Here is a 144,179-nt window from a genome sequence, read left to right on the forward strand (position 1 = left end):
ACACTACCCTCTATATTCACTATATATATATAAAAATTCTATAACATTAGATTAAAGTCAGCCAGCCTCAGCAACTTAGTGAGGTTCTAAGAAAAACAGCAAAACCCTTTTTCTTTATAGAATAATTTATTAAAGGCTGAGAGTGTTTCTTTGTGAAAAAGCATATCTGATTTCAATTTGTCATATGAGAGAGACAGAGAGAGAGAGAGAGAGAGAGAGAGAGAGAGAGAGAGAGATCTTGCAAAAATTTTAAAAAAACGTAATCAGTGACATTAGTGGGTGATTAGAGTTCTGCCAAGATGATAAACCCTTGAGTTATTTATCTACTCTTCATAAATGAAGATTGACGTGTAATATAAATCAGGCTTGGCAAAGAAAAAACATTTCAATGAAATTAAATGTATGAATAAAAACATAAAACAATATTTAACAAAACTTCAACATTCAGAATATTTATGCAATTATGTAATCACGAGTAATGTAAAAACAATGACAACTAAAGAATAAGTGAATTAATAAAAAACAAATAAATAATGTAATGAATGAATTAATCACATGTAATGTGATTGAAATTGTCAAAGTCAGCTTGTAGCCATGAAAAAGTGTACAGGTACATAGAAATGGTGTTTTACTACTTACTGAGACATACCCTATGAACTATAAATTCCACTCCTAGGTGGGAAGAGTTGAACAAAGAACCATTCACCTGGCTCTCTCACTTGGGAACTGTGCAAAAAATTACCTTTTTCTTTCTCTCAAATTTTATTGCTGCTTTCAAGAACACTACCCTCTATATTCACACTGTCATTGTAGACTTGGAATCTGTGAACCCCTCTACTGTTCAAGATTTTCTTCTTTTTTTCATTGCTCTTTTTCTCTCTACCCCATATCATCCACCAATACTTATTTTGTTTTGCAAAATCTACATACTCACGAATCACCAGTCTTATATCTTACTATATCCATTTCCTACCTTGTGCATGACCACTTTGAGATCCCCTCCATCAAAACATCAATAGTCCAAAGTGATCAGAATGGGGGTAAAATTTGAAGAATATTAAAGGTCAGTTGTACAACAAGAAATCTATAAAAAGTGGGCTTCATTTAAAGGTGAAAATAGAAAGAAAAATCTTTAGACTTCACTAGTTCAAATAAAGGATCAAAAATTTATGAGTCTCAATAATTTGAATTATACTTGTGAGTCACTTTTTTGGAGGAAGGAATATAAGGACATTGCTAATGAGTTTAAAGCTCAAACTGTGTTTTTATTAGACAAAGAATAGAAAGATTTAAAAAATATTAAAATAATTGTGATATCATTTTCATAAAAAAAGATATACATATTTATTCACAAATTGCTTTAACCTTACAAACAGTTATAAGTGTCAATACATTTCTCTCTGGGCTAGGTCCTATTATTGGAAGAAAATTTTGCCTTAAAATAACCCCATACAGAGGCATTTAATGCAATTAACAGGCCTCTAATAATAATAATAATAATAATAAGAAGAAGAACAAGAAGAAGAAGAAGAAGAAGAAGAAGAAGAAGAAGAAGAAGAAGAAGAAGAAGAAGAAGAAGAAGAAGAAAAAGAAGAAGAAGAAGAAGAAGAAGAAGAAGAAGAAGAAGAAGAAGAAGAAGAAGAAGAAGAAGAAGAAGAAGAAGAAGAAGAAGAATTGAGGTGGGGAGGATTTCAGGGTTGTGAAGCATACCTGTAATATAAGTTACTTAAAAAAAAATCACAGGAGAATTTTAAACACTGTCTGAAGACATGTATGTACATATTATTTCTAAAATATGTTTATGAGTTATGTAGTGAGGGTGCACAAGTCCAATACACAGTCTTTTTATTTTCTTGAATATTTTTGTTGTAGATGGACACAGTACCATTAGTAGTTTGTTGGCTTTTTAAAAATATTTTTTGTTTTGGGCGGACACAACATCTTTGTTTGTATGTGGTGCTGAGGATCCAACCTGGGCTGCCCACATGCCAGGCGAGTGCACTACCGCTTGAGCCACATCCCCTCTAGGTTGGCTTTTTAATGCGGTGCTGGGTGTTCAACCCAGTACCTCACACATGCTAGGGAAGTTCGCTACCACTGATCCATAACCCTAGTTTCCAAAGTCCTTTACTCAATTTTTTTTTGGGGGGAGGAGAGTATGCGTGTAGTACACGGGATTGAATCCATGGCCTTATATCAGCAAAACAAGCACTCTACTGACTAAGCTATATTCTCAGCCCTGATCTGTAGTTGGTTAACAATGACAATGGAGCAGCCTGTCATTCAGACTTAGATTTTGTGCCCACGTGGCTCAGGTTGGAGGCAGTGCCTGAAGCCTTGACCAATCAGTCTCTTAGGTGAGAACTGTCCAATCTTCAGGCAGCCGGTGATGAGGGGAAGGGCTTCCACAATCTTCTGTTCCCTTGGTGTCTGGAGCTCGGCATTTTTTCAATCTTTTTGTAGGCTTCTTCTGTCCTGGATCTGGACCCCAGGTGTCTGTTCTATGCAGAATCTGAAAACAAACCACAGGGAGAACGATGAGGACCCTGAAAGCCAGGAAATGGTAAGTGTGCCTTGCTACCTTGAGACTGGGTAGGAAGGTGGCTTAAAGCTGACAGGAGTGGCAATGGTGGAAACTGGGAGTTGTGGCTAGTGACTCCTCATGGTCCTCTGCAGAGTCTTGTGACCACAGGGTCACTCTGTGGAAGCTTAGCCTTCACCTCCCTCTGACTAGTCTAGTGAGGCTTAGATTGGCAGTTGAAAACCTTGGCATTTTGTTCCATCATTGTATGGTGTTTTCAGCTACTTTCTGAAGCCCTATGTGAGCATCCATGTGCCATGAGTCCAGCATTTCCCAGATTGTGTGGAGAAGACTGGAATAATCATCAGGAGAGAACCCCAAATCCATTTGTTGTACTCCTGAATGAGAGAGGCTGCTGATTTAGGGCTTGTTACTCACGAGGGTTTGTTTGTTTATTTATTTAATTTGTTTTTGTGTGTGTAAGTGAGTGTGTGTGTGGTTTTTTTTTTTTTTTTTTGTGTGTGTGTGTGTGTTGATTTCTTTTTGGTACCAGAAATTCTACCCGGAGCCATTCATCCACTGATTCCCATCCCCACCCATTTTTTATATTTTTATTTAGAGACAGGGCCCCTTTGAGTTTCTTAGGGTCTCATTAATTTGATGATGCTGGCTTTTAACTCATTCTCTTCATGAGTCCTGAGATTTTTAAATGTAGTGGAAGCAGTATCTCAAATCCAGAACAAAATTCTGAAATGCAGAACTTCAGCTGAGCTCTCCATAGGACTCAGAATAAACCCCTAGTTTTCTAGCTCTCTGTTCACATATCCAAATCTAGGATTCTCTGTTCACAGTGAATAAGTATAAAATAGAATAGATATTATAATGACCATGTAATCAGGATAATGGGCCTCACTCAACAACACCTGGAGTCTAACTGGAAGATATATTAATTGGCACCATGAAGGCCTATTTCAAATGTAAAAGACCTTGAAACCCACTTGTGGGAACACCTTCAACAAATTCCTTTTTGAAGAAAAAAGGATGGGTCACTGAAAGGATGAAAGTGAAACGATATGGTAGTCAGGATGCCTTTTCCAAAGCCTATTCTAAATGCATTTTGCTCCATGTTCTGCCCAAAACCATCAGGAAACTTCTAAGTTGGCACACTAAAATGAGTTTTTTTTTCTGGTATCATTCCTCATACCAAATGATGGGAGTTCTATTTCTTCTTCCTTAAACAAATTTTTGTCTTCAAAATTTATGAGACAAGCACACAGATGCAATCAGCAAACTGAGAAACTTTGGTTCATCTCAAAACTCCATTTTCAGCATTATCAATCATTATTTTCTCATGTTTTATTTCAGATGTATGCATGGTTTATAATGTTTTTCTTCAAGAAATGGAGGGAATTTTTTAAAAGATTTTAATTTATCATTCTGAGATTTTCACATGAGAAGAAAGCAAAATAAAATTAGGTGATATTGAAAAGAATGAATATCTCCTAAGTAAGGTTTATGTGTCCCAAATAAAGATTTTTTAAAACTGTAATGGGTCTTCAATTGAGGGTTTATTTATTTATTTGTTAACTTGATAAGACTGTGGATTTGAATAACCAATTACTTTTCCAAAGCAATCTTCAAAGAATCCATATTTGTGTCCACTTTTAGTATTGTTAAGAGCAACAGAAAGGACTACCTAAATTCATCCATGGGAAAAATAACATTGGACATGAAGGCATAAAACTGTACAATCTAAAGTTAAAATTTTGGACTGGTGGTACAATTCAATGGTAAAGCATGTGTGCATAGTGTGCACGGTACTGGGTTACAACCTTAGCAACACACACAAAAAAATGCAGATGTTAAGGGGGGAAATGATATTAAAAATAAAGCAAAATGTTAAAATTATGTATTATTCTTCTACCTATATACACACTTAATAAAAAGCTACTCATGTTATAAGTTTCTCTTTTTAGAGTCACAAATCAGTAGACGGATTAAGATACATTGGACAATCTAGAAAATATCTACCTTCAGTCAGCAGAAAATGCTGGAGTACACTGAGCGTTAGCTCTGTCTTGAGCAAAGTACCTCATTTGGCACCAAATTCCTAATAGTCAGAATTACCCTCAGTAAAGAGGGGCTGCACATACCAGTGACCCTGAGTACTCTTCTCTAAGTGACCCTACCATAATGCCTTTGATCAGACAAATACAGACCTCTGTCATGCCAAAAGGAACTCCTCACACTACTGCTGTGATTGTCCCTCCAGGGCCAGAGGCTGGGTTGATCTACACACCCTACAAATACCTTACACATTGGCATCAGCCACTTCAGTCCTTGAGTACCCTTTGAACCCAATGGTGTATGAGGTGCAGTGTCTACTAAAGTTTGAAGGCACAATATGTGTATCCATCCTTTCCAAAGAATTGTGACTGAAGGTGGAGCTGACACTGTCAACTAACCTATGAACTTCTATCTCTGAACTCTTTGCCCAAAAATGACCTGACCAGCCTGCCTGATGATCACTTAAGTGATCATTGCCTTTGCTTTCCTGTGCTCAGTGCAGCAAGATGAGGGACTTGTTTGTTCATTTGTCTTACCATCTAGACAAACAAAATAAAAGAAAACATTGTCTTCCAGCTCAGCTTTTTGTCCACCAACTCCACCCCTGTGTAGATGAAAGTGGTTCTAGAACCTGTACTGAATAATAGTGAGGTATTAGGGACCAAATAATTCAAAGCACTGATGATCTTTCAATGTCTACCCGAAGAGACTGGTAAGAAGGCCTCCATGGGAGTCATATGGCCCTTGACTACACAGTGACAGAGGGAGTAACAGTGAAAGATTTCTAGGAAACTTTTCTTCTCATAGCAAAGGCACATTCTCTTTGAATTAACTGTGTGCTGATGCAACATTCATGAACTCAGTCAGGCCAGTCATTGGTGAAGTGATTTGAAAAGTATTCAAATTTCATGTACTGTTCAGTCACTACAGTGCCCTCCAAGGGTAGAAGGTGCATTTTAAAAAATACATTTCCTCTCATATCTGAAGTATACGAAGATTATCCCATGAGAGAAAAACTTAAGAAGATGTTTTTAAAATAATGCAAAGAACAAAAGTCCAAAAAATGATTTTTTAAAATTTCAGAGTTATTTAAGAGCTAAAATTTAAGAGTCATTGGGATAGAAGAAGGCATAGAGGACCAAATCACAAGAATATACGATCTATTCAATTAAATAATACCAGAAATCTTTCTAAACATGAGGAATAAATTGGAAATCCAAATTCAAGAAGCCTACAGGATGCCAAATGTACAAAATCACAACAGATCCATATAAAGGCACAGTATAATGAAAATCCCAACATACAGAATAAGGAGAGAATTTTAAAAGCCACGAGAAAAAGGAATAAGTTTACATATAGGGGAAAACCAATTGGGATAATTGCAGATTTTTTAACCCAGACCCTGAAAGCTAGAAGATCCTGGAATAACATATATCAAGCTCTGTAAGATAATTGGTGCCAATCAAGAATCTTGTATCCAGCAAAATTAAGCTTTAGATTTGAAAATGAAATAGAAACCTTCCATGATAAAAAAAAGTTGAAAGTATTTATAACTAGACAACTGATGCTACAAAACATCCTTGGCAAAATATTTCATGAACAGGAAAAGAAAAACAGCAATGAAAATCAACAGAGGGAGGTATGCAGTAAAGGAAAAAACTAATCAAAAAGGAAAATCAAGTCAAGTTAAATAACAAAAATAAGCAAATATGGCTGGAAATACAAACCATGTCTCAATGGTAACCCTAAATGTTAATGGCTTATACTCAACAACAACAACAACAAAAAAAAAGTTATGGGTTGCAGATTTGATAAAATAAAAGACCCAACAATATGCTGCCTAAAGGTAACTCATCTGATATGAAAAGACATATACAAACTGAAAGTAATAGGTTTGGAAAAACCATACCACTCACATGGACTGTGTATGGAAGCAGGGGTTTCAATACTCATATCAAATAAAGTAGACTTCAAGTCAAAGTTAATCAAAATGGATAAAGATTGACATTACATACTGCTCAAGGAATCCTACACCAATATTCCATAGCAATCATAAATATATATGCCCCAAAACTTGGTGCAGCTATAATCATCAAACAAACTCTTTTCAAGTTCAAGAGTCAAATTGACCACAACACAATAATCTTGGTTGACTTTAACAGACCTCTCTCATCACTGGATAGATCTTCCAAACGTAAGTTGAATAAAGAAACTATAGAACTCAATCACACAATCAATAACTTAGACTTATCTGACATATACAGAATATTTCAACCTGCCCCAAGTGCATACAGTTTCCTCTAGCAGCACATGGATCCTTCTCTAAAATAGACCATACAATGTGCCACAAAGCAACTCTTAGCAAATACAAAATGTTAGAGATACAAGCATGCATTTTATTGGATCATAAATGTATGAAATTGGAAATCAACAACAAAATAGAAAACAAAATTTTCTCCATCACTTGGAGCCTAAACAATATGCTACTTCCAGAAGAAATCAAGGAGGAGATTAAAAAATTTTTAGAAGTAAATGAGAACATAGACACAACATATCAAAATCTCTGAGACACTATGAAAGCAATACTAAATGGAAAATTTATTGCATGGACTTTATTTCTTAAAAAAAAAGTCAAAAAATATATGACCTCAACCTACATCTCAAAGCCCTAGGAAAAAAAGAACAAATCAGTAGCAAAAGCAAAAGAAGACAAGAAATAATTAAAATTAGAGCTGGAATCAATGAAATCAAAATTAAAGGAACAATTGAAAAATTGACAAAACAAAAAGTTGGTTCTTTGAAAAAATAAATAAAATTGATAGACGCTTAGCCACGCTAATGAAGAGAAGAGAGAGCTCAAATTACCAGCATAAGTGATGAAAAAGTAATATCACAACTGACATTACAGAAATACAGAGGAATATTAGAAATTATTTTGAAATCTTAAACTCCAATAAAATCGAAGGCATTGAAGGCATTAACAGATTTCTTAAGTCATATGATCTGCCCAGATTGAGTCAGGAAGATATAAACAATTTAAACAGACCAATATCAAGTGAGAAAATAAAAGACGCCATCAGAGGCTTACCAACCACAAAAAGCCCAGGACCGGATGTTTACACAGGTGAGTTCTACAAGTCCTTTAATGAAGAACTAATACCAACACTCTTCAATGTATTTCAGGATATAGTAAAATAGGCAGTCATTCCAAACTCATTTTATGACACCAATATCACCCTGATCCCCAAACCAGGCAAAGACATTTCAAAAAAGAAAACTTTAGACCAATATGTCTAATGAACATAGATGCAGATTTCTCAATAAAATTCTGCCAAATCTAATGCAAAAACATATCAAAAAATTTGTGCACCATGATCATGTGGGATTCATCCCAGGGATGCAAGTTTGGTTCAACATACAGAAATCAAAAAAATATAACTCACCACATCAATAGACTTAAAGGTAAAAATCATGTGGTCACCGCAATAGACACAGAAAAAGCATTTGACAAAATGCAACATCCAGTTAAGTTCAAAACACTAGAAAAACTAGGGATAACAGGAACATATCTCAACGTTTTAAAGGCTATCTATGCTAAACCTCAGGCCAACATCATTCTAAACAGACAAAAATTGAATGCATTCCCTCTAAAATCTGGAACAAGACAGGAATGCCCTCTCTCACCATTTCTATTCAACATAGTTCTTGAAACATTGGCCAGAGCAATTAGACAGATGAAAGAAATTAAAGGAATACACATAGAAAAAGAAGAACTTTAACTAGCACTATTTGCTGGAAATATGATTCTATACCTAGAAGACCCCCAAACCTCCACCAGAAAATTTCTAGAACTAGTAATTGAATTCATCAAATAGCAGTATATAGAATCAAAACCCATAAATCAAAGGCATTTCTGTATATCAGTGACAAATCCTCTGAGAAGGAAATATGGAAAACTACCCCATTCACAATAACCTAAAAAATAAGATAATTGGGAATCAACTTAACAAAAGAGGTGAAAGATCTGTATAATAAAAACTACAGAAGCCTAAACAGAGAAATCAAAGAAGACCTTAGAAGATGGAAAGATCTACCTTGTTCTTGGTTAGGCAGAATTAATATTATCAAAATGACTATACTACCCAAAGCACTATACATGTTTAATGCATTTTTCATCAAAATTCCAATGGCATTCCTCATAGAAATAGAAAAAGCAATCATGAAATTCATATGGAAAAATAAGAGACTCAGAATAGCTAAAGTAATCCTTAGCAGGATAAGTGAAGCAGGTGGCATCACTATACCAGACCTTAAACTATACTACAGAGCAATAGTATCAAAAACAGCATGCTATTCACACCAAATCAGACTTGTAGACCAATGATAGAGAATAGAGGACACAGAGAGTAACCCCCCAAATTACAATTATCTTTTATTAAAAAAGGTGCCAAAAACATACACTGGAGAAAAGAGAGCATCTTCAAAAATGGTACTAGAAAAACTGGAAACCCATATGCAAAAATATGAAATTAAACCCTTATCTTTTACCTGCACAAGACTAAACTCAAAATGGATCAAGAACCTAGGAATGAAACCTGATTTCTGTGCCTAATAGAATAAAAAGGTAGGCCCTAACCTTCATCATGTGGGATTAGGCCCAATTTCCTTAACAAGACTCCTATAGCACAAAAATTAAAAGCAAGAATCAATATATAGGATAGAATCAAACCAAAAACTTTCTTGAAGGAAAAGAAACAATCTGTGAGGTGAACAGAGAGCTTACATCCTGGGACCAAATTTTTACCCCTCACACATCAGATGGAGCACTAATCTCTAGGATATATAAAGAACTCAAAAACCTAAGTACAAAAAACAAAACAACAACAACAACAAAAAGCCTCAAAAAACTCAATCAACACATGGGCCAAGGAATTGAAAAAACACTTCTCAGAAGAGGATATACAATCAATTAACAAATATATTTTAAAAATGCTCATCATCTCTAGCAATTAGAGAAATGCAAATCAAAACTACTTTAAGTTTTGGCTGGGGATGTGGCTCAAGCGGTAGCACGCTCGCCTGGCATGTGTGCGGCCTGGATTCAATCCTCAGCACCACAAACAAAAAAAGATGTTGTGTCCACTGAAAACTAATATATATATATATATATATATATATATATATATATATATATATATATATATATATATACTCATTCTCTCTCTCTCTCTCTCTCTCTCTCTCTTTTTCCCTATCTCTAAAAAAACAAATCTAAGTTATTATCTCACTCCAGTCAGAATGACAGCTATTATGAAGACAAACAACAAAAATGTTTGCGAGGATGTGGAGAAAAATCTATACTCGTACATACCTGGTTGGACTGCAAATTGGTGCAGCCAATATGGAAAGCAGTATGGAGATTATTTGGAAATCTGGGAATGGAACCACCATTTGACTCAGGTATCCCTTCTCCTTGGACTATACCCAAAGGAATTAAAAACAGCATACAATAGGGACACAGCCACATCAATGTTTATAGCACCACAATTCACAATAGCTAAACAGTGGAGCCAACCTAGATGCCCTTCAGTGGATGAAAGGATTTAAAAATGTGGCACATATACACAATAGAATTTTTTCAGCAATAAGAGAGATTAAAATCATGGCATTTGCAGGTAAATGAATGGCGTTGGAGAAGATAATGGTAAGTGAATTTAGCCAATCCACACACACAAAAAAATGCCAAATGTTTTCTCTGATACAAGGAGGCTGACTCATAGTGGGGTAGGGATGGGGAGCATGGGATGATTCAATGAATTCTACATAGGAAATAGGAGTGGGAGGTAAAGGGAAGGACAGGGAATTAGAAACGATGGTGTAATGTGATGGACATCATTATTCAAAGTACATGTATGAAGACTTGAATTGGGGGTCAACATACTTTATATGCAACCTGAGATATGAAAAAAATGTGGTATATATGTGGGATAAGAATTGTAATGCAAAAAAAAAACCCAGAAAGTATTTGTGTTAAGCCATGAATTAGTGTGAACATACTTAATATACAAATGTATGAAAAATTGTGCTCTATATGTGTAATAAGAATTGGAATACATTCCACTGTTTTATACGTAAATATATAAAATCAATAAAAATTCATATGCCATTCAGTCACTACAGAGCCTTTCCAGGGGCAGAAGTTGCAATTTTTTAAAAAATTTCCTCTCATATACGAAGTATTAGAAGATTGTGCCATGAGAGAGAAACTTAAAAAGTTTTAAAAGTAATGCAAACACAATGCTGCAATACTATTTTTTAATAGATGGATACTTGATTTTAAATTATTGAACCTGTATTTTATACCTCCTTATTAAAATTTGAGAGCAAGATACAATCATTCTGTGTCACATTACTAGGCAAACTGTTGAAGCACTGTTTTAAATCTCCCTGTATATAAAATTATCATGAAGGATGTAAAACCCATAATTTCCTGTTTGCTGTATGCATGTAATGAAATTGTAGATAGAAGTGTATTGCATTAAAAAATGAACAAAAACTAGACACTTTTACTATACAAGACTGCTCATGAAGAAATGTGTTTGTGTGTGTGTGTGTGGATGTGTGTGTGTGTGTGTGTGTGTGTGTGTGTGTGTGTGTGTGTGTGTGAAGAAGATATCACGGGGACAAATGAGTTGTGGCTTTGAATTAAATGATGTGTGCCACATGACCTCAATGAAAATTTGACAAATTTGATATTGTAAAAAAATTGATAACTGTTCTAATATCTGAGTAGTAAGTTTCTAAAAAGTTTTTAACAACATGTAATCATGGACTAATTTTGGTTGTTACAGTCATCAATGTCAACCCAAAAAATTCAGAGGTAAAAAATATGTGTGATCAAAACACCAGTTAACAGACAAACTTAGAGCTTTATTCTATTCACAGAAGGCAGATGCATAGGAAATCTTTATTTTTTTTAATTCTGGAGATAATTGTATACCTATCAAAGTTTTTAAAAATATGATTTTTTAATTTCCATTCTGGACAACAGTGGTGAGCAGAATCATCAGTTGTCACCTTCATGGTGACCTCTCCATCACCTTGTCTCACTTGAACTGTTTTAATTTTATGCTCTGCAGTAGTCAATTATTTGTATTCAGCTAGTTCTCCTTTAATGTGCCACTGCTCTGTCTTTGTGTTACACATTCTCTTGTTTTGATTTATTTACAATACATGCTGTGCCATTATGATTTTAACTTTGTTGTGTTGGTTGAATAACTTGTAATACTTAAATACTTGAGGTCACAGTGAAAAACCATACCAGTATTTCTTTCAGCTCCATTTCAAATATATTTATTTGATACCAGTATTTCTTTCAGCTCCATTTCAAATATAATTAACCTAAATATTTTGGATGTTTATCAAAGGTCTTTCATGAGGAAAGTAAATTTATGAAATAATAGATGTGTAACATATATGAGTAATGTTGGCTTAGAACAAATTTTGAAAACTTAGTTGGCAAAATATCGGATCACCTGAAAAGAAGCATGAATTTTGAAATCTGAATGCCTTGGTTCTCAGTATTATCATTCTTTTTTCATATATATATATATACACATATATATATATATATATATATATATATATATATATATATATATATATATATTTTAATTATCAATGGACCTTTATTTATTTATATGAGGTGCTGAGAATCAAACCCAGTGCCTCACATATGCGAGGCGAGTGCTCTACCATTGAGCTACAACCCAACACCATCATTCTTTTTTTTAAAAAAATACTTTTAGTTGTAAATGGACTCAATGCCTTTATATATTTGGTTTATTGTGTGTGGTGCTTAAAATCAAACCCATGGCCTCACATGTGTGAGGTAAGTACTCTACTACTTAGCCACATCCCCAGTCCCTGTATTATCATTCTTTATTGAATTTATTTCTTATTAAAGTATATAGATTTTAAGACATTTTTTACAGTATTATGTAACTTTTCGCATGGTTAGATTAGAGTGATGCTCATATGTTACCATAGAGCAGACAATTATATTTTGTCTAGACTTTATTATATCAGTAGTTTTCATGCACTATATATATACAGCAAGCAACCTATTTCCAATGAGAAACATGTCAGTTAATGTATTTAAAGCCATTGTTACAAGTTTGTAATGTATGTTTTCCAACTTGTTTTATATGTATGTGATACATTACAAAATATATTGTTCTTAATTGAAAAAAAGATATAAAATGTAAAACCACAATTTTTCATAAAGAATATTGCCAATTGTTTCCCAGCCCTTTCTTATGTTGGGTGTTTTGATTTAAGATTCAGTTGGCTAATTAATGGATAAATTAATTAAACACTTATGAAATTTAGTTGGGATTTAATTTAGCTTGTAATTTAATTATTTGTTTCTTTATTGCATCCATTCACCCACATCAATAATTTTCTGAATGTTATAATACCAATCTAAAAAAAAAAAACAAAAAAGCAAACTGAGGGGTATGGGAGGAGAAGAGTAATGGTGATAGAAGTTACCAGGTAAAATCTTTGTAATTCATCAAGATCTGCTTCAGGAACATATTCCTCTTTTAGTGTGTGTGTTGTTAAAATTTGTTTTAATTACTTAAACATGACAGTACAATGATATTGACATATCATATTTTTGAATAAGATGGGGTATAATTTCTCATTTTTCTGAGTGTACAGGTTGCAGAATCACATTGGTCATACAGTCATGAATATGCATACAGCTATACTAATGTCTGTTTTATTCAGCTGACCTTCCTTTCCCTCCTTACCTTCCCTTCGCCTCCCATCAGTTCTCTCTACCCAATCTAATGTGACACACTTCTTTTTTTTCCCTCACATCATCATACATGTATTCTGTATAACGATGAGTGTCTCCTTCCATCTTCCGTGCAATTCCACTTCTCCCTCACTATCCCCCCCATCTCTCTTCCCAAGTGTGTTTTATTATACAGAATGAATTTTAAAAGCAACTGTTACCATTAAATATAATTTAATAGAAAAATTTGACATGAAATACTAATATTAAAATTATTAAACAAAGAACATATAAGTCTGCAAATTCCATATAATATAGACAGTTATGTCACTGGAAATGAAAAACAAGCTCCTGCTCCGAGTCTTACAGGTTAATTTCAGCTGCTATGCACTGCAGGTATCATCTCTCCTGTGTTCCATGGCCAAAGTCTCTGCTCTCCCTGGTGTCCTATGGGGTCTATAAAACAGAACAAGGTAAAAAGGTCACTTGGGATGAGTTGCTGGCCACAGAGAGTGACCAGGACCACAATTGTCCTCAGGAAATGCAAGATAAACTTGGGCCCTGATCTCTCCTGGGATCTGGGCAGGGAGCACTGAGACTGGTATGCTGCCCTAAGCTGAGGGTGTTGTCTGTGGGAAGAGTGTCTATGAATGTCCTACTAAGGAAATTCTCATGGATATTCACCTTCAGAACCTTCTGACGCTGCTTTCCTAGAGAGTGAACATGAGGCAATGGGAAGAGTTCTCTAGGACATCTGGGTGTAAAGGCTCAGTAGCATACATCTGGAATCCTGAAGAGCAGCATCTGTGATGGCACAGGGTGGAGCAAGGACCCTGGCTCCTCCAGCCCTACCCTCTGTAGTGCCATACCTCAGAGAGCTTCCTGCACTGATTTTTACCAAATTGTACCTTCCCTTGCATGGCCATGGTCACATGCAACTATAGAATCTTCAGTGCTCTGATTGATTCTGATGGATTGCAAAAAAGTGCAACAAAGAAACTTGAGAAAGCAAAGGAGAATATGTGGACTGATTTGACCTCTGCTCTCCTTCCCATTCTCTCCAGGCTCACATTTCCTCTTCCTAAACTGCTTTATCGCCTTTGCTGCATTAAGCCCATATATTGAATCAGGAGAGGGCCCCTGGAAACAATTCATGTTAAGGAACCTACATTCCAATTGCATAATCTTGACCTAGGAAAGGAAGGATACATTCATGCATGCTCAGAGCCAGCAAAGTCAGAACCTAGCTATTCAGTGGTCAGTAAACCAGAACCAGATTGTTTGTGTCTCATGTATCAGGCAACAACTCAGTATTTCTGATGCTCCCTACAACTCAAAGTCAGTATATGGGTATGCAGTATTACTCAGCATGATTCAGTGGTGTTGCTTGTGGTAAAAAAAAAGTAGGGAAAGACTAAGAATGTTAGTGCAGAGAGATTTAACAGACATTGAAGGTCCAAGGACCTCAAAGATCTGGATGAGGAAAGCACCTTTAGAAAAGTCATAAAATGTGGGAAAGATGAAACATGGAAAATCTACAGAGTTTTTACATAAGAAAGAATAATTAAGAGAAAAAAATAGAAAATCAATTACTTGCAGATTTCTTGTCCTTTTGTCTTCCTCCTTATCCTCTGAATCACTTTCTATGTTTTCTTTGTGGACTATTGCCGTGATGGTCATGATGTGGCCTTAAAAAAAGGAAAGGCAGAGTTAAATTCAAGGTGAGAACTTAAGTTGCTCCTGCTCCAGGTGTTCTAGAATGCACAGTCAAAGCTCTCCATTCTTCCACTTGTCTGCATTCCTGTCTCCTGGTCTCCATCACCTCACCTCTGCAATGAGAAATAGATCTAGCATCCCAAGAGCTCTTTTCCACCAGTTCACATTCTGCCATTGTACTTGGTAGGGATTCTGTGTCATCCTGTTCTTCCAAGAGGCAGCCACAGTCTACCCGATTTTCTGGACTTAGGCCTCTTAAATACAAGCAAATTCAGATTTTCCCTAGTCCAAGTGCTTGGGAATTACACAAAGACTGGAGGTTAGAAACATGTTCACGGAGGAACTTCTCCCCACTCTTTTACAGGAGAACACAGTGGCCTGTCCAGGGTGCACAGAAACAATTTTCTTTAAGTTGCCCACATTTGGGAGTTCATTTTCGACCAGAAATAGACAAAACACATAAGAGAAAGTGCTGCTCTAAAAAGATAACATTCAGAGGGGAATTGTGACTTCTTACTCACTACTTATCACTAGTGAGAGCTTCAATTACAGGTTTGCAAAGTGCTTCTAAGAAAGTATGTCCCACTAGATTCTTTCCCTTGTGGGTCAAACCAAAAGTGCAGATCTTATTTCTTTCATGCACAATGCCAAAAAATAATCAATAATGAAAGCCAGGCTACTTGATGTTTATTAGAGGCAAATTTAGGACAGAATGGGACTTAACATGGAAGATTGTGTTTACCTTTCAAAGCAAAAGTTGTCTTCTTATGAACAAGATGTCAGAAGGTCTACTAACCATTCTTTATATGAAAATAATACATATTTCTGTTTTCTCAATTTTATTCCCATTCCTTATTTCCCACATGAGTAGGTGAACTCAAATCTTACCATGAAACCTTTCCCATTTTGTCATACCCCAAGTGCTCTTCCTACCTGCAGGCTCTCCCTTGTCACAGCTTGAATCATAATCTTTGCTCCATGTCCAATCTTTAGAGACACAGACATCATCAACTGAGTTACTTAAGATTGACTCATTCTTTCTTCTACACAACTAAGCTTATGATGGTTGCTAGGGTTGGATGTTTTTATCCCACACTGGATTGTGTGATTGAGGCTTGGTGCTCAGTATGGCCACAATGAGATTTGTGAAATCTGTGTGAATAAGGGTCTGCTTGGAGGTGGTGAGGACATTTGACGGTATGAGAGTCAGAAGGAAGAATACAGATTTCTCAAACCCTTGTTAGATCCTGTTATATAAGAAGAGCAAATGAATCAACTGATCCCTGCTGGCTTCGTGTCTTGCCATGTGATGTCTCTCTACTGCACCTGCATCCCTGCAGACACCACCAATAACGCAATGCAGCTAAGAGGGTATTCACTAAAGAAAAGTGTTTGCTAGTGCCATGCTCTTGTACCTGCAGAACTGTAAGCTAAACACACCCACCTGTATAATTTATTCAGTTTCTGGGTTTCGTTATTGGAAAGAAAATTATAGTGATACTAATATTAATAGTCAGGATCATCTACATCTCTGTTCTGGGTTCTCAGACTCTCTCTGGGTTCTGGGAAGTCAGAGGCCTCAAACAGGATGCTGCAAACAATTGCAAACCTTCTAATGAGAGTGTGGAGCTGTAAGGAGTCAAATTTTAATTACTTTCTTCCATTGGGACATTATCCCTTTCTCGTTGAAACAGACCAAGCTGACATGCAAACTGTGATGCCAACAGTTTCAGGAATATAAACTCACAGAACATACACTGTGCCATCATCAGAGCAGCGGTCCAGAAGGGAATAGGAATGTCCTCTGCTTTATCCACATGGGTCTACTGGCCACTTTGAAAGTTTCGTATAAAAATTAAAATTAAATTAAAATACTGTTATTTTGGATGGCCAAGACCAGGAGTTCAAAAATGAAGCAGACAAGAATTTCCTTCCCCCGGGTTTCTGTGGACAGCAGTTTGCTAGCATATTCTCACTCCTAATACTCCTCTTTTATAAGTAGACTGTGGAGTCAGTTTGCTAGCATGTTCTCACTACTCATACTCCTCATTTATAAGTAGACTGCGGTGTCATGCAAAAGTGAAAAGTGCCAGGAACTCTCTGAGGGCCTGAGGAATCGACATAAACAAAGTCAACATTAAGATCCAAATGGCTCCCCTCAAATTCAAGCACATCCCACCTAGAGCTCATAAGAAATGTGTGTGAAAAGCTTGGACACAATGCTATCTTAACTTGCCTACTGATTCTGGCTGGTCCTGGTCAGATCTCTGGTGGATTCCTGGTTCATTGTAGAGCCCCACATGCTGAACAAGTGGGATCTTAGCACAGAGTTGCATTTATCAAATAATGTCGTGGACTAAGATTAAGACCCCCTGCACAGGGAGGAGTTCTAGGATGAGAAGGAATGATGACCACAGTGGTTCTACCCTCACAGTGACCAGTCAGTGTCAGTATCCATGTATGTATGAATAGAAGGACCAAGACAGTACTTGAGACTGACAGTATGAAGACGTTTCATATATACTGTCATTGTGATTTTCTGCAGGCCACACAGGGGGCAGCACAGACCCAAAAAAGGGATCGGACACCACTGCTGTGCTGAGCTGGACCTTCAAAAGAGCCCACCTTTTGCTCTGTAACTAGATGAGCTGCAATTGTGCTAATCAGGCCCCATGAAAATCCATCCAGTTAAAACATGTTTCTACAAAGTAGTGTCTACAAAAAGACCCAATAAGGTATTTTTCAGTGTCAGTTGGCACATGCAAAGTAAGCCCTTCCTTAGCTAAAGTAATCTCTGGTCTTTGAATCTCCTCTTTCTCAGATGTCCACCATAAGTGAGCATAGTGCATTGGTGGACCTGAGAGTCACTGTTAAGGATCGGCCCTGTCCAGAAACTTGTGCCTAGAATGGGGATTGGAAGATGAATTCTGACACCTCGCACAAAAAAATGTATATGAACGTGAAAATTTTTCATGAGTGAAGTGTTCTGAAAAATTACATGCACTGATTAAATCTAGGACCTACTGACACGTGAGGTTTGCAATTAAATGAAGTTGCTACTGGTGCAGAGACAGAAATAAAGTGGAGCTTTTATTTATAGAGTGTCATGAAAATTTTCTGGGTTTTGATGGGATATGTTTTGCATGTTAATTGAGGTATTGGTGTGAAATGAACTGCACACATGGAAAGTTTACAGTTTGATCTATTTACACATATACAAAATCATGATCTAAGGGAGATGGCTTTTTTTTTGTTTAAACATGTGGACATTGGCATCGTGGCATGTATATATCTAGAGAAACAGACAAATATGCAAAAACGAACACAAAGTCACACTCAGAATCATGTTGCAAGAATGCACACAGAGATACATGTATAAAACACTCATTGACCTAACCACGTTGCTCAACTCACACAGGTGCTTCAAGAAAATATGCAGAATGGCCATAGATTTATTTTAATCAATTTAGACCACAAACCCCATACTTTTCATACTCAAGGAGGTAGTGGAATCACTGAGTCTCTGCACACAAAAGAAAGGAAGACTCTCTGAGCCTTGGCGTCATCTACATTTTGCAACAGGAAGAGAGTGAGGCCAGGATACATACCAATAATGGATCCTCTTGAATCCTCCTGTGAATTGAGAAAAGGAGTCACTATGAAGATCAAGCCATGCTCTGACCTGTGTGCACAAGTCTTTTGTTTACTTGGTGACATTCGAATATCCAATGATAATGTGGGCAAATCAAGGGAACAGATAGCAAATGTACTCTCACCAAATGACACAAGCTTTTCTAGGGGATTTGTGTCACATTTCTAAATTAGGTGATAATTAAGGAATTCTATGCCCAGGAGGGAAAACCATAGGCAGGCACAAAGCTTGTTATCATACAGTGTGTAGTTTATACTGTTTCTTGTTAATGTTGCTTTCAGTGAGGTCTCATTTGGCAACAGACACCCCAATGAGAATCTGCACAATCAGGAAATTGTGTATGTCATCTCCAGGAAACCATATCATATTACAAGAGAAAAAGAAACTAAAGAGCAACACTGGATTTCAGAGGAAGATAAGTAACCTTACCATGGCTTTTGATGGGGTCTCTCGCCTCATGATTTCTCCAGGAATGAACTCCACCATGTCATTTGGGTGAACTAAGAGGATGCAGAATAATGATTAGTATACTGATTTAAGGCTTATGAATAGTTCAGGGCATTTCTTGATATGGACATCAGTGAAAATATATAGCAAAGATAAGAACAACAATGAGAGATGCCTGCGAATAGAATGTATCACACCCAGAGTACCGCATCACTGCACAGATGAATACAGGGTTAGAACGACAAAAAGCTATCTTGTTAGAAATTTCTAGCAAAATTGGGGTGCACCGAAACTTAGAAGAAGGATTTCCATCATCAAGGACCAGTTACTGAGTCTCAAACGTGAGCCAACAGTGCGACCAGATATCCAGGCTGACTGATCCGCCGCCCGCCCTGCAGCCCGCCCCGTGGCTACAGACAGTGGGGTGCTGCCGAGAAGCGACCAGCAAGCAGAGAGAAATGGCGCTACGGATTCTGTGGAGTCCTCCCGGCTGTGCCCTCACTGAGCTCTGGGCTGAGTTTGGGGTTTGAGATTGGGGAAGGAAGCAGTCCAGTTCTATCCCCAACAATGGAAAATCCACCAAGGAAGCCAGCAGACACCATCTTGAAGAGCTGACTTCACCATTGCCAGGTTCCGACAGATTGCAACAATAAAACAGCATGAACAACCAGACTACATATAACTTATCAAATGCAAATAGATGAATTCAATGAACAGGTCTATACTCCACCTAAGCCCTTAACTACCCCCAAGTACTCCTGTCTATTCTGTTGGTAATATCCGCGTGCTTTTGCGTAACACCCCAAAGAAGCGAACATATACTAACCTCCATACAAGCAAATCACCCAACCTTAACATAAAATCCTAAATCCAAACCTAAGTTCTCTATATGCCATCAAAATCTGAAGGATTTAATAAAACCAATGAATTTACCTTAAATCACAATTAAATCCAACATCTCTAAACATCATCTCCTAATACAAAAGAGAGATAGTGGAACTAAAAAAAACAGAACAAATTTAAAGGAGAAAACAGAAACACGGCAGTCAAAGAGAGTTGGAAAGTAACTTGAGCACCATGAAAAAACAAGGGAAAAAAAGAGTACAAACAATGCAGGACAACTTAAATACAAAAGAGAATCTAGAGGCACCAGAAAATTGGATGGAGAAAGAAGTCAAGGCATACCTAATTAAGATGGAATGGAATCTCAGAGAAGAGTTTATACAGCAAGTTCAAACAATGAAAGTATATTTTGAAAATGAATTAAATAAGCATATTCAAATGTCAAAGAACGAGCTCTATCACGAAATAGAGATTTCAAAAAAAAAAAAAACAGTAATCCTAGAAATGCAGGAAACGATAAAGCAAATTAAAAATTCAAACGAGAATATTACAAATAGACTAGATCAAGCAGAAGCCAGAACATCGGATAATGAAGACAAAGTTTATCAACTTGAAAAGAATATAGTCAACACAGAAATGATGCTTAAAAGACACCAGCAATCTATCCAAGAGAAATGGGATGTCATAAAAAAAACCAAACGTGAGAGTCATTGGGATAGAAGAAGGCATAGAGGTTCAAACCAAAGGAATGAACAATCTATTGAATGAAATAATCCTAGAAAATTTTCAAGATATGAACGGTGCAATGGATTGCCAAATCCTGGAAGCCTACAGGACCCCAAACCTTCAAAACCGTAATAGACCAACTCCAAGACACATAGTTATGAAGATATTCAACATACAGAAGAAGGAGAGAATATTAAAAGCTACGAGAGAAAGGAGGCATATTATATTCAGGGGTAAACAAATTAGGTTAAGGTCTGATATTTCATCACAGACGTTGAAAGCAAGAAGATCCTGGAGCAACGTATTTCAACTGCTAAAAAATAATGGTTTCCAACCAAGAATACTGTATCCAGCAAAATTTAACTTCAGATTTGACAATGAAACTAAAATATTTCATGATAAAAAAAAAACTTAAAAGAATTCACAGCCATAAAACCAGTACAGCATGGCATCCTTAGCAAAACACTAAAAGAAGAGGAATTGAAAAACAGCACCACAAACTAACAGTGGGAGGTAACTCAGTAAAGGGAAGGGAAAAAATAAACAAAAAGGAAAAACTAGCCATATTAAAATAAATAAATAAACAAGCATGAGGTTAGTACTAAGCATATGTCAATAGTAACCTTAAAAATTAATGGCTTAAATTCCCCAATTAAGAGACATAGGCTAATAACCTGGATGAAAAAAAAAAACAAATACAACAATATGCTGCCTTCAGGAGACTCATCTGATAGGAAAAGACATACACAGACTGAAGGTGAAAGGTTGGGAAAAATCATACGACTCACATGGTCCCCCGAAGCAAGCAGGAGTGGCCATAGTCAAATCGAATAAAATCAACTTCAAACCTTAGTTAATCAAAAGGGGTAAAGAAGGACACTACATACTATTAAAAGGAACCATCCACATACAAGACATAACAATTATCAATATGTATGCATCAAACAATGGTGCTGTAACATTCATAAAACAAACTCTCCTCAAGTTCAATAGTCAAATAGACCACAACAGAATAATTATGGGTGACTTCAACACACGGCTCTCTCCATTGTACAGATCCTCCAGACAAAAGCTGTATAGAAACTATAGAACTCAATAACCCAATCAATAACCTAGACTTAACCAACATATATAGAATATATCAACCATCATCAAGTGGTTACACGTTCTTCTCAGCAGCACATGAATGCTTCTCAAAGATAGACCATATATTATGCCATAGGACAACATTTAGAAAATATAAAGGTGCGGAGATAATACCATGCATCTTACAGTAGGATGAAACTGGAAATCAATGATAAAAGAAGGAAGGAAAAATCATACATCTCATGGAAAATGAACAATATGTTACTGAATGATAAATGGGTTACAAAAGACATAAAGGAGTAAATCAAAAAATTCTTGGAGATGAATGGAAATACAGACACAACATATTGAAATCGATGGGACACAATGAAAGCAGTTTTAAGACGGAAATTCATTTCCTGGAGGTCATTCCTCAAAAAATGAAAAAACTAACAAATAAATGAGCTCACACTTCATCTCAAAGCCCTAGAAAAGGAAGAGCAAAACAACAGCAAATATAGTGGAAGGCAAGAAATAATTAAAATTGGAGCGGAAGTCAACCAAATAGAAACAAACAAAAAAAACCCATTAAAAATTGATAAAACAAAAAGTTGGTTCTTTGAAAAAATAAATATGACTGACAGACCCTTAGCCATGCTAATGAAGAAAAGAAGAGTGAGAGCTTAAATTACTAACATACGAGATGAAAAAGGCAATATCACAACAGACACTACAGCAATACAGAAGATAATTAGAAATTATTTTGAAACCCTATATTCCTATAAAATAGAAGATAGCGAAGTTACTGATAAATTTCTTAAGTCAAATGATTTGCCCAGATTGAGTCAGGAAGATACACACAATATAAATAGACCAATAACAAAGGAGGAAATTGAAGAAGCCATCACAAGACTACCAACCAAGAAAAGCCCTGGACCAGATGGATATACAGCAGAGTTTTACAAAACCTTCAAAAAAGAAATAATACCAATACTTTTCAAGTTATTTTAAGAAGTAGAAACAGAAGGAGCTCTTCCAAATTCATTTTATGAAGCCAACATCACCCTGATCCCAAAACCAGACAAAGACATCAAAGAAAGAAATCTACAGATCAATGTCTCTAATGAACTTAGATGCAAAAATCCTCAATAAATTTCTGGCGAATGAAATACAAAAGCATATCAAAAAAATTGTGCACCATAATCAAGTAGAATTGATCCCCGGGATGCAAGGCTGGTTCAATATATAGAAATCAATAAATGTTATTCACCACATCAATAGATTTAACCATTAGAACCACATGATCATATCTATAGATGCAGAAAAAGCATTCAACAAAGTTCAGCATCCCTTTATGTTCAAAACACTAGAAAAACTAGGGATAACAGGAAGTTACATCAACATTGTAAAAGCTGTATATGCTAAGCCTCAGGCTAGCATCATTCTGAATGGAGGAAAACTGAAGGCATTCCCTCTAAAATTTGGAACATGACAGGGATGCCCTCTTTCAACACTTCTATTCAATTTAGTCATCGAAATACTAACCAGAGAAATTAGACAGACAAAAGAAATTAACGGCACAAAAATAGGAAAAGAAGAACTTAAATTATCACCATATGCAGATGATATGATAACATATCTAACAGACCAAAAAGATTGTACAAAGAAACTACTAGAGCTAATAAGTGAATTGAGCAAAATGGCAGAATATAAAATCAACACGTATAAATAAAAGGCATTCCTTTATATCAGTGACAAATCTTCTGAAATGGAAATGAGGACAACCACCCCATTCACAATTTTTTCAAAAAAATAAAATAAAATAAAATAAAATACTTGAGAATCAACCTAACAAAAGAGGTGAAAGATTTGTACGATGAAAACTACAGAACCCTAAAGAGAGAAATAGAAGAAGACCTTAGAAGGTGGAAAAATATACCCTGTTCATGGAAAGGAAGAACTAACATCATCAAAATGGCGATATTACCCAAAGTTCTCTATAGGTTTAAAACAATGCCAATCAAACTCCCAATGGCATTTCTTGTAGAAACAGATAAAGTAATCATGAAATTCATATGGAAAAACAAAAGACCCAAAGTAGCAAAAGCACTTCTAAGCAGGAAGTGCGAATCAGGAGGTATAGTGATACAAGATTCCAAAGTGTACTACAGAGCAATAGTAACAAAAACAGCATGGTACTGGTTCCAAATCAGGCGGGTGGACCGATAGCCAGATTACAGGACACAGAGACAAATCCATAAAATTATAACTATCTTATAGTTGATAAAGGGGAAAAAAGCAAGCAATGGAGGAAGGATAGCATCTTCAACAAATGGTGCTGGGAAAACTGGAAATACATATGCAACAAAATGAAATTGAATACCCTCCTCTCGCCATGCACAAAAATTAACTCAAAGTGGATCAAGAAGCTAGATATTAAATCAGAGACTCTGAGTCTGATAGAAAAAAAATTGGCATGAACTCCACCATGTCATTTGGGTGAACTAGGATGATGCAGAATAATGATTAGTATACTAATTTAAGGCTTATGAATAGTTCAGGGCATTTCTTGATATGAACATCAGTGAAAATATACAGCAAAGATAAGAACAAGAATGAGAGATGGCTGTGAATAGAGTGTATCACACCCAGTGTACCGCATCACTGCACAGGTGAATAAAGGGTTAGAACGACAAAAAGCTATCTTGTTAGGAATTTCCAGCAAAATTGCGGTGCACCGAAACCTAGGGAAAGGATTTCCATCACCGAGGACCGGTTACTGAGTCTCAAACGCAAGCCAACTGTGCCACCAGAGATTCAGGCTGACTGATCCACCGCCGGCCCTGCGGCCCGCCCAGCATCTACAGATGGTGGGGTGCCGCCGAGAAGCTACCAGCAAGCAGAGGAAAATGGCGCTACAGATTCTGTGGAGTCCTGCTGGCTGTGCCCTCACTGAGATCTGGGATGAGTTCGGGGTTTGAGATGGGTTAAGGAAGCGGTCAAGTTGTATCCCTCACAACGGAAAGTCCACCAAGGAAGCCAGAGGCCAACATCTTGGAAAGCTGACGTCACCATCGCCAGGTTCCGACAGATTGCAAAAATAAAACAGCATGAACAACCAGACTACCTATAACTTACTAAATGCAAATAGATGAATACTACGAATAGGTCTATAGTCCACCTAAGCCCTTTACTACCCCCAAGTACTCCTGTCTATTTTCTTGTTAATATCCGGCTGCATTTGAGTTACCCCCCCCCAAAGAAGCTAACGTATCCTAACCTCCAAACAATCAAATCACTGGACCTTAACATAAAATCCTAAGTCCAAACCTCTGTTCTCTATATGCCATCAAAATCTGAAGGCCTCTAATGAAACCAATGAATTTACATTAAATCACAATTAAATCCAAAATCTCGAAACAAACATTTTCTCCTAACACAAATGAGAGATAGTGGAAGTATAAAAACCAAAAAAAAAAAAAAATTAAAGGAGAAAACAGAAACACAGCAGTGAAAAAGTGTTGGAAAGTAACTTGAGCACCATAAAAAAACAAGTGAAAAAGGAACACAAACAATGGAGGACAACTTAAATACAAAGGAGAACCTAAAGGCACCAGAAAAATGGATGGAGAAAGAAGTCAAGGCATACCTAATTCAGATGGAATGTAATCTTAGAGAAGACTTTAGACAGCAAGTTCAAACAATGAACGTATATTTTGAAAACGAATTAATTAAGAAAATTCAAATGTCAAAGAACGCGCTCTATCACGAAATAGAGATTTAGAAAAAAAACAAACAAACAGTAATCCTAAAAATGGAAGAAACCATAAACCAAATTAAAAACTCAAACGTGAATATTACAAATAGACTAGATCAAGTAGAAGCCAGACATCAGATTATGAAGACAAAGTTTATCAACTTGAAAAGAATATAGTCAACACAGAAAGGATGCTTAAAAGACATGAGCAATCTATCCAACATATATATGATGTCATAAAAAAACCAAACCTGAGAGTCATTGGAATAGAAGAAGGCATAAAGCATCAAACCAATGGAATGAACAGTTTATTAAATGAAATAATACCAGAAAAATTCCCAGATATTAAAGGTGGAATGGATTGCCAAATCCTGGAAGCCTACAGGACCCCGGACATTCAAAACCATAATAGACCAACTCCAAGACACATAATTATGAAGATATCCAACATACAGAACAAAAAAGGAATATTAAAAGCTATGAGAGAAAGGAGGCAGATTACATTCAGGGGTAAACCAATTAGGTTAATGGCTGATTTTTCATCACAGATGTTGAAAGCAAGAAGATCCTTGAACAACGTATTTCCAACGATAAAAAATAATGGAGTCCAACCAAGAATACTGTATCCAGTATTAATAATGAAATTAAAATATTTCATGATAAATAAAAGTTAAAAGAATTCGCAGCCAGAAAACCAGCACTGCATGGCATCTTGAGCAAAACACTACAAGAAGAGGAATTGAAAAACAGGTAGCCAAACTAACAGTGGGAAATAACTCAGTAAAAGAAAGGAAAAAAAATAACCAAAAGAAAATACTACCCATATAAAAATAAATAAATAAACAAGCACGGCGGGTAGTACTAACCATATTTCAATAGTAACCTTAAACGTTAATGGCTTAAATTCCCCAATTAAGAGACATAGGCTAATAACCTGGATTAAAAAACCAAATCCAACAATATGCTGCCTTCAGGAGACTCATCTGATAGGAAAAGACATACACAGACTGAAGGTGAAAGGTTGGGAAAAATCATACTACTCACATAGTCCCCCGAAGCAAGCAGGAGTGGCCATACTCAAATCGAATAAAATCAACTTCAAACCTAAGTTAATCAAAAGAGATAAAGGAGGACACTACATACTATTAAAAGGAACCATCCATCAACCAGACATAACAATTATCAATATATATGCACCAAACAATGGTGCTGCAACATTCATAAAACAAACTCTCCTCAAGTTCAAGAGTCAAATAGACCACAACACAATAATTATGGGTGACTTCAACACACCGCTTTCTCCATTTGACAGATCCCCCAGACAAAAGCTGAATAAAGAAACTATAGAACTCAATAACACAATCAATAACCTAGACTTAACCGACATATATAGAATATATCAACCATCATCAAGTGGATACACATTCTTCTCAGCAGCACATGGGTCCTTCTCAAAGATAGACCATATATTATGCCATAGGACAACTAATAGTAAATATAAAGGTTTGGAGATAATACCATGAAAATTATCTGATTACAATGGAATGAAACTGGGTATCAATTATAAAAGAAAGATGGAAAAATCATACATCTCATGGAAAATGAACAATATGTTACTGAATCATCAATGGGTTACAAAAGACATAAAGGAGTAAATCAAAAAATTCTTGGAGATGAATGGAAATACAGACACAACATATTGGAATCTATGGGACAAAATGAAAGCAGTTTTAAGAGGGAAATTCATTTCCTGGAGGTCATTCCTCAAAAAATGAAAAAAAAAACAATAAATAAATGAGCTCACACTTCATCTCAACGCCCTAGAAAAGAAAGAGCAAAACAAAAGCAAATGTAGTAGAAGGCAAGAAATATTTAAAGTCAGAGCGGAAATCAACAACATTGAAACAAAAAAAAAACATTAAAAATTGATAAAACAAAAAGTTATTTCTTTGAAAAAATAAATAAGTTCGACAGACCTTTAGCCATGCTAATGAAGAGAAGATGGGAGGGATCTCAAATTACTAACATACGGGATGAAAAAGGCAATATCACAACGGACACTACAAAAATACAGAGGATAATTCGAAATTATTTTGAAACACTATATTCCAATAAAATAGAAGATAGCAAAGATATCGATAAATTTCTTAAGTCATATGATTTGACCAGATTGAGTCAGGAAGATACACACAATTTAAACAGACCAATAACAAAGGAGAAAATTGAAGAAGCCATGAAAATACTACCAACCTAGAAAAGCCCTGGACAACATGGATATACAGCAGAGTTTTACAAAACGTTCAAAGAAGAATTAATACCAATAGTTTTCAAGTTATTTGAAGAAATAGAAAAAGAAGGAGCTCTTCCAAATTCATTGCATGAGGCCAACATCACCTTGATCCCAAAACTAGATAAAGACACTTCAAAGAAAGAAAACTACAGACCAATATCTCTAATGAACTTAGATGCAAAAATCCTCAAAAAAATTCTTTAGAATCAAATACAAAAGCATATCAAAAAATTGTGCACCATGATCAAGTAGGATTCCTCCCCGGGACACAAGGCTGGTTCAATATACAGAAATCAATAAATGTTATTCACCACATAAATAGATTTAACCATGAGAACCACATGATCATCTCGATAGATGCAGAAAAAGCATTCGACAAAGTTCAGCATCCGTTTACATTCAAAACACTAGAAAAACTAGAGATAACAAAACTTACCTCAACATTGTAAAAGCTATATATGCTAAGCCTCAGTCTAGCATCATTCTGAATGGAGAAAAACTGAAGTCATTCCCTCTAAAATCTGGAACAAGACAGGGATGCCCTCCCTCACCACTTCTATTCAATTTAGTCCTCGAAATACTAGCCAGAGCAATTAGACAGACAAAAGAACTTAACAGCATAAAAATAGGAAAAGAAGAACTTAAATTATCACCATATGGGGATAATATGATAATATATCTAACAGACCAAAAAGGGTCTACAAAGAAACTACTAGAGCTTATAAGTGAATTTAGCAAAGTGGAAGGATATAAAATCAACACGCATAAATCAAAGGCATTCCTGTATATCAGCGACAAATCTTCTGAAATGGAAATGAGGACAACCACCCTATTCACAATATCCTCAAAAAAAAAGTAAAATACTTGGGAACCAATCTAACAAAAGAGGTGAAAGATTAATACAATGAAAACTACAGAACCCTAAGAGAGAAATAGAAGAAGACTTAGAAGATGGGAAAATATACCCTATTCATGGATAGGAAGAACTAACATCATCAAAATGGCAATATTACCCGAAGTTCTCTGTAGGTTTAATGCAATGCCAATCAAAATCCCAACAGTATTTCTAGTAGAAATAGATAAAACAATCATGAAATTCATATGGAAAAATAAAAGACCCAGAATAGCAAAAGCAATTCTAAGCAGGAAGTGTGAATCAGGAGGTATACTGATAGAAGATTTCAAACTGTACTACAGAGCAATAGTAGCAAAAACAGCATGGTACTGTTACCAAAACAGGCGGGTGGACCAATGGTACAAATTAGAGGACACAGAGACCAATCCACAAAATTCCAACTTTCTTATATTTGATAAAGGGGATAAAAGCATGCAATAGAGGAAGGATAGCATCTTCAACAAATGGTGCTGGGAAAACTGAAAATCCATATGCAAAAAAATAAAAGTGAATCCCTTTCTCTCACCATGCACAAAAGTTAACTCAAAATCGATTAAAGAGCTTCATATCAAATCAGAGACTCTGTGCCTGATAGAAGAAAAAGTTGGTTACAATCTACATATTGTGGGATCGGGCTCCCAATTCCTTAATAGGACACCCATAGCACAGAGTTAATAACTAGGATCAACAAATGGGACTTACTTAAACTAAAAAGTTTTTTCTCAGCAAGAGAAATAATAAGAGAGGTAAATAGGGAGCCTACATCCTGGTAACAAATTTTTACTCCTCACACTTCAGCTAGAGCCCTAATATCCAGAGAATACAAAGAACTCAGAAAATTAAACAATAAGATAACAAATAACCCAATCAACAAATGGGCCAAAAACCTGAACAGTAACTTCTCAGAGGAGGACTTACAATCAATCAACAAGTATATGAAAAAAATGCTCACCATTTCTAGCAGTCAGAGAAATGCAAATCCAAACCACCCTAAGATACCATCTCACTCCAGTAAGATTAGCAGCCATTATGAAGGCAAACAACAACAAGTGCTGGAGAGGTTGTGGGGAAAAGGGTACTCTTGTACATTGCTGGTGGGACTGCAAATTGGTGCGGCCAATTTGGAAAGCAGTATGGAGATTCCTGGGAAAGCAGGGAATGGAACCACCATTTGACCCAGTTATTGCCCTTCTCGGACTGTTCCCTGAAGACCTTAAAAGAGCATACTACAGGGATACTGCCACAACGGTGTTCATAGCAGCACAATTCACAATAGCTAGACTGTGGAACCAACCCAGATGCCCTTCAATAGATGAATGGATACAAAAGTTGCATTTATACACCATGGAGTATTACGCAGCACTAAAAAATGACAAATTCATGGAATTGGCAGGGAAATTGATGGCACTAGAGCAGATTATGCTTAGTGAAGCTAGCCAATCCCTTAAGAAAATACCAAATGTCTTCTTTGATATAATGAGAGCAACTAAGAACAGAGCAGGAAGGAAGAGCAGGAAGAAAAGATTAACATTAAACAGATGCATGAGGTGAGAGGTAAAGGGAGAGTAAAGAGAAATTGCATGGTAATTGAGGGAAACCCTCATTGTTATACAAAATTACATATAACAGGTTGTGAGGGGAATGGGAAAATAAACAAGGAGAGAAATGAATTGCAGGAGATGGGTAGAGAGCGAAGATGGGAGGAGAGGGGAGGGGGGATAGTAGAGGACAGGAAAGGTTGCAGAATACAACAGTTACTAATAAGGCATTATGTAAAAATGTGGATGTGAAACCAATGTGATTCTGCAATCTGTATTTGGGGTAAAATTGGGAGTTCATAACCAACTTGAATTTAACGTATGAAATAGGATATGTCAAGAGCATTGTAATGTTTTGAACAACCAATAAAAAAAGGATCCTGATGGCTCCCCTCAAAGTCAAGCACATCTCACCTAGAGCTCATAAGAAATGTGTATGAAAAGCTTGGACACAATGCTATCTCCTTCACTTCCCTACTGATTCTGGCTGGTCCTGCTCAGATCCCAATTGGATACCTGGTTCATTATAGAGCCCCACATGCTGAACAAGTGAGATCTTAGCACACAGTTGCAATTATCAAAAGATGTCATGGACTAAGTTGAAGACACTCTGCCCAGGAAGGAGTTCAGGGATGAGAAGGAATGATGACCACAGTGGTTCTACCCTCACAGTGACCAGTCCGTGTCAGTATCCATGTATGTATAAATAGAAGGAACCAGAGAGCATTTGGGACTGACATTATGAAGACCTATCATATATAATGTCAATGTGATATCCTGCAGGCTACACAGGGGGAAGCGCAGACCTAAACTAGGGATCGGACACCACTGCTGTGCTGAGCTGGATCTTCACTACAGCCCACCTTTTGCTGTGTAACTAGATGAGCTGCAATTGTGCTGATCAGGCCCCATGAAAATCCATCCAGTGAAAACATGTTTCTACAAAGTAGTGTCTACAAAAAAACCCAATAAGGTAGCTTTCAGTGTCAGTTGGAACATGCAAAGTAAGACCTTCCTTAGCTACAGTAATGTCTGGCCTGTGCATCTCCTCTGTCTCAGATGCCCACCATAAGTGAGCATAGTGCATTGGTGGACCTGAGGGTCATTGTTAAGGATTGACCCTGTCCAGAAACTTGGGCCTAGAATGGGGATTGGAAGATGAATTCTGACCCCTCTCACAAAAAATGTATATGAACGTGAAAATTTTTCATGAGTGAAGTGTTGTGAACTATCACATGCACTGATTAAATATAGGACCTACTGACAGGTAAAGTTTGCCATTAAATGAAGTTGCTACTGGTGCAGTGACAGGATTGAAATGGAGTTTTTCCATTATAGAGTGTCATGAAAATTTTCTGGGTTTTCATGGGATAAGTTTTGCATGTTAATTGAGGTATTGGTGTGGAATAAACTGCACATATGGAAGGTTTACAGTTTGATCTACTTACACATATACAAAATCATGATCTAATGGAGATGGCTTATTTTTTTTTTGTTTAAACATATGGACGTTGGCCTCATGGCATGTATATATCTAGAGAAAAAAACAAATGTGCAAAAATGAACACAAAGTCACACTCAGAATCATGTTGCGTGAATGCACACAAAGACACATGTATAAAACTCTTATTGACCTAACCACTTTGCTCAACTCACATAGGTGCTTCAAGGAAATATGCAGAATTGCCATAGATATTTTTTAAATCAATTTAGACAACAAATCCCTCACTTCTTATTCTCAAGGAGGTAGTGGAATCACTGAGACTCTGCACTCAAAATGAAGGAAGACTCTCTGACCCTTGGCATTATCTACATTTTCGAACAGGAAGAGAGTGATCCCAGGATACATACCAATTATGGATCCTTTTGATTCCTCCTGTGAATACAGAAAAGGAGTCACTATGAACATCAAGCCATGATTTGACCTGTGTGCACAAGTCTTTTGTTTATTGGTGACATTCAAATATTCAATGAGAATGTGTGCAAATCAAGGGAAGAGATAGCAAATGTACTCTCACCAAATGACACAAGCTTTTCTAGGGTATTTGTGTCACAGGTCTATATTAGGTGATAATTAAGGAATTTGATGACCAGCATGGAAAATCATATCCAGGCACAAAGCTTGTTATTATGCGGTGTGTAGTTTATACTGTTTCTTGTTATATTACCTTCAGTGAGGTCTCATTTGGCAACAGACACCCTAATGAGAATCTGCACACTCAGGAAATTGTGAATGTCATCTCCAGGAAACCATATCATATTACAAGAGAAAGAGATACTAAAGAGCAACACTTGAATTTCAGAGGAAGATAAGCAACCTTACCATGGCTTCTGATGGGGCCTCTTGATCCATGCTTTCTCCAGGAATGAACTCCACCATGTCATTTGGGTGAACTAGGAGGATGCAGAATGATGATTAGTATACTGATTTAAGGCTTATGAATAGTTCAGAGCATTTCTTGATATGGACATCAGTGAAAATATACAGCAAATATAAGAACAAGAATGAGTGATGGCCGCAAATAGAGTGCATCACACCCCGTGTAACACATCACTGCACAGGTGAATAGAGGGTTAGAACAACAAAAAGCTATCTTGTTAGGAATTTCCAGCTAAATTGGGGTGCACCGAAACCTAGAGGAAGGATTTCCATCACCGAGGACCGGTTACTGAGTCTCAAATGCGAGCCAACGGTGCAACCTGAGATCCAGGCTGACTGATCCGCCACCCGCCCTGCGGCCCGCCCTGTGGCTACAGACGGCGAGGTGCCGCCGACAAGCGACCAGCAAGCAGAGAGAAACGGCACTACGGATTCTGTGGAGTCCTGCTGGCTGTGCCCTCTCTGAGCTCTGGGATGAGTTCGGGGTTTGAGATGAAGGAAGAAAGCGGTCCACTTCTATCCCCCACAACATAAAGTCCACCAATGAAGCCAGCGGCCAACATCTTGTAAAACTGACGTCACCAACGCCAGGTTACGACAGATTGCTACAATAAAACAGCATGAACAACCAGACTACATATAACTTACTAAATAGAAATAGATGAATACTACGAATAGGTGTATAGTCCACCCAAGCCCTTAACTACCCCCAAGTACTCCTGTCTATTCTCTTGTTAATATCCGACTGCATTTGAGTAACCCCCCCAAAGAAGCTAATGTATCCTAACCTCCATACAATCAAATCAACCGATCTTTACATAAAATCTTAAGTCCAAACCTTAGTTCTCTATATGCCATCAAAATCTGAAGGCCTTTAATGAAACCAATGAATTTACCTTATATCACAATTAAATCCAACATCTCGAAACATTGTCTCCTAACACAAAGGAGAGATAGTGGAAATATTAAAACCAAAACAAATTTAAAGGAGAAAACAGAAACACAGCAGTCAAACAGAGTTGGGAAGTATCTTGAGCACCATGAAAAAAACAAACGGAAAAAGGAGCACAAACAATGCAGGACAACTTAAATACAAAGGAGAACCTACAGGCACCAGAAAAATGGAGAGAGAAAGAAGTCAAAGGCATACCTAACTCAGATGGAATGGAATCTTAGAGAAGACTTTAGACAGCAAGTTCAAACAATGAACGTATATTTTGAAAACGAATTAAATAAGCAAATTCAAATGTCAAAGAATGAACTCTATCACGAAATAGAGATTTAGAAAATAAAACAAACAGTAATTTTAGAAATGCAGGAAACCATAAACCAAATTAAAAACTCAAACGAGAATATTAAAAGGCAAAAGATTTATATGATCTGAAGAGAAACCAGAATATAACAAACGAGAATATTACAAATAGACTAGATCAAGTAGAACCCAGAACATCAGATAATGAAGACAAAGTTTATCAACTTGAAAAGAATATTGTCAACACAGACAGGATGCTTAGAAGGCACGAGCAATCTATTCAAGAGACATGGGATGTCATAAAAAACCAACCCTGAGAGTCATTGGAATAGAAGAAGGCATAGAGCATCAAACCAAAGAAATGAACAATTTATTGAATGAAATAATCTTAGAAAACTTCCCAAATATGAAAGGTGGAATGTCTTGCCAAGTCCTGGAAGCCTACAGGACCCCAAACATTCAAAACCATAATATACCATCTCCAAGACCCATAATTATGAAGATATCCAACATACAGAACAAATAGGGAATATTAAAAGCTACGAGAGAAAGGAGGAAGATTTCATTCAGGGGTAAACCAATTAGGTTAACGGCTGATTTTTCATCACAGACGTTGAAAGCGAGAAGATCCTGGAACAACGTATTTCCAACGATAAAAAATATTGGATTTCAACCAAGAATACAGTATCCAGCAATATTAAGCTTCAGATTTGACAATGAAATTAAAATATTTCATGATAAATAAATGTTAAAAGAATTCACATCCAGAAAACAAGCACTGCATGGCATCTTGAACAAAACACTACAAGAAAAGGAATTAAAAAACAGCACCCCAAACTAACAGTAGGAGGTAACTAAGTAAAGGGAAGGGAAAAAAATAACCAAAAAGGAAAAACTATCCATATTAAAATGAATAATTAAACAAGCATGACCGGTAGTACTAACCATATTTCAATAGTAACCTTAAACGTTAATGGCTTAAATTCCCCAATTAAGATACATAGGCTAATAACCTGGATTAAAAAAACAAATCCAACAATATGCTGCCTTCAGGAGACTCATCTGATAGAAAAAGACATACACAGACTGAAGGTGAAAGGTTGGGAAAAATCATACCACTCACATGGTCCCCCGAAGCAAGCAGGAGTGGCCACAGTCATATCGAATGAAATCAACTTCAAACCTAAGTTAATCAAAAGGGATAAAGAAGGACACTACATACTATTAAAAGCTACCATCCACCAACAAGACATAACAATTATCAATATATATGCACCAAACAATGGTGCTGAAACATTCATAAAACAAACTCTCCTCAAGTTCAAGAGACAAATAGACCACAACACAATAATTATGGGTGACTTCAACACACCGCTCTCTCCATTGTACAGATCCTCCAGACAAAAGCTGAATAAAGAAACTATAGAACTCAATAACACAATCAATAACCTACACTTAACCAACATATATAGAATATATCAACCATCACCAAGTGGATGCACGTTCTTCTCAACAGCACATGGATCCTTCTCAAAGATAGACCATATATTATGTCATAGGACAACTATTAGTAAATATAAAGGTGTGGAGATTATACCATGTAACTTATCTGATTGCAGTGGAATGAAACTGGATATCAATGATAAAAGAAGGATGGAAAAATCATACATCTTATGAAAAATGAACAATATGTTACTGAATGATCAATGGGTTACAAAAGACATAAAGGAGTAAATCAAAAAATTCTTGGAGATGAATGGAAATACAGACACAACATATTGGAATCTATGGGACACAATGAAAGCAGTTTAAATAGGGAAATTCATTTCCTGGAGGTAATTCCTCAAAAAATGAAAAAACCAACAAATAAATGAGCTCACAATTCATCTCAAAGCCCTAGAAAAGGAAGAGCAAAACAACAGCAAATGTAGTGGAAGGCAAGAAATAAATAAAATCAGAGCGGAAATCAATAAAATTGAAACAAAAAATCCATTAAAAAATTGATAAAACAAAAATTTGGTTCTTTGAAAAAATAAATAAGATCGACAGACCCTTAGCCAAGCTAAGGAAGAGAAGAACAGAGAGAGCTCAAATTACTAACATACGGGATGAAAAAGGCAATATCAAAATGGACACTACAGAAATACAGAAGATAATTAGAAATTATTTTGAAACCTTATATTCCAATAAAATAGAAGATAGCAAAGATATTGATAAATTCCTTAAGTCATATGATGTGCCCAGATTGTCAGGAAGATACACACATTTTAAACAGACCAATAACAAAAGAGGAAATTGAAGAAGCCATCAAAAGACTACCAACCACGAAAAGCCCTGGATGACATGGATATACAGCAGAGTTTTACAAAACCTTCAAAGAAGAATTAATACCAATACTATTCAAGTTATTTCAAGAATAGAAAAAGAAGGAGCTCTTCCAAATGCATTCTATGAGGCCATCATCACCCTGATCCCGAAACAATACAAAGAGACTTCAAAAAATGAAAACTACAAACCAATATCTCTAATGAACTCAGATGCAAAAATCCTCAAAAAAATCTTGTGAATCGAATACAAAAGCATATCAAAAAAATTGTGCACCATGATCAACTAGGATTCATCCCCAGGATGCAAGGCTGGTTCAATATACAGAAATCAATAAATGTTATTCACCACATCAATCGATTTAACCATAAGAACCACATGATCATCTCAATAGATGCAGAAAAAGCATTCGACAAAGTTCAGCATCCCTTTATGTTGAAAACACTAGAAAAACTAAGGACAACAGAAACTTACCTCAATATTGTAAAAGCTATATATGCTAAGCCTCAGTCTAGCATCATTCTGAATGGAGAAAAACTGAAGGCATTCCCACTGAAATCTGGAACAAGACAGGGATGCCCTCCCTCACCACTTCTCTTCAATTTAGTCCTCAAAATACTAGCCAGAGCAATTAGACAGACAAAAGAAATTAATGGCTAAAAAATAGGAAAAGAAGAACTTAAATTATCACATATTCAGATGATATTATAATATATCTAACAGACCAAAAAGTTTGTACAAAGAAACTACTAGAGCTAATAAGTGAATTTAGCAATTTGGCAGGATATAAAATGAACAGTCATTTGTCAAAGGCATCCCTGTATATCAGTGACAAATCTTCTCCAATGGAAATGAGGACAACCACTGCATTCACAATATCCTCAATAAAAATGAAATACTTGGGAATCAATCTAACAAAAGAGGTGAAAGATTTATACAATGAATACTACAGAAACCTAAAGAGAGAAATAGAAGAAGACATTAAAACATGGAAAAATATACCCTGTTCATGGATAGGAAGAACTAACATCATCAAAATGGCGATACTACAAAAAGTTCTCTATACGTTTAATGCAATGCCCATCAAAATCCCAACAGCATTTCTTGTAGAAATAGAAAAAGCAATCATGAAATTCATATGGAAAAATAAAAGACCCAGAATAGCAAAAGCAATTCTAAGCAGGAAGTGTGAATCAGGAGGTATAGTGATACCAGATTTCAAACTGTACTGCAGAGCAATAGTAACAAAACCAGCATGTTACTGGTACCATAACAGGCAGGAGGACCAATGTTACAGATTAGAGGACACAGAGACGAATCCACAAAATTACAACTGTCTTATATTTGATAAAGGGGATAACAGCATGCAATGGAGGAGGGATAGCATCTTCAACAAATGGTGCTGGAAAAACTGGAAATCCATATGCACAAAAATGAAACTGAATCCCTTTCTCTGGCCATGCATAAAAGTTAACTCAAAGTGGATCAAAGACCTTGATATCAAATCAGAGACTCTGCGCCTTAAATTCAAAAAGTTGGTTACAATCTACATATTGTGGGATTGGGCTCCAAATTCCTTAATATGACACCCATAGCACAGAGTTAATAACTAGGATCAACAAATGGGACTTACTTAAACTAAAAAGTTTTTTCTCAGCAAGAGAAACAATAAGAGAGGTAAATAGGGAGCCTACATCCTGGTAACAAATTTTTACTCCTCACACTTCAGATAGAGCCCTAATATCCAGAGTATACAAGGAACTCAAAAAATTAAACAATAAGATAACAAATAACCCAATCAACAAATGGGTCAAAGACCTGAACAGACACTTCTCAGAGGAGGACATACAATCAATCAACATGTACATGAAAAAATGCTCACCATCTCTAACATTCAGAGAACTGCAAATCAAAACCACCCTAAGATACCATCTCACTCCAGTAAGATTAGCAGCCACTCTGAAGGCAAACAACAACAAGTGCTGGAGAGGTTGTGGGGAAAAGGGTACTCTTGTACATTGCTGGTGGGACTGCAAATTGGTTCGGCCAATTTGGATAGCAGTATGGAGATTCCTGAGAAAGCTGGGAATGGAACCACCATTTGACCCAGCTATTGCCCTTCTCGGACTGTTCCCTGAGGACCTTAAAAGAGCATACTACAGGGATACTGCCACAACGATGCTCATAGCATCACAATTCACAATAGCTAGACTGTGGAACCAACCCAGATGCCCTTCAAAAGATGAATGGATTAAAAAAAGTGGCATTTATACACAATGGAGTATTATGCAGCACTAAAAATGACAAATTCATGGAATTGGCCAGGAAAGCGATGGCATTAGAGCAGATTATGCTAAGCGAAGCTAGCCAATCCCTAAAAAATCAAAGGCCAAATGTCTTCTTTGTTATAATGAGAACAACTATGAACAGAGCAGGCAGGAAGAGCAGGAGGAAAAAATCAACTTTATACAGAGACATGAGGTGGGAGGGAAAGGGAGAGAAAAGGGAAATTGCATGGAAATGGAAAGAGACCTTCATTGATATACAAAATTACATATAAGATAATTTAAGTTATGAACTCCCATTTTTACCCCTTATACAGATTGCAGAATCACATCAGTTACACTTCCGTTGATTTATATATTGCCATACTGGTGTCTGTTGTATTCTGCTGCCTTTCCTATCCTTACTATCCCACTTGAATCAAAGTGTGGAATATGATATATCAAGAACTATGTAATGTTTTGAACAACCAACAATAAAAAAAAGATAATTTTAGGGGGAAGGGAATAAAATCCAGAGAAAGAATTAAATTACAACAGATGGGGTAGAGAGCGAAGATGAGAGGGGAGGGGAGGGAAGATAGTAGAGGATAGGAAAGGTAGCAGAATACAACAGTTACTAATATGGCATTATGTAAAAATGTGGATGTGTAACTGATGTGATTCTGCAATCTGTATTTGGGGTTAAAATTGGAATTCATAAGCCACTTGAATCTAATGTATGAAAAAGGATATGTCAAGAGCTTTGTAATATTTTGAATAACCAATAAAAAAGAACAAGAATGAATGGGAAGCACAGCTTTGGGTTTCCAGTAGAGTGGAATCAGGTGTGATATATTTTTTTTGTATTTTTTACCTTTAGGAGTATGTTTTTCTCTAGAGATGACCACTGAGGCCACTTTAAAATATGCAAAATATTTCACATCTCTTTAGGAGATTAGTTATTACTAATATATTGCAATAACCTGAAGTGTGTTATATCACTAAGTGATGTACACAGTTCCCTAACCCAAAGCATCTCCATCAGGATAATTTCCTGAACTCTTAATGCTTCTTTCACATACAGAGTGAAGAACCTGGATCTTTTGGCTCAGCAACATCTCTGTCTACAGAGAGGGCCTACTAACCAAAACTACATTTGGGTGTCATGAAGTGGGAAAAAATTATATCAAGCATATCATGCATTAGTGTGGGTTTTTATTTTTAGGAAATGGATGCTTGTTCTGGGCATGTTAGAAGAGAATTTCTGAAGAAGCTCCCATAGCCTCACAAACACATACACAATTATTACACATGGACATGCTCAGAGATACCACCCCATGCTCATTCACATAAATGCACACCACACAAAAGACAGCTGTTTCAGGATCATGGCAGTGGGCCACAATTCTTCACTGGATTTTCACTTTGTCACCATATGCCTATCCTCATTTCCAAACAAAATCTAAATCCAGGATAACTTTTTACATAGAAACAGGAAGGAATGTGTGACCTATCTAAGTACAACGGTTTTGTTCAGCATGTTAGGGAGTTGAGAATACTTACTTTGCTCATTTGTTGCAGAGGCTACCTGTAGTTACAGAAAGGAAGACAGCGTGAGCAGGAGATCATTTGCACAAGTCTACTGTTGGCTGTGGTGACATTAGATAACTAGATGGGAAACAGCAGTTGGGGCAAAGATCACAAAGTAAGGCAGAGAAGGCACTTGTGAAAATACATGAGCTTTGCATGAGGGATTTCTCAGGTACAATTTGATGACATGCATAAAATTATTTTTCTATCAAGGAAAAGTGCCACTGAAGAAAATGCTCACTACAATTATTTGACAATGGTTGTTCTCATATGTGAATGTCATCTTGAATCATTCTCACAGGGAATAGATATGCAGTTGTAATTCCATCAACCTATGAGTCACCTATAATGAACACTGTCATATTTTCATGAAGGAATTTGAATTAAAAGGAAGAAAACAACACTTATATCTAAGACAAAGAAAGGTCACATTACCTTAGCAATGTAATTTTTTTGGTCTTCTGCCACAATGGGTACCACCTCTATTATGACTTGATAGCAATCTAGGGAAATATAGAGTAACTGTCAGTATATTGTTTTGCTGAAGAAACACTCCAGGGGCTTCCTAACTGTGGACATGGGTCTGGAGTGTATGGAGACGGTTGTTTAACACAGACAGGCTCAATTAGTGCTGCAACATGATTGTCTCTGAATGGCAAGAGAAGGAGCAGATCAGGAAACAAAAATTCAAAATAGACAAAAAATGGAAGGAACTACAATGAGAAATTAAATATTCTACTGTTACACTAGAAGGTTTCAGCATTCCTTTATAACACTTGACAGATCCATCAGGAAGTAAAGAAAAAGTATACTTTTGAATCAATCATTTCTGTTATGGGTCAAATTACTTCCACACAAACACATGTTTAAATTCTAAACATGGTTAAGTTAGAACTTAAACCGTACCTCCAAATTTTACTGGGTTTTAAATGAGAGTCATTGTGATCTTAGCTATTAAATGTATCCTCTTTGAACAGGGTGGACCCGTTATCCAAATAGGGCATCTGTTCTCATGAAGATGGGGCACATTCATGAGAGACTAATGCCATGTGATGATGCAAGCAGAGAGGAAAGTGCTGCAGTTGAAAACCAAGCAGATCAAGGATGGCCACCAAACCAGTAACAGTTAAGAATGGGCTGGAAAAATCCTTCCTTAAAGTTTTCAGAAGTAACATGTTTCAGATAACAGGTCAATGTGGGATTCCTAGGAAATAGAGATCTAAGATAGTACACTTACATTACTTCAACCCAAGAAAGCTGGTACTTAGTTATGGCAACCCTAGGAATTTACCAAAACCATTATCAATCACATAGATCTATTTGGCATTTGTACAAATACTTCATACGACAGTGAGAGAGTAAAATTTGTTTTCAAGTTAACATGAGGCATTCATCAAGATAAAATATATTTTGGCCCAAAACGTTCCTTGGCATGTTGAGAAATTGTGCAAATTTGCTGTCAGGAGAAGAGAAGTTGGCAAATGGAGGAAGGATGCACCCACGACAGTTCTTCAGTGACAGACTTAGAAGGCAAGAAGACTGCTTCTCAGTGAGAGGGGAACTAAAGGAAGTCACCCAAACTTAATAGTGAATGGAAAAAATTATAGAGGAATATAAAGTCAAAAACTCAAGCAAAAGAAATGATACAAGACAGAAGTAAATTTAAGATAGAGAGAACCTTTATTTCTTGCAGCTCCACAACCTGTAATGCAAACAGTGTGAATAGTCCTTCCTCTCAGGTGTGCAAAAGAGGGGTTTCACGAAAACTCAATAGTGGACACTCAGGGAGTCTTAGAGAATCAGAAACTTGGCTACATTAAACAAAGACAAAAAAGAAAGTACATTAGATCCAAGCTGATGGTGGCAGAAGCAGCAGTAGCAGCAGCAGGATTAGTGGCACTGCTAGATCACCTAAAGAAGGAAATGGACAGAAACAAAATAGAAAGATTCAGTGTGAAAATCCTGAGATCAGAGAGGCAACGTTTTCTTGGCTGAAAAGAGGCTTCTTTGCACTGCACACTGTACATGAAGAAAGATCTGTGATTCATGCTGTCCCCAGAGAGCAAGGCAGGAGCCACCTTGACACAGCCAAGCTGATGCTGCCACTGCAGGAGCCAAAAGCTGGGAGATGTGAGCAGGTAGGCACACATGGACCTGAAAGGCACCTGCCACAGCACCTAGGCTTTGCCTGGCTGAGCTAGAGCAAAAGGCATGGAGAGAATTCTCCCCAGGGGAACTCAAGTCAGAGATGTGCAGGCAAGCTCTGGTCCTTTCCTCCTTGAGTCTGGTGCCTCGCAGGACCAGCTGAAAGGGATTGAGAATTTGAAGGAGCAGGTGTAAAAATGGGCTGCTGGGAATAGATGCCCAGACCATAAGCCCAGGAAACATGTAAAGGTCGCTCCACAGGCAGCAGAGTGGGTGGGGAGAAGCTGACTAGCACACCCATAGTTGGAATTAAGGACAAGATTCAGAAAATCACCTCAATAGATGTAGAAAAGCTCTTGATTAAAAAGGAGAAACAATTCATTTCCAAAATAAAGGAGAAACCTGGAAAAAAAGGAACTTAGTTTCAATATTATAAAAGCCATATATGAGAAATTCAAAGCCAACATCACACTGAACAGAGATAAAAATGAACTGTCTTCTTCAAATATCAAGAACAAGAAAAGAATGTCTACTTTTGCCAATTTTATTCAATATATTTTTCTGAAAAAATGTCAGAACAATCAGGCAAAAGTAGGAAATTAAAAGGATACCATAAGAAAAATTCAAATTGTCCACATTACCTGGTGACATGATTCTATATTTAGAAGGCCCAAAAATTTTCACCAGAAGAATTCTAGAAGTAATAAATTTAGCAATGTAGCAGGATAAAAGATCAACACAAATAAATCAATATTGTCACTATACTCCAACATTGATGGCACTGATTTAGAATTCAAGAAAATAATTTTTTTATAATAATGTAAAAAAGCCCCTGAGGATAAATCTACCAAATAGGATGTAAGATCTCTACAACAAAAACTATAGAACACTGAAAAAGAAATGGAAGAAGACCTCAGAAGAGGCAAAATAGTTCTGTGTTCTTGGATAGGCAGAATTAATATTGTCAAAGTGGCCATAACATTGACAATATCCAGGTTCAATGAATTCAATACAATCCCCTTCAAACTACAAATGATATTTCTTACAGGATTGAAAAACTAACCCTGAAATTCATTTGAGATGATGATGATGATAATAATAGTAATAATAATAATTATTATAATATAATATTATATTAATTATTATATTTATTAAATAATAATAATAATAATAATAATAATTATTATTATTATTATTTGGCAAAGCAATTCTGAGCAAGAAAAAGTAAGGTGAAAGCCAGCACAATGACCAATTTTATATTTTACTACAGAGATGAGTAGCAAAAACAGTATCTTATTGAACTGAAAATAGATATGAAGATTCTTGAATTGAATATACCTCACAGAGACAACCCACCTGATACTTACATTCACCTGATACTGGACAACAGCACCAAAATACATGTTAAAGAGGACATATGGTTTAAACAAATGGTGCTGGGGAAACAGGATAAGCATAGAAATACCAGGAAGGATGAGAGAAAGAAGGTACACTGACACAATGTTGGTGGGTTTGTAAATTATTATGACAACTCTGGAAAGCAATATGCAGATTCCTGACAAGCCCAAGAGTGGAACTCATAGGACTCAGCTATTACGTTCCTCCCTGCTTATTCTATAAAACTACAAGTCAGCATGCTATAGTGATACAATCACTTCAATGTTTCTAGCATTCACCATAAATACATTGTATGATCAACCCAGATGTCCACCAGCAGTTGAAATAATCAAGTGCACAGAATTAAAAGGTAACTGGATCTTTACTTCTGGAGCTATAGCACTGCTGAATGACTCAAAGCACGTAAATTTGTACATGTTAAATAAAAGAAGAATTGGAAATCTGAATCAACTAGAATCCTTATTGCAGAATGGACACAATGACAGGATTTCCACAGTACCTTCGTTGGAATTCTCATTTGGAACAGCACTGTTTGATGGCCAGAGGTCTCCTCTGGACCAAGGCCAGAGGCAACAGCCTGGGAAATGTGATAAAACAGAGTTAGCTGTTGACAATGTGCTGGCAAGAAAACATAGGGTCATCAATAGTAATTCAAATAACAGTTCAACCAGTTTTAATTGATAAGTGATCATTGTAGATATCTGGGGGTATAATTGGAGCTTTGAATTCAAGTATGTATTTATACCCTAATAGCATGCCCAGAAACTTAAATATTTCTTGTATGTTTTTTTTTTCTGTCATTTTCAACAACAAGAGGTGATAAATAGGTCTGGGACACAACTATAAGTGCTGCATAATATCACTCTTTCGTGGAAACTGAAAAATTGATCATAGAAGGTGAGAGTAGAGTATTAGTTAGCAGAGCAGGGGAGACAATGTTACAATTGAATATTAGAAAAAAAGTTCTGATGTATTTTTGCAGTCTGTTAACAGAGTTAAAAACAGTAAAATCTGTGTCTCGGGATGTGGCTCATTTGGAGAATGCTTGCCTTGCATGTCTGAGGCATGGGGTTTGATTCCCAGCACCACATTTATATAAATAAATAAATAAAGGTCCATGAATAACTAATAAAAAATTTTAAAATAAATATGTTTAATAAATTTTGAAGGAGGGATGTGAATGTTCTTAGATTTCACACTACTGAGTTTATTTTTCACCATTGGGGCAGCAAAGCACCTGAGTCAGATTGATCTTTAGGATAACAATGCAATGTGTGTGGTCTACAACCCAACACAATATTGTGTGGTCAAAAAGAATTACTGAGGCGGAATCATAGAAATCAGAGAAAACAGTGACCATAAGCAGAGGCTGTGGTTATGTGGCTTTCGTTCAAATCCTACCTCAAAAATTAAATACCTGTTCAGTTAAATAAACCCCTTCTCAATTGTTGCAAAAAGTGTGGCATCTGATCCATGTAATGCTATAAGGCTGACAATGATCACATCCATGCATTCTTAAGCGGACTGGTGCTTCATATGGGTGCTAATGTGTCCTGACATTAAATAGTACACTTCATTAAATGTGTGGAAAAATAAGCTCAATCGTTGACAGTGTTTGAACAGAGAGGTGTCAGACAGAGGTCATCCTCCAGAGCAATGGGTAAAGAAAGTCTATTCCTCATTCTTTACAGATGGATATTTGTAAAGCTCATGGAGAATATCTGTGACCTCCTATGACTCCATATCAGCCTAAAGGGATGGGTGGAGCAGAGTCTGTCCATCACAATTTAGAGTTTAGGTGTTTGTAATTTGGAGATTTTATGTTTCTTGCCCAGATTCACAAGAATGATGAGCGGTGGATATGGGACAGGAATGTAGCTATTTACCTGGGACCAGAAATCCCTGAGCACTTGAGTCCTCTAGTGGATATCCTAGAACCAGGAAACCAGAACTCTTCTCAGTGCTTTTTGAATACTCCTTCCTTCAGGCCTCTTTGGCATGAGGTTTCAGTAGCAGACACCATGAGAAATGTTCAAGTTATAACCCTGGGCTCCTGTCTCTTTATTGCAATTACTGACTTAAAAATGATCATTTCATGTAAATGAAGCCTATCTGAAGTTCAAGGTGAAAAGGTTAAGAATGTAAGAATTAAGTTCTGTTTTCCTGGAACCTGAAACTCATTTAGAAGTCGAAAACAACTCCCGGAAATGCCCACTAAATGTATGTTGAAATCTCCCCTGATCATCTGGTTGCTCTACGAAAACAACCCCCCTCCCAGAATCCATGCAATGATTGGCTATGCTGTATGTGAAGTCCCTGCCCTCTCCAAGGAATGTATATAAGCTCTGCTTAAGCTGTTTCCGGGGATCTCTGCTCTATTCAAGTGAGCTCTGAGCCCCAGCATGCTGGACCCCCCAATAAACCCTTTGCTGTTGCATGAGACAGTCTCTTGGTGGTCTCTTCCTCCGACGCTTGCCCGACCTTTACAAAGTGTAGAGTCCACACTTGGAGCCATCCTCCCCCAGGGTCTTCTCACTTCCAGCTGTCTCCAAGTGATCCTTCCTGACGAGCAGTTGACCATCTAATTCATCAGAGTTCTCTGGGGCTCACCAACTGTTTCAGAACTTGGGACATTCTAAACCAACTGCCACTTGATGGCTGTGCCAAGAATGAAGTTTCCTTGAGCTTTTCCCTCCTGGATGGCCTGTTAGTGGGGATTAATCAGGGAAACAGATACTCTGGGCTGATGGTTTGATGTTTCCATGTCAGAAGCTGGCCTGCCCCATGTCTGCAGTCTAATATTCTGAGCCATAATCTGAGCAGTCAGACAAGGCCTGGTTGAAATAACATTTCTCCATATGCACCAGCTCTGACCAGGCATATTCCTGCTCCTGGCTTTCCAAGCCTCTTCCTAGACCCTGCATGGCCAGGGGCAGAGACTTACCTGCCTAGATGGAACCACCACTAACTATAACCTGTGAACCTCAACCAATGAATCCTCCCTGAAACCACTGAGGCCCTCATTTCCTCCATTATCAGACATCCACTCCACTGACCTCAAGGCACTGTCCTTTTTGCCTTCTTCCCAGTAGCCCCCAAACACCTGGGATCCTGTAGTTATCAACCAATTGGAAACGTTTTCTGAAATTTCAGTCCTCTTTTCTTTTACAAAATCTTGATTTAGAATTCTCTAACATTATTTTTAAATATTCATATACATTGAGATGGGTTTGGTTTTTAATTGCCCTTTCATGGTATATATATCGCCTTACTTAGCATCCATATACTATGTCTCACTTTATTTTTTCATCTCATGAAAGCAAGGTGGGTGTCCTGCTCCTGTAATTCACTTAAAAGGCACACATGTTATTGGCATTAGGAATGGTTCATTTATCTAAATTTAGAAAAACATTTTCAGTAACCAGGTCAATAGAACAAGCAAATATATGAATTGAGTGATAAAACAATATCACCAAATATTTAAATCTCAGGAGAGAAGATTCAGTGTTGAAGATGAAAAAATCAAGAGGAAAATATATTCAGTAAACATTATCTGCCCTTTGAAGAAACACACTTAAAAATATCACTGACAACATACCTTTCCCACAGCAGTTAAGATTTCCCATGGCCAACCAGGAACTCAAAACCTCCCTACTCTTCTCCAACTTTAACATACACCAACTCACTCACTACACCAACTGAGTGGAAATGGAAGGTAAGATGTGCATTCCACATTACCATGGTGACTGGTCAACATGGAACTTTCATTGTGAGCACATGCCACATTCTGAGCTGCTACTATTAGAAAGTGTATTTTCATGTCCAAGTGTGTTGTTGAATAGTTTGTGTATTGCTTCAAAAACTGAAACCTAGAACTATATATTAATGTTTGTTGTTAATAAAAATAAGTTAAATTAAAAAAAAGGATTTACTTCAAAAATTATTTCATTGATCAAAAAATCATGGGATGAAAGGGATGCATAGCTATAGTTTTGAGAATCAAAGAAGATTCCATTTCTGGTTTGTAATTCTAAACCAACACATGTCTCAATCTTTCTGAACCTCCAAACATTTGTAGATAGAGAAAATTAAAATGTCTTTTTGATTCAGAATGAAAATGTATACAAAGTATTATCTTTTAAGAGTTGAGGAAATTTTCAGGAAGGAGAAATTTTAAGATCACATCCCCCTTATTTTAAATTTGAAAACAAAACTATTTTCTATATAGTAGGATTTAATCCAATCATTTGAATTAATCTTCCTCTTCCATGACTCCTGCTGTGGAATCCATTCTTTTGTTTCTCATCCTAACCTGTCATCTCATACCACAAACACTCATGTTTGAACATGCACATGGTGAGGTCTATACAAACAATGTATGAAAAGTCTTCACATTGTAAAAGCTATCTATGCTAAACCCAAGGCCAACATTATTACTAAATGAGAAAAGGAGAAATCATTCCCTCTAAGGACAGAAACAAGACAGGGATGCCCTCTTTGAAACTCTAGTCAGAGTAATCAGACAGATGAATGAAATTAAAGTGATTTGCATAGAATAAGAACTCAAATTATCACCCCTTGCTGAGGACATAGTTCTATATTTAGAAGATCCAAAAAATTCCTCCAGAAAGCTTTTAGAACCAATAAATAGATTCAGCAAATTAGGATATAAAGTCAATACCCAAGAATCAAATGCATTTCTATATACAAGCGATGAATCCACAGCAAGAGAAAGTAGGAAAACCTCCCCATTGACTCTAGCCTCAAATAAATAGAACACTTGGGAATCAATCTAAAAAAAGAGGTGCAAGACCTCTACAATGAAAACTATAGAACACTAAGAAAAAAAATTGAAAAAGATCTTAGAAGATGGAAAGATTTCTCATGCTCTTGGATAGGCAGAATTAATATAGCCAAAAATGGCCATACTACCAAAACTTTTACAAAGATTTAATGCAATTCCTATTAAATTCTCAATGACATTCTTGTTTTTTAGTTAAAAACACCAGGCAAGGCTAATGCTCTGCCACATGGGGTATTTCCCTTTGGGTCTCTCCTGACCCTCTTTTTGGCTTTGGCTTATGCTTTCCCTCAGGGAAGTCATTCCATGTGGACCTTCAGGACCTTCTTTTTGCTTGGGGCTTTTTCTATCTCCCAGGTTGCATCTGCATGGAAGGTTCTCAAGATATTCATCCTGGCCCCAGCAACTCAGGCAACTCAGGACAAGGCAACTCTGGGAACTCTGGACACACAGGCAACTCTGGACACATTGAAGAGCCATTTCCTCCTGGAACCCCACTGGAGCCCACAAGCCAGGTGGATAGCTGACAAGAAGAGGCACCTGGGGTGCAATTGCTGTCACTGCTGTGGCTGCTGTTCCTGCTGATTCTGATTTCATTACTACAGGGGCTTGTAGAGATGTTTAGTATGGGAATCCAACTGGGATTGGCACTGAATGGGGCACAGACATTTTCACATGGGGTTGCAGTGCCTGGAGCTAAGGACCTGGGTGTCCTGGCACATAAAGCAAAGGTGCTGGGGCTGGCATCTGGGCCTCCAAATGTGGTATGCCCTGTGTTCCAGGTGCTACCACCTCTGCCTGATCCTCTCCTTCCAGGGATCATGCCACAGCACCATGCTGTTGGGCTCCCATAACAGGTACAACCTTTGGGGGCAATGGATCTGCGAAGGCTGACCCCTCAGCCTGAGGTAGCCTCTCACGTAGCACTTCACGCTCATCCATTGCCTGTTGAAAGACAATCTAAGTGAAGTGCAGCTGAGTAGTAGCATCATCACGGTGATAAATAAAAGACCCAGAATAGCAAAAGAAACTCTAAGCAGGAAGTGTGAATCAGGTGGTATAGCGATACCAGATTTCAAACTATACTACAGAGCAATAGCAACAAAAACAGCATGGTACTGGTACCAAAACAGGCGGGTGGACCAATGGTACAGAATAGAGGACACAGAGACTAATCCACAAAGTTACAACTATCTTATATTTGATTAAGGGGCTAAAAGCATGCAGTGGAGAAAGGATAGCATCTTCAACAAATGGTGTTGGGAAAACTGGAAATCCATATGCAACAAAATGAAACTGAATCTCCTTCTCTCGCCATGCACAAAAGTTAACTCAAAATGGATCAAGGAGCTTGATATCAAATCAGAGACTCTGTGTCTGATAGAAGAAAATGTTGGCTCTGATCCACATATTGTGGGGTCGGTCTCCAAATTTCTTAAGAGGACACCCATAGCACAAGAGCTAATAACAAGAATCAACAAATGGGACTTACTTAAACTAAAAAGATTTTTCTCAGCAAGAGAAACAATAAGAGAGGTAAATAGGAAACCTACATCCTGGGAACTAATTTTCACTCCTCTCACTTCAGATAGAGCCCTAACATCCAGAGTATAAAAGAACTCAAAAAATTAAGCAATAAGATAACAAATAACCCAATCAACAAATGGGCCAAGACCTGAACAAACACTTCTCAGATGAGGACATACAATCAATCAACAAGTACATAAAAAAATGCTCACCATCTCTAGCAGTCAGAGTAATGCAAATCAAAACCACCCTAAGATACCATCTCACTCCAGTAAGATTGGCAGCTATTATGAAGTCAAACAACAACAAGTGCTGGCGAGGATGTGGGGAAAAGCGTACACTTGTACATTGTTGGTGGGACTGCAAATTTGTGCAGCCAATTTGGAAAGCAGTATGGAGATTCCTGGGAAAGCTGGGAATGGAACCACCATTTGATCCAGCTATTCCCCTTCTTGGACAATTCCCTAAAGACCTTAAAAGAGCGTACTATAGGGACACTGTTACAACAATGTTCATAGCAGCACAATTCACATTAGCTAGACTGTGGAACCAACCCAGATGCCCTTCAATAGATGAATGGATAAAAACATGAGGCATTTATACACAATGGAGTATACTCTGCACTGAATAATGGCATGGAATTTACAGGGAAATGGATGGCACTAGGGCAGATTATGCTAAGTGAAGCTAGCCAATCCCTTCAAAATAAATGCCAAATGTCTTCATTGATATTAGGAGAGCAACTAAGAACAGAATAGAGAGGAAGAGCATGAGAAGAAGATCACCACTAAACAGGGACGAGAGGGGGGAGGAAAAGAGAGAGAGAAGGGAAATTGCATGATAAAGGAAGGAGACCCTCATTGTTATACAAAACTACATATAAGAGGAAGTGAGGGGAAAGGGAAAAATAAACAAGAGAGAGAAATGAATTACAGTAGATGGGGTAGGGAGAGAAGAAGAGAAGGGAGGTTAGGGGAGAGGAGGGAAGGGGAGGGGAGGGGGCATAGTAGAGGATAGGGAAGGCAGCAGAATATAACATACACTAGTATGGCAGTAGGTAAAAAATGGTTGTGTAACCGGTGTGAATCTGCAATAATATGTATATAGGGTTAAAATGGGAGTTCATAATCGGCTTGAATCAAATGTGTGAAATATGATATGTCAAGAGCTTTGTAATGTTTTGAACAACTAATAAAAAAAGTAAATTAAATAAAAGAACATGTATTACATGGAACTGTTTTTCTCATAAGCACTTAAGTGAGTGAATGCACCACATGGAAGCTATCACAGGCATATTGAGATACTCAGGACTGCAGCTTAACCCAGCTGATGCTCACTGTGGGTGGGGGTCTGCACTTGGCTGCAGAATTGGGTTTCTGTTTAAACCCAGGGGTTCAGGAGTTGTACAAGACTCATATCCACATTAGAATACCAACAATATCCTCGGGCGAAAAGGTAGACTCTGCCTTACAGCTGAATAAGAGTTGCAGAACATGGGGTGACTGGAGGACATCAGTGGCCAGCGTACCTGTTCCCTCAGCGACCATGGATAACTTAGTACCACCGGGCAGAAGGTAAGAAAACCAAGGCAGCAACACCTGGCCTTGACTCAGGGGACCAGAGGCCATGGCCTACAATCAGCACCCTTCTGACCCAGGAGGTGGGTGGCAGGAGGCATTAACAGCAGTGGCTCTGTCAATATTCAGAGCCCTGACTGGGCTGCAGCTCCTGGATGGCAGATATGTAGGTATGCAAGGCTTGTCCCAAGCACTGAGCTCTGGCAAATTTGTCTATGGAGCAAACCACCTAATTGCTATACTTATTCACTTGTGTGCACAAATCAAGAAAAGGACAGTTAAAATGCACATGCGGTGTGATCTCTTAGCATAATGATCAAACGAGGAGAACAGCAGGTCTCCTACAAAAAGAGGTTTTTGTAGATGTTAGAATCACCTAGTGATTGCAGGAGACAGGACACAGAAGGACTAGGCTGCAGAGAGAGCCACTGTCTCAATGGGGTCTCAAGAGGCACACACTGGCTGGTCAGTTTGCTTCCTAGTCACTGTGCTTAGAAACATTTGACTAATCAAAGGCTGTGATTACAATTTTAAGAGTAACTGCTCTGGCTGTTAGGGACCATTGTGTCTTTTATTAAAAGCATTGTTCTGGGCGCTTCTGACAGACACTAGGGCATTTTAGTGCTTCCCGGAAGGCGGCCACTGCCTCCTCAGACTTGAGCATCTGAACTACCAACTGACCAGAGTTCCAGCCAGGGTGACCCTCACCGTGAAGGTAAGAATCAAACTGCATGTCCAGCAATGGCTCCTGAGTGGACCACAGAAAGACGCAGTTAGGAACACAGTCCAGAAACAAAAGACAACATTTTTCAAAATATTTTTTACAGCAGCATAACTAATTTACAAAAAGCTACAAAAATCATATTTACCAGGACACGTCTGTTAAATAAAAACATCATGTTAGTGTGCATTTAGGCAGGGCTATGTACAAGGATTCTGGTTCTTGCTCTCCTTAGAACAATAGCCCATGCCCAATGGGGCTCACCATGGCAGGGCTGCAGGGAGGATAGCAGAGGCAAAACAGACCCTCCACACAGTGGCACCCTGCCCACCCTGTTTCCCCTAAAACTTACCCCGGCATCATGCAATATTCCTGGCAGCCCCTGGAGGCCGGTGGGAAACAGGGCTCAGACTTCCCAGTCAGGGTGAGCAGCGATGACTCCTTTCAGCAGAGCATCCAAGCAGAAATAGAACTATTTCTGAATGAGAAAAGACAACATGAAAACCAAAAGTGTGACAGGTCTGTGGATACGAAAACAAAGTCAAATGAAAATTCTCCCCAATCCACACTGAAACCCACCCAGAAGCCCCCTGTCATGGTGCTGCTAGCCACAGTCTGATGGAGCCTGTTAGGAGTTTTTCTTTCATGAACTTTCAGATCAGAAAAGATTAGCACAGCACCCAGCAGCCTCAGGCCTAAGATTACCACAGAGCTGAGAACCTGGGCGGCACAAGGTCTGCTGTCCCCAAGCCCCAGGCAGCACAGTGTAGTGGCACGGGCAATAGGAACTGCAGGGCTGAAGGGAGGGGCAGCAGCTCCAGGTTCCTGGAGCCCCAGCACAAGGTCTTCACTCCAGCAGCAATGATGGCATCCAAGAGGCCATCTAGCTGTGTCAGTTGGAGAAAACCAGGAAGGAGCACAGCAACAAGAGGCCAGCTCATCAAGAAGGGGCTGAAAGTTGCCAGCAGCCTGGGTAGCTCACTGAAAAGTGTCTTCCCTGAAGCCCCCAGGAGAACACGCAGCAAGAGGAACTCAGCAGTCTCTAGGGACACAGACCTCATCCCAAGGGGCTTGGACTCTTACCACCTCTCCAAGCCACCAAATTATGCCACAGCTGCTGCACCTCCAGGAAACACCACCACCAGGAGGGAGCCTATGGAAGTGACCTTGGCGGGGCAGACACTTCTGTTGAGTTGATGTGCACTGAAGCAATCCGGAGTGTTTCCAAGACCACCCTGGAAGGCAGCAATGGGCCTGCATCTGTGAGCACACGCTTCTGCTCCTCCAGTGTGCCTTCCCACTCTAATGGGAACAGCAGCTCTTTGGATAATTAGGACAGCATAGAACAGAAGATCCAGGTGTTTTTGGCTCTGAAAACACAGTCAGGAAGCCTGCTGCTGAACTTGCAGAGATGCCTTCCCACACCTCCCTGTCCTCTCCTTCCATGTCCACTTACATCATCCCTTAAGGCTCTTTGATCATGTTCAGTAACAGGTGGGGGAGGGGATACTTGGCCCCTTCCCTGGATGGAGCATGCACAGCCTCCTTGAGGAGACTCTGCAGAGTGCTCTACAATCTAACTTGCCTCAGAGCCTAAGGTTTGATCATGGGCCTGAACTTGCTTAAGTGAAAGGATCCTCTTTGCTTAAGGGATATTTATACACCTACCTTCCAGAGATCCCTTCTAAGGTACTTGCACCTCAGCTTTTTTTCTTGTGTGATTTTCAGCCCTATAAAATCTACTCAGTTTGATACCTGAGGCCAGGTTCCTCCAGGACCTTTCTTAGGTGAGTCTTGTTCTATGTCCTGGGCTTCTTTGAATGTCCTGGAGAGACCCAAAGATTCAGCCCTCAGACTCAGGTTACAGTCCAGGGCATAGGATGAACTTTCTGACTTCCAGTTCAATGCCTGACTCTTAATCTTCTGTCCTGAACCCCCACCCTAGCCTCTTCTTTGTCTTTTCTGGGCAACTCTATCCTCTGACCTGGAGTAGTACCTCTGCTGCTATTTGTTGATAGAGGAGGCCAAGAGCTTGCCATTTCTTCTAGATGATACCAAAAGCCTCTGTCACCTGAAATAATGTGAACAGGAGTACTGCCTCGCTGTGCCAGCTGCACCCTGTCCTGCACAGCACAGAGAGGCAGCTTTTGTCCCATGCATGGAGGGACACTGGTGTATTTCCTGTAACTGAGTCTTAGTATGAAAATCTGTCTCTAAGCCTTGTGTTTTAATAGAAAGTGGAGCCTATTGAATAAACTATAGCTATTCTTTAATGTGTCCAGCCTACAGAAACTTTTGTGACACATTTTGGTGCATTTACCACCTTCACATTTTATGCTGGAATCAAGACTGATGCTTTCCTCTGCTCCAATAGCAATAGTAGAAATGTCATCAGAACAGCTGTTGCTCTGGCACAGCAGTTCAACTGTGTGTATATCACCATCACCATCACCATCACCATCTTCTTCCTCCTCCTCATTATAACCTCTGCTACAACTATTTTACTCCACCGTGCACATTTGCAGTGCATAGTGGAGAATTTCCCCATCAACTCAGTGTGTACTTTCTTCAAACTGGGGACTTCCTTCCCATATCAAAGGGGGAAGTGTTCTCCCACCACACATAAAAGCAACCATTTGTTGATCCAATTTTCCACATTTCTCCAGAGGAAGGTCAAGACTCCAAGAATCATCTCACTCACTGAGATCTAGGTGAAACTTTTTTCAATTAATGAGGCCCTTTCTGTTATTATATCATTTAATTTGAAAACAAAATTAGAAAGCCATACATGTAGATATAGTTGAGGCCCAAGGATACTCTATTGACAGGATAACTGAGAACATTTCTTTCAAACTAAGAAAATTATGCTAAACATAGGTATTGCTTTTGTTGTAGCAGGATTTTTAAAGGTCATCTAGGGTCGCGGGAGGGCATGAGGCCAGGATGGGAGGCACAGCTGGGCACACACTTTATAACGGTGCACACAAATACATATATGCACACACTCAGATGAACAGTGATGTTTTTATTATATGCATAGCCTAGAAGAGGGTCCCTATGTCATGAGTAGATGGTTTTATGTTACAGGGACCTCGTCCTAGTTCTAGAGCCATCCCCAGGATTTGTACAAGAAGACCTATAGCCAACTTCTTTGTCTTGTCCACTCTGTGATGAGTGTGTAATTTCTCTAGTTGCCTCACTAGACTTGAGGCTGGTGTGACATCCAGATTCTGGGAGGAGAAACTTACCTATGCAGTAAGTATAAACATGGTTAACACAGCCTTAATAAGTTATGTCCTCTGAACTATTCACTTGGGCCAAGGGGTGGAGAATCACCACCCTTAGAATCCAGGATTTTTGATGAAAAGAACCTTTTTAATTTAGATCCATAGTATTTATTGTTGCTTAATATAAATCATAGTGCTCTGAAGTCTTATTAAGAAAGTAAGGCACTAACCAGATAGATTTGGGCCTATTTTTCTTTTAATATACACAGTGTCTCTGGTTCAATTTTTAGGTCCTTGATTCAATTTGGGTTGAGTTTTTTGCATGGTGAGAGAGAGGGGTTTAATTTTATTTTAATGTATATAAATTTCCAATTTTCCCATCATTATTTTTTGAAGAGGATATCGTTTTCTCCAATGTACATTTTTTATGCTTTTTGTCAAATATAAGAGAGCTCTAATTATGGGCATTGTTCTCTGTGTTATCTATTCTATACCATTACTCTACAAGTCTAATTTGTTGTCAATACCATACTGTTTTTTGTTATTATTGATCTGTAGCCTAGTTTAAGGTCTAGTATAGAGATGCCACCTAATTCACTCTTCTTGCTAAAAATTGCTTTAGCTATCCTGGGTCTCTTATTTTGTCAGATAAATTTCATGACTGCTTTTTCTATTTCTCTGAGAAATGTCATTGGGATTTTGATTGAGATTACATTAAATCTGTATAGTGCTTTTGGTAGTGTGGTCATTTTGACAATATTAATTCTGCCTATTTAAGAAAAAAAATAGATCTTTCCATATTCTCATGTCATCTTTTATCTTTTTTCCATAGTGTTCTGTAGATTTCATTGGAGAGATCTTTCAGCTATTGTTAGGTTGATTCCCCAGGATTTTATAATTTTTATACTATTCAAAGTTAGTAGTTTTTCTCATTTCCTTTGCAGAAGATTTTTTATTGATATTCAGAAATGCCTTTGATTTATGGGTGTTGATTTTGTATCCTGCTACTTTACTGACTTCATTTACTAGTTCTAGCAGTTTCCTGATGGAATATGTCGAGTCTTTTAGGTATAGAATTATATTGTCTGCAAATAGTGCTAATTTGAGTTCTTCCTTACTTATCCATATCCCTTTAATTTATTTTATTTGTCTAATTGGTCTGGCCAGTGTTTCAAGAAATATGTTAAATAGAAGTTGTGGAAACAGGCACCCCTGTCTTTTTCCAGTTTTTAGAGGAAATGCTTCCATTTTCTGCCTTGGTGTCCTAGAATGGTGCTCCCCAATCTTGTGGCCATTGGCCATGTAATTCATCAAATTGACAAACTCAGCTTTTTCTGTCACAGGATCTATATGCCAAAATATCATGTGCTTGAAGCTACTGAATTAGGCAGGATAGACATGGAACATTTCCATAATCGCAAAAATTATTGAATGATGATGCTCTATAAATCACCAGGAGTAAATATTATGGATAATATGACCTATTTGGAGTTCAAATCTAGTACCTTTCAACAAATACCTTGCTAACTGTGTTTCAATATAAATTTTTTGTTAAAAAGAATAAATAAATAAATAAAATAGAATGGTGTGGATACAGCTATCAGGAGCTACATTTATGAATTCTGTTCTCGAGCATCCACCAGGTTTTACCTGGCCTCTTCCAATCACAGGATTTCAAGCACCTCTCTTGAAGGCCCCCTCCCATTCTGGTAAAGGCCATTGACTCTTATGGTGTCCTTTGACAGAATCCCTCTTACTTTCTAGGCTAATGAGGAAACTAGCCAATCAATAAACCACTACCCCCGCCAGTCCAGATAATTATTGTGCATGGGAATTCATAGCCATCCTAGGAGTATGAAGCTGCTGGCATTGGTACCACACTTAGAAAATTAGTAATTTTCTGTTTTTATAACAGGTCCTAGTAGAACATGACTCAAGCCCACTTAGTTATAAGCTGGGAATGCTGCTGAAATAAGACAAAAGCAACCACCACCAACAACAATAACAATAACATAAAGCCCTCTACATTTATGTGGGGATTTTTCTCTAAAAAAGACCTTGAATTTTTAAAAATTATCACATCTCCATATAGCTTCTGCCCAATAAACCCCTCAATGATAAACAGTTTTTTCAAAGAATATTTTCTGAAATATTTTTTGAGGAAGTAAAGAGCAACCCACTTGGGAACAGTACAGAATGTGAGCACTTTTTTGCTAGATTATAACATAAAATTCTAATGAAGCTGTGGCAAAGACGAAGACCCTTCACAGACTTCAAGAACAGACAGGAGATTTCCTCCTGCTGACATGGTCTCAAGTCAGAGCTGCACCCAACTTGGATTCTCCTGAGGCAAAGAAGGCCCACAAGGTCATTGAACTAGCTGTTCTGTCACAAGGGGGGAATATATATCATAAATTACCAAATAATACATCTAATAAAACTAATAATTACAAAATGCTATCTTTGACATAGTTTAATTAAATTTAATTTTGAATGAAAGTGTTTAATCTTTAATACACCATATTTATCTTATTGCTGATAGATGAGATTTTACTACCAGAAAGTGATAACTTAATGATCGCTGTTAAAGAATGCAAGTCCAAGGAGACTTCAAGCATCAATTATTTATAAGCAGACATGCTGCTGTGTCCCCATGTAAAGGTAGCAAAACTCCTGTCATGAGGTTGATGCACCCCTGCATCACCTGACCACAATGATCTCATCTGAAAGAGACCAGAAGTATGGCACAACCTTGAACCTCAAGAAATCTTAGAGAGGTAAGGCCACAATAATGTCTTAGAGTCAAGTTCATGGAATACTGCCTTCATAGCATACATTAAGAGTGCCTGAGTGGCAACACACTATCCCATGCTAGGTTGTGTGAACAGCAAACTACTTACCCCTTAGGCACAACCCTGGGCATGAGGCTATGTTTTTAATTCCCTGCTCTTACTCCATTGCTCACTCCTTGATTGGTCACTGCAGAAATTGCATTGGTGGCTGCCTGTAATCTGATAAGCTACTGCCTGAGTATATATACATGGTAACTTCACAATAAAATGAGACCTGCTTCCTGCTTGATGTCCAGAGGTCTTGATTAGTGACTTCACAGACACAGCCTCTTCTACAATTTTTTGTGAAACCCCTTGCTGGACCAGAAAGAGCCCACATAAACATCAGTACATAGCATTTGTCTTTTTTTTTTTTTTTTTTGAAGGTTCAAAAAAAATTCTTGTAATGTGACTCTCCTGACCTCTAATTAATGTCAGTATGTTTAGCATTTCCATCACCACAGGTTCAATATTTGGATATTTACTCACTTTCTCTTTGTACCAGAGAAGGTTATTCTTCCATTAGAAATGACTGGGTAATTTTTGCTTTTCTTTAAGCATGTATTAGGGTGGAGATAATGAAAAGAACTTTCTGTATCCTGCCATTTTCTAAGAATGACAGTTCCTTCATACTATTTTAAGCAGGATTCAGCTTGTACATGAGTTCCTTTTTTTCTTTTAATCTATGCAGAAGGTTTTACTTTTCTTCACACTGCTTTTCACATCATACCTACAAGTCAACTGATGGAGCTATGCTGAGTAAGAAAAAAATACCAATAAATTGATGATAGGTAGGCCTACTTACATCTTCTATGGAGGTTGTAACAACTGAGTTGTTGCCTCAGATTATTGGGAGAAAATAAATTCAGTGTAAACTCACTAAGCTTGTAATACTTTAGCCTAAATTCAATCTCCACAGAGAATTTTAGGTCCTCCAAGGCATCTATTTACCACAGGATTCTGCAAAGTAACCATGGATCCACTAGCTACAACATAAACCAGGGGATCATCCCAAAATTTATCTGGGACCAAACCAAACCAGTAACTGTTTCTCTTCTGCAGGATTCAACACCCTCATCATGAGAGTCATATTCACTAATGAAAAAAAAATCTAGTACAATTTTCAACTGCATTGACCATATGCAACTTTGCTTTGATTTTGATCAAAGTATTAATATAATCACTAATGAAACATTTTAACTAGAAAAAAATCATGATATACACTTTTAAAAATATTTATTTTCTAAATGTTTATTTTCTGGATGTAGGTGGACACAATATCTTTATTTAATTTATATGTGACACTGAGGTTTTAACCCAGTGCCTCACATGTGCTAGTTGATCACTCTACCTCTAAGGAAAAATCCCAGTCTCTCATGATATTCACTTTGATGTCTACGTTTTTGTTTAAAAGAGTATTTTGATTCTTCCATGTTGTTCTGTGGATAAGCAGTTTACTTATTTTATTTATTCTATTTATTTATTTCCTTTGCACCTGCAATGAAACCCAGGGGCACTTAATCACTGAGCCACATCCCTAGCCCTTTTATCTTTTTTTTTTTATTTTGAGACAGAATCTCCCTAAATTTCTTAGGACATTTCTGAGTGGCTGAGGCTGGATTTGAATTATGATCCTCCTGCCTGAGCTTCCCAAGCTTCTGGGATTACAGGCATTATTTTCATTATGTTTAAATAATTTGACATTTTATGAATATTTAAAAAAAAACGTGCTGAACATTTGGAATCTTTAGTTGTAGGCACATTTTTAAATGGGCACAAACACCGGTAGGATTAACTTGTTCTTGTGTTCTATTCTCTATATACAACAATAAATGATATGATTCAAAATTACTAGAAGAAAGTCAATGTGATAAACAAAATGAGAAATGATAAGTATTTGAGGAGGCAAAATGATAATTACACCATTATTATCAATATATGTGTCAAATTACTATATTGTATGATAAAGATATACTTGTGTCAGACTGGAGTGGTGGCTCAGTGATAAGCACTTTCCTTGCATGTGTAAGGCACTGTGTGCAATCCTCAACATGACATAAAATAAATAAGGATATAACAATTTTCTACAACTAAACAAAGAAATTAAAAAAGATATATGTGTAAATTAGATTGTAAAGTTATGAATAGTTGCACATATATATCAAAGTATTTTCCCCAAGATATGTATTAATTCAAAAGAAAAATATAGTAACTTTATAGTGGATAGACCCTTTAGACATCAACTTAACTAAGTGATCAAGGTCATCACCACCAGTAATCAAACATGTTGAAGACATGAGCCTCTTGATATGGTGAGCTGAGAAGGAGCCACCACCATTTCTGTGGTATTGCCAAAACTGCAGAGCCTCCCTCTGATCTTGAGAAAACACAAGAAAACCCACAGTTCTACAAAACACTTGTTCCTCAGTGCTGTCAAGATCATGAAAGATGAGTATAGGCTGAGGGAATGTCACCAATGTTAAGGTCTGTAAACAAGTCGGGATGGCGCCTGGCATTTTGCCAGAGGGAGTGATTTGTGAGGTGGCGCCAGTGAGGCATTAACTGTGGAGATTTCTTATTGGTTGACTACTGTATCTAGTTTATGTTAATTAAGATAAGCTGTGTGGAATGTATATATACCCCTCCTGTCCTACAATAAATGGCTCCGACTCCTGCTGTATCAATCTACACAAGTTGTTCGTCACCCCCTGGTTATTTTGCTGCAGCCGGACTGTGGCAACCAATCGATCAGGGACAAAAAAGTGAAATAACAACTAAATGCAGTGTGGGGTCCAGAATGGGGTGATGGAATAAAGAAAGGATCTTGGTAGAAAAATGGGAAATTCCAATAAGAGCTGTTTTGTTTTGTTTTAGGTACTGGGGATCTAACTCAGGACTGCTTTACCATTGAGCTACATCCCCAGCCCTTTTTTATTTTCATTTTTTTTTTTTAAATTTTGAGACTGCGTCTCATTAAATTGCTTAGGGCCTTGGTAATTTGCTGAGGCAGGCCTCGAATTCCCTATCCTCCTGTCTCAGCCTCCTGAGCTGCTGGGATTACGGACATGCACCACTGTACCCAGCATCCAATAAGATATGAAGTTCAGGTGATAGTACTGAACTAAGGATAAGTTCTCAGGGTTGATCATTTACTAGGGTTATGTAAGATCTGAATATTAGGGAAGGCTAGGTGAGGGGTGTACTGAAGCTATCTGTTCTATTTTTGGCAACTTTTCTGTAAATCTAAAATTAGATCAAAATAAAAGTTTTCAAAAGTTGCCACATTGAAAATTTAGGGCAGATGCCTGGAAGGCCTCATGGGAAATTTCACTGCTCTGCCTGTCTTTGGATTTGAGATTGGGAGACCTCCTGTCCTCAGAGCATTAAAGCACCCACAAAGATTTATTCAGTCATTCTGGCCTATGGTTGGCCAAATGGCTTATACCTTTAAAACAGACAGGCCCCCCCACCTCCTCTGCAGTATGGAGCCCTGAGCCCCCCACCCCACCTTGGGATTCTCATTCTGGCTGGCGGAGGCTGCGAGGTGAGGCTGCAGGAGTCTGGGGAAGGCTTGGCAGGTGAGTGAGAGGGTGCTCCAGAGGGAGGGAGGCTCAGACAGTGTTTAGCTGCAGAGTGGGGCTTAGCAGAGGCGAGGGGAAAAGGGAGGGGGGCTCTCCTTCCCAAGGGGCCCTTTCATGTTGAAATCAGCCATCATGAATGCTGGGGGCCCAGGAGCCCAGGCGTGGGAAATTTGAGAGCCCCCTTATGTCCCCTCATGTGACAGTGCCTTCTGTGGCTCTCAGCCGGCCAGCCAGGATGCATTAGGAGAAGTGTCGGTGTGCACCTGGGGCGGGGGAGGGTCCCATCAAGACGTTGACCCACTCAGAGAAGGGAGATTTGAGGAAGGAAGTTCTAGACTCTCCTGGTGCTGGAGGGGAGGGTGGAGTGGGCACCCTGTGGGCTTCAGGATCAAGGGTTGGGCAATTGGCGAGAATCCAAGAGAAGGCTCTGGTCCCAACCCTCTCCAATGCCCTGAGTAGCCTGCTTCTCGCCAGCTCTGAAGGTGCAGACCCTGCTGACAAACCTCCGGGGACAAGGAGCTCACTCTATCCTATGAGAGCGTAGGGTCCAGGCATTGATTCCACCTCTGGATTCAGTTTTCATTCCCTGCCAGGAAATCTGAGACATTGGACAGGGGAGGCTGTGGCCCCATCTTCCCTGGTACACTCTCAGCCCAGGAGTGACCCCTGCTGTCCGGACAACCCTGGAGGCAGAGGACCATGCTGGCTAGCTGTGCACAGATTGTGCTGGGTGGCCTACCAGCCCCCTCCCCACCCCGCATTCTGTGTTGCTCTCCGCTGGCCCCCAAGGTCCTCTTCAAATGTACTGCCACAGGAGGGAGGTGGGTGAGGCCAACATCTGGACCAAGGGGACATCGTTGGCCCTCACAACTGGAGCTATCAGCAGCCAATGTTTACCCAGACATTATTTGCCTTTGTAAGTTCCTGGCCCCCAACATGCCCCCCCCGAGGAGAGGGTCCTGAGCCTCCTCCCCACGACTGGGCAGGGACGGACCCGAGAGTGCCATGGCTGGCTGGAGTTCAGATCCTCCCAGCAGCTTCAGCTGCCTGAGAGAAGAAAGGGCTAGCCAGCTGGGCTGTCCGTGCCGAGGTGTGGGCACAAGTAGGACAAGGCCATGGAGAAAGTGTGAGTGGACCCTGGACACAGCGTGGTGCAGAGAGAAGGGGCAGACCCCTGGAATGTTCCAGAACCTTGCTGGCTGACCTTGGGTCAGTCTGTTCCTCTGTATCATGTGCCACCATATGGGAATATTTCCTTGCCATCTGATTGAAAATAGTCTCTGTTTTAGTCAGCTTTTTTGCTGCACGATGGAAGGACCCAACCAGAACAATTGTAGAGAGGGAAAAGTTGCCTTGGGGGCTCAGGGTTTTAGAGGTCTCAATGCACAGACAGCAGGCTCCATTCCTCAAGGTTTGAGGTGAGCTGAACCTCATGGCAGAAGAGTGTGGTGGAGGGAAGGGGCTCACATGATGATCAGGAAGCAGAGGGAGGCTCCACTTGCCAAATACAAATATATATCCCAAATAATTGGCCCATGACCCTCCTCCCCAGCCACACCCCACCACTTCAGTCACCACTCAGTCAATCACCATCAGGGGATTAATTCACTGAGGGGTTAAGACTCTCACAACCCCATGTTTTGTCCTCCGAACCCTCTTGCATTGTCTCACAGCTAAGTTTTTTGGGGACCCCTCACATCCAAACCAGAACAGCCTCCTGCCACACCTATCCCCTCCCGTGCCTGTTTGCCCTTTGTAGCATATGTTCCAACATGCACCCCTCTGCTGGAGCACGACCACCAGGAGGGCAGGCAGGACCTCACTTTACTGTCACTGCTCCCTGGCATCCAACCAATCTTCCACAGCTCTTCCCTAGCTTGCCCCTCTCATTCCATCTGCTTCAAGTGACATTGTGGATTGGGGTCAGAGAAGGACAGACCATGTTCTGTGGTGGCAGGCTCTGGCCAGAGGAGTTTTCTCCTGGAGCACAGCGAGTCCCAGGTGGGCACTAGGGTGGGAAAGACTATTATGCCTTCATGATAATAGAGTATGCATTCACATGAGGAACGAGATTCAGAGATGTTCACTAACTTACCTAAGGTCACACAGCCCCAAAGTTACAGAACCAAGATATTAGCGCTGGTTCAAGGTTTTCTCTTTACTCTGCTGTCTTCTGTAAAAGATGTTAAAAGTTCTCATTTAATTTCCCAGGACACTTGTGTCCCACACTCCATTGTATCTATACATTCTTTCTATATCATTGCATCCTCATCCCCAACCTTTTTGATGAGCACAGAAGACAACATGAGCCTGATTTCACAGACCAGAGAGGAGCCTGTAGTCACACAGCCAGTAAATGGCAACATCTGAACTAAGCTCAGGTCAGCCTCATGTTGGCACATTGCCCTTAACCTTCTTCCAGGCTGGGACTAAGCTTTCAGGTCTCATTGGCTGACACGGGGCTCCTGACCTCCCAGCCTGCATTAACACACCGTGCTAGAAGCTTCCCAGGGACCTCACCCTGGACAGAACCTGCTCCATTTACCCCATCCATAGCGTCATTTCAAAAACCCCTGTTGGCCCTTCAGTGAAGAGGCAAAGGGTGTCCAGTCTGCCAGGACCCAGGAAACAAGGTAAACCTTAGGCTACTACGGAGCACCTACAAAATACTCAGACTAAAGGCAGCTGCAACTTGACTCTTGCTGAAAGCCAAGAATCAACCCAAAGAATATTTACTGCATCTCTGCAATATGCCTGACATTCCATGAAATCATTTTCTTTTGTTATTTTGTGGAATTGGGGATCAAACCCACAGGTGCCTTTATCACTGAGCCTTATAACCCTGGCCCTTTATAATTTTTTATTTTTATTTTTTATTTTGAGGATCTCAGTAAGTTGCCCAAGCTCACCTGAAGCTTTTGATCCTCCTACCTCAGCCTCTTGATTCACTGGAATTACCAGGAATGTGTTTTTTTGAATATGAAATACGTTTATGAAAAGACATGAATTAGTCCAGTGCTTGCTATGTGGGATATAGTCACCGCATACAATCCATGGGAATCTTTATAGAGTCTTGCAAGAGGGGCTACAGATATCACCCCCATTTTGCAAATAGGTAGAGTGAGACTCAGAAGAGCCAAGCCACATGTCCAGGATCTCCAAGGTAGCAAGTGGCAGGGCAGGGAATAGAACCCAGGTTTTCCCAACAAAAAGTCTATGTCCTTCAGGCCTATAATCCCAGCAGCTTTGGAGGCTAAGGCAGCACGATTGCAAGTTCAAAGCCAGCCTCAGCAACTTAGCAATATGCTAAGCAAATTAGCAAGACCCTATCTCTAAATAAAATATAAGAAGAGCTAGGAATGTGGCTCAATAATTGAGTGCCCCTGAGTCTAATCCCCAGTTCTTAAGCCATGTGCTGTCTGTCCCTTCCTATGAGCAGAGGGCCCTGCACTTCAGCCTCACCTCCTCAGACATGCTTTTAGGAGCACATCCTACTTCCCCATGTCTGGACATGCTCACTTGAAAAGTGGGAGGAACCCTGGGAAGGCTCCTAAGCAGGCCTCCGGCTATGGTGATGGACCCAGGATGCCCACCCTTGTCACACCAAGTTCAACCAACAGGTCCCACTCACTGTCCTCCAAAGCAAAGGCAGTCTGTGTAGAAAGGAGTCCCTTCATGATGGTCCCTCAGAGCTCCCAGGGGCTGCCTGGTGGCACCTAGGAGGGGGCTGGGGGGCTGTCCCTCCCTCTGGGTATTTGGGAGCCAGTGCCCAGGAAGCCTCCAGAGGATGATGATGTGGAACTGGAGCCACTGGCCCTTCCCTGTACATGATGAGCAGGGAGTGTGTTGATGGATATGCTGATTTCACTATCGCGCAAACCATTACCATCTAGAATTTGGCAGCCTTCTGGGTGAGAAGGGGAGGGGAGGGAATTTACTAACTTCCTCATGTGTGTGGTGGCATCCTTTACTCTTGAATGAAGGCCAGGGACCTGATTCACTCCTGGAGGCCTGAGGATAGAGGCACCGCACTCCCTGGGTCTCTCCCTCCCATCTACCCTCCTCCTGCAGAGGTCTTGCCCTTGGCCAGGGCTTCCCCCCCACTTCTGGGGTGCCAGGATGATGGGAACCCAGCTGTCTACCTTCCCCATGACTCCACACTTCCCCATCTCATGGTCATGTTCAGGGAGCAAGAAATGGACATCTTGGTGTGGTAGGGGTGAGGTGCAGGCACCTCTAGGCCAAGAGGGAAGAGAACCCAGAGGGCTTCCTGGAGAGGGAGGCTAGGGGTCCTTGCCAAGGGGCGATTTGGGGGCGGGGAACAGCCTGGACAAAGGCTGAGAGGTGGGGCCACCAGCAGATGTGAGGAGCTGGGCGGGTGGAGAGGAAGGGGAGGGACGGGTGGATGCTTCTAGAACAGGCCTCCCCGAGTGTCAGCCCCTGTCCTCTCTACTCACGCCCACTGATAAGTCCTGGGGAAGGGCGACGGGGTGAGGAGAAATGCCCGAGGATCACTCATTGCCCAGGGCCCTGGCTGGGAAACCAGCTAGGAGGGCAGGACAGCAGGTTCCCCCCGAGCACTGTCCTGGTTGACAAAGGCAGGCTGGGGGCAGGAGGGACTGGAGAGGGTGACATTCTCCCTCGAGGCCGCCCATGGCCTGCTCCCCCAGCGCTCAGGGGACAGAGGACAGCTGTTCAAACACTGATCAGGGAGTGGGGCTCCATGAGGTGGGGTGCTGGGAGGTGGGGAGGCCACCGTCACTGGGTGCGCTACACCCCGTGGGTTTGGCCTGTGCTGGATGGGCACCTGCTGGGAGTGTGGGACGTGGGGCAGAACGAGGGTCTTTTCACCTGTGTGCACGTAAGTGGGCTCCTGAGTAAGACAGAACGGGTGTGGGGGGGGGTGCATGCCTCATGGGGCGGGTGCACATGGTCTGTGCATGTGCAGGTGAACTGACCCTGCCAGTCCCTTCTGCTCGGGCAGTAATGCTGGTGCAGGGGTGTGACATCCACGCTAGTGAGCGTGCGCTGTCCCACACACATGCATGTGTGTGTGCATGCTGCACTAGGAGGACAGTGTGAGAGGCCGACACTGTGGAGGCCCGAGGCTGGCTTCAGTCCTGGAGCCCACGAATCCCCTGGGCATTGTCCCTTTCAGTGCCCAGCGAGTCCCCAGGCCCAGCGCCTTCGCCCCTCACCTTGGAGAGGGCGTAGAGGTGGCCCCAGGTCCTCCCTAGAATGGTCTCCGTGGACATCCGTCCCATGCCTCTGCACCCCACCCCGGGCTGCGCTCACTCCAGAGGTGCAGGTGATGGTGGGGGCAGGTGGCAGTGGTGCTGGCACGAGGCAGGTCCGTGTGTGTCCCTGAGCCACAGCTTGGCTGGAAAGCTGAGGGGACCTGATCCCTGGTCTCCTTTGGCCAGATATCATGCCTGCCCTCCCAGGACAGTCCCCCAGAGCCACCAGAGGCCCGCCAGTTGGGAACCTGATTTAGGAGTCAGGGAACTTCAGGCTCATGGCCCTGCCCCCCCACCCGCCCCTTGCCATCTCGACCTCCTGTTTGGTGAAGGGGACACCGAGCTGCAGCCCTTGGGCGACAGAGGAGCCTGAGCCCTCCAGGTTGAGCGGAGATTTAAGGGACTGGTGTGGCTTCTCTCTCCTCCTCTCTCTGGGTCTCTCCAGCAAGTCGTGCCCCCACTGCTCACACACTTTTTAAAATGTCAATAGACTGTCACTCACTTTTCTTATTATACTTCTTAAAATGAACGTTTCCTCTAGTCGATGGAGGGAGGTGACACTGGAGTCACAGGCTTGGCTTTATTCCTGTCCAGAGGAGATGGACTGTGGAGAACTCAGCTTTCAAAGGAACTATTTTATTTATAAGGATTTTCCTAATGTCATGAATGTGCCATGCCTGGCTTCTTTGTGCCCACTCTGGAGAGAAGGGGGGACTGAGCATGGCCCAGGTGGGGTGGCTTTCTTTACGCTGAATCCCAGAATCCTAGAGGAAGTGACCTTCAGCAGTGTAATGCAACAGTTTCTTTTTTTTTAATTAATTTTTATTGTTGGGTGTTCAAAACATTACATAGTTCTTGATATATCATATTTCACAGTTTGATTCAAGTAGGTTATGAACTCCCATTTTTACCCTGTATACAGATTGCAGAATCACATCAGTTGCACATCCATTGATTTACATATTGCCATACTAGTGTCTGTTTTATTCTGCTGCCTTTCCTATACTCTACTATCCCCCTTCCCCCCTCCCCTCCCCTCTTCTCTCTCTACCCCCTCTAGTGTAATTCATTTCTCCTCCTTATATTTTTGTCCCCTTTCCCCTAACTTCCTCTTGTATGTAATTTTGTATAACCCTGAGGGTCTTCTTCCATTTACATGCAATTACCCTTCTCTCTCCCTTTCCCTCTCACCTCTCATCCCTTTTTAATGTTAATCTTCTTCTCATGCTCTTCGTTTCTACTCTGTTGTTAGTTACTCTCCTTATATCAAAGAAGACATTTGGCATTTGTTTTTAAGGGATTGGCTAGCTTTACTTAGCATAATCTGCTCTAATGCCATCCATTTCCCTGCAAATTCTATCATTTTGTCATTTTTTAATGCAGAGTAATACTCCATTGTGTATAAATGCCACATTTTTTTTTATCCATTCGTCTATTGAAGGACATATATGTTGGTTCCACAGTCTTTCTATTGTGAATTGTGCTGCTATGAACATGGATGTAGCAGTGGTCCTATAGTGTGCTCTTTTTAGGTCTTTAGGGAATAGACCGAGTAGGGGAATAGCTGGGTCAAATGGTGGTTCCATTCCGAGCTTTCCTAGAAATCTCCATACTGCTTTCCAAATTGGCCGCACCAATTTGCAGTCCCACCAGCAATGTACAAGTGAACCCTTTTCCCCACATCCTCGCCAGCATTTGTTGTTGTTTGACTTCCTAATGACTGCCAATCTTACTGGAGTGAGATGGTATCTTAGGGTGGTTTTGATTCGCATTTCTCTGACTGATAGAGATTGTGAGCATTTTTTCATGTACTTGTTGATTGATTGTATGTCCTCATCTGAGAAATGTCTGTTCAGGTCCTCGGCCCATTTGTTGATTGGGTTATTTGTTATCTTATAGTCTAATTTTTTAAGTTATTTGTATATTCTGGATATTAGGTCTCTGTCTGAAGTGTGAGGAGTAAAAATTTGTTACCAGGACGTAGGCTCCCTATTTAACTCTCTTATTGTTTCTTTTGCTGAGAAAAAACTTTTTAGTTTGAGTAAGTCCCATTTGTTGATTCTAGTTATTAACTCTTGTGCTATGGGTGTCCTATTGAGGAATTTGGAGCCGGACCCCATAGTATGTAGATCATAGCCAACTTTTTCTTCTTTCAGACGCCATGTCTCTGATTTGATATCAAGTTCCTTGATCCACTTTAAGTTATCTTTTGTGCATGGTGAGAGAAAGGGATTCAGTTTCATTTTGTTGTATATGGATTTCCAGTTTTCCCAGCACCATTTGTTGAAGATGCTATCCTTCCTCCATTGCATGCTTTTAGCCCCTTTATCAAATATAAGATAGTTGTAATTTTGTGGATTGGTTTCTGTGTCCTCTGTTCTGTACCATTGGTCCACCCGCCTGTTTTGGTACCAGTACCATGCTGTTTTTGTTACTATTGCTTCCTAGTATACTTTGAAGTCTGGTATAGCTGTACTGCCTGATTCACACTTCCTGCTTAGCATTGTTTTTGCTATTCTGGGTGTTTTATTTTTCCATATGAGTTTCATGATTGGTTTCTCTATTTCTACCAGAAATGCCGTTGGGATTTTGATAGGCATTGCATTAAACCTATAGAGAACTTTTGGTAATATCACCATTTTGATGATGTTAGTTTTACCTATCCATGAACAGGGTATATTTTACCATCTTCTAAGATCTTCTTCTATTTCTCTCTTTAGGGTTCTGTAGTTTTCATTGTATAAGTCTTTCACCTCTTTTGTTAGGTTAATTCCCAAGTATTTTTTTTTTTTGAGGATATTCTGAATTGAGTGGTTGTCCTCATTTCCATTTCAGATGATTTGTCATTGATATACAGGAGTGTCTTTGATTTATGTGTATTGATTTTATATCCTGCCACTTTGTTGAATTCATTGATTAGCTCTAATAGTTTCTTTTTCGACCCTTTTGGGTCTGCTAGGTAAAGAATCATGTCATCTGCAAATAGTGATAATTTAAGTTCTTCTTTTCCTATTTTCATGCCTTTAATTTCTTTCGTCTGTCTAATTGCTATGGCTGGTGATTCGAGAAATATGTTGAACAGAAGTGGTGAGAGAGGGCATCCCTGTCTTGTTCCAAATTTTAGAGGGAATGCCTTCAGTTTTTCTCCATTCAGAATGATGCTAGCCTGAGGCTTAGCATATATTTCTTTTACAATATTGAGGTATGTTCCTGTTATCCCTAGTTTTTCTAGAGTTTTGAACATAAAGGAATGCTGTACTTTGTCGAATGCTTTTTCCGCATCTATCGAGATGATCATATGGTTCTTATTTTTAAGCCTATTGATGTGGTGAATAACATTTATTGATTTCCATATATTGAACCAACCTTGCATCCCAGGGATAAATCCTACCTGATCAGGGTGCACAATTTTTTTTGATATGTTTTTTTATCCGATTCGCCAAAATTTTATTGAGGATTTTTGCATCTAGGTTCATTAGAGATATTGGTCAGTAGTTTTATTTCTTTGAAGTGTCTTTGTCTGGTTTAGGAATCAGGGTGATGTTGGCCTCGTAGAATGAATTTGGAAGTTCTCCCTCTTTTTCTATTTCCTGAAATAGCTTGAAAAGTATTGGTATTAGTTCCTCTTTAAAGGTTTTGTAAAACTCTGCTGTATACCCATCCGGTCCTGGGCTTTTTTTAGTTGGTAGTCTTTTGATGGTTTCTTCTATTTCCTCCATTGATATTGGTCTGTTTAGGTTGTCAATATCCTCCTGACTCGATCTGGGCAGATCATATGACTTAAGAAATTTATGGATGCCTTCACTATCTTCTATTTTATTGGAGTATAAGGATTCAAAATAATTTCTGATAATCGTTTGTATTTCTGAGGTGTCTGTTGTGATATTGCCTTTTTCATCCCGTATGCTAGTAATTTGAGTTCTCTCTCTTCTGCTCTTCGTTAGCGTGGCTAAGGGTCTGTCGATTCTATTTATTTTTTCAAAGAACCAACTTTTAGTTTTGTCAATTTTTTCAATTGTATCTTTTGTTTTGATTTCATTAATTTCAGCTCTGATTTTAATTATTTCTTGCCTTCTACTTCTTTTGCTGTTGTTTTGCTCTTCTTTTTCTAGGATTTTGAGATGAAGTAATAGATCATTTATTTGTTGGTTTTTTCTTTTTTTAAGAAATGAACTCCAAGCAATAAATTTTCCTCTTAGAACTGCTTTCAATGTGTCCCATAGATTCCGTTATGTTGTGTCTGTGTTTTCATTTATCTCTAAGAATTTTTTAATTTCCTCCTTGATGTCTTCTGTAACCTATTGATCATTCAGTAACCTATTGTTCATTCTCCAAGTGATGCATGATTTTTCCCTCCTTATTTTATCGTTGATTTTCAATTTCATTCCATTATGATCAGATAAGATGCATGGTATTATCTCTACACCTTTATATTGTCTAAGAGTTGCCCTGTGACATAATATATGATCTATTTTTGAGAAGGATCCATGTGCTGCTGAGAAAAAAAGTGTAACTGCTTGATGTTGGGTGCTAAATTCTATATATGTCAATTAAGTCTAGGTTATTAATTATATTATTGAGTTCTATAGTTTCCTTATTCAACTGTTGTTTGGAAGACCTGTCCAGTGGTGAGAGAGGTGTGTTGAAGTCTCCCATGATTATTGTATGGTGGTCTATTTGACTCTTGAACTTGAGAAGAGTTTGTTTGATGAACATAGCTGCACCATTGTTTGTGGCTTATATATTTATGATTGTCATGTCTTGTTGGTGTATGGTTCCCTTGAGCAGTATGTAGTGTCCCTCTTTATCCCTTTTGATTAACTTTGGCTTGAAATCTATTTTATTTGATATGAGTATGGACACTCCTGCTTGTTTCCGAAGTCCATATGAGTGATATGATTTTTACCAACCTTTCACCTTCAGTCTATTTATGTCTTTTCCTATCAAATGCGTCTCCTGAAGGCAGCATATTGTTGCGTCTTGTTTTGTGATTCATTCGACTAGCCTGTGTCTCTTTATTGGTGAGTTTAAGCCATTAACATTTAGGGTTATTTTTGAGATATGAGTTGTTCTTCCAGCCATATTTGTTTATTTATGTTACTAAACGTGGTTTGTTTTCCTCTTTGATTATCCCCCCCCCTTTACTGTACTACCTCCCGCTGTTGGTTTTCATTGATATTTTCCATTTCCTCTTCCTGTAATATTTTGCCGGGGATGTTTTGAAGAGATGGTTTTCTAGCTGCAAATTCTTTTAACTTTTGTTTATCATGGAAGGTTTTAATTTCATCTTCCATCCTGAAGCTTAATTTTGCTGGATGCACAATTCTTGGTTGGAACCCATTTTCTTTCAGTGTTTGAAATATGTTATTCCAGGATCTTCTAGCTTTCAGAGTCTGTGTTGAAAGGTCAGCTGTTATCCTGATTGGTTTACCCCTAAATGTAATCTGCTTCCTTTCTCTTGTAGCTTTTGAAATTCTCTCCTCATTCTATATTTTGGGCATCTTAATTATAATGTGTCTAAGTGTGGATCTCTCATGATTTTGCACATTCGGCGTCCTGTAGGCTTCTAGGATTTGGGATTCTGTCTCATTCTTCAAGTCTGGGAAGTTTTCTCGTATTATTTCATTGAATAGATTGCACATTCCTTTGGTTTGGACCTCTATACCTTCCTGTATCCCAATGACTCTTACGTTTGGTCTTTTTATGTTATCCCATATTTCTTGAATGATCTGCTCATGGTTTCTTAACAGTTTTGCTGAGCTGTCAATGTTCTTCTCCAATTGAAATACTTTGTCTTCATTGTCTGATGTTCTATCTTCTAAGTGTTCTACTCTGCTGGTAGTATTCTCAATTGAGTTTTTAAGTTGGTTTATTGCTTCCTGCATTTCTAAGATTTCTGTTTGTTTGTTTTTTATAACCTTTATCTCCCTGTATAATTGATCTTTTGCTTCTTGGATTTGTTTATATAATTCATCGTCTAAGTGGTCGAAGTGGTCTTTCATTGTCTGATTTTGCTGTCTAATGTCTTCCTTGAGACTCCAGATCATCTGAAGCATGTATATACTGAATTCTTTATCTGACATTCCATCTGCTGCAGATATTACCTCTTCTAAAGTTGAGTTGACCTGCATTGCTTGTGGTCCTTTCTTTCTTTGTCTTTTCATACTGATTGCGTTTCTTTCTGCTTGGTGAAACTGTTGTGTTATTGATTTCTTCCCCTATATATTTATATTGCTCTGTATAGTTGCAAAGTCTCCCTCGCAGGCTTTGGCGGTTGTTCTGCCCCTCCTCCAATTGGGGCAATATGCCTACCACACCAGCAGGCCGCTGGGCCTGTACTTTCGGTGGGCCTGTTCTTTCGGTGGTCACAGGTCCTCCTACCTTGCAGGCGCGAGCAGCGGCTCTGTCCCTCCGTGGGCCGTTAGGCCTGTTCTGTCTGTTGGTTACAGGTCTGTCTACCTAGCAGGCGCTGGAGGCGACTCTGCCCCTTCCCCAATCGGGGGGATGGCGGGCCACTGGGCCTGTTCTGCTGGTAGGTTAATGCAACAGTTTCTAATTGCACACTGCTGGTGGTGGGGAGCTCACTCCCGACCAAGATGGCCCACCTCAGGTACAGTCTCCAACCCCTTTCCTACCCTCACGGGCCCTGGTTCTGTTCTCTGAAGTGAGGGAGGAAATCTCTTCAGAGTCCCCCTTAGGGTCCTCCTAGGGATTCCTTCCCGCTCTGAAGTACCCCCCTTAGTCCTTTGAATCTCTCTCCATCCCTTCACCATCTTACTGAGTCTAGAAAATATACCCAGAATTCTCTTCCCCAAGATCAGAAAGACTAATTGAGACTTCTGTGGGTTACCAAGACCAGTGTCTCCCAAGGTCACTTCTGAAATGTCTTCATTCTAGTCACACTTATAAGGATCTTATGTTCAAATGAACGTTGCAAGTGCTGGGTTAAAGAAATATTAGAAACTTCTTTTGCAGAAGGACTTATCAGGACCTTATATGACTCATGTACCTGAGACTCTCCAAACCAGATACAGGAGGTTGAGTTTGGGTGCGTCTGGACTTGTCAGAAAGTCATGCTAGAAGGGACACGTAAACTGCTCTAGAAGCAGACCTCGGTGAGAATTCCAACTCTGCCATGTATTACCTTCGGGACCTGGAAATGCCTTTACCACTCTGACCTTTAGACTCTTCATCTGTCATGTGAAAGATCTTCATCTCTGTGCCTTGCTTGTTCGACAGGTGGAGCACAAGGGAAAGAAGTCAATCAGTTCCCAAACTGCCTCATCTGGTGCAGCTATCCCCAGGCATATCCTGGCTCAGGCCATCCTCAACTCCCCACACAGCCTCAAATGTACCAAGCCCACTGCTGCCTCAGGTCCTTTACACATGCTAAAAATCCACTTTCCAGCTACATCCATATGATGCATGGTAGGGGCTCAACAAACAATGCATAAACTGCTGTGAGACGGAGGCCCTTGATGTCTTCTTCTGCTGGCCACCATCCAGCTCATGCCCATAGTCTGATGAGGCCTGAAATCTTTTCTGTCCTACCCTGAGGCTGGAGCAAGCAGGGCCTCCCACGCATGCACCTGAAAATCACCATGAAGGCAGTCTCCAGGATCTCCCGTGCAGGAAACATGTCAGCTGGGAGCCACCGGGCCATGATCAGGCCATGCCTCAGGCCCTTGGACCCTGCTCTGGGTCATCTCTACAATGGTGTCCCCTCTGCTGGCTCTCTTTGCTGGCCCCTGACTTAATCAATCTCGGACAATTGGCCACAGGCTTATTTCTTTAAATGAGGTCACCTCTAAGGATCTCTGACATGACGTGGCCCCGCCTCCTCAGAGCAGTGGGGACGTTGCAGCTCAGGTAAGTGAACATTCTCTTAAACCAAAAGGCTGGGAGGGGGCTCTCTTCTCCCCCAGGCTGAGTGGGGCTCTCAGGACCAGGTGAGGCAGCCCCCGAGGGGGTACACTGTCTGTGTCACAGAAGGCTCCACTCACCCAAGTCACCTCCTGCCATAGGTAGATCATATGTCTGATGTTCTCCTCCCACTTACTGCATCTTTGGTTTGAGGGGTCTGGAGTAAAACCAAATGTCCTGGGTTTAAAACCCCTCTGGGCCTCTCTTGAGCTGTGTGATCATGGGTAAGTTAATAAATCTCTCTGTGCCTCAGTTTCTTTCTTAAATGGAGATACTGGTGTGTATCCTGGAGTTTTTTAATGCAGAGCAGTCCCTAGCACATACGAGGTGCTGCATCAACGTGGCTGCAATGACTATTAAGGCCATTTTTGGATGTTGTGGGTGGAGTGGGGTGGGGAACTTCAGTGAGGATCAGTGTGAACTCTTCTCTGTTAATTCATTTTCTTTTTCTGGGAGGTACGGTGTCAGGGGCTAGAAGGAAATTCTCCTTCAAAGAATAGCCTGACATTTACAAGAAACAGCCCCCTGGGTGACATCCTGCCTGGGAGACATCCTGCAGCTACTTATCTCCCTGAAACATCCTGTGGCTATCAGGAACATCAGACATCTTGCAGCTGCCAGTTTTACCACCTACATCCAGCAATTGCTGATTAGAGAGCTTCCCCATCCCCAGTATATAAATACCCCTGTGTGAACAATAAAAGTTTGCAGCTTGATCAGAACTCCTGTCTTGCTTTCATCCTTCGTGTCTCTTGTCCCTTCATTCCTCCCCACCTACGTTCACCACCCACATTGATGTGTCCTGTGGGTCAGAACATTTGGCGCCCAAAGATTGGGGCTGGAGCCTTTGACTGAGAAGGAACACCATCCTCCAGGGACACATGACCAAGCGGAGCATGCAATCCCCTTGGCAGACACGACCGAGAGACAGATCCAGGAGGAAAGTGGGGACGACGCACAGTGAGTGACCCACCATGGGACAAGCAGTTTTGTCACATGATTTGTTTTTGTCAGGCCTCAAGGAGGCCTTCAAGACACGGGTGGCATGTGTTAAGAAAAAGGACTTAAAATTATTCTTTTCATACATAGGGGAATTGTGTCCATGGTTTTCCCTTGAAGCGACCATTGATGGTAAAAGATGGCTTAGAGTAGGAGACTGTTTAAAAGATTATTATGAATCCTTTGGCCCAGAAAAGGTGCCTGTTGCCACCTTTTCTTACTGGAACTTAATTAATGAAATTCTTAAAAGTTTACCCTTTGACAATGGTACCTTAAAACTTGTCAGGATTGGGGAAGAGGCTATGCAAAAGACCTCTCATCTCTCTCGTCCCCCCTCAGCATGCCCTTTAGTTAGTATAGACATAGATCCTTCTCAGTCACCCTAGGACCCTGGGAACCTTCCTGAACCCCCTCAAAATCCCACCCTAATGAATAAGGCTCCAACAGCTACTAACCGCCTTTATCCAGTTTTAAATCCCAGAGACATATTGACCCCTGGGGAGGAAGCTACCTTGGAGAAGGAAGCAGCTCGCTACCATTCAGAAGACCCGCCACCTCTCAGGACCCTGCCACAGCCTATAGGACTTACACATCCACCTCCCTCCTATATCCTTCCTGCCTTTTGTGCTCTGGCCCTTTAGGGGCCAACTGCCCCATCAGATATTTTTTCTCCACTTACCTTGCCTAACCTGGCTCCCTTGCGCAAGTCTCTCCAACAGAGACGGGAACACATCCAACTTCTAAAAGAATCAAGATCTCTTGACTCTGAGCTCCGCTCATTAGCCTTAGGCACAGAGTCAACCCGAGCTGGCCCAAGGCGGTCTAATAAAAAGGTTAAGCCACGCCATCGGCCTATTCTCGCCTTCCCAGTCACCCACAGTCAGATAGATGAGCCCACCCAGGCTGAGGACAAAGAGGAGGATCAAGTGGAGGAAACGGATCTAGGGTTCATAGTTTGTCCCTGGTGAGCAGATTTCTCTCTCTCTGCTTCCTCATTGCCATATGCCGAGCTGCTTTCCGACTCCCTACACTTCCCCCACTATGTTCTGCCTCACGTTGGCCCCAGAGCTATGCAGTTGGTGGTCAGTGGAGTGAGACCTGAAACTATGAGCTACATAAACTTGTCCTGCTCTAATTGTTGTTGTTAGATTTTTTTGGTCACAGTGATGTAAAAGGCAACTAAAAACACAGACTAATTTATCCAGCAGGGAATACTAAAGGCAGTACAGCATTTGAGATATGACCTGGGTATTTCTAGCTTCTTTCAGCCTTATATACCATGGGGATCAGGAGCAAAAGCCAGGGTAGAAAGATTTAAAATACTTGCAGGTTTTCCAGAAAAGAAAACTTTGTAATGTTGGGGCCAAAAATGGTGTGGTTGGTAAAGAGATTAGTTCCATTACACAGAAGCCACATTTAGGCATCTCAGGAATGGGAAGGACACCACCCTTAGCAGGCTCAATGACTTGAGGAGAGATTATCAGGGTGCCCTGCGTACAAAAGGCAGCCTCAGAATCCTATGTCCAGATTCATTTTGCTGTGTAACTAACATCAAATGGGCTCACAGAGGCCATGGTCTAGGTGGGTCTGCCTACTGTCCTCATTCTAAGCTGACCTTGTTATTGTCCATTTGATGCTGGTTATCAGGCTTACAGAGTGAAGAGCTGAGGGGTTGTGAAGGTTTGCATTCATACTTCAGAGGAAACACTGGTGACCAGGATGTGCATATCACATTCAGAGTGCAACCCAGTAACCCCAGAAACAGTGATTTATCAAACTATGAGAGTGGAGCCAGTGTTGTGGTGGAGGTTAGCAGTGGCAGGCCTATGAACACCTGCTCAGGTAAGTGAAAGTCAGTGAGCACAGAAGCTCTAGGGAGTGGTCCCACATCAGACCAAGCTGGAGGGTTTAGGATGCTCAAGTTCTAGGGCACCCATATTACACCATCAGGTGCCCTAGTTTCACACCTGGAGCACTAGACTTAATGGAGCACTAGACTTAACGTGTGCCTGCTGTGCTTTTTCAGTTTCCTCCTTACTACTGTCCTCTTCTTCCCTTTGGGTTAGTTGTGTTTCCCCTGCGTAGATGTATCTTTGAAATGTGTTAAAATTTTTTTGGTTGTTAATGAGGATTGCAGCCAATGCAGCTACAAAAGGTTTGATTCTTCTGCTTTGCTTCCACGCATGAAAGTCAGTAACTGAAGAGGCAGAGAGGTGGGAGAGGAAAAGGCTTCATTGGCAACAATTCAGCATTTCAGAGATGAATGGCCAGCTCCTGGTTTCATCTTGCTTAGTACTGCTGAGTGAAAGTGTATACAGTGTGTTATGTGGAATTGTTCTCGCAGTCTTGGGCAGGTGGACACAAGCACAGTTTACTGGTGTTGACAGACTTCTTTAGAGGGGTCTGGAGTCATGGCTCAGTGGTAGAGAGAGTGCCTGGCATGTGTGAGGCACAGTGGTCAATTCTTAGAACCATATATAAATCAATAAATATTGATGGACAACTAAAAATAGATGTCACTAAGGAGCTGGGGATGTGGCTCAAGTGGTAGCGCACTCGCCTGGCATGTGTGCAGTGCTAGGTTTGATCCTCAGCACCACATAAAAATAAAGATGTTGTGTCTGCCCAACACTAATAAATAAATATTAGAAAATTCTCTCTCTCTCTCTCTCTCTCTCTCTCTCTCTCTCTCTTTCTCTCTCTCTCTCTCTTTTAAAAAACTGTTATTTAAAGTAGTTGGGATTCTGTGGGTTATATCTGGGTCCAGTGGATCCTGACACATCCCAGACCTGTGAATCTAAGATAATGTGATTTTTTATATGCTTGCAATTCTGAAGGTGTGTGTGTCTGGCTTCCCTCCTAGTCAGTGTCTTCTGTACACTTCTGCCAATACCTTTTAATTTGGACATTTCCTGTGACATAGAAAGGTGGAGTGCCCAGTGCAAGGGCCCTTTTAACTGACTTTCGTGCTTTTTACTGACTCTATGGTTAGTCATTAAGATAGGGTTGAGGGTGTGGGGAGAAAAGAAAGATATACTCATAAATTAAAAAGAAGAGAATGGCAGAAAAAAAAAAAAAAACGTTCAATTCAGGGTTCAGCGTCACTATGTTTCCTTGAGTCTCAGAAGAGACTTTGGGCAAAAACTATTGAGAATGCACTGTTGATATTTGTGGACTCTTGGAGTCCAAATGCTTGTTTATTTATTTATTTTTAATTATTTATTGCTGTGAGACAGACATGAGCTTTTGGGGCCAAGGGATAGATATTCTGGCATTAACATTTGGTGTTCCTCAAAGGCTCACCTCTTAAACATCTGGTTCCCAGGTGAAGTCATTATTGAGAGGTGTTGGAAGCTTGTGGAAATTGGGGCCCATTTGATTAAAATTACCTCATTGAGAATGTGCCACTGATGGGGTACTGGGACCCTAATGCACTTCTGTCTCTGTCTCTCTCTGCCTCCTAGCAGCCATGAGGTGGTCAGTTTTCCTATGCCATACACTCTTGGCCAGATGTTCTGCTTTGCTATAGGTCCAGAGGTAAGAGGGCCAAGTGACCATGGACTCTAATCTCTGAAACCATGAGCCAAAATAAATCTCTGCTCCTTTGAATGTGGTGATCTCAGGTATATTATCACAGGTTTGGAAAGTGATTAGGACAGCTGCTGTCCAAAATATAAGAGGCCCCAGACCTTCCTCTAACCAGATTCACCTCTTCTGTCTGAAGGTAACACAGAAAAGCTGACAATTTACTCACTAATTTTTTGACCAACAAACATGCCAGTAATACCTTCAGATTATAATTTGGACATGTAAGGATGCCAAAGGCATCTTGTGTGAGAACACTGCAGACCCCACTCATAAATTGGATCTGATGTGTCTTAGGGGGGAGCCCAGGTGAACAAGTCAAGCCCTGGCATTGGAACACACATTGCACAATGGTCTGGCTTTCTAGCTAGAAGCTATCCATCTCGGCTGATGGTGGATACTCAAAAGAATCTATTTGGGGTGATTCTCTCTTTTAGAAACCCCTTAAATGTCCCAGAGTACCTTCATCTCCAGAAGCATTATCTGAGAGTACTCTCTTATTATTTGAAGAGTTTTCTCTATATTGAGGAGTTATTGAGTGGCTGGCAAGTACCTTTCAGTTTTATGGGAGGGAATGTGCTCTTTCCTTTGCACTTTTATATTTTCTTACATTTTCAAGAGCAAGGTATGTGCCTGAAATCTGCATCTTCACCCCTCTACCTCTGTGTGCAGGGCCCACAAGATAATATCCTTGAACTGGGTGTGTCAGTGTTCAGATTATGTATGTAATGTTCTGTATGTGTGTGTGTGTGTGTGTGTGTGTGTGTGTTTGTTTATGTGTGTGTGTGTGTGTGTGTGTGTGTGTGTGTGAGAAAGAGAGAGAAGGAGAGACAGAGAGAGAGAGAGACAGAGAGAGAGAGAGAAAACACATGAACTTTTTTCTCTAGCACCAGGACTTTGTGCTTTTATGTGTTTCATGTGTATAGGTATGGAAAGGATATGAAACAAGACACCATAAATTCTCCTGTGTGGGACTGTTTGGTTGTCGTGTGTAAATATTTTCTGAGTGATTTCTTTGGTCATTGTTGGCTGAGTACCTTTCTGGCAGGACATGTGTTTAGGGTTTTAGTGGTGCGTCTGTAGGTGTTGTTGGCATTGTGGACTATTGTGAACATGACTATTGTGAATGCATTTGAGAGGAGTTAGGATGTTGTCTTACTATTATGTGTTGGATCTGTGCATTTTCAGATTTTAGAATGTATGTGTATGTTGATGTCTAGGTCAGAATTTAGGGACATAATCTTTGGTGTTCAGAGATTTGGAGAGAATGGAATCATGGGGTATGTTGGGGTGTTTAGAATTATGTATATGTGGCACATAGATGTGTATAGATTCTGTTGATAATGTCTCAAGTGGACTGCTGTGTATTTTCTTGTTTAGGGCTTTGAGGTGATCATGTTATTTTTGGGAATGGAGGGGTGTCCTTTGTGAGTATGTAGGAGGAGTAAGCAGTGTCTGTACGTCTGAGATTTGTTGTTGAACTTCATATTCTGAGGCATTCTGTGTATGTGCATGTTTGCAAAATAGAGGTGATTGTAAATGTTTTCATTTGAGAATACAAATTGTTGTCATGTTAATAAGTAATTTGTTTGCTCCATTCAGTTACTGAGGGAGTGTTTGTGTGATTGCTTTATGGGTGATACTGATTGATGTGTGGTCTGAAGATGAGTGTATCTGAAGCACACCAGATACTCTCAACCAAAAGACCCTTGCCATAATTAAGCTTCTTCTCTTGTCAGATCAGCAGCAAGAATGCAAAGGTTACTGTTGTTGGGAGCTTCCTCTTTCTTGTAAATGCCAGATTTTTTTTTTTTTTTTTTGGTAAATACGTGTGAAACCTCTGTCTGGCCTAGAGAATGGAATGAAAAACACTTGTCAAGTGAATCTTCAAGCCCTTTTCCCCCATGGGACAAAAAAGTCAAAATATTTTGAAATTATCTGTCCCTAGAATATTTCAGGCATGAACCACACTCTGGACTGATTGGCAACATCCAATAAACCTGCTTTCTGAAAATTCCTGTGGTATCCAGCCTCTTCAGTCCTACTTCATATATATTTTAAGTGTTTCATGGAGGCGACTGGAATATGTGTGAGACTTTGTAAGGAAGGTTATTGATTGGAATTGTTTGGATTTTGCTGTATATTTGTATTAATTTGGGCATGAGGAACTCTGGGTTTAGAGTCAGGCATCTGGAAGATAGGAAGTTTATGCTATTGAGGATTTTAGAGCTCCACAGTGTTGTGTGCTGTTAACTGAGTATATCAGAAAGAATGAGCAGTTTTGTACATTAATAATGAGTTCTGTGCCCTTTAATAGTGAGAGAGTGGCTGCATGTACTTTAGGTCTGTGGGAGTACTGTGGGTTTGTAGATTCAGATGGACATGTGTGTTCCCAGACTTGTATAATCTAGGACTGTGAAAGTATTTAGGAAGTGTGATGGCTGAGTATTCATTCTCAAATAGTAGATGGGTAGTGTGTGTTTCCACTGAGATAATATAGAAGTTATATTTATATGGGAATACAAGTTAAGAGGATTGGGTACTGACAGTGTATATGGGTTATTATGACATGGTGCGACTTGTGAATAATTATTAAGAAGAGTGTTTGAATGGAGTATTTTGGTGAATACTTTTCGATATTCACAAAATATTGATTTTTTAATTTAATTTCATTTTTTTTGTTTAGGGAAGGGTGTGACATTAGAGTGCAGGGTAAAATATGTGTATTAAGGCAATACATGTGTTATGTATGTATTTGGGAAATGACAATGAGTAGATTGTAGGTGACATCATTGTTGTGTACATTTGGAGAGGGTTGAGAAACTTTATGTGTTTTTTGGAGTTGGTGTTTGCATATCAAGTGATTCTGGGAATATGGACTCATGTTTATGTGTGTATGTGGGTGGTTGTACCTGTGTCATTTAGGGTTAAGAATGTTACATTTTTGTAATCAGGGTATTTCTGGTTCCACTTAATCTTAGGGAAGTTCAAAGAGATTTTTATGCACACATGCCACCCAGCCACAGAGACCTGTGAACACGTCTTGCTGAGGCACATACATGTTAAGATGCACACTCATTAAAACCCCTTTCACCACAGATATCATTAAAACACCTCACATTTAGAAACAGGTGCATGACCCACAACTCACTGCCATTCCAACAAAAACACAGATGCATAAATCACCTTTATCCCTGCTTTCCCCAAATACACACACCACCACTTCCTTTCTAAAAAAATATATACATACCCACAAATACACCTGCGTGTTATCACCCAGGTACTGACGGACATGCAATTATAATGTATACTTTCCAAATGCAGGCTTATACATTCCTATATACTCTACACTTCCTGAAGTCATGCACATGATATAACCAAACACTGAGTATGCATGCACACAGAAATACAACATACAACACCCCTACACACACACACACACACACACACACACACACACACACACACAATAAACCCTATTTGTTACCAGAAGTCACAAAAACAAAACCATAAGTACTCTGGAAAATCTCACAGACTTGAGCCTCTCATCAGAAATACAACATACACAACACCTTGCTTCTGTCTCTTCTTGCTTTACACAGAATTTAAAGTACACTGCAGAGCAGATAGGATTAACTGAACTTTCCAACAAAAACCAAAAGACGACAAATTCTTCACAACAGTACCAACAACATTCTCCAGAACAGACAACAAATTAAGTCATAAAAAAACCTTAACAATTTTAAAAGCTAAAAATCATTTGAAATAACTTTTTTTCTGAACCCAATGTAATAAAACTGGAAACCTAGAACAGGCGGAACTTCAGAAACATCCTGCATGTCTGCGATTATAACAAAAAGCTCTCAAATAGCAGAGTCAATGAAAAACAGAATGGAAATTTTTAAAGATTCTTGAGAAAAATGATAGAAACACAAAATAAAAAACCCTATATCATAGAGCAGAGGCAATTTTAAGATTAGAGCAGTACATACCTATATAAAAAAAAGAAAACAACCAAGACTTCCTCCTCAAGCAGGTAGAAAATCAAGAACATGCCTGACCCAAAGCTAGTAGAAGGAAAAATACTAAACATCAGAGAAGAGGTAAATAAAATAAAGATTAAATATTATTTTAAAAATATCAACAACAGAAAGAATTTACTTACTTACTTACTTACTTACTTACTTATGCCTAGGATTGAACTCAGAAGCAACCACTCACTGAGAGATGTCTCCAGACCTAGTTTGTTTTTTTATTGAGAGACAGGGTCCCATAGAGTGGCTCACTGCCTTACTTTTGCTGAGGCTGTCTTTGAACTTGCCTCCCTCTTGCCCCTCCTTGAGGATCTAAACTGTTCATGTCAATGGTTAAGAGTACAGCTTTGCCATTGAACTCACTTAAGCAGGGGGAAGATCATGATGCTGTATAATATGAGCATTCCCAGACGTGACACCTACGGACATCTTCGCATTGGCTTTGTTCACAGAAAGCATGAGACTCACCTTTCAGGTCTCTGCTTGGTGCATGGTTTGGCTTCTTCGCTTTTTTGGTGGAGGTTTTCTGTTGGAGACTAAACCCAGAACATCATGTATGCTCGGCAAGTGCTTCCCCATGGAGCTGTGCCCCCAGCCCACCTTGGCCTTTCTTGGTGATCAGAGAAAGTGTCTGTTGGACTCTATTTTTAATGACTTACTGGGAAACTTCATGTCCTCTGATTCTACCTCTTCTGCAGATCCAGTTGAAGGCAAAGGTGCTGTGGCGAGCCATCCCCCTTTTCATCTTCTTAGTCTGCTGTCAGGTCAATCCGGTCTCCTGTGCTGTTGTTGGGGAAAGGGGGAGAGGGGAGAACCATGTGCCACTCCTTTGGTTTCTACTTGTTTCCAGATCCTTTGTTTGGTATTATAGCCTCAGATTCTGTGGACCGTTTCTACTTGATGTGAGGGATTCTGGCCTCCAACAGAGGGAGGCTCAGACTCAATGTGCCTCTTTTCTGCTGGACCAGCACCATTTAGTTGAACTACAGCCTTTCTGTGGAGCTAAGAGAATGGGCAGCTCTGTGACCTGGAAAGTCTGCATGTGCCATGTCAAATAGCCTGATCAACGGTGCATTCAGCCTGGGAAACACCATCTTCTTTAGAGTTGGGTTTGAATGCAATACAAAACCTGGAAGAGCAAGATAAGTCTCTGCTTGAGAATTTCTGAAAACTTAAAAAAACTAGAGTGTTTGAAATCCCTGAAATGAGATGGTGAGTAGACATAGAACACTCTCTAGAACTCTCTAGTGGCTTCTCAGCTGCATCTTTTTCATATCTACAGGTGAAATATATGGATCAAAACCACGAGTGACAGTGGAGGGTCAAATCTAACCAGTCACCTGTGTGTCTAGAAATGATTTTCTTGTGTATGTTGATGGTGCATTTGATGGACACGGTTTAAAAATGGGGTTCCATAAAGGTTCCAGTCACTCAGAATCAGAGCTCATCTGAACATGATGGAAAGGGAAGGTTGATTCCCAACTAGATCCAAATGTGCCAGCCCCATTTGCAGAGTCAGGAAATGATTGGAATGTTCTCCAGTTTTATGAACTGATGAAGGACGGGCCTCTCTGTCCTCTGTCCATCCAGAATGGATCTGTCCATGGGGATGGGAATGCAGCAGGCTCTTGAGGGGTACGTGAGTTTCCAAACAGAATGACATGGTGTCTGGTGGGCTCGACAGAGAAACTCAGTTGTGTTCTTATCTTTGGTTTTGGGGTGTTAAGCTATAATTGCTGCCAGCAACCTGAAGCCCATCCAATGTGGAAAAGGGGTCACATTCGATTCTGTAGGTTCATTTTATTAAATAATGTCTTGCTTTCTTGAGCTCACAGGGGCTTTGTGGCTGCCCGTTTCCTTAGGCACACTCATGGAGCTCAGTATCTCTGCAATGGTCACCTTGGGCCTCATCATGCAGGTCTTGGCTTGCACCAAGATGATTCTAGTGGGTGACACCCCAAAAGACCAAGCCCTCTTCAACGTGAGCCCAGAACTTCAAGAAAGATCATGGGTAAATTTCTGGTGTCTAGTTGAGAATTTGAATTGGCTCTAAAATTGGGGGCATTAAAACAGCCCAGTTTGGCCTGTGTGCTTTGCCTGCCGACCCTGTAGGTGCTCCATGGCCTGTTAGTGAGAGAGCACTTCTGGGAGGTGCTGGGAATGGGGGAAGGCCAGGCAGGGCAGGGGAGGGCAGGAATGCCCCAGAGCATGGACTTGAAGGATCAGTGCATGGAGGTCACCCCTTCACCAGCCATGATTTCCATACCTCACGAAGGAGGTGACATCTACTTCAGAGCTGTCATAAGTATTCAATCAAAGCCAGATGCTGTGGAGTATGCCTCTAATTACAGCAGCTTTGGAGGCTGAGGCAGAAGGATCACTATTTGGAGGTCAACCTCAGCAACTTAGTGAGGCCCTAAGCACCTCAGTGAGACCCTGTTTCTAAATAAAATAAAAAATGGCTGGGGATGAGACTCAGAGGTGAAGCACGTCTGCTCAGTCCTCAGTATAAAAAAAAAAAGAGGATTAAATTAAATAATCACTCTCACAGTGCCTAACACATGGTAGTTATTTAGCAAGTGCTATTTTTCCTTCTGTATTTCAAAGGATTTAATGAGCAAAATGGTGATCCTCTCAGTCCAGCTCTGCTGTTGATTAGATTTTTTGATGTGGAAGAAATTTAGATAATAGTTCTGGAGTCTCAGTTTCTACATGCTGTTAAACTAGGTTAAGAGTATTGGCTGTATCAAATGATAGGCAGCCCCAATAATGGGGTCCAGCCTCAGAGTCAGCCAATCCTAGCCTCTGTTAACTGGAATGTGCTATTTAGAAAACAATATTTACAATTTTCTACTCTGCCATCTCCCATACAGCATGTCTTTGAGATCTTAAGTTAGTAGGTTAAATAATTCAGTGAGAAATCCATCTAACTTAAATTGTGAGTTTCAGACACAAATCAAGATTGTAGAATACATTTATGTATTAATGCATTAATCATTAATGAATTAAGTAATGCATTATTAAATATTAAGTAATGCATTTATTATTCAATGCCTTAAATTAATGCATTATCCTTCTAAAGCACTAATAAGTGGTTTTGTTTTTTAATTTTTATTTTTGACATTTTATAATATACTTGGCTTAGTGAAGTGGTGCGCACCTCTAATTCCAGCAGTTCAGAAGGTTGATCCTGGAGGATTGTGAGTCAAAGCCAACCTCAGCAACAGCGAGGCCCTAAGTAGCTCAGTGAGACGCTGTCTCTAAATAAAACCAAAATAGGGCTGGGGATGAGGTTCTGTGGTTGAGTGACCCTGAGTACAATCCCTAGTACCAAAATCAAAACAAACAAACAAAAAATTTGCATTATTTTTCTAAAGCCCAAATTGGGTGTTTTTTTCTCTTTCTCTCTTTGTTTTTAATATTTTTTTTTGCAAACCTGAAAATGGAACTCAGTGCCTCTACCACTGAGCTACAGCCTCAGAAGTTTTCTCCTTACCGTTGACAATTTTTTAAATATGTTTTTCCATATTAAGAATTCAAGATCATTTTTTAAAAAAAGAATTTAGGATGACTGGTCTGAAGTTTAGTAAAGCACTTGCCTATGGGCAGTGTCAGTATTTGTCATCTATATTCCTGCCACACTCTGCTCAAGATTTTCTTTGGACCCTAGTGTTTGGCATGATTGTCACCATCGGCCAGTCCATTATGGATGTGATTACAGGCATGGACAGGGACCCCCTCAAAGATGGGTTCTGGGATCTGCCTTCTGATCACCACTCAGGTGAACCCCCACTCTCACCGCGCTTTCTGAGTGACCCTGTTGTCCCTCTTCCTCCTCAGCAGTACTCAGCCAGACCTGGGGCCATGCCAGGCTCAGGGCTAGGCTCAAGGCTAAACACTGGCCTGAGCAGGGTAAGGCCCCGGGTTGGAGGCTGGTCACCGCCCAAAAAGAAATCATTCAAATAAAGACACTGTGCCCATCTACAACGAGAAATATTGAAATCAATAAAGGCCTGCTGTCCACCTGCAAACCCAAAAACAATTAAGAAACAAAAAAAAAATATTGGGGCTGGGGCTCAGTGGCAGAGTTTCACCTGGCATGTACAAGGCCTTGGGCTCGATCCTCAGCACCCCATAAAAATAAAAAAAAGATGTTGTGTCCACCTCCAACTAAAAAATAGATTTAAAAAAAAATAATAGAGAATTGAAAGACCCTGGCTTTGGCTTCTGAATTCCCATGAGGCAGATTGAGAAGGGTCTCTAATTTGGCCCTCATAGCAGAGAGCCCTGTCATTGAAGATGGAAGGAACCAGGGCACTGGGGCCAGTAACACAGAGTTCACTTTTATTAATTAATTTATTTTAATTCTACAGTTCTTTGTGGCAGGCTTGATCGTCCTCCTTTTGGATGAGTTTCATTATAAAGGGAACGGCCTGGGCTCTGGCTTTTCCCACTCGATCTCAAGCAACATTTGTGAAACCATCCTGGGGAATGCCTTCAACCCCACCACCATCAACACCGACCAAGGTAAGGGCCCTGTCTCCGGTTGGGCACATCTGCAGGAAGTTTTCATGTATGCAGAGTATTCCTCTGGGGGAAAATAACTGTTTCAGAATCATTTCTTCTGAATTTTCAGTGTGCAAATGTTTAAAATTATAGCTGAGTGCAGAAGCTCAAGCCTGTCATCCCAGCAGCTCAGGAGGCCGAGGCAGGAGGATCACAAGCTGGAGGCCAGCCTCAGCAACTTAGTGAGGCCCTGTCTCTAAATAAAATATAATAGGAGCTGGGGACAGGGCTCAGGGGTTAAGTGGTCCTGGATTAAATCCCTAGTACCAAATAATAATAATAATAATAATAATAATAATAATAATAATAATAATAATATTATAACAATAACAACAACAACACTTACAATCAAAATGATATCTAAACTTTCATGTCTTATAAGAATATTTCAAGGACAGCTAGCATGCCACAGAGTAATCCTGCCTCAAATTTCTTAGCAGGAACCTGCACTGAAAAGATAAAGAAGTGTTGATTTTAGTCTATTGTCTTCTGGTGGACATTTCAGTTCTTTCTCAGTCACAGTTAGCATTGAAGTTAATATCCTTGGGCAATCATCTGCACATATTTTAGCAGTTGTTCTTAGCGAATAAGATTCTAAAAATGAAATTTCTACACCAAACCACTTTTTCAGGGAAGGAGCAGTTAGTTTGATGATTACAAGTTCAAGGACAGCCTTAGCAAATAAGTGAGACCCTGTCTCAAAACAGTCATGGGTAGAATGACTGTTCCTGGGTTCAACCCACAGTATTGCCATTTTGGGGAGGAAGGCACTGGGGATTGAACTCATGGACAGTTAACCCCTGAGCCCCGTCCCCAACCCTCTTTTGTATTTTATTCAGAGACAGGGTCACGCTGAGTTGCTTAGAGCCCCAATTTGGTTGACGTTAGCCTCCAATTTGCAATCCTCCTGCCTTAGCCTCCAGAGCCACTGGGATTGCAGGCATGCACCACGACACCTGGCTTACAAATCTTACTAAAATAAAAATTGAAAAACATGTGAGACTTCTTAGAAGAGGGAAATTGACTTTTTTTTCTTTTCTTTTTCTTTTGGCCTCTGATCCCTGAATCTGATTTTTGCTGGGAAGTCTCTCATGGAAAATATTTGTGTGCATTTTTTGTGTTTTTTTGGAATTGACTGTGGAGCTGGTTCTTGGCTTTCAGTGCCATGACATCAAATTGAGGAAACTGCAGATGAGTCCCTGCAGGGTGCCTGAGAGATCCCATGGGAAAGAATGGACCCCAGGTAGGAGTGTCGGTGACATTTACAGAAGAGTAGGCAAAGGTGACACGAGACTCTTCCTAGAATTTCAGAAAATCTAAGTTGAATTGAGGATCTGGGGGCAAAGCAGCTGGGCCCCAGCTGTGGATGTGGCGATGAAACTGGGTAGGAGTTAAGGAGTCTGCCAAGATCTCTTGGCTTTGGCGGCAGGCTGCCTTCAAAAAGAGTGGGAGCAGTGGTGACCATAGGGGTCCAGTCAGCGAAGGCTTGGGCCGTGGCAGCCAGCCAGAGGACCACTTTGCTCTGGAGCAGGATGGTGAGTGAGGGGACAGTTTTGAAGGAATGATTTGCTGTCCCTTGGAGACAGGCTGAGAAAATGTCTGGCAAGGTGGCACAGCCATTCAGCCTGAGTCAGCCAGTGTGACATCAGAGTGAGGGCCTTAGGACTTAGGGAGAGATGAAGGCCACAGACAACTGAGACATGGAGGTGGCTGTCTTGGCCACCTCTGGTACCTCGTTGGGGCAGAGATCTTACCTGGGGGGCTTTGAGTGGTGCTGTAAGGAGCCAAAATGGTGGAGCCACGGGGACAGCCCCAGGATGGGCAAGAGGATGGTGGAGCAGGCTCAGGTAGCTTTCAGCTGAAAGGCTTTCCTGTTAGCAGGAGTGCCACCACGGCTCAGCTTGTGACCTGTAAAGTGGGGTGTGGAAGGGCCCCTAGAGTGGAGAGTGCAGTTGGTCCTTCTTCCCTGAGGTTTGGGACAGTCCAGGCTGGGAGGGAGGTGGACAGTACAGATGTCACATGGCTCTTGCCCCCATAACACTAGTGCATGAAACAACCTATTTCCTAGAGATCAGAGGGTATTGATTTGCAAGAAGTGACCATGTTAAACATTCAGAAAGCTTCTAATGCCCACACCCTGCCATTGATGTCACCCACCTTTCATTCCAGACATTTGTCAGTAAGGTGCTGTTAAGCACTAGGCGCTTCTGTGGGTGCTAATAATACAAAAGGATAGAACTTAAGGTGTGTGAGCGTCAGTGTCATCCCAGGGCCCCGGGGTCAGAATAGAGCAGAGAAGGAAGATGGGGTGACTGGGGAAGAGTGATACAGGTCCATCTAGAGAACCTGGCGGGTGCAAAGGCCCTGGGGCAGAGATGAGTTGGTCTGTTTGAGGGTCCACTTATGGCTCAGCGGAGCAAGTGCAGGGATTCAGAGAGGTCATTGGTGGCAAGAGGAGCCAGGACAAGTCCCTACTCTCTCCTACTGAGATTGCTGAACTTCCTCCTTTACAAAATGCTCAAGGTTTCATTTCTCCAGATTCTTTACCATAGAAACATCAGCAGTTGTCCTACACAGCCACAGGTGGCAGGGAGAGGGGCTGTAAGAAGACCACCACGGGTATGCCAGGGGGCCAGGGAAAGCTAGGACAGCGTTTCTGTCACAGATATCCTGTCCATGTGGTCTACAGGACAAATGGCCCATCTGAGTGGCCATCCAGAAGGTGACATGAGTCCTGCTGTGCCAACTCTGGGGTGACAGGAAAATGCAGTCCCAGGGAGAGACTGGGACATCTGAGTCCCCAGCTGTTAGCCACTCTGCCCACAGATGCCACGTTTAGTGAAGCACCGATCTGGGCCGCAGGGGCCATGGTGACAGTGTTTCCCACTGTGTTCTTGTTCTAAAGTCAGTCTCATGTCATTTCTGAAGTGCTCAGACCTTGGTGCCCTGTGCTGCAGTGTCCCTGGCTGGTCTGTTGCCTTTTCCTCAGGCCAGGCCCCTTTCTGCCTGTTGCTGAGGCTGAGGTAGGAGGATATCAACTTGGAGGCCAGTCTCAGCAACAGCAAGGCCTCAGCAACTCAGTGAGATGCTGTCAGTGAATGAAATACAAATAGGCATGGAGTGGGGCTCAGTGACTGAGGGCCCCTAGGTTCCATCCTTGGTGCCAAAAAAATCCAGATTGTGACCCTGTGACTGTTGGTGCCATGAGTCTCCTGGCTGAGTCTCCTGGCTGATTCTGTTCTCCTGCCTCTGCTTTGGCCAGGAGAAGGCCCAAGACCCAGCGGAGTCCAGCCCTTTGTTCTTCCCTTCACGTTTGTGTCCTCCTCTGCCAACAGACATGGAATTGGAGGTTGCCATCTTGTAGTGTTCCATCTCTGGGCCATGAACACAGACAAAGTCCAAGCCCTTAGAGAGGTTTTCTCGCACCAGAATCTCCTCTATCTCAGGAATCTCATTGCCTCCATCTTTGTCTTTGCTGTAATCATCCATTTCCAGGTATGTCCAGCATGAGCACAAGAAGTCTGCATTTTTTTTTATTTTTTTGGTACCAGGAATGGAACCCAGGGACATTGAACTCTTGAGCCCCATCCCCAGCCTTTTTTATATTTTATTTAGAGACAGACTCTCACTGAGATTCTGAGGCTGGCCTCCAATTTACAGTCTTCCTGCCTCAGCCTCCAAAGTTGTTGGTGATGACAGGCCTGTTCCACTGTCTCTGGCTTCAGTATAATTGTTTGTTTGTTTTTTGTTCTGTTTAGAAATGAATGACTGTAGAGTGAATTTTAGTATATTTTCAGACCAGTTTTTCTGGTTTCTTTCTGTGAGTGCCCCAGGCAGAGTGGGAGGAGGGAAGGAGAAGATGCTCTCCAACAATGTCAGAAAGTTAGTATTGAATATTTTAAATAAAAGAAAAGGCAGGAATATTTTAAATAGTTTTGATTATTAGATGCATGTAAAAATTAATAGGTAGTGTCCTGGCCTGATGTGGTGGTACATACCTGTAATCTGAAAAATCATAGAGGCTGAGGCCTTGAAGGATCGCAACTTCAAGACCACCCTTGGTTACTAAAAGAGACCAGTTCTCAAAATAAAATATTGAAGAATTGTGAATATATATGAATGATAAAACACCCCTGGTTTCAATAAAAAACAGTGCCATATAAAACAGTAGTTTCTAAAATTTAGACCCAAATCAGCATCCTCCACTCTATCTGCAACTATGTAAAGTTCTAAAACGCAATAAATTTAGCCATACATACTACTAGTTGTCTGATATTGACCATAATCTTAAAATATATACATAGAAGACCCTTCACAATGTATTAGGTGTTCCCATTATTTTTTCCCATGGCAATTAGAGAGCGAAGAAAACCAATTTAGCTTATGGGGCCACTTCTTTCTTTTCAGGACTAATGAATCAAATATTAAAAGGCTTTAGTGTTTAATTGATTATCATTTATGAAATCAGAATGATATGCATTCTGTGATTTCTTGCTTAATCTACATTGGAAACTTTATTATTTCTGAGTATCAGCATCTGTACACACCACCACACCCCACTCTATTTTTCAATAGTTACAAGTACCTGTGTTCATGCTTCGTCAGTTAGTTATTCCCTTTTAAAAATAATTATGTGTTGCATTCATTGTTTACAGAAAATTTATGAAGGTTAAAAACCAGTAAGCATTTCCACAAATTTGACTTTAAAATAGATTTCATCACAAAACACACACAAGAAGTAAGAATGCTTTCTTTCTCTAATTTATTAGCCTTTCTAACATCCAATATCAGGACATGAATGCTGCTCATGGAGGGATGTTCTTACCATCAAGAACAATCAGTACTACTTTCTTCTATCTCATCAAATGTTAAAAAGAGTGCACATTTTACTGTGTTTCATATGCAGAACTTGACTTTCCATTATTTGTTTAGTGGGTTTTTGCTTTCTTTTTTATCACTTTGTTTTTCCTGTATTTTCCAATACTCATTTTTTTGTGTGTGAGGTATGAAAAATAGATCACTAGAATTTTCTAACTTTTGCTGTATTCAATCATTTGATTACTTACTAGCTAATATTTCTATTAAAGCATCATTTTAAAGGTATGACTGAGGTAAGCTAATAAAACTATTTTCAAGGTCTACTGCAGAATCAGCATAACTTTCTTGAGCTCTGTAATTAGAACCACTATTTCTGTCCACAAACTGTGCTCTTTTTGTTTTATTTTTTTTCTATATTGAGTACCTCTCTTTGAAATGAGGCACAGAAAATTGCTTTTTTAGAATTTTATCATTAATGAAAATCTATTATTATTTTTCATTAATTGACTGTCTGCTTCAGTTTAGAATTCCAGGTTGAATACGATTTTTTCTTTAAATCTTGTGGTTATTCTGTATGTATCATCTATAATCTATCATTAATGATAAATTCTTGGGTTCTATTCTTGCTTTATTGAAGCTGACCATAGTTTTTTTTTTCTTTTAAGGATATTCTATTTGGTTAAAGCATAGCTTCTTGCGAAATTCTGTAGATATGTTTAGCATGTTTAAATATTATTTTCTTGAATATAGCATTCAATCAAAATGGAATATTTCCAGACCAGATTTTCTTTCCAGTATATACATGTAAGAAACTGGATAAAATATGGAAAATAATATCTATGTTTTTCAGACACTAAAAACAGGCATAGCAGGTGAGTGAAACCATAAGCAATAAGTGTATACTGGTGAGGTGAACTATAACTTTACTTTTAAAATTGTTCTTAATAAGTGTAGTTTGATAAACTGCTGTTAAAAATTATTGGTAAAGGAGAAATAAGAATAGTTAAAGTATACCAGTGTAAGAAAAACTTGAGGTCTGGCAGCTGAGAGTAGACTGTGGAGAAAAATTAATGTTATAAAAGAGAAGAGCTCCCCACTTTCTCTTCACCCTGTCACCTACTTAATCTCACCAAAAACCACCAAGACACTCAGAATAAAAGGTTTCAAGTTCAGTGGTCACACTCTCTCCAAATACAAAAAGCAGTTACAATTCAACTGAACACAGAAGCTTGTGTGCAAGTTACGAGGATCTGAGACATTTTATAAAACGTTAGGTTAAAGATGATTCTGGTTTTTTTTTTTTCTTTTTTTTGTATGTGTGTGTTTTATTTTGTTCTGAGGGTGTGGCTATTCCTTGGTTACCTTAACTCAACAAAGAAACTGTTATATTTTGATGAAATATCAGTGGCTGACCCACATTAAAAAAAGAAAAATATTTTCAAAATTTTAAAAAAGCCTAATTGCAAATATATACATATATATATATATATATATATATATATATATATATATATATATATATATATACTGCTTTCTCCCTCCACATTTTGCATTTTAACGTTTTTTTTTTAAATTTTTATTTTATTTTTTATTTTTAGTTCTGAAAATTAGACAGTAAAAAAGCTTCTGGAAGAATTTACAACCAATTGCATGAGGGTCTGGGAAGCTGAGAGGCTGGAGCAGGCCTGGGAGGAGCAGACAGGAAGGAGTCTTCCTCTTAGTCACTGGAGGCCAACTATAAATAAAAAGAGACAAAAATCAATAATTGTTTGTAAGCCAGGAAATGACACAGATTATCAAGTTAGTATGAGTTATGAAAATTTCATATAATCAAGAAAATGGAAAAATCATGAACAGGATTAGGAAAAATAGGGGTAAATTTTATTTTTAGAAGTTTATTTGTGAAACACAAAAAATAAAGATGAATTTTATCTTATGACTTTAAATGGAAGGTAGAGAGTTATGCAAGTCATAAAGTACTTCACAAACCTTTCTTCAGTTACAAAAGCATAATAAATGTATAGCTTCTACTTATTTTACTCTTTATCATCCTTTGCATTTCACACTCTACAAGTGTGACCATAACTAGGCAAATAACTAATCAAGAAGATAATCACGAAGTTACACTTTTCTCAGAAAACCCCAATAAATTTCAGAGCAAAGAATTGCTACAACACCTATTCATTCCCTTCTTTGGGACAAGGTCCCTTTATAAATCATGTAGAAGAAGAAATTGGCCAAGTTTTAACAAAATGTTACTAGAAATAAATATGAGTTAGCTTCATTTAGAGGTAAATGGAAATAAAATAGCATCATTGTACAGTATCTTTCAGGGTTTGCCTTGAAAAATGTAAAGTGGAAAAAGCTCTTTCTAAAGAGAAGAATACTTGGCAGCACACTTCATCCTTAATTACACTGTAAAAAATGTTACCTCAGCTAAGAAGGTACATAAACTTATAGGAAGAAATTAAGACTTTTCAAGAGTCTAGAAGGAACTTTTGAAGACTATAAAATTTGGGGGGTACAGTAATCAGGATGGATCTCTGAAAGAGATAATGCAGTGTAAATATCATGAGATTTCATGCTATCAAATACCAAAGCAAATATATCATGGACATTGTACAAGACAACCAACTTGACAACTTGACTTCGCTAGTTTTATTTATCCAGCCTCTGATGATGCACAGGATGAATGAGGACTGAGTACCATAGTGGTTTCCAGTCACTGCATTTTATCTATCAAATACTTCTTACAAATATCCAGCCAGTTAGGAAGAGAGGTCTATTTCTATGTACTTGTGACAGCATCATTCTTTTCATCATTCTCTCATCATAAATCAACAAGTGGACCTCTTTTAATGAAGAAATAATTTCAACCAGAAAAACCCAAACTTTTTTTTTTTTTTTTTTTTTTTTTTTTTTACATTTTGCTTTTAGGGACAATAAATCCTAAGCACGCACCATTAATAAAGTGCCAAGGGATCATGCATAAAAGTGAATGAGACCACAGTTAACAAAAACAAAGATATTATATGGGTCTATGACCATGTTATTCACTGTATTTTCACCTACAAAAAAGAAATAAATAAAAAGGTACTGGCCTGGTAGAATTCTGGAACAGGTGATGATGTTGCTTATACATCTTAAATTACACAACATTATATCAGTTTGTGCTACCAAGAGATAGACTACATAGGTCCAGGAGCTAGACTGTCAAAGTTGAAGAGTCTTCATTCTCTATCACTCCCATTAACCCACTTGGCAATTACATTTTCTTACACCATGCTTCCGCATCCTCTAGTTTTAGAAATCCTAATTATTTAAGAGGACACTATTCCACCAGGATGTCTAACAAGATTTGAACTAAAATTTAAACTGTACCTGAGGACTCAAAATTCTATGTACTAAAAAAAAAACAGAAAGCAAGAGGAGAAAGTACATTCCTAGCTAGGTCAATTCACTCTCCTTATCAGAAGGACATTGATTCCATGTTGCAATGGAGATAAAAACTCAGATGATTCAATTTGAAAACAGATGATCCAATTCTCTTCTTTTTAGTACTCACTTTCCATACAGGAATTGTAAAAAGACCAGTGAAGTAGTTGTGTCTTGAGAAAATCATGGTGAGGAGGCTCAATTGATTTGGACATATGTATGAGTTTCACTCAATCAGCTAAGTTGTAGAGACCAAAAAAAGTCCATTTAGGGGATCTAAAAAGAAGAGCAGAAAAAACACAAGATGACATTAATTTGACATTCAGTCTACACAGCTGTCAAAACTGTAATTAATTGCCCTGTTTTCCTTTTTATACGTTTTTTTTTTTTTTCTTTCAGGAACAGACTGTCACCAGTACCATAAACTAAGTACAGAACTTTGACTGAAAAGCGAATTTTTGTGGTGTCACTATAGGGACCTGTGCTTTATGGCACCATAAGGACAGAAGAATTCCTTTCCCAGACAATTGCTGAAAGTGGTCTTTTCAAAATATTTTCATCAGTAGAAGAGAGTTTTTCTGGCTATGACCATTCAAGGCTTCCAACACTCAAGACTGTTTGAGACTCATGTAAATCACACTCTATGTCTCAATTAGGACCCAAAATGAGAGTGCAAGACAACTCCAAAATTTCATTTGGAGTAAGCAAAATCCTCCTTTGAGATAAGACTACAAACCCAGATTCTGTGCACCCAAGCAAGCTCCCTTCCGTTTATTTCCATTGTGCTGATCTGAAGCACCCTATCTTAGAGACTTCCAAAATGCCTAGTCATGGTCTTAATCTCCCTCCTTGGGAGCCCTAATTAGAACTCAAATGCATCCTTCATCTGATTCCATACTTTCTGTTTTCCAGAAGTTCTTTGAAGTCTTTTGTCACTGGAGATCACCTCCTCTTTTCATTGTGAATGTTTATGTCATTTTATGCTTCTATTTTACTGTTACTTTAATTCATTGTGGGTAAAATAGAATTGTATATTTGAAGATCCAGGTCTCTAAGTAAAATAGTTAGCTTAGTTTATGGGTTTATAATACACAGTCAAAAATGTTCAATACATTTTAATATGAATTTAGATCCATGATTAAAATTGGAGGAAATAAAATAGGCTTTATAAGGATGTAATTCTGCACTACAAAATTATCATTTTGTTTCACAAAAGATAAGAATTTTGGAACATAACATGACACCAAAAAAAAGAATCACTATTTTTTATATATAGTTGCGCTTGAAAGAGAATAAAAACGTCACCATAAATTGATAATATAATATAAAAAAAGCTTTATAACCATGTTCTGTTTTTTTTTTGACAAAACATATTTGAAGCAAAAATACCAAATCCATTAATCTCCTCCAAATACAATACAGTGAATAGCATTTCTACAGGAAACATATAATTTTAATGATATTGTGTAAATTTTCTAGACATAGATGTAGAATCTAAAAACACTAATATTCTTTCTCAAGGAACATTTAATTTGAAGCATAGTTCCATAAATCTGCAAATATAATTAAATTTTATTTATTATACACAGATCAGTACATCAAAAATGACCAAATACCTGGAAATAATTCCTTTGATATTTCTATTTCCTAGACAATAAAGCCAGCTTTAATATAGTATATCTTCTACCTTTTCAGTGACACATAAATTTTAAATTTTAAGTAAACTTCTCCTTTAGGCTCAAAAATCACGATATAACTATGGTACTAATACTATTAGTGATGGATATTAGAAAAAAATTCTTAGTACTTTTAAGAGAGTTGTTTGAAATGAAACACTAGATCAACACATGATCCTTCAAACAAATTATGATAATGCATGCACAGCAATAAATTTGAAATAAAGAGGGTATAGATATTTATTAGCTACAGGACTTTGAAACCTCATGCTTTGGACCCAAAAGACAATTATTTTGCTTTGTCATTACAGCACTTTTCATAACTGTGTGTGGAGTTTTAGGACCATGTTTTTGTTTTGTGATCTCACATGCTTCATTTATTCAGATGTATTAATGTAATATATGCTTATATGAGTAGTTTGAAATTATATGCCTCTTTCTATTTATAGAATTGTCTAGAAATTCTTGTTCTTCACAGTTTCTAAATTAGAGAGCAATTACCATGAAAGCTAGAAAATGCACAGTGGCTTAAAGAACTCCTCATCCAAGAGTTTAGCCTTAAATTTTTCACATAGTTGATGGTCAATAAATTTATATGGTTCATAAAGTTAACATCTGTTTAATCGTAAAGTAAAAAAATAAAAAGCCAGAGAGTGCTTTTTCACAGATGCCAAGCTTTCATTACTGGGAAACCCATGGATTCCTAAAGGGCAGTCTGTCTCTCTGATTGATGTCGTTATGTAAAATTCAAGTCCTGCTTTTCTTCCACACAACTTTGGCTTTTCTGTGTCATCTTGTTCTTTGTGTTTCAGTGACCAGAGAAGGAGACAGGTTCACAATTACTTGTTCATGTAAAGAATCAAGCAAACAAGTAAAAAAAACAACTAAAAAATAACCTGAGTTTGTGAAAATATCAGAAATTGAAATACAGTGACAGGGTAGGATGAGATTCCACTGACCTAAATGTTCCTTTAAGAAAAGTTAGAGTCAGACAGTTCCATTGTAATAGAAATTGGAAAAGACATATGTGTGTATATAGGCACATATATATATATACACATAAAACTAATACATAAAGAACTAATCAACACCAATATTCCTCCTCTAAACTTGGAAATTATATTCCTGTGTATTATTAATCCAGGATTAGGAAATTACTAGTATGTTCATTTGATTTTCAAAAATTTTCAGTGTGCTTCCAAACACTTTTATTATGATCCTCTCATTTGACATTTCCTAACTGAGAGAGTACAGGGTCAGGAAATTTTTAATTCTTTGAGTTAAATTGGATCCAAAGACTTTATAAGAAATATATGTAGTTTATGGCATTGTGATATTGCCCTCTATGAAATGAAGTTTTGAACATAGAATCTCATTTTCTTCTAAAAGTTTAAAAACTTATAATTACTCAACTTATAGAAATCACATCAATAGTAGTTCTATTTTATTTATTAATATTATAGAAGCAAGTTTATAAATAAAAATGCTAAATTACAGATGATGATATGGCTCAGTGGTGTGAGCCTAGCATGTGTGAGGTCCTGGGTTCGATCCTCAGATCCACATGTAAATAAAATAAATGTTTATAAAATATCAAGTTAAAACTCATGTCTTCTTTTATAATATGTATACAAATAAGTAATGTTTAAAATCTCTAGATGACATTCTATATGTAAGTTGTATCAGTAGAACTCATTAAACTTAGAACAAATGAGAAACTAAAATTAATCATCAATCCCTATTTAAAAAATGACTCATTTTAGGAGGATATGAATTAAAAAGCAAACATTGTTAGAAGAAAATATCCTCAATGTATCATACAGAACAAAGTTTTCTGGGCTGCATTGAACTGTTGGAGCTGAAGTCTCTCTTCTTCATCTACAACAAACCTCAGCAATATGCTAAAATTCCCTTCTTCCACAGCCTTTCCATGACCCAACTGCACACTACTTCTGAATCTAAGAATGCAGAGGCAATTACCCAGATGGATGAGGCCAGGAAGAATGTGGTGCAGGTAATAGCCTCAAGAGTTGCATGTTTTAAGGAAAGACATCTTTAAGTTCTTTCCCTGCAGGCCTATAATTTTAATGTCTATAGAAAGATGACAAACATCCCCCTGGAAAACACAGAACTGTGGCTTTCCCAGTGTAACATGTCAGCTGTCTCTTAATTTTACTTTCTTTTTTGGTTGATAACACCAATCCTGGGATAGCTGGTCTCTAAACATTTTTCTGGACATATTTGGAAAGGCATCTCAATTGGAATCATGTGCCAATCACAGTTGCTATTGTTCTGATTGTATGATAACATTAGTTCAGACCCATTAAACAACTTACAATGCCTCAACTTTGAGGTGAGGGATTTCTGTATCCTCCAATGGTTCCACTATAGCTCTGAGGATCCTCTGTCTATCATGTGTGATAGGCTCCTCTTCCCTTGCTTGTTCCCACAGGAAGCACCTGATTTCTGGGTAGTGTTGTTTATGTATGCCACCATTTTCAAACTGGCATTTTTGTCGTTCAGGGTCTTTGTAAAATATCAAAATTAATCTAAAATTTTAAAAGAAGAAGATGAGCTGAAGGCCACAGGCTGAGGAGATCACAGGAAGATTGAACATTGAGCTGAGTCATAGCCCATGGTGGAAGGCCAAACTAAGGAAGCTGTGATAATCCCTCATACTCACTAATGGAGGTACCTGCCCTTTCTCTGAGAGAAACCATGTAATATTAGCTTGGGCTTTTCTGTACTATATATAAAGTTATATATACTGTAAAAAAATAAAAAGGAGGCTTATGATGGAGAATCAAAAGAAAGTACAATCAGTTTAAGCAGGTCACTGATATTCCAAGTGTTGAAATCAGAGAATACTGCTTTATCACAAGCATTGTCAATATGTAAAGGGATAATAAAATTATAAAAACTAAAAAATGTGTATTTCAGAGAGATTTGGGAACTTGACCTAAATGGTAATAAAATAAAACTGTAACCTGTACAGGTAATATTCCTCATGGTTGATTTTGTGGTAGTTTGAAAGATGCATTAAAAAATATAAGAAATGCCAAAGCACAAGACCTCCAAAGCCATGTGCAAGAGAAATATAAAATAGGAGAAGGGCATAAATAGTTGAACAAGCATATGTGTGATAAGGCAAGGCTCATTTGGGGAGGAGGAAGCCGTGGACTTCATGTGCCCTGGAAAAGTTTATCCTCTAGACTAGTACCCACCCTGGCCCAGCCACACCTCTGCCTTTTCTAAAGTTGGTTGTGCCCTATTTCTTTGCATGTCGCCCATTGATCACCAAGGTACCATCTGGAATTGTCTCCTATATGCACACTTATTGTCTAGGAGAATTGGAGTATTGTGGGGTGAGTTGTGGCAGAGGGTTTGGCTTGTGTTCCGCCTCCAGCTTTGTGGAGTCTTCTTTTCTTTGGAGCCACAGAGAGCTCTTTGGAGAGCTACAGAAGTATATACACATACCCTGGTTTTCCTGTCGACTTGACACACAATATTGAGCAGGTGAATCCAATCTCTTTGTCTGTGCTTCCCTGATTTTTAATAGAAAAGTGATTCCATTCCTAATTGTGAGCATTAGAGTCAATTATCCTGATACCTGGACTTTAGCTCCAAACAGTGAAACAAAAATCTCTGGGGAGTACTCTCAAGCATTGGATTTATTAAGCTTTCAGGGAGGTTCCTAGATGTTATGATTAGTATAAAATAAATGTTAATGGACCAAGGTCTTGAATACATATTGTATATTTGTATTCTGGCTTTTATATATTTTTAAGGCTTGAATAGATTTCTTTTCCTTTGGTACTTGGGATTGAACTCAGGGGCTCATGACCACTGAGTCACATCCCCAGTCCTATTTTGTATTTTATTTACAGACAGTGTCTCACTGAGTTGCATAGCACCTCAGTTTTTCTGGGGTTGGCTTTGAACTCACAATCTTTCTGCCTCAGCCTCCTAATCTGCTGGTATTGCAGACATGTGCCACCTCACTCAGCCTGAATAGATCTTTAATTTCTCGCCACTATTATTTATTTATGTTAAAGATGGGGATGATGCCACTTGCTTCTCAAGACTATGATGAGAATTAAATGAAGTCATAAATAGTTGGCACTTGTTGCCTAGTGAGTGCTCCATAAGCCAGGGGGATGACAGACCTTTGTATTTTTACAAAGACAAAAAGTGGTCACCCAGCTTTTTGTCTGTTGGCAAAGCCTTGAACAACTTAGCAGAAACCTATTTAAAAAAAATATACATAAAAGGAGTGGTGAAGAAATGTTGCTCAATTGTGAAGCATGCTGAATTTCAGTCACAGGTGCCAAAAATGTCATTTATATTAACACATTATATTGATTTATTAGTATATTTTTTTGTAATATATACATGTATGGGCATAACGTCATTGAACAGTCTCATTTCTCAGTGCCTGAATCATCTCTCTTATCCTCTCTTCCGTCAATCTAAACTCAACTATTCTCTCTCCAATTTTTTCGAGATCCACTTCTTTTTTCACTCCATTTTTCTTTTTACCTTTCACATATCAGAGAATGCACTTGAAAATTGACTTTCTGCAGCTGATTTATTTAATTTAATTTGATGTGCTCCAGGTTCCTCCATCTCCCACAAATGATATAATTCCTCTGTTGTTTATGGCTGAGTGGAATGAGTAAACTTGTGAAAAGATGTGTAGATGCTATTTTTTGGGTATATCACCTTCCAGCACACAGAACCTTGAGTTTCCAAGCTCAGCCTGCCATTGTGTGAGCCAGGGAATGAAGATGCAGGAATAATGAGGTCTCATGTGAACCATTTGAGGTCTTCCGATCTGTGGCTCTTACTGCTTGTACATGCACCAAACAGCCTGGTAACTTCCAGAGTGTCCTTTATTGTCTGCATTGATGACTAACCTGTTTCTGGGGTCTGTTTTCAGTACAGTTTTGTTCTCAAGAGAAGGGAATCAATGTGAAGGTAAAAATCTCCTGATTCTCCAGGTGTCAGATATAGGATATGGTTCCTTCCCACAATTCTTTCCCTTTTGTCCATTCATGAAACTGCTTTTACCAGGTTTACATTAGTCCTCTATTAATGTGGCACCTTTGTATTCATTTTGGCCCTGAGCTCTGGTTGGGACAGAGAATCTAGACTCAGAGCAGACCTGGTCCCACTGGCCAGGTGAAGTTAAGTATAATTATTATTATTTTTTTTTACTTTTCAGTGATTCATGTTCCCAAATTGTGAAATGAGATTGACAGCTAGTAGTGGTAACATTTAATGACATCAGGAGCCCTTGATGACCATGTACTGGACATTGATTTTGAGACTTTTATCCCTGCCCTCTTCACTGGCAATAAGAACTCCATGAGCAGAAGCCATGTTTACACTAATGTTGCAGGACAAAGATGCTCAGCTGTGTCAAGTTAACTTGATTTAGGTCACACAGCTAGCAAATGGCAGCTTCATTGTATCTGTGGGAACAGAGGGGAAGAAATGCACAAATGAGCATGGTAAAGCATTGGCACATAATGATCAGGTTATAGAGCAGTAAAAGGAGGTACGGGTGCAATGGAAGGCCTGGCTCTAACCAGGCTATAGGCAAAGACTGAGGAGGAGAGAGCAGAGTCCAGAGTACAGGGTAGAAGCAGGCTTCACTCCAACCATAAAGAGGTAGCTCAGAGAATAACACCACAGGAGGCCTGGGCCTGCCTTGCAGGGATGGGGCCAAGCGGGTGGTTTTCAAATTTGACATGTAGAAATGCAGAATATGAGGATTGGGCTTGGCAGAAAGTCCCAAACTCCTTTCTGTTGTATGTGCATGTACATAGGCACATGCAGAGAGAGAGAGATGCCCAGAGAGTTGATAACCTGTGTAAAAATCAGAGAACTGTTCATAATGGAGGAACAATTGAAAAGACAATATCATCATTTGAAATATACTTTAGTCGGATTGGACTGCTCTAAGGGAGTTCTAGAAACTACATACTTTACAAGCAAAAAACAAATTTTATTTGTGGACTTCTGAAAGCTCAGATTTCTAAGATCAACTTTCCAACAGATTTATTGACTATTGAGATCCTGATTTTTCATAGAAAGCTGTAATATGAAGGTTTGTGTCCCTTTGAGTATCTTGGTTGAACTTCTCTCCAATAAGGTGATGGTATTAGAAGGTGAGTCTTTGGAGAGGTGTTGAGTTTCTGAGGCTGAAGACTTCATCAGTGGAATTAATGCTCTAATGAACAGGTGCTACAGGCTAGCTGGCTTCTTCCACCACATTATGACACAGCCAGGAGCTTCTACCCATTATAAATTTTCTCAACAAGCATTGAATAGCCTTGTGCCTTGATCTTATACAATGTGAAAAATGAGTGTCTGTGGCTTATAAACCACCCAGTCTACCATAAATTATTATAGCAGCTTGATGAGAGTAAGGAAGTGCACCATGTGTGTCCTCAGAGGATAAATTGAGAAGTTTCTTTGCAGCTCTCTTTAAATAAAGGACATTAATCCCATTCCATAGCTGTACCCACATGACTGTATAACCTTCAAGACCTAACCTTTTTCTGCCTAGGCTTATGATAAACTACCAGAATATTACAATACATATTCACACAGGGTGTAGGACTGGTCATTTTGCTCCAAGTGTGTATAGCCAAGTTTCTGAAATCTGGACCTGGAAGTAACTGTCAAGTCCTCTATGTGTTCCTGGCAATAAACTTTCAAAGAATTCTTCATGCATATTAATAGTCGTATCTGTGTATTCATCAGGCTGCTCACTCAAGATAAGAAGTGGCCCCTTCCATTGTAAACTCCAGTCTAATGGAGAAAGCATAAAACCCATGTTGTCCCTTGCTGCACTGACACTAAACATTGCATATGAATCCTGGGCTCCTTTTTGGCTAATTACTAATCAGTAAATATTACATTGCAACAAGCATGTGGTAAAAAATTTAGGTAAACTATTGTTCACATTGGAGAAAAAGATCCTGGAAATCAGGCAAGCTTAGGAAACTAATTAGGGGCTGGGGATCTGGCTCAAGTGGTATCATGCTCATCTGGGAAGCACGGGACACTGGGTTCTATCCTCAGAACCACATAAAAATAAAATAAAGATGTTGTGTCCCCTGAAAAATATATATATATTTTTATTCAAAGTTCTCTCTCTCTCTCTCTCTCTCTCTCTCTCTCTCTCTCTCTCTCTCTCTCTCTTAAAAAAAAGAAAAACAAAAAGATATTAGTCACCGAATAATGTGGTTCATGATTGAGTTGTCAGACTCTTACCTGTTGGGCTTGATTTTTGTTATTGATTTAATTCTGTGTTTTCAACATGGTTGTTGTTTATGTGGTTCAAATATAAACCCCTGTTAAAGACTCAACTCTATTCCATCCCCATTAATCTTTTCCCATTGCCCTTCATGAACATCTGTTTTAATTGTTTTTAGTATATATTCTTACTGTTTCTTGTTCTGATAGGAGTCAATAACAATAATAAGTTATTAGGTAAATTTCTTTCTTACCCAAAAGGGAGTGCTCCTGTATATCCTGTCTGCCCCTTATTTATTACTCAATGAAACAACCTGGAAAACAACCCACATATGCAAAAATCTTACCTTTCCATGGTGTAGATAGACCAAAGTTGGAACTAAACAAATGATGGACATTTGGGCTATTCCTGAGCTTTATGTATTAACAATATTTCTGTATTGAATAGCTCTGGGAATCTATTTTATATTCTTGCAAATGTACATTGAATGTTCAGTCCTGCAAGAAATATTGCTTTATCCACAGCTACTTTTTATAATTTCAAGTAATAAAGCCCAATTCTTTGGAAGGTTAGAACATTTTTTTTTCTGCCAGAAAGTATACAAGTTCATGCTTTCTGTAGATGCCCCAGTAGACAGAGGCCACATTTTGGATATTCTTTGCACTATTACAGAATGCTGGTAATGCCTTCTTTTTCTGTGGGAACCATTTTCTCTTTCTGTAATTTTTTTTTCTTTTTACATATGATTGATACCATGTCATGGTTACAGAAGAAAACATCAGTGTCCTACCCTTAATAAAACCATGGCTTGGTGAGAGTCCAATGCTGAAACCAATAGTTTCTTCCCAGTACAATGATCACCAAGGACACAATGCAATTTGGTAGTTTGTGTCTCCCAAAAAATTGATCTTTGTAATCTAAGTCCTTATACCTATGGGCTGAGAGATTTAAATATTGTTTATTTATATTAATGTTCACATTTTCATAGTGATAACATCATTTATTTTTTAGTTAGAGGTTTTTCTATTTATTGAACTTTAGAAAGACCTGAGGACATGAACCCTATAAAAAGAATTCCTGGAACATCCCAAATATTTAAAATAAATGCCTTAGAAAGTAATGCATCTGTATGATTATTCAGCATTCAGTAATATATATAAGATCACACCAGGTCACATACATGCAGAATACCCACAGGAAACAAGGAACCACAGGCTCTGATGTGACAATACATGGTTGAACGTTGCCAAACAAGAGCTTCTGGGGCTGAGGTGTATGTCATAGAGAACACTCAGCAGGCAGATGGTAAAAATGGAGAAGCCCCCTCTCCAAACCTGTGAAAGTAGATTATTAATTTATATTTGATGTCATCTCCAAAATTCTGAGACAAAAACATCTGTAACTATAAACCCCATCATTATCAGCATCCCTAGATATGTTACGGCCAAGATACCAATGGTAAAGTTCTTGGGTTAGAACTTGTGCTAGAAAAGGCACGTGAAGTTGCAGAAGAAAATTATGGTGTTAGCTGAGATCTCAAGATGAACTTCAGAGGAAATGTTTCTTATACTAATAAAATAATATATTTTGTTGATCTTTATTTTCAAATTCCATATTAATAGTATATATCTCAAGAGAAAATGAAGCAGAAGCCCTTATTTCAAATAGTGTCATCTTTATCAATCTCAGCCTATCCTATTATTAGGGATATATGTGGATTCACCCAACACACATTTTTCCCACTTCAATTATCAACTCTCTCTAATATTCTCCAGGTGCCATTCGAATATTATTACCAAATCATGTCTGGATTATGTAATAGTAGCTGTGCTCCCACTGTACATAGCCTTTCTTATAGATTCAGAATTACCATATATTCTCAAAATATTTCTTGATATTATCTTCTTTTGAGATTTTCTGAGGTAGAGTGTTAAGTTGATTTCATCTTTCTCTTCTTGATTAAGCAATAGGAATATATTGAATACTCAACAATTTTCAATGAATTGAAATGGAATGATTGTACAAAAGTAAAGAATTGCTACCTTCTCAAAAAATGAATCTCAATGTAGTAGGTGTGCACATAGATGTATTTTTTTAGATCTATCTTTTGACCATTTATTATCAGACTTAATGCCTTTAATATATCATCTAAGATGACACTGAGAAGCATATCCTCTAAGATGATTTTTTAATTTGTATTTGTAATGTTTTATTGAGTTCAATGTTATGTTGGTGCTAAATCTGATCATCTTGTATTACATATATGGAGTCTTATTACATATATTCTAGAGCTATTGTGTATGAAAGAAGAACAAGGATCAAATATTGATGCGTTTCTGAAATAAAAAGTACTCGGTAGAAATGCTGGCCATTATCTTTTAATTATGTACTTCATCATCTATGTGATTTAATAGATTTAAAACTTTTCTTTTCATAATGGCTACATATGTTGTGGATTCAAATTATTTTCATAATATTAAAATTTTCTAGCAATATGTGTAGAAAGCTCTTTGACAGTATTTAAGGCCTGTCTTTGAATCCCCAATGTAGCTATCCACCTTGCATATATGCTATTATCATGACCAGAAAAACTATCTCAAGTGACCAAAGTCCAGCTATTGAATATCAGTCGAAATATATTATTATTGTTTTCTCCTTAGTCATCTGGAATAAAGGTGTAATTAAAGTCACAGTTCAGATAGACTCAAAGTGATTCCATTGTAAGATTTTTAAATTAAAGTACAAGAATTTGACCCAAGACTACAAGACAAACTTCCATAAGAGTCCCAATATTCATCTGCTTGAAGTAAGCGATGCATTTCTCCAGTAAAGAAACCATGCATAAAATTGATACAAAAAAATGATGTTAATCTGATGGAATATTTTTTTTTATACAAGGCATGTTGTATTTTAAGTCAAGTACCTGAAATAGTAGGTATGTATTTTAGTTTTTTCCAGCCACATATTAAAAAATACCAGTCATCAGGCCAAGATTGTGGTTCAGTGGTAGAATTCTTGCCTAGCACATGTGAGGAACTGTGTTCAATCCTCAACACCACATAAAAATAAAATAATAAAATAAAGTGTAAACAAGTTTTGAAAATAAATAACAGTCATGAGAAATCCATGTAAATAAGTCTAAATCATTCCATGACTCTTTAGAACTTGCAGATCTAAAAGACATGACAGTAAGGGAAACCAAAACAGTGAAACATTCATGAACATAGGATACCATTTAAAAATCTGAGGTAATGTAGATATTTGGCTAAAACATCAAAGAATTTACTTCTATTCATTTTTATTTTTACCTGGAATCTACTCTTTGTACTTGGATATGAGACCCATTATTATAACTCGGCATGTGTACATAGTGTGTAATTATCAGATCAGGGTAATTTTCATCTCATTAAAATTATTATTCTGTGTTTGAAACTTTCTAAGTTCTGGATATTTTGATTTATTTAAGTAGTTATTATACAATGTAATCACCTTATTGTACTCTAAAACCTAAGAGTTACTTTCTGGACTTAATTGTTTTTGCACTCCCTACACACAATCAGTCAGTTTCTCATTCTTATTATAAATCCGGGAAGTGTTTCTGTTCTCAGTTTCTGTGTAATTAACTTTTCAGCTTCAACACATAAATTCCACATGCTGTATTTGTGGGAAAATAAATGCCATTACTAGGAAAAATAAAATATTATTCTCAATTAGTAATTAGGGAAATTGGCATAAACCTCTGCATTCACTCATTTAGTGTTTAGAACTTGTCTATAATAATAAATATGGAAAAAAGAATAAAATATATAAATCAAATGTCCATATGTGTTTAACATTTTATGGGTCATATTTGGTCACTGGGAACAAGTGTTGTGACATCTATTTTTATAAAGATGACATATTCTAATTCTTATAACTTTATTTATAATAAGTGAATATATTGTAAGTATGTTTTTATATTGTAAGTTTCAATAGATCAATATTACCATGGAATAAATAACTTTAAAAATTGTATAAGAGTTGGCTCAGTGGTGCAGGCCTGACATCCCAGGGGAAAAATATTTTAAGAAAAAAATATTTTAAAAAATGGGGATGTATCTCAGTGTGTAACCACCAAAATGCACTCACGCTCTACCCCTTCTCCACCTGAGATGCCCATCACAACACATGAAAGAACAGTATCTCAGTCTGCCACCTATCCAGCAGTTCTACTTTCCCAGCCCATCCGAACCCATTCTTCACTTGATGCCCATCTTTTTATGCCACCCTGTGAGTATGCATTGGGCCTGCACTAAGGAACACCAGCACAACTGGTTGCTAAGGTCCAGGTGGCAGGTATCCCTCATTCATTCCACTGGGACCTTATATTTTTTTAAAATGGGTTGCTAATAATTCAAAATGACAAGTTTATGGCTGAAATTACAGCTCAGTAGTAAACAAATTTCACATGTGCCTGTCTCTGTGTTCCAAGTCCAGCACCTAAAAAAACACAGGCAGGCCTAACGGCACATGCCTATAATCCCAGTGACTATAGAGGCTGAGGCAGGAGGCTCACAAGTATAAGGACAGTTTCAGCAATCTAGTAAAGCCCTAAAAATCTGTCTCTAAAATTTAAAAAGGGTTGGGGATGGTTATTCAGTGATTAAGCAATCATAGATTCAGTCCCCACAACCAAATACAAAAACAAACCCAAAGTAAAAGTGAAAAACAACTGCATTCCCCAATATCCTTTGCAGGTAGGGGTCTCTGTGATTTTGTGCTGGCCAATGAGATAACATTGGAATCAACTGGGACTCTTGCTCTTTGTTTTTTTTTCCCCTTTTTCTTTTTCCCCTGATTGCTGTATTAAATGGATGGCACAATGAAAAACAGGAAGGGCCCTGGGGCATGATGGAATAGCTGGATAGCCATAGCAGCCCAGACTACCAATCACTGGGCTTCTTGGTTTTCAAGTAAAAGGAAATATTTTTCAGTATTTGATGGGTTTACCTTTCTAGTATTGGAAAGACAGATGCATTGATTTTCCTCCTTGTTCTGCTTTCTGTTCATTGTCTTCAGGTTCAGGAACAATGTAGGTCAAGAAAACCAGCCATCTTTGTCACCAATTGTTTTTCAGGTCTCTGGGGATGGAAGGAAAGTACAACACAGAACCTCTATAGTACCTAATCTGAGCCATTGGGACAGAGTTAGGCCTGAGTCATCTCCAGCGTCCCTCATCTGCTGCAGAATGTTCACAGAGAGTGAGTATCTTTTCTCTTGATGCCAACACTCAAGTCCAAAATCTCAGGGCTCCCATGGTTCTCCTGAGAACTATTCCACAACAGGCTGACACTGGTCCCAATCTCCATTTCTGCACTGATGGGCCATTGGGAAAGTGAGTTTAAGCAAGCTTTAGTGTCCCCGATTTTCAAGTGTGTCTTCTCCAAAAAAAAAAAAAAAACTTGAAACTAAATGAGCTCTAAAGAAAGAAGTCAGGTTCCAAGGACTGAAGAAGAACCCTGCTACCAGAGAAACCTAGGATTTGAAAACAAATTCCAATTTAAGTGAGGTGGCAGGTAAATTATAGACCTTGACATAAAGCAATAGCCTTACAGCAAAAGGTCAAGTGTGGGCATGGAAGTATGTATGAAAGACTGACTTTTCACAGCCTCCACAACAGGTAAACATGAATGCTAAATTTGTAACACATAACATAAGAAAAAGGAACCACATTTTTTTCTTACTTGCCTATTTTTCTTTCTTTATTCTTTTTTTCTTTTTCTTTCTTTTTCTTTTTTTTCTTTTTTCCTTTTTCTTTCTTTCTTTCTTTCTTTTTTTTGTACAAGGGTTTCAAACTAGGGGAACATAACGACTGAGCCTCATCCTCAGATTTTTTTAATGTTATTTTTTAACTTTTGAGAAACATTGTTAATCACAATATTGAGGTATTCTTATATCAAACAAGCCATACTACAAAGGTTCCAGAGCTAGAGAGAAAATCCTGCAATCGCAGAGTGTTAAATATGTCTGTGGAAGATGAGCCACATGGACACAATGTAGAAGATCAAATGGGTGGAGTGGGCATGGCTCTGCAGAACAGTGCAGGTAAGAAGCCATATGCTGGGTGGAGCCTATGAAAAAAAGTGGAGAGGACATAGTGGGGCTTAGTTGTTTGGCAGAGTTGGTGAGGCAGAGTCAGGCTGAGTGAGTGGATCCCAACCCATAAGAACAGTGGATGGTGAGAAGACAGGGGAAGCACGTTAGAAGCAGCATCCCACCCGGGACCCTTTAGGTGAGCACAGCCTATGAACCAGGAGATGCAGTGATGAAGGAGCAGAGGGCATGGTGGGTGCATCCACAGGAAGCAAAGGGAGTCAGGAGAGGCATCCAGTAATTCTGTCAGAAGTCACTGTTGACCCAGTGGGGAAGAAGGGTCTTAGGGCTCTGAGATAGATATGTGACCTCAGGGTCTGCTCCACAAGGGGGCTCAGTTTACCCTCTTACACACTGAAGCAATGGAGGGAGGCTGAAGATGCCACAGCACAGCTTTTTTTGTTCCTCCCTCTCATGGGATGCAGTGCACTTTTCATTAATTTTTTCTGTTCTTCCAGGTCCAGGACAGTACCTAAATCTGTTCTCTAGACAACGATATTTGTAATAAACTCTTCAAAACCTTTTGGCAAGAATATCCGGGGAGAGCACTGTTTGGCTCACAGGAGCAAATAGGTAACGGCAGAATATGAGCCACCAGGACCAGACACTGATTTATAGAGAAAGATACTTTCCAAGAACCTCTCATGTTATCCTGACTCGTAGACAAAAAATTATCCCCAGGTTCTACCATGAAATCCTGAACTGAGGTCCCAAACTGGTAACCAGAGAAGCGCACCTAGCTCCAGGTTTTTGTTGGTTGGTTGTTCAGGTTTAAAATTTGCTTGGGGTCTGGGGCAGTGACTCCGTGGTAGAGGGATCGCTTAGCACGTACAAGGCCCTGGGATTGATCTTCAGCACCACATTAAAAATAAATAAATAAATAAATAAATAAATAAATAAATAAATAAATAAATAAGATAAAGGTATTGTGTCCAACTACCACTAAAAAATAAATATTTAAAAAATTTGCTTGGAATTAGAACGCAATTCTTTTTTTATATTTATTTTTTAGTTTCAGGTGGACACAATATCTTTATTTTATATTTATGTGGTGCTGAGGATCTAACCCAGTGCCTCACACATACTAGGTGAGCCCTCTACCACTCAGCCCCGACGCCAGCCCTAGAACGTAATTCTTAAGATTCAGGAAAGTTTGCACAAAAACTCACGTTTCTAACTGTCCTTCAAAGTCACCAGGAGATCTGGCAGCCCCAGACTGAGTTCTTACACAGCAAGGATCGCTGGCACTGTCCTGCCAGTTTCCACGACTCCTGAGTGCAGTTGAGTCCTCTTTGCCCCTTTTGTGTCTGGCCCTGGAGGCCTTGAGTTTTGCTAACAAACTAAGGGTTAGATGAGCTGGGGCAGGAGGCAGGAGTCAGCATGGAACTTCTGGTCCAGCCCTGCTTCCTGCTTGCTGTGTGACATTGCTCCAGTCACACCACCTCTCTGTGCTTCAGTTTCCCTATCCGTCTGGAGGCAAATAGACTAGATCAGTGGTTTCCCACTTTAAGCCAAGGCAAGGCTGAGAGGTGGGCTGCCTTGTCTCCCTTTTCTCCTTTCTGAATTAGGCCTGGGCATCAGATTTTGCTTAGGTGACTCCCTGTTTATCCAGGGTTGGAAAACTCCCAGTTAACTACTTGTGTTAACCCCATAGCCAGGGCCTTGAGGTGTATTACAACAGAAAAGGGACAATACCTTTTTTATTTTGATTTCTTTTGTGGTAGTGGGGATTGAACCCAGGGTGCTTTACTGCTGAATTCTATCCACAGCCTCCACCTCCTTTATTTTTGAGACAAGGTCTTCTAAGTTGCTGAGGCTGGCCTCAAACTGGTGATCTTCCTGCCTCAGTTTCCTGAGCTGCTGGGATTACAGGCATGCGCCAAGGCTTCTGGAACCATAATGTGTTTATAGATAGGAATGATGGAATTTGATGAGCAGCATTATTCTCCTACAAAGAGAGGCTCTCCTCCCCTGTTTTACAGATGCAGAAAGTGAAGTTTTGAGAGGCTGAGTAACTAGCCAGAGGTTACACAGCTACAAGTGGCCAAGAGCCCATGTTTGTGTCATTGCAGACAATGAGGCCCTAACTACTTTTTCTGTCCCTTAGGTGGCTTGGGAGGAGGTGGGTGTAGAGAGGTGTCCTGCAGCAAAGGGGAGGCCAGTGCCCTGGGAGACCCTGCCACCTCTTGCACTAGCCCTCCTTGAAGGCCATCGGCACACACAGGGGAGACCTCCTCAGGCTCTGTGCTCAGGACGAGGCTTACCTCCCCCAGGGCTGACCCGGGCTGGGCTCCCAGGCTCCAGGTGATCAAAATATCTGGCAGCCCTGGACTGAGTTCTTGCACAGCAAGGGTCGGTGGTGCTCTGCGCTGCCCTTGGATGGGATAGGGAGATGCACACGAGGCCCATCGAGTCAAAAGACCCTTGTGGTTCTTTGCAGGTGTAACAATTGCTCACCGAGCTCCACAAGCCACATTTTGCAGCCCAGACAACTGCTATGGTTTTTACGAGAATCCTGAAGAATGGGGGTTCTTGTAGTTCTCAGGACCCAGAGTGTTCTGTCTGAGTCTTGGTTCTCCCATGTGAGAAAGGAGAACCCCTGTCCATTCCCACTCCCAGCCTGTGTCCCTTTGATGGAAAGGGCAAGTGTAACCTCCTCTGCCAGGCTCCCCCTGCAGCTCATCCCTTCTGCAGCTCCTCTCAGGAAAGGGGCTGAATTCTCCCATTTACTGGTGATATCTGTAAAGGTTAATGTTATAGGCTCTGGCCAATGTCCTCAACTGCTGAGGACAGCTTGCCCCGTCCATCCCAGGCCTGGGTTCCCAATGGCTGGGGGAGCCTGGAACCAGTCAGGAACTCCTGGCAGCCTCTAGCCAGTCCTTGGGTGCAGGCTGCCCTTCCTGTGCTCGCTGCTTCCTGAGTGCTCTGGGCTCCAGGGAAAAAAAGTGGGTTCTCAGTGAGCCCCACTGCTGGGAGCCATCAGCCAAGTAGGTATGACAATCTCCTTGCCAGCTTACTTCCATGCTGTCTGTGGAAGGACTTCTGAAAGGTGACCTTGCTCAAGGACCAGGGCAGGATCAGTGTTTAGGGTGTTCCCCCTTTAGAATAGGGCGGTTTAGCATAATAGGAGATTAGGGTGTTCCCCCTTTAGAATAGGGAAGTTTAGCATAATAGGAGAGTAGGTTGTTCCCCCTTTAGAATAGGGCGTATCCTGCTGCTGAGTTCCTCTTGAGTGCTTAGGGTCAGACAGTATATTTTGGGAGACAGAAGCCCATGCGGTGGGTGTGGATTTGGGCAGAGAGTGGATTTGAGAGAGTGGATTTGGGCAGAGAACGTGGATTCCCCCAGAGCGTGTTTGTAGACGGCCAGTGTGAGTTCGGGAATAAAGAATTGCTGTTTGAATCTACAAGCTGTGTGGAGACTTGTGATTTGTGCCCAGCCAGAGACTGCGGCATCTGGTGGCTCGTACACAGAACGTCTGAAACTTGGAGGAAAGTGAAATTGCTCGCCCCTGAGGGAAGGCGAGAGAATGGGTGACCATTTCAGAAAACAATGTGTTCTTCTTTTGATTTATTTTGTTTTTCTTTCAAGCTGCCTATCCCTAGAAATTTCTCAGGCAAACTGGAAAAAATGGTTGACTAAATGTTTGAAGTTTGTCGGCCCTGAGGAAGAGAAAATTGATACAACGATTTTTTATTCTGTTTTTGCTTCATTCAGTTTCGGTTTTGTTTTGTGTTATCTTATTGGGTTGCGTTATCTTTATAGTAGATTAAAACAAACTGAAAAGATGTTAAGTAAATTGTTAGAGGTTCAGAACATGGTGAAAGACATTTTAGATCAAGCAAAAGAGAAGGTCTCTCCAGCTAGTCAGACAGAGGAAGAAAATTTAAAGGAAAAGGGGTTGTTAGGAAAAAGGCCACAACAGGAGGCTGTTACTAACTCCGTTTTATCACAAGAGGGTTTAATTCAACCAACAGCCCCACCGATAGAGACAGCTGAGTGGCCCTCAAACCCCGTAGTTGATAAATGGAATCCTGAGACAGGACCTCAAAGATTAGCATGCCCTGTACTTGAACAGGTAGGAGGGCAGTGAATTCACCGTGCTTTAGATTTTAAAACAGTGAAGCAGTTAAAGGAGGCTGTAACAACCTATGGTCCCCAAGCTCCCTTCACGGTGAGCATGGTCGAGTCCATTACTAACTTGGACATGACGCCAGCAGATTGGGCTAGTATGTGTAAATCTGTGCTAAATGGAGGACAATATTTGTTATGGAAGGTTGCCAATGAGGAATTTTGTGCAGAGACAGCTAGGCGAAATGCAGCAGCCGGTTACCCTCAAAGAAATCTAGAAATGCTGCTAGGGAAAGGACCTTATGAGGGTCAACGGCAGCAAATTGAATATGATCCTGCTATATATGCACAAATTGCTGCAGACGCAGTTAGGGCATGGAAGACTTTACAAGGACATGGAGATTTACAAGGTCAGCTATCTAAGGTAATACAGAGAGCTAATGAACCTTACGCTGACTTTGTAGATAGGCTAATTCAAACGGCTGCCAAAATATTTGGGGATACGGAACAAGCAATGCCATTAATAAAACAACTGGCTTATGACCAAGCAAATCGTTGCTGCAGAGAGGTTATTAGACCATGGAGACATGAAGATTTAAACACATATATTAAATTATGTAGAGATATTAATGAACAAGGGCAAGTCTTGGCAGCTGCAGTACAACAGGCTTTAGATACCAGGCCAAAAACATGCTATAATTGTGAACAAACAGGACATTTTAAAAGGAGTTGCCCCATAGGAGGAGGATTTAACAAAACTAGGTATCAAAGAAATAGAATACCGGGTATTTGCCCACGATGCCGTAGAGGGAGATATTGGGCTAATGAATGCCGTTCTCAAACTACCATAGAGGGTACTCCCTTATCAAAAAACGGACAAGGACCAAGTATTTACCCACGATATCATGGAGAAAGGCATCAGGCTCCATTGCCAAAAAATGGACAGCCGGGCCCAATGCTCCGGGGCCCACAACCACAAATATACGGGGCAGTGGAGGAACCCAGCAACACCATCAGAGTAGTGCCCAGGACACATTGTCCATTAAATCCCTCATCAGACAAACCCGAGGGAGCGCAGGGTTGGACATCTGCGCCTCTGCCAGAGCAGTACTAACTCCAGAGATGGGAGTTCAAATCATTCCCACAGGAATAAAAGGACCTCTTTCCCAAGGGACAGTAGGCTTATTATTGGGACGTAGTTCATCTACATTAAAAGGACTTATGATAAGTCCCGGGGTAATTGATCCCGATTATGTAGGTGAAATAAAAATTATAGCTCGTTCTCCAAGAGGTATATCAGTAATTTCACCTGGAGATAGAATAGCACAGTTGTTAATAATAACCAGCCTACATAATAAATTTCCTAGTCATAGTGTAAAAAGAGGTTCCAGGGGATTAGGCTCCACAGGTGTAGATTGGGCTATGTTGTCTTTAAATTTAGATTCTCGCCCAATGTTAAAACTAAATATTCAAGGACACGACTTTAATGGGCTACTGGACACAGGTGCAGACCTTAGCATCATATCTAGTAAGGAATGGCCAAAACATTGGCCATTACAACAAGCCACTCAAACGCTTCGAGGCCTAGGTGTGGCTACTAATCCCCATAGAAGTGCAATGATATTAGATTGGAAGGATCCTGAAGGTTGTGAGGGAACTATACAGCCCTATGTATTGGATCATCTTCCTATAAATTTATGGGGACGAGATGTCCTAGATCAATTAGGTTTGACATTAACAAATAACATCAATCCTAATGCGCCCACTACTAGGGCTAGACAAGGTTTTAGGAAAGAAAAAAGATTAGGAAAACAAGGACAAGGTATAGCAGCACCAATTCAAATAGATCAAGGAACAGACAGACATGGGTTGGATTTTCAGAAAGGGCCACTGAGACAATAAAAATTACTTGGAAATCAGAAAGACCAGTGTGGGTTCCTCAGTGGCCCCTGACTAAAGAAAAGATACAAGTAGCCCATGATCTGGTCCAACAACAATTAGCGGAAGGACATATACAGCCTTCCGTATCTCCCCATAATACTCCCATTTTTGTCATTAAAAAGAAATCTGGTAAATGGAGATTATTGCAAGATTTAAGAGCCATTAATAATGAAATGGTTATTATGGGACCTGCTCAATCAGGGATTCCTCAATTGTCTGCTTTGCCAAAAACCTGGCATGTTTTAGCCATAGATATTAAAGATTGTTTTTTTTTCAATTCCAATTCATCCCGAGGATAGTCCACGTTTTGCATTTACTATCCCTGCATTAAATCATGAAGGTCCTGATCAGAGATATGAATGGAAAGTACTCCCTCAAGGGATGGCTAACAGTTCAACTATGTGTCAAATATATGTTAATAAAGCAATCCAGCCACTTAGAAATCAAAATCCTGAACTACAAATATTTCACTATATGGATGATGTATTATCGGCACATAAAGATAAAAACATATTGCTGGAATGTTATGCCACACTTACAAACTTATTAAAAATTATAATCTAGAGATAGCAATAGATAAAGTACAATTAAATTTTCCAATTAATTATTTAGGAGTTCTATTTTCCTCAACCATGGTCCGTCCACCAAAAATTCAAATACGAGTAGATCAACTCAAGTCACTTAACGACTTTCAAAAGTTATTGGGAGACATAAATTGGATAAGGCCTTATCTAGGCATACCAACAGGAGAGGTGGGACCTTTATTTGATATTCTAAAAGGTCCATCAGATCCTAACTCACCCCGCATGTTAACGCCTGAAGCAAGAAAGGCATTGAAAATTATTGAAACATATATGGAAAATATACATTTGGATAGAATTGATATAAGTTTGCCTTTATTATTTATTGTACTACCAACAAAAAATATTCTGACAGGAGTATTTTGGCAAGAAGGTCCATTATTGTGGATACATTTATCTTATTCTCCTAACACTATTCTTACTAGGTATCCTGAGGCTGTAGGACAATTAATACTCAAAGGAATAAAAGCAGAGAAGGGAGTGTTTGGAATTTCTCCCAATAAAATTATTACTCCATACACTATGGATCAAATTGATGAGTTAGCTAATGAGTTAAATACTTGGGCAATAATCATGTGTAAATCTAATGTTTCATTTGATAATCACTTACCATCTAATCCTTTGTTGTCTTTTTGGTCTAAGCATCCTGTAGTTTTTCCAAAAATGACAAGAAAAACCCCTATCATGAATGCTCCAAATATATTCACTGATGGGTCAAATAATGGTACAGCAGCAGTAGTTACCCCTGATCAAACTTTTACATTTTTAGTACCCAAACAATCAGCTCAAAAGGTAGAGCTTAATGCAGTATTACAAGCCTTTTTAATGTTTAAAGATTCTGTATTTAATTTATTTTCTGATAGTCAGTATGTAGTTAATGCTATAGTATCTCTTGAAGATGCTGGTAGGATTTCCCCTTCTTCTACTGTTTTCTCTTTGTTTTCCACTATACAAAGTCTAATCTGGGACAGAAAAGATCCATTCTTTATAGGACATATTAGAGCACATACAGGATTGCTTGGAGCCCTTAGTTTGGGCAATGATTTAGCAGATAAAACTACACATGACATACATATTTTCTCTACACTAGAAGAAGCTACGAATTTTCATAAAAAATTCCATGTTAATGCTAATACTTTACAAAAGCTTTTTAAAATAACTAAGGAACAAGCCAGACATATAATAAAACAATGTCAAAATTGTGTGACCTTTTTACCACAAGTTAATCTTGGAGTCAATCCTAGAGGACTGATACCTAACCATATTTGGCAGATGGACGTCACACACTTGCCAGAATTTGGAAAATTAAAATATTTACATATTACAATTGATACTTCTTCCAGATTTTTGATGGGCTCCCTTCATGCCGGAGAAAAAACTAAAGATGTTATAGCTCATTGCTTACAAAATTTTGCCACTGTGGGTGTTCCTAAACAGTTAAAAACCGATAACGGTCCTGGCTATACCTCTACCTCTTTTAAACAATTTTGCTCATCATTTGGTATTACTCATATAACAGGAATTCCATACAATCCACAGGGACAGGGCATAGTTGAAAGAGCTCATCAAACTATTAAAACGTACTTATTAAAGCAAAAAGAGGGAGTTGGAAAGGGGTATATATCCCCCAAAGATAAACTTAAAATAACACTTTTTACTCTAAACTTTTTAAATTTGGATTCATCAGGACTTAGTGCTGCAGAAAGGCATATGTATCCAAAAAATGTGCATAAGCCTAAAGTTCTTTGGAAAGATATTCTAACAGGACAATGGAAAGGTCCTGACCCAGTAATCGTCTGGAGTCAGGGCTCTGTCTGTGTGTTTCCACAGGGAGAACAGCAGCCGATTTGGATTCCAGAAAGACTAACTAAAACGATTTCTACAGATAGAAAAGAAGATGATTTGACTCAAATCCATAACAGCTGATATCCAGAACTCCAGCTTGGCCATTCTTACATCTGCGACTGTGATTAACCAGGATGCTTTTTTCAATATCTATTTTATTATTGCATTTTCCACATCATAAGGTTCTATTTTTATTTTTTGAGCTCATACAAACCTAGGTTAATGTTTTTCTGATCAGATTTACTTTTAGACTATAGAGTTTTTAAACATTGCAATGGAGATTTCACCTAGGTAAAGCTACAAGGCCTTTATTATTATCTTATGTGTTGTACGTTTGTTTGCACATTTGTGTTTTGTGTTGTATGTCTGTGTGTGTGTATTTCATATATGAGGAGTGCTCATGAGAAAATGGATCCGAATTTTTTTTTTATTCACGTGATTTAAATGGCTTAATTTAAATTAGGTAAACAGCTGTTAAGGATTGTTTTTAAAGGTGGTTAACAGATCTGCTTGTTTACTAATTTAAATCAGGTAAACAGCTGTTAAGGATTGTTTTTTAAGGAGGTTAACAGATCTGTTTGTTTACTTTCACCTTTCCTTTTCATTATATTTAATAATTCTTTTCAGGATAATGTCTTTTTAGCATCATTGCCAGAATTCCTATCTTCATCCCAATGAATATAACTCAACAAGTATGCTCAATCAAGGAGTCAACTTACTTTGGGAGGAAACGGACTTTGGGAGGAGACGGACAGATTGATAGATTCCTCCCCTTTGAACTGCTTACAGAACTTGCCTGGACTATGTAACTACGTTTAGTGCAGCAAATTGTGGTAATGCTGGCATATCTTTGCTGATGGTGTCACCAGTGATCTTTGCTGATGGTGTCACCAATGATGCAATTTTTCCAAAGGAACTGTCAATTGGCTTGGTGTCGTGGCATTTCTGTATCCTCCTCCCTTCTGCTAGTGATGGTCTAAATTTGGGGGCCAATGGCTATATGCTGGACCGGCAGTCAGTGACGGGTATGATCCAATTGCAGTGGTATCAACCTAAGACAGGAGGCTGACGCCTAAAGGTCAGTTGCCTAAAGGTCAGTTTTCCGATGACGGGTAAGTACCATATGTTGAATTGGACAACCTACCAGGCGCGGTCCTTAAGCCACATTAACCTCACTCTCCCACTGGCACCAAGGCCAAATTTGGGGGCCAACAGAGGTGAGGCAAAGAACCTCACCCCCCCACTGGTGCATAGACTTATCCACAAGTATGGCTGTATGCTGGACCGGTAGTCAGTGACGGGTATGATCCAGTTGCATTGGTATCAACCTAAGACAGGAGGCTGATGCCTAAAGGTCAGTTTTCCAATGACGGGTAAGAGCCATATGTTGAACTGGACAACCTACCAGGCACGGTCCTTAAGCCACATTACTTGTTGTTTAATTAATCAGAAGGGGGGAGATGCTGGGAGCCATCAGCCAAGTAGGTATGACAAATTCCTTGCCAGCTTACTCCCATGCTGTCTAGTGGAAGGACTTCTGAAAGGTGACCTTGCTCAAGGACCAGGGCAGGATCCGTGTTTAGGGTGTTCCCCCTTTAGAATAGGGTGGTTTAGCATAATAGGAGATTAGGGTGTTCCCCCTTTAGAATAGGGCGTATCCTGGTGCTGAGTTCCTCTTGAGTGCTTAGGGTCAGACAGTATATTTTGGGAGACAGAAGCCCATGCGGAGTGGATTTGGGGAGAGGACGTGGATTCCCCCAGAGCGTGTTTGTAGATGGCCGGTGTGAGTTCGGGAATAAAGAATTGCAGTTTGAATCTACAAGCTGTGTGGAGACTCGTGATTTGTGCCCAGCCAGAGACTGCGGCACCCCACAGCCCTCCAGGAAGGAAGAGATTGCTTTCTTCCTCTAGGTGAAAGCAATTCCTGGAGGGCTGTGGGGCTCTCTTCCTGACTCTCCAGGGCGGAGTGGAGGGCTGTAGGCTCTCGGGCCTGCTGAGATCACCCTTTCCAGGTGGCTCCTGGGTGGGATTTGTGTGGAGATGTGCTTGGTCTTAGCGGCTGTCTTAGTAACAGGGCGCTCTTCTGTCCATCAGGGTTCAGGGTGCACATGACAGAGGTGACAACATAGGCCCAAGAGGGATTTCCTGGCCGTGGAGAGCTGCTGGGATGAATGGGAGAAGGACTAGGGCTTGGTTGGCTCCAGACCCTAGGGGACTAAGGAATGGACCACCCTCCAGGGAACCCCATCGTGGGGAGAGGCCCTTGTCCTGGTGTCGCTGTGTCCCTGGGCTGCAGAACAAGGGCTTGGGGAAGCATATGCACTATCCTGGGTTAAAAGGGAGAGTCCCTCAAGGTCCGCACAGGGAATAGTTGGGTCTTAGGGCACAGTCAGGGTGCTGGCAGCAGAGGCAGGGCAGAGGCTGCCTGGAGGTGGGGACACCTGCCCAAGCACTGCTGCTGTTTGGGTGTGCTGTCCCAACATCTTGGGAGGCTTCATCGGCCTAGGTCGGGGTCATGGGGTGGGCTGGGTGGAGAGGTTTTTTGCACATCAGACCAGCTTTGGGCCCTGGATTGGGTTTACCAAGTCACAGCACATGGGACATTGGGATGGGAGGGGTCTTGGGGGAAACCTTGTCCAGTCTCACCTTGTACAACAGGGAAATGGGAGTCCAGAGAGGCCAAAAGTTTCTCCAGGGCCCCACCACCCAGCAGGGACAGGTTGGAGAGTGGGGGTCGAGGTGGAGCACCACAATACCCTGTCCCCAAGGGAATATGGGCACCGTGGGGATGGGGCAGAGGTTGTAATGAGGACACACACACACTTTTAAAAACACTGACTGCTCATGAGTGCTTACGGGATAAAATTAAAAACAACCCTCAGCCACCCTCCTGCATTTCCCAGAGGAAACCGCCATTCTAGTTTCTGATGCCTGGTAATAGTCAATTGCGTGTTCGACCACATGTGTGACAGACACAGACATCTTCCTCCTGTCACTGCACCACACTGTGGTCTGTGTTGGTAACAATTCCAAACCCGTTCATTCAGCACCACTTGAGGACTTTCTCTTTCCTTCCCTTCCTCTCTGCCTCCTTCCTTCCTTTCTCTCTCTCTCTTCCCTCTTTCTGTTTTGGTACTGGATTTGAACCCAGGGCCACACCTACTTGAGAAGCACTTGACCACATAGCCACACCCTCAGCCCCTTCTGTTATTTTGGGAGGGGATTGAACTCAGGGGCACTCCACCACTGAGCCACCTCCCCAGCCCTATTTTGTATTTTATTTAGAGACAGAGACTCACTGACTGCTTAGCACCTCTTCGAGGCTGAGGCTGGTTTTGAACTTGGAATCCTCCCATCTCAGCCTCCCACACGTGTGTGGCCCCTACTGTTTTTGAGACAGGGCCTCACTGAGTTGTCCAGGCCAGCCTGGAACTTGCGATCCCCCATTTTCAGCCTTCCAAGTCACTGGGATTGCGGGTGTGTGACACCACATCTGGGACTTTAGTACTTTGTAAGTCAACTTGTTTTTGTTGACACTCGAAACACAGACAAGTCCACTGTCCACCAGCGTGTTCCAATGAGGAACAACAGGTCAAGCTTCCCAGGGGCTGACTGTGCTCCACCCTCTGCCCGAGGACAGTGGCTGCCCTCACTTGGAGGTTTTAATTGCTATGTGTTTTTTTTAGTTGCTTTTAGTTTGAAAAACCAAACCAAACCCCAAACCAAAACAAAACAAAACAAAAAAACCCAGCCGGCACACCCCACTGGAGATTTCCCAGGGAGGATTGCTTGGGATGGCAATTGGGGTGCTAGGCTTGGGGCTCTGATTCTGTAACACAGGATGGCTTAGGCTTCTCAAACCCAGTAATGACAGTGGGAAAACTGGAGGCCACAGGGACCTTATTTTCTCCTGCTCACCCTCATTCCAGTCCCACCCCCTTGACTGTCCACACACAGTCCACCATGCCTGCAAGACATGGCTCATCTGTCATGCTGCAAGACACAGACTCCCCAGGACAAGTGGGGAAACTTAGGAAAGTGGCTTAGCCTCTGCCAGTGTATGTGTCCCAGCCTCTACCAATAACATGGCTCGGCTCTCTATCCCCCCTGCACCGTCAGAGCCTTGAGCAGGATAGGTGGGGGTCATGGGTGGAGCACCCACAGCGTCTGCTACAGCAAGTTACCCAGCCCCAGCCTCCACGGCTTCATCTGTTAAATTGGGACATCAGAAAAATCTTGCTTGTTTGTCTATTTTAAATCATCTTGTTGTATTTTTTTAATGTTTATTTTACTCATTTTTATGTGCTGCTGAGGATCGAACCCAGTGCCTCATGCAAGCTAAGCAAGCAGCTCTACCACTGAGCCCCAGACCCAGCTCTGGAACAGCCTTGTTTAAAAAATAAGAAGCCAGTCATGGTGGCATGACCTTGTAGTCCCCGCTGTCCCCGCTGTACAGGAGGCTATGACAATGAGAATCACTGGAGCCCAGGAGTTGGAAGCCAACCTGGTCAACATAAGCAAGACCTCGCCTCAAACATAAGATAAAGCCAGGCACGGTGATGCCCACCTGAAATCCCAGCTGCTTGGGAGGCTGAGGCAGAAGTATTGTGAGTTCAAAATTGGCCTCTGCAAAAGCCAGGAGTTAAGAGTGGGGGTTGTGGCTCAAGTAACAGAGCACTCACCTAGCACATGTGAGGAACAGGATTCCATCCTCATCACCATAAAAAAATAAAGATATTATGTCCACCTAAAACTAAAGAATATATATTTTTTTTTACAAGAAATGTGCTAAGGACCTCAGTGAGACCTTGTCTTTAAATATAATACAAAATAGGGCTCAGATGTGTCTCAGTGGTCAAGAAATTAGGCTTTTTCCCAATTGTCTTACTAATGAGCACATTCCATTTAGAAAGTGGTTTTTCCACTCTACCCTTCTGTCACAAATGTGCTTTTTCTCACTCCTTCCCTAAACAGGCTGTGAATTCTCCATATTTTTCTTTTACATTATACATTTCAGCTTTAGATTATCCCATTGGTTCCAAGTTCTATAGAATACAATTTAAAGTAACCAGGAAGGAGACTGAATGCTGTTTTGACTACATATTTTCTCCATTAGATATTATAGTCCATCACTTCTAGATTTGGCCCTCCATAAGCTTCAGAGCATGGACACAGTTCAGCCACATACACAGCAGAGGTGTGACAATTGTTGATTCCAGTTTCCAGTAGAATATCTTCATTTGCATCTGAGTTCTCATCAGCATGGTCCTTACTGTCTGTATTTCTATCAGCATTCTGGTCATGGCCATTTATCCCATCTTTCAGATATTTCAGATCTTTACAGGTTTAAGGCTCTGAGAGGTGTCCCTCTTGGATGCATCACAACATGGCAGGGGCCATGTTGTGTATCTCTCAAATCTATATCTTAGTTCTTTCTCCTTAAAAAACCACCAGAACTCCATCAAAGGGGCTTCATCCTAATGAAGTAATCAAACCTAAACATTTTTCAAGGGCCCTACCACTAAACACCATAGTCCAATTAGTTTCTACCTTCTTTAATATCGTTGACATAAGATTTTTGTAATTAAATTCCTTCATGAGTTCAGAGAGACAACCCATTTTCATACATAGCCTCCAATGTATATTCGATTCATCATGAAAGAATTACTTAGACAACCTCTGTCATACAGTCTTCCAACAATACTTTTATTTAAAAGTGGAGAAGTTTTTAAATATCCTTCAATTAGCATTTTGAAAAACAAAAACCATAAATATGATAATAAATTCACCTGTATTTTAAGTTTAACATGGCTTGTAATTTAGTGTTTTATCATACATCTGTATGTAAGGTGTGTTTATGAAGACTCCATTTTAAATACTAAAATAGTGTAAATTTAAACTTATATGCTTATGTGTCTATATATGACCAAACACCCAATGAACATATTTTATATTTTTTAACTTGAGCATTTGTAATCAAATGTCCCTCCAGATCAATAATCTTCAAATATATTTTGAAACTATTTTGCCATATATTATCATAGCAATAAGGTGTAAGATATTAACCAATAGATTTATAATTCATACAAGTTAAATTATAGAACACATTTTTATATAAATATTTAACCTGAATATCAAGAATGATTGAAATTGGAATTACTAGATCAAAAGTATACAGATTAATAAAAGTACACACATACTCCAAAATTTTGGCAAATTTTTCTTCAGAAAGTTTAGGAAGTGAAAATTCTTATATCAGTTTAACTTGTTTTACTCAGTGGCTTAGGAGGGTGAAGCAGAATAATCACAAGTTCAAAGCCAGGCTTAGAGACTTAGTAAGGCCCTAAGCAAATTAGTAAGTTATATATATATATATACACACACATACATATATAAATTTAAAATAGTAAGATATATATATATATATATATATATATATATATATATATATATATATATATATACATACACATGCAAATATAAATTTATATAAAATATTTATTTATTTATAGGTTGTGTATATGGAAAAGTTACAGATAATTTCATATATATATATGATATTATATATTATTTTATTTCTTTTATTCCATATGAGTCTGTTCAGTGATTCTAATGTTTTATTATTTATATTGCAAAATATAATAAACTTGTGAATTTCTCCTCTAATTTTAGTCTTACAACCTTCTTTTCAATTGCAAAATTAGTTATTCCAATGTTAGTTATCCACATCTTTTTCTTTGATTTCACTTATTTCATTCTAATTTTGTCTTCTAAATTTTGAGTTTTCCGGATGCAGTGACACACACCTGTAATCACAGCTGGTGGGGTGACCCCCCAAAAATGTTGAATCCATCTGGGATTAATTATGGTATGTTATCAAGATCCAATTTGATTTTCAAATGAAGCAAATTTGTTCATTGAAAAAATCCTCTTCTTTTTATTGAATTGCAATTCTCTTTATTTATTTATGTATTTATTCATGTATTTATTTTAAATATTTTTTAGTTGTAGTTGGACAAAATGCCTTTGTTTTATGTATTTTTATGTGGTGCTGAGGTCTGAACCCAGTGCCTCATATGTGCTAGGCAAGCATACTACCACTGGCCACAACCCCAGCCCCTGCAATTCTTTTTTTTACTGTGTACATGAACATGTGTACACACTTGGACATGCACAGATGTATCCACATCTAAAGTAATATGTTCTCTAAGATTATTTGCTTGTTACCCAGTTTTTAGGTTTTTAAAATGAGTTGTTTATTTAAGTGATCTAATTCAGAAGCTCTCAAGATTTATTATCTATTATCTCTATTTCAAATAAAATGTAAAAGCATTACTTTCAGTAAAAAGACTCAGTGAAAAACAATAAACTCTAAACCTGTTGTTCGCCTAAAAGTTGAGAGTAGAACAGTGGTTAGGCAAGATTTAGAAGGGGTAGGGAAGTTATCAATGGGAATAGTTTTATAGTTAGAAGGAATAATTTCTGGAGTTTATTGGCATTGAATAGAAGGTTTCAAGAACTTAGCTAGGAACACTGGATGGTCAGTGATGTAAAGCAGAGCTCATTTTTCCTAACTGGGTGCTTCTGGGGAGTCCACCAGAAGGTCAGTGGCTTCTTTGGTTTTCATGCTAACTGTCTGAGTTCAAGACTGCTACAATTTCAGTTCTCAGGGTTCATGTGGCTTTCCAAAACTTATATTGGCAGTAATTTTAGATTTCGTGAAGAAAAAAAAGTCAATGAGTGTAGGAACCAGGGAATAGGATGCATTTTCCTTCTGAAAGGGAACTTCATGTGAGAAAGAAAGTTTATCTGTGAAACACTATATTGATATAGGCAGGAAGGTTGATAAGGGCATGCTAACTCAGGTTGTTGAACAAAATAAAGTTGAAAAGTAGTGTTATAATGTAATCATCAGTTATTTTTTAAAAATATTTTTAGTTACAGATGTGCACAATACCTTTCTTTTATTTATTTCTTTTAATGTGGTGCTGAGGATTAAAACACTATCACTGAATACTATAGCCCCACCAGTTATTTCTTGCAAAGGTTATTTTTGAGCTCATTAAATGAATGAGGTACATTCTAAGTGCCAGGTATTTAGCAATTAACAGGCAAGTGTTTTCATACGTGCGAGGGGGTAAGTGGTTCTTACTGTTGCCTGATTTATAGAAGATGTTAAAATAAATGTCATTATAAAGAAAATAAAAATAAATGTAAGATCAAAGAAATTTTATCACAGAATATATGTGTGTGTATTGACATTTGTATTTAACTTTTTGCAAATGATAATAACAGTTAATGTAAAGTGCTTGCCAATTTTTTCTGATCCTCATGCAATAAGTAACCACCATGTTTATACTAGCAACATGTCATAAAATATCTATAGGTTAGAATAAGTTTTTTCCCCATTTTCCTCACAAACTCTTATATGTAATTTTGTATAACAATGAGGGTCTCCTTGCATTTGCATGCAATTTCCCTTTTCTCTCCCTTTCCCTCCGACCTCATGTCTCTGTTTAATGTTAATCTTTTTCTCCTGCTCTTTCTCCCTGCTCTGTTCTTAGTTGTTCTCATTATATCAAAGAAGACATTTGGCATTTGTTTTTTAGGGATTGGCTAGTTTCACTTAGCATAATCTGCTCTAATGCCATCCATTTCCCTGCAAATTCCATGATTTTGTCATTTTTTAGTGCTGCATAATACTCCATTGTGCATAAATGCCACATTTTTTTTTTTATCCATTCATCTATTGAAGGGCATCTGGGTTGGTTCCACAGTCTAGCTATTGTGAATTGTGCTGCTATGAACATCGATGTGGCAGTATCCCTGTAGTACGCTCTTTTAAGGTCTTCAGGGTATAGTCCGAGAAGGGCAATACCTGGGTCAAATGGTGATTCCATTCCCAGCTTTCCCAGGAATCTCCATACTGCTTTCCAAATTGGCTGCACCAATTTGCAGTCCCACCAGCAATGTACAAGAGTACCCTTTTCCCCACATCCTCCCCAGCACCTGTTGTTGTTTGACTTCCTAATGGCTGCCAATCTTAGGGTGGTTTTGCTTTGCATTTCTCTGACTGCTAGAGATGGTGAGCAACATGTCAGAAAATATCTATAGGTTAGAAGAAGCTTATGCTTGTTAGTATTTTTCCTAGTGTAAGTATTCTGGTAGCACCAGATTCAAACTATGAAGAGCACTGCTTTTAAATAATAGACAATTATGAACAAATTTCCATTAGACTTTTAAGTTGGTTAATAATCATCTGCTATTTAAAAACATCTAGCTCAGATTAGTGTTTCTGAGGTTAACTACAAAGGTCTGCACACAAATCATTAAAAATTCCTGGGCCATTTTATATTTTTTGTTAACATAGTATTTTTTTTAAATTACTGTATCATAATCTTACCTGGAATTTAAATTTTAAATTTCAGCTTTGCTTATACACTTAAATTATCCAGCTAAAATATTTTACAGAACATTTTCAAGAATATATTCTGATATAAATCATATGTGTTGTTAATAATTCATTTGTAAGCAAATATTACCACAATAATATTATGTAATATTATTTAGAGTGTGAGAGTATATATAAATATTTTTAAATATATATATATATATATATATATATATATATATATATATATATATAAACACACACACACACACACACACACACATACACAAATCACACATTCACACATCACACATACACACATACACACAAAGCTTGAAAAAACAATTTGGTTATCTATTGGATAGACAAATGCAAATTCAAATAAATGTAGCCTCAAACTTGCCATGTATATTAGAAATAGTTATACATAGTACTGATTTACTTGTCATTTTCTATGTAACTGTATTGTTACTACATGTCATATTCAATTATAACACTATGAAATTTGTAATCAGTATGAGCATATCATTAACAAAAATCAATAATACATTATTGCATTTCTGTGAGTTTACAAATCTCCAGTCCTTCTTAGAAAGTCTTACTAAAAGCTTTGAAGGATTTATAAATTTAACATATTACTGCAATGTGTTGTTGGGGTCCATTACTAAGAAAAAAGATAGTTTCTAGGTGGCATTGAAATACTTCTCTAAAACTTTGAAGAAAGTATGGAATGTAAGCTGGGCAAAAGAATAAAAACTACCTCAGGCATCAAGAACCACAGGAACTCAAGCACCACAGCAGCAAATTGTTGAATGAGCACTGCACAGTGCATCTTAGCCATACTCATGATAACCTGGGAGTTCACAGCTATCAGACTGAGGGAAGATTGAATAATAGAGAGTTTACAATTCATGTTAAGAGTGAATTGGACCCAATTAATGGTCTGCCCTCAGAAAATTAATGTGTTTTTAAGGTACACGTACAATAATATCCACATATACCCAAAATGAAAATTGTAATTTGTTAAAACACAAAGACTATATAAGTCCTGTTACATTTTCATTTTTACATTTAATCATTTCATTTAGTTTACATGGCAATCTCTAGTCACATACTAGCTTACATATTTTTATGTGTTGTCAAATTCTTTTCATCAATTTCAATACTTAAAGATGAAACTAAACAATTCCATTATTATATTTTAAGAAATTACCACCATGAAGAAAATAGACAGGAAATTCATCTTGTCCTTAGTTTACTTTGCTTTCTTTGTGTATTCTCATGCAGTGCTTTTTATTTATGATCTTGAGAAAGCCATGGGAAGGTGAATTCACCTTGTTGCAAAAAAACAGAGAAATATATTATAGAATGATTAGTTGTTTTCTGGTGGTATCTTTTTCAAAAGGTATATGGAAATGACATTATAGACAATATCAAGTTACAGTTAAATATTTTTCTGTCAAGGAGAGAGGAGATTTCAGAAATATGAATCTGCTCCTCTTTGGGCCTATCTTGAATTCTGGCTCTTACACCCAGCCAACTGTCAGGCACAGATGTATGTAAACATGAATTCCTCACGGGTGGGTCTGAGATCTTTCAATTCCAGTCTTTAAAACTAAAGTTTCTTGACAGATGATATTTTAGGAAGACATCTCCTGAGACTTCCTCACAGTTCAATCAGGCATGTCTCGATTTGTATAGGAAAATCTCTGCATTTGCTCTATTGTTTCTTACAAGAGAGAGACTGTGCTCCCAATGAGAAGACACATTAAGATTTGCCTTCAGAGAAGGTTTATCCATGATTGTTTAAACATGATATTTATGCATTATTATTTTTGTGGGATAATAAATTCAACATAAAGTATTCATTCCCATTTTAAAATTACAACCTTGGTTTCAGACTTGATAAGGGTTTGTAAAATTTTCTAAAGAAAATATTTTATATAGAAGAAATCATGTAATACCTTGAATTTCAAAGAAGTTTCACACTTGACTGAACAATCATATGGAATAGACAATATCTGAAAAGTCCAAAGTACAAAAACTACATGATAAAGGGTCCAGAATATGTAGGGATCTAAAACTATTTTTTTTTTTTATGAAATACACTTAACGGTCTCTCCAATTTTACAAATTTATGGCTAGCTTATAAAACAAGAACTATTGAGTTATATTTACCTTTGCAGATGCAGAAAACACACAACAAAAGTCAGACAGAGATTGAAATATTCCAGCCTTCCCATGAGATGATATTATTTCCATAAACTTTATATAGCAAAATTAAATTCTTCTCTAATTATAGCTAAGTATATTCACAAATCTTTAAAGATAAATAATGATTTAAGAAATTTTTAAGAACTTAAGAATACACTTAAGAAAAGGTCCTGAGTTATTGTAAAAAAATATTTAATGCTGTTTTGTTTTAGGCTTTACATAATAAATTTGCAAAAGAAAAATAAATGCTTTTTCATATTGATATAATATGTACATAAGGGTATGCAGCTTAATATGTGCTTCTTTGTAGTGACATATTTCTAACAGTAAAAAAAATTAAGAATTTAAATATTTAAGTGATTCTGTTTTTGTATGTCTTAGGAAAGAAATAAATGTGATGAGCTTATAAGGGATATTATCTCTTAAGATCAAGTTCATATCCATGAAGAAATTACAACCAAAAAATATGAACTACTTTGTAAAATGTCCAAGTTACATATTCAAGTTTCATTTAAAACTTTTTTTTTCCTTTCTTTTTTTCTGGGAGAGCAAGTGATCCAGTATTTGCCTCTTAGGAAAATTGAATTACTAACCAGTAATTACAGTTCTCTGAATGTCATATTCTCAGTGGATTTGTATCAATTGTCTTGGGGAATTTTGGCATATGAGTTCCAGTAATGTAACATTTTGAAATAAAGAAAATTAAGTTCTAATAGATTGTATTTTAAACTTGTCTAGTATATTTCTATAAAGCCACTTTGAATTTTTTTTTTCCAACAGTCTTGTGAAATAGATTCAGTTAACCCAAGATGTAGTTCTTTAGTGCACAGAAAAGTGAAATCCAAATCCAAGATCATAATGTCATTTATGAAGCTAGAAAAATCTGTGCATGATGAGGTAGCACAGATTCACTCTGCTATATTGAGTCTGCAATTCCATTTTTTAAATTAGGTAGCAAAGCAATATAAATGGAAGATACTTATCTTTAGAACATTTAAAATACCCTCGCTATCATTGTCTTGTAATTTTTAAGCATTTAATTCATTATAACATGCTACATATTAAAGTATAAATTACTAATTAATATGTGTATTTATAAACTGAGATAAATGTAGAAATTCAATTACTAGGAGAGTTTTTGAAAATACAAGATATTATAATCTAGAATCTAAAGTGAAAATGTTTAAGCATAATTATTATATTTCCAGTTATATGAACAGTAAGAAATATCTTACCATTTTAGAACCCTTAAAGATAAAAAAATATATTTGATTGAGTCAGGATTTTGTTTTAGGGTATAATGTAACTAAGGATGAACTAGTATTTTTTGGAAATCAGAAAGATAAAAATTTTACCTTATGTAATATTGATTTTGGGAAATTTTGAAGAAATACTTTAAAAAGCTTAATTTCCTTTAAATTTCAAAAGTTTTCTTACTGTTGCCAAATTAAAAGATTCTACTTTTCATTGACTTATATTCAATCAGTAAGGTTAAGTATTATTTTAAAACACATGAGCTTACTTAAAAACTAAGAGTTATGAAAATGAAGAAAGCTATTATTTTAGATATTTGGATGGTAAAAATTGCTATTATGCAAAGGGATTTTATCTTAATTATTCTGGAAGATGATTCAATTTATTTACATTGCATATCGTAAAATTAGCATACATGATTTATTTATTCATATGATTATCTGGAAATAAATATTGAACTAAGAAAAGATTAAGTTTTAAAATTAAAAATTTGGCTCTTGCCCTCTGAGTCAGTCTGAGTCAGGGGATAGGGGACTTTTCCAGAGAGATTTGCAACTCTAGGCCACATAACCTCCCGATCAGGGAGATTAATGAGACCAGTGGAGGACAGAAAGCCAATCAGTGCATTTGTTGTGAAGAGGAGGGTCATCAGAAAATGGAGACATCCCTGATGCTTCCGAGGGAAGCCACATGGTCAAGCAAGGCCTGGACCCATCCTAGCACAAATGGCACTAGCAGATCTGAGAAGCTGCTGCAAGTTCCCGAAGATTCTCAAGGAAACTCAGCTGACTGTTAACAATAGATAGAAACAAAAGTCAGTTTGACTTGCTTCATCTTAAACACTTAGCAAAGACAGTCAAAGCCAAAACACAACTATTCCTGGGCATTTTAAATAAAATAATAGTTAAATGTTACTTCTATAAATAAGTAAACAAGAAGCTTCAAAAGAGATTCTCAGACAGGAATGCCTGATATCTATCAGAAGAAACTGCCAGAGTAGTTTTTAGTTCAAGGCCTTTATTTCTAACCTACGCAGGTAGGCTTAATGTTTGCTAGTATGGTTATCCAGCCCTAAGTAACAGAATTAAATATTTCTCTATTAGACACAGAGGTCGTACTAGTAAAAGGATTTTGCAAGCTCAGATGACATTAAGATATTAAACTGTATCTTAAGGAAAAGGACATCTGTAACCCTAAAAGTTAAATGTTGTGTTTACACCCCTGACAATTCTGGCAATGTGACGAATATCCTTGAAGATTTACCTGCTCAGATAGAAGCCATGTCCTCAGCAACTTTGTCATGGAAACAATATCTTAGCTCCTGGTTCTTGGTACTTCCTGGTGGAAAACATTGTTAGTCTTTGTCTTTGCCATCATACGCATTGGCATATTCCTGTGCTATGGGATTTATTGCTGCATCAATCTGGTTCCAGTACTAATGAATTCTTGTTTCTCTTGTAGACCACCCATCACTCAAATGGCCTTCCAGTCTATTATTTCTCAATCAGTCTTCTATCATGGACCCACTCGATAGACCCAATTTTTAAAGGGAGATTCCAAACTGCTTGCCCCAAACCATCCCTTTTCAGCCTGAAGAGGCCAGAAAGATTTTCTTTGCCCCCCTTGCTTACACCAGTAAGGAGTTCCCAAATTAGAGGGGGGAATGAAGCCAGATTTAAAGTTAGGTAGTAAGTGTAGTTAGGTAAATCGGGTCTAATATCGAGTGAAATCTAAAATGAAGGCCATGCTGGGAATGACTCAGGGAAAATGCAGGACAATTCATGGAATGTTAATGAAGTCCTGAAAAGGCCCTAGGCCAAAGTCCACCTCAAAGAAATGTTAATGGAGCTCAGGAAACAGCCCCCAACAGATTCGGAGATAGCCCATCCTAGAGAAATGATAAGCCCATCCCAAAAGGTGATAATTTGGCCCACCTGTGTCCTAACCCCTTCAACCTATATTCCATCACCAAAACTATAAAAAGTGGAAAGAACAGCCCTTCCACGGATTCCCACCTTTTGGGTCCCCTTCTTTCTCTGGGAGAAGTCTTTTCTGCTGTCCTTTTATAAATTTCTAATTTCTACCCTGAAAAAAAAAATTCATCTTGTAATTAGCATATTTTGTTACTAATGACGTACATAACAGATTTTTTAAAGAGATTGTATGCAATACATATATTTGGGACTGGGAGTATACCTCAGTGGTAGAGCACTTGCATAGCAATTGTAAGGCCTTTGGTTTAATCCTCACCTTCACAGAAAAGGAAAAACAACCAGAACCAATTATTCCCTAACACTTTTGTCTATATGTTTGTGAGTATAATATAACTTGTATTTCAAATGAAGGGTTGTGTTTCTTATTTAAAGGAATGATTAGTTTCAAGTTTCCGGTATCAAAGATGACTTCCAGGTAGACATGTTTGTCATTGCCATGAGAACTGGTTGCCTTTTTCACTACCCTAGAATAATATGTTAAGTGGAAAATACAACATAAATTGAGTGAGTATTTGCCCAGGTCCAAGTATGAGTTAAAGGTTTAGAAATATTTTATTGTCAAAAAGAGTACAAAGTGTGAAATGCCTAAGAGTTTATAGGTTGTTCATTTTATTAAAATTAGATTTTAAGGTAATAATAAAGGCAACTATCCTTTGAAACTAACTATGAGTGCCAAGTACCTTGCAAGCACTATTGTATTTGAGGTTTACAACACCATTGTCTAGAGAGCTGTGTTCCTTGTTAAGTAGTAGAGGCAGAGATAGAATTGAGACTCAGAAAAGCATAACTCTAAAATGCAAACTTTCAACCCATGTACTATATTCCCTTCTGAGCCCCAAAGTTTTTTTTTTTTTTTTGATTAGTAAAAACTAAATCTATTCCAAGGCTTAATTTACTTTTAATTGTATTAAAATTTTTTTTTGAAAGGGAATATTCTTATTACAAAAGTAGAACATCCTGTGAAGTCTATAAAAAAAGGTAAATCAAAGAAAAAGTTAATTACCCATAGTCATAATACTCCCAAATTAATTCATTTAATAACTGGAAATTCTGTAGATTTTTTAACATTAGGTATCTGTAGGCCCACATAGCCAAAGACTAGTGATGGTCTTCTTCTATCTAAAACTTAGACCCTAAAATGTGAAGGCATTAAGATTGAATGATGCCTCCCTGTTATTATATAGCAAGTGATAATGTTAAGTGTAATGTTTAAGAAATATTTTATTCTGATAACATTATAGTTTATTAAATGTTCATGTTGTCAATGTTTACAACATAATTGATAATAGTTCATGGTATTCCAGTAAATATGTAAGTATTTTAACACTTAGTTTCTTTAATTTTTTTTTACCAACTATTGGAGTTTAGTAAAATTTTACCATGTTTATTTTTGTTTAAACTTGAATCCATGTACTTATTCATTATGCATGCCTACATGATTGCAGAAATGCATTCCTTATTTACTTATTTATTTATTTATTTATTTTGGTACCAAGGATTGGACCCAGTGATGCTTAACCACTGATCCACATACTCAGCCCTTTTTTTGTATTTTATTTAGAAACAGGATATCACTGAGTTCAGTTGCTGAGGGACTCGCTAAATTGCTGAGGCTGGCTTTGAACTCACAATCATCCTGCCTCAGCATCCCAAGACTCTGGCGTGTACCACTGAAACCAGCTACATGAATTCATGTACAAGAGACCACATTGCAGTTAAATTCTCCAGGTATATTAAACGTATTATCCTTAAAGTAATTTTTAGGTAGGCAATGTGTGGGTATATATATATATATATATATATATATATATATATATATATATATATATATATATATATAAATTATTTTAAAGAATTTTATATATAATTGTATACAAACTTATATAGGTATAAAAACTTGAAAAACAAGATACTTCTTTCCACTCTTTATTAGGATTATAAGATGATGGAAGAGGATTTCCCTGTAGGAAGTAAAAGGTCTCAGTATTCATATTTTTCAGGAATACCACCAAAGGAATTTTGAAGTAAGACTGCTAACAATGTGTAATGGTTTTCAGTCTATTGAGAAAACAGTGGATTGAGCAAGACTATATAATAGCACTATTTTAGAGTAGAAATTTTTTTGAGACAATTATTCACTCAAAGAAACTTGAGAAAATGATACATTTTTTGCCTTAGAGAATTCAAAAGAGGTGTTTTCTACTGTGCTGATAGTATGATACTATTTTCACAAATTAAGAGCCCTCAATAGAGAAATGGCCCGACTCTCTAACTACTGTCAATGGTAATAGCTCAAGATCAACTACATTAAAATTAAAATGACAATTTATTTTTTCAGCTCTTCTCTCCTGTTTAATTGGCATCTATTCAAAAATTCCATACATGGGTCAAATTATTTATTTACCTAGAAATACATTCTGCAATGAATTTACACTGGAGCCTTTTAAAGAGAGTTGTGGTGCAGAAAATTAGATGTCTCCTGGGTAAAACATTGTGATTTTCAATAAATGCAATGGTAGATTGGTAACATCAGTTTTTAACATTTTTGAAAGAAAATTATTCATGCTGTTTCTCTGCAGTGCTGAACTTTGAGGATTCCTATAATCATTTGACCTTATGTTACATGAAGCTGACCCAGATTTGCATGCAGAGAAAAAACATTTTGGCTCAGACAGCAATCACTAAACTCACTTAACTGAATAAATTGGTTGTTCAGTAAAAAGTCTTGGTTAAATTCCTGTATATTGAGAGATCGGGGTTTTGATGCTATGTTCAGCTTGTTAGAAAAGAAAGATATATAAACTTAGTATTACTACATAAACAAAAGCACTATTTTACTCAGGTATTAATTGCCTGAAACTTTTGTTCAATTGATTGGTTTCTATAGATAGTAACAATTAGATACCTAACCAAGCCAGTAACTATAGATAGTACCTGAATTTACAAGTGTTGTCTTTCTGACAAAATTATGGCTTTCTTCTTATACTGTATTCAATGAGTATCTTGCTTTAGGCGAAACAGTCATAGTAGATGATTTATACTTTAGAATTTTTGATTGAAAAAATATGGGTCAAATCACCATTTCACCCAGCTATTGCCCTTCTTGGACTATTCCCTGAAGAACTTAAAATAGCATACTACAGGGATACTGCCACATCAATGTTCATAGCAGCACAATTCACAATACCTGGACTGTGGAACCAACCCAGATTCCCTTCAATAAATGGATAAAAAAATGTGGCATTTATACACAGTGGAGTATTACTCAGCACTAAAAAGTGACAAAATCATGGAATTTGCAGGGAAATGGATGGCATTAGAGAAGATTATGCTAAGTGAAGCTAGCCAATCCCTAAAAATCAAATGCAAATGTCTTCTTTATATAATGAGAGCTACTAAGAACAGAGCAGAGAGGAAGAGCAGGAGGAAAAGATTAATATTAAACACAGACATGAGGTGGGAGGGAAAGGGAGAGAAAAGGGAAATTGCATGCAAATGGAAGGAGACCCTTATTGTTTTACAAAATTACATATAAGAGGTTGTGAGGGGAATTGGAAAAAAACAAGGAGAGAAATGAATTACAGTAGCTGGGGTAGAGAGAGAAGAGGGGAGTGGGGATAGTAGAGGATAGGAAAGGTAGAAGAATACAACAGTTACTAATGGCATTATGTAAAAATGTGGATGTGTAACCGATGTGATTCTGCAATCTGTATTTGGGCTAAAAATTAGAGTTCATAACGCACTTGAATCTAATGTATGAAATATGATATGTCAAGAACTTTTTATTGTTTTGAACAACCAATAATAAAGAGAAAGAAAAGAAAGAAGAAAAAGAAACACCATAATGTTGTGAAAATAAACTAACAAACATTGTTGAAATAGTAATACTGAATGGAGAAAGAATTTTAAGTATGACTAGCTTCATAATAACTATAAGTTCAAACTATGGTGATGTTTTTTTTCATTAAAGGAAAATAATGACTGTTCTTTATAGGTATAGCATCTCTGTGGTTCTTATTTACTACTATATAATAAAATTACAAATTATTGTTAGTTATACAATATTTTTATACATGTCCAAAATCATTATACATGTCCAAAATAGATTTTTCACATTTAAAGTACTTTATACATAATAATGATTTTTAATCACTTCCCACTGAAGAAAACAATCACTATCCCCTTATTTTAGTGATTAGACACAGAGAAGTTTACCTTCTTGCTTATTGACACATGAATATAGAGACAGAGGTCAGAGTATTCATCTAGATTTGGTTCTCATTCATTTCTGGCAAATGTCATTAGTAGTTTGTTTGTTGGCTTTTTTTTAATATTTACTTTTAGCTTTTGGCGGACACATCATGGGGTGCTGAGGATCAAAACTGGGCTGCCCGCATGCCAGGGAGTGCTGTGCCATTTGAGCCACATCCTCTCTTGGGTGGCTTTTTAATGAAGTGCTGGGTGTTCAACCCAGTACCTCACACATGCTAGAGAAGTGCTTTACCTCTTATCCATAACCCTAGTCCCCAAAGTCCTTTACTTATTTTTTGGGGGGGAGGAGAGTGTGTGTGCATAGTGCAAGGGATTGAATCCATGGCCTTAATCAGCAAAACAAGCAGTCTACTGACTAAGCTACATCCTCAGCCCTGATCTATAGTCTTTTAACAGTGACAATGGAGCAGGGTGTCATTCAGCCTTTGATTCTGCGCCCACTTGGCTCAGGTTGGAGGCAGGGCATGAAGCCTTGACCAATCAGTCTCTTAGGTGAGAACTGTCCAACCCTCAGGCAGCCAGTGATGAGGGGGAGGGCGTCCACAATCTTCTGTTCCCTTGGTGTCTGGAGCCCACCATTTTTTCAATCTTTTTGTAGGCTTCTGTCCTGGATCCAAGCCCAGGTGTCTGTGCTGTGCAGAAACTGAAAACAAATCACAGGGAGAACACTGAGAACCCTGAGAGCCAGGAAATGGTAAGTGTGCCTTGTTATCTTGAGACTGGGTAGGAAGGTGGCTTAAAGCTGACAGAAGTGGCAATGGTGGAAACTGGTAGTCATGGCTAGGGAGTCCTCATGGTCCTCTCCAGAGTCTTGTGGCCAGAGGGTCTCTCTGTGGTAACTTAGCGTTCACCTCCCTCTGACTAGTCTAGTGAGGCTTAGATCAGCAGTTGAAAACCTGGGCATTTTGTTCCATAATTGTAAGGTGTTTCCAGCTTTTTTCTAAAGCCCTTTGTGGGCTTCCATGTCCCATGATTCCAGCATGTCTCCAGAATGCATAATGAAGACTGAGATAATTACCAGGAGAGAACCACAACTTCATTTGTTGTATTCAAGCATGAGAGAGGCTGCTGATTTTAGGGCTTGTTACTCATGAGGGTTTGTTTATTTGTTTGTTTATTATTTTTTTTGTGTGTGCGTGTTTGTTTGTTGTTTTCTTTTTGGTACCAGAAATTCAACCCAGAGGTGTTCATCCACTGATTCACATTCCCATCCTTTTTTAATATTTTTATTTAGAAACAGGGTCACTTTGAAGTTCTTAGGGCCTCACACATTTGATGATGCTGGCTTTTAACTCATTCTCTTCATGAGTTTTGAGATTTTTAAATGTAGCAGAAGCAGTATCTCAAATCCAGAACAAAAACCTGAAATCCAGAACTTCAGCTTATCTCTCCATAGGTCTCAGAATAAACCCCTAGTTTTCTAGCTCTCTGTTGACATATCCAAAACTAGGGTTCTCTGTTCACAGAGAATAAGTTTAATAATGACCATGTAATGCAGATAATGGGCCTCACTCAAAGACACCTGGTGGCTAACTGAAAGATGTTAATGAGCACCATTAAGGCCTATTTCAAAAGTAAAAGACCTTGAATCCCACTTGTGGGAACACCTTCTACAAAGTCCTTTGTCCCAGGAGTGATTTCTTATTGAATTTGAAGGAAAAAGGATGGGTCACAGAAAGAATAAAAGTGAACCCATATGGTAGTCAGGATGCCTTTTCCAAAGCCTATTTTAAATGCATTATGCTCCATGTTCTGCCCAAAACCATCAGTAAACTTCTAAATGGCACACAAAAATGATTTTTTTTTCTGATATCAATCCTCATACAACATGGTGGGCCTTCTATTTCTTCTTGCTTAAATAATCTTTTTTCTTCAAAATTTATGAAACAAGCACCCAGATTCATGGAAAACTGAGAAATTTTGGTTTATCTAAAAATTCCACTTTCAGCATTATTAATCATTATTTCCCCATGTTTTATTTCAAATGTATGCATCATTTATAATGTTTTTCTTCAAGAACTGGAGGGCACTTTTAAAAGATTTTAATTTATCATTCTGAGATTTTTACATGAGAAAAAAGCAGAATAATATCAGGTGACATTAAAAAGAGTGAATCTCTCCTAAATGCGGTTTATATGTCCCATTTAAAATTTTTTAAAAAACTGTAATGGGTCATCAATTGAGGGTGTATTTATTTATTAATTAATTTGTTTATTTATTTATTTATGGTCAGACCATTTCATTAAAATAACCCACAGAAGGGGCTGGGGTTGTGGCTCAGTGATAGAGCACTCACCTATCACATCAAGGTCCTGGGTTCAATCCTCAGCACCAAATAAAAATAAGTAAATAATAAATAAATTAATAAATAAATAAATAACCCACAGAAACATTCCAAACATTTAAAGAAATGCTTTTATTCTGGTGTGGCAGGAAAAAATAGAAGTGGGACTAACTTGAATTGAAATTACATGCAAGTTCAATCTCTCTCTCCCTCTCTCCCTCTCTCTCTCTCTCTTTCTCTCTCTCTCTCTCTCTCTCTCTCTCTCTCTCTCTCTCTCTCTCTCACTCACTCTCTGTAGTGAGGATTGACCCCAGGGCCTCATTCTTAGTAGGCAAGAACTCTGCAAGCTGAATTATTTACTCAGTCCGTTTTTTTGGGGGGGGAGAGACCAGGGATTGAAGTGAGGAGCACTCTACCACTGAGCCACATTCCTACCCCTATTTTGTATTTTACTTAGAGACAGCGTTGCACTGAGTTGCTTAGTGCCTCACCATTGATGAGACTGGTTTTGAATTCATTAATTTTATTTCTCAGTCTTGTAAACAGCTGATATTACAGGCATGCACCATTATGCCTTGCCAACTTCAATCTTAAGGGCTAAAGTACAGGCAAATTAGATCAAAGTCCATGTCAGTATCTTGGTACTATATATATATAAAGGTGTTGATAGACCTTATGTTTTATTTACTTATATCTGGAGCTGAGAATTGATTCCAGTGTCTCAGATGTGTCAGACAAGAGCTCCACTGAGCTCCAGCCTTAGCCCCCTGGAACATTTTTTATTGGGGATATTGGAGATTGAACTCACGAACACTTCACTACTAAGACAAATCCCCAGGATTTTTGTTTTGTTTTGTTTTTTACTTTATTTTGTGATAGGTTCTCAGTGAGTTTTTTAGCACCTCGCTTCTGCTAAGGCTGGTTTTGAACTTTTGATAACTCTTCCTCAGCCTCTTCAGCAACTGGGATTACAGGCTTGCACCCACACACCCAGCCCCTGCTACATTTTTAATACCTGTTATAGGTAGATTTTAACCAGTAGCCTTAACTTTTTTCTAATATATATTTGATTTGAATACATAATAGTGAAACAGATTCTATTTTTTATCTCCAACACTGCTTTTGGTTATGACAGTGTCTGAGTTAAGATTCCCCATTAAAGAATTTACTGTGTGTTGTGTTCTCATTCTGACTTCCCATATGACCTAGTTCTGAGTTTTAGAATATCTGAAACAAGGATCTCAGAGATTCCAAATTTTTTGGAGTATTTAGAAAACACCACTATCTGAGTCTTGCATTCTAGGGACCAGTTTGAATTTTAAGTATGTAGCTTCTGAAGGGATGGACTAATTGGATGCATTGCAACTGGAAGGCATTTTATGATATACTTTCTATCTAAAAGGTACTTCATTTGTTTCTTTTTATTAGATACTGTGAATAAAGTTACAATAAAAATAGATGTGTGGCAATATATTTAGCAAAAGGATTCCAAATTTTTTACATATATACCCAGAGTTATTATTAGCAGATTGTATGGCATTTTTTTTACCAAGAATTATTATTTATATTTTTTATTTATTTAAATAATGGAGAATAACCCCAGGGAATTTTACCAGTGTGCTACATACCCAATCTCCAACACTTTTATTTATTGATTGATTTTTGAGAGAGGGTTTCACTGGGTTTCTTAGGACGTTGCCAAGTTCTTGAGGCTGGTCTTTAACTTGAGAATAAACCCCTAGTTTTCTACCTCTTATTCTCCTAAGCCACTGGGAGTACAGGCATGTGTGACCTTGCACTTCTACCCCAAGTTATTACTAGTGGATTATGTGCATTTTTGTTTAGGGCTTTTAAAGAATCTTAACCCTTTTAGAAAAGATATTTATTAAATTTATTTAAAATATATTTATTAAATGTATTTAAAAATGTCACCAACATTTTTACATATTTGTGTACTGTGGAATCCCTATTAATTATGAGATATTTGCTTGGTTTTGTATGGTTTGGTGCTGAATATTGAACCCAGAGTTGCATATCACTGAGATACATCCACATTCTTTTTTATGTTATATTTTGAGACATGCTCTCATTAAGTTGATTGTAGCCTTGTTATGTTAATGAGGCTGTCTTTGAACTAACAATTCACCTGTTTCATTTTCCATAGCTTCTAGAATTTCAGGCATATGCAACCATGCATGACAATTTTAGTTTTTTATAATAGCCATTCCAACAGAACTGCATAGGCTGCAGAACATTTTTTGATTACTGCATTAAATCCCTGAGGCAGTTTATGTGAAGTAGCCAGTGTAGGAGTGTTGAGTAAAGATTAGCAAGGATTGCGGAATGTGATAGACATTATTATCTAAAGTACATGTATGGGGCTGGGGATGTGGCTCAAGTGGTAGTGCGCTCACCTGGCATGCGTGCGGCCGGGGTTTGATCCTCAGCACCACATACAAACGAAGGTGTTGTGTCCGCCGAGCACTAAAAAATAAAAATATTAAAATTCTCTGTCTCTCTCTCTCTCTCTCTCTCTCTCTCTCTCTTTAAAAAGATAAAGTACAAATATGAAGACAGGAATTGATGTGAACATACTTTATATACAAACAGAGGTATGAAAAATTGTTCTATATGTGTAATAAGAATTACGATGCATTCTGCTGTCATGTATTTAAAAATAAAACAAATAATATTTCTATGTATTGCTGAGAATCAAACTCA

Source organism: Callospermophilus lateralis, unplaced genomic scaffold (assembly GCF_048772815.1).
Source record: "Callospermophilus lateralis isolate mCalLat2 unplaced genomic scaffold, mCalLat2.hap1 Scaffold_153, whole genome shotgun sequence".
In the NCBI taxonomy this organism is placed as follows: Eukaryota; Metazoa; Chordata; class Mammalia; order Rodentia; family Sciuridae; genus Callospermophilus; species Callospermophilus lateralis.